Consider the following 125,469-nt stretch of genomic DNA (forward strand, 5'->3'; position numbering starts at 1 on the left):
CTGTTCAGCTTTTGATTAATGATGTAATCTGATTCTTTATTTGCAAGATTACAGGCCGATACAGTAAGGAGCGGTAGGAGGAGGTGAGTTAGTGCTGGGCGCACCGCGTTTGCCGCACGCACAGTCCGGATCACCTACCGCTCGATACTGTATTAAAATTGCATGCAAATATTAGCCGCGGTCCCAACGCGCATCCAACACGCATCCAACAGCATGTCCATGAAGCGCAATCCATTTTACTGTATAGGCTTATACAGTTGCCTATACAGTATCCTGGGTGCGCTGGTACCTGTCATTTCAAATGACATTTGAAATGACAGGTACCAGGAAGTGGATACAGGAGAAGGGCTGACTGACCCCTAACTGACCCCCTAACTCCCCCCAAACTTTCCGCCAGCCCCCACTCACCTGCCCTGGCCGCGTCCATCTCCTGCGCTGACAGCTCCGGAGCAGCCCCAGTCCTCTCTCCTCTCCTCCCGGGGGCAGCTGGCGGCGGCGAGAGCGGCTTCGGCAGCCCGGGGCAGATCGGGCGCTCCCCATGGGTCCCTATTCTCTAAAAGGTAATGCGTGCACGCCGAGACCGGACGTCCAGCCGGGCGCTCAGGTCACGGCATGCGACTCCGAGGTCACGGCGTGCACGCATTACCTTTTAGAGAATAGGGAGCCATGGGGAGCGCCCGATCCGCCCCAGATGCCAAAGCCGCTCTCGCTGCCGCCGGCTGCCCCCGGGAGGAGGGGAGAGAGGACTGGGGCTGCTCCGGAGCTGTCAGCGCGGGAGATGGACGGCCAGGGCAGTGACGGGGGCTGGCGGAAAGTTTGGGGGGAGTTAGGGGGGGAGTCAGGGGGTGGCTGGGGCTCAGGGGGAGGATGGCCTGGCCTGTTGAGAGGAAGGAGTCCTGGAGGGGGAGGAGTTAGGGGGTCAGTCAGCCCCTGGGGCTGCTCAGGAGCTGTCAGTGCGGGAGATCGGCATCCATGGACGTAGCCAGGGCAGGTGAGCGGGGGCTGGCGGAAAGTTTGCTTGGTCTTGTCTCGGGGAGTTAGGGGAGGCAGTGAAGCGGGGCTGGCTGGGGCTGCTCCGTGGCCCATGAAATTTCATCTCGGCTTGCCTGACACTCCACACTAATGCAGCGGTAGGGGTAGGCGGTAAATTAGCAGGTTAAACGCGCGGCAAAACTGCAGGTTTAAAAAGCGATAATCGGGCCGCGCGTTACTGTATGGGAGGGAATAGCTAATCCAATCGTTTACATCTCATATACATGCCGTGGGCGGAAAGGGTTACCCGTTGATTTAAAGAGGCGGTAAGGATGGGTTAAAGGGGATAGTGAATCGCGGTTTGGACTAACACGGCCAAATTGTGTAGAAAGCAGGTTAGAAGCAGGGTAACTGCGGCTGCATTTTACTGTATTGGCCTGATAGTGAGGGAGGTTAGTAAGTTATTTTCACAGAGGTTAGTAAACTGCATTGTTTTCTGATTTATGTTTATGCTATGCGCAAGAGATTTTTATGTACTGCACAATCATACAGATTTTGCTGGTTAGCAGTGAGTATTGTATTCTGATTTTATCTTTGTTTTTATGAAACACTGCTATTTATGCATTGAGTTGTATAGGTTTTAGTCTGGCTGCCTATTTGTTGGTGATGTTTTATTTGTTTTTATTATTGTTTTCACTGTAATCTGATGTTTTTGAAATATTGTACTTCATTGTAATGTGACCTGAGCCTGTGATTGATGGGAGAGAAATAAAAACAAATAAATAAATAAATGACTAGTTATGTATGTAAATTCAATAGTTTTATGGCATTGAACAAACCTTCAAGTTATTTGTGAGTTAAATTACTGGCACTATATCAAAGATCTTTATTTATGTATTTGTTTGGCGGCACTGTTCAACTGCTTCCTGATGATTATGCCAAGAAAAGTTATATGTGGTTAAAAAGTTATATTCTAACCAGTCAGATTCAGAGCTCATGACAACTTACTATCGGCACAGTGCTGCTATAATAATCCTATAGTATATATATATATTTTTTTTTTTAATTCAGTTTATTCTTTTGAAAATTCAGTGACTTCTACCTTATTGTACTCATAACAATATGCCTGAAGTTCAACTAGAGTGTAATTTTATGGCATATTATTGAGATCATCGTAATTGGCATTAGTATGGAGCCCATTGTTTTGAATGTATTATCCTGACTTACTTTGTTGTAACTGCTGAATAAATTATGATTTTTGCTATGAAAAATTCTAACATGTATCTTGACTGCACACAAAAACATACATGATACTAATCCTCAAGTACGTTGTAGAGGCCTTCCCTCATTCATATAAATAAGTTCCATGCATCTCACAACAAAAAGTATCTGTCGCAATCAAAGTAGGCAACAGGTGATCTAGCCCATCAACTACAGCATATATTTTTAGAGTTACTCCATCCCATAGACTGGGATGGCTGTAAACCAGCCTCAATTGACACCAGAGCAAAGGCATCAAACCCAAAACGAGTGCCCTATAGAAAACCTCAGAACACCTTAATAGACCAGTCCCAGCATTCTGGGCCTGGTTCACCTTAACACAAGGCAATCTATGTGCAGGATGTCTCCTCTGAGCAGGAATAAAACATAGGCTCAGAGGAGAGCAAGAGAGGCCCTGGGGAGAAGGAGAAGGCATTGGCAACTCTTTATAACATTATCGACATATTGAAGTTGTTTTGTTGAGGTACTGCAAGGTAAGCAGTCTTGATTTATGTTTGATGTGTGAAGAATAAAGCTGTACAAGAGAAAACTGTATTCTATCTATCCTCAGCCAACCATATACCTCTCCTGCTCTGTGACAGTGTGCTTGGTAAGTGTGACATCATGCCAACCACCGTTTGGTAAAAGGGCAGTATTGACATAGGACCCTATGGCTTACACTTTCTTTGAGCTAAATCTAAATTAATAAATTAATAAATCATGTTTTAAAATATTATATTCTGGAAAGCAGTATGAGTATTTTTATATAGTAACTTTTATGGAAACTGCTCCAAACCAATTAAGGGGGAAATCTTTTATCAGCCAACATAGGTTTTGAGAAACGTATCTGCAGATTTGATACCAGTTTTCAAAAGGAAAGTACCACATACTTTCCCTTTGGAAATGATCCCACTAATAGTACCAGCACACATTTTCACCTGCTAATATATGCGCATAGAAGGTTTGTCTGGGTAGCTTTTCAGTTACCTGAACAAAAACCTGTAATTGAACACTCCGGCTAAATTTTATCCAGGTAAAAAGAACTTATCCAGGTAAAAAGAACTTTTTACCTGGATGTTATAACCCCCTTGTTCCTTGTGAACCGATATGATATGAGTTGTATCATGAATGTCAGTATAGAAAAGAGTTAAATAAATAAATAAATAAAATAAATTAGTTTAAAACAAAATGAACGAATAAAATGTGTTTCATTCGTGGGGGCCTCCAATTCATTTCAGTACCCTCCAAATGAAAAGAATTAGAAATTCATCGCATTTTGAAGTTTTCTTTTAAACAAATGCACATCCCTAATATTTACACCTGGAAAAGAGTGTAACCTCTCTTCCTAACATATTTTTCCATTATTAGACAGCTCTATTAAATATCTGTGCTACCCTATGTTAAGCCCAGCTAGGTACAAAGCTAATGATACAACAATATCGGGGAATAACTAGTATACAATGAAATATGAAAAATAACTAGCTATGTGTTTGCTGCAGAGAATCAACTTAAATCTCCAGTGTTTTTCTATTTTAAAACCATGGAACTTTATTTCTCTCAATGTAACTCAACTATTTTTACTTTAGAGAAAAGACCTCAGTATTGGCAAAAGATCCGAAAATTCAGAAACTACTTTAAAGCCAATTGTTTCAGTCACCGGTCTTATATTCTCTTATTTTTATTTTAATAAAATTATTTTAAAAAAACTATTTCTTGTTTGTTTTTGTAATGTGTTCTTGTAACGGTGTCACTATGATTTGATGTTAACCTATTATTTGATGAATTACTGTTGACAATATTTATCTTAATTGGAAGAATTATACTCCTTATAATTCAATTATTATTTGCTACTTTATCCACAGCCACAATTTGAATGCCTGTGTTTTTACTTTATATGGTCCTTGTGGAGTTGTCATATTTCTCCGAAAATCATAGCTGTCTTGTTATGTCTCCAACTTTGATAATAATGTCTTTTTCTTTTTTAACATTGACGCTTATCTTCAGCTGTTGTAGTCTTTATGTTTTATTCATTATTATTCAGCTGTGTTTAAATGCTGGGACATTGATTTATATATTCTTATTCATCATTGGCTCATGAACAAATGACACCTTTCAACATTTTTCTCAGCAACAAGAATTAAAATTCTTTCTTAATAGCCCTTCTTGCAAATTTCTTTTTTTTTCTTTCAAACCTGCAACAAATGACAATATGTCATTTTGTAAAGCGCATATTTGTCCTTCTGATGTCCAATACTTAACAATCCCGACAATTTTTTAATTTTATAGCGGACCACTTATCTGGCGCTTGCAATGTAGAACTCTTGTTTTGCCACGTTGCCGTGCCTCGAACTCAAAAGGTCTGTTTGACTGCCGCCAACATGACCGATGTTTCGCTATGAAAATGTTGCTTCAGGGCGGACTCTGAAATTTAAAACATAAGTCAATGTAATTAATTACTGACAACAGCTTCAGTCGGGGTTTTTGTCTGGAATACTCACAATGTTAAAAGGTTCCTCCTTCTTTAGATGTCGGGCTCAAACTAAAACTATGTTTAACATGGCCGTGCTTATTTTAAACCGCTGATTGGCTTGAAAATGCACCAATCATAACATTTGAATTCAATATGTGCTGATGTTACATTTAAAGGTCTACGCACCTTCTTCTTCCCCCAACATCATGTTGGATTCCACCAGGACCGGTACATCCGCTGATAGATACATTCCATAAATTGGTATTACGAGATGTCCAGTTGCTGGAGCAAGAAAATAAAAAAATTCTGTAGCAATTTAAATAAACAAGCACGTTCAACTTTATACTCCATGGCAAAAAATCAAGATTATGTCATTAAACAGGCAGACAAAGGGGGTTCCATTGTCTTTCTGAACAGGGAGGATTACATCAAAGAAATAACAAGACAAATAAATGATGACAACACATATTTTAAATTGACTGCTAATCCAACAGTGCAATTACAAAAGCAGATTAAAAAGTTGATAGATCAAGGCAAAGATATGGGTTTTTTAACCCTTAAAGAATATAATTTTCTGAATGTAAAACATCCCAGAACTCCTACAATTTATGTCTTCCAAAAGTTCACAAGACATTGGTTAACCCACCTGGAAGGCCAATAATTTCATCAAATTAATCTCTACTGGAGCCTCCAAGTTTACGGATTGTTTTTTGAGAGAATTTGTTGCTTTGAGTTCTTCATACATAAGAGATACATCTCATTTTTTAAGTTTAATGGAGAATTTAACCATGAGTAAAGAAGATAAATGGTTTGTCACGTTAGACATCAAATCATTATACACTTCAATCCCTCAGGATTAGGCGTTAAAAGTAGTAGAGATATATATCAATAAACGAAATAGACCCCATCGTGTGCCCAGTGAATTCATTTTACAATTGACTTCCATTGCATTGAAAAAGAATTTCTTCATGTTTCAAGGAAGATATTATCAACAAATATCGGGAACAGCGATGGGAGCCACAATGGCTCCCACTAGCAAACCTGTTTATGACAGAATTTGAGAATGAGTGGATTTACAATTCCCCTTTGTCTCAAAAATTGTTTTTTACAAACGTTATATTGATGGCATCTTCATTTTGTGGAGTGGAACGCGACAAGAGTTAAGTTCCTTTGAAATTTGGATCAATACATGCGATGAGAAGATCAGTTTGTAATGCATTGCAATTTCTTCGAAATTCCATTTTTGGATGTATTGTTGAAGAAAACAGCAGATGGAGAAATAGTCACCAGTGTATATAAAAAAAACCCAACTGATCATAAACATGTTGCACTTTGACAGTGCACATCCCATGCCATTAAAAAACAGTCTTCCCTTTTTCAAATTTCTGAGATATAAATGTAATTGTTCAAATATACAGACATATAGACAACAATCGGATCATCTAATTACAGACCTTAAGAAAAGAGGTTATCCTAATAATTATTAAAACTGGATTCAAGAGAGCGTATATTACGATAGAGAAGCCCTTTAGGTTCAACAACAGAAGTCTCAAGATTCAGGACTTGTGTCACTCAATATCACCCTCATCACGCAGGATTGTTCAAGTGATGCAATCATTGGTATCTCATCAAGATGATACCTGGGATGGAAGACATGGACTTTATGGTAGCTTATTCAAGAACTCGGAACTTGAAAGAAATTTTGAGTCCATCCACATTGAAAGAGAAACCAAGTCCCATGCAAACTCTCGATGGGAGGACTCCATATGGCCACTATAAATGTGGCCACTGTAAGATTTGTGATCAGACTTTGGAACTCAAGGAGTATATTTGTACTCAAACACAATATAGATATAAATTACACAATTTTACTACATGTCAAACTGATTTTGTAGTTTACATTATAAGTTGTCCATGTAATAAAATGTATGTAGGGCAAACAAAAAGATCTTTTAAATTGAGAATAGGAGAGCACAAGAGCTGTTTAAAGAACAAGAAGATAGCTGCTCCTATTATTATTATTGTATCCAGGAAAATCACAGTATTAAGGATTTAAGGTGGTTTGTATTAGATCACATCAAGCAAGATCAAAGAGGAGGTAATCGGGAAAGATGTCTGTACAGGAGAGAACAAGAATGGATTTTCAAATTACAGTCGGAAGAACCGAATGGTCTTAATTCAAAAAGAATGGAACAGCTTAATGAATTAAAAATAGGAAAATACAAGACATCGAACATTAATTTGATATTATTGTGAAAAAATTTTGATAAGACACAGTTTGGTATAGTTCCAGAAATTGGAGGAAATAGCAAAAAGAGAATACACTGGATCTATTGAAAAACTTTTATCACAGATAACATCGCTAAGATACAATTAAAATGGTAATTCGTCATGCTCTATTAAAATCAAGTATTAATGTTGAAAGAACATGCACGGTGGTGCATTATTAAAGATCTTTAAATCAGACGTCATCACACTGAACGTGATGTTGGGGAAGTAGAAGGTGCGTAGACCTTTAAATGTGACATCAGCATGTATTCAATTGAAATGTTATGATTGGTGCATTTTCAAGCCAATCAGCGGATTAAAATAAGCGCGGCCATGTTAAACATAGTTTTAGTTTAAGCCTGACATCTAAAGAAGGAGGAACCTTTTAATATTGTGAGTATTCCGGACAAAATCCCCAATTGAAGCTGTTGTCAGTAAGTAATTACATTGACTTATGTTTTAAATTTCAGAGTCCGCCCTGAAGCAGCGTTTTCATAGTGAAACGTCAGCCAAGTTGGCAGCGGTCAAACAGACCTTTCAAGTTAGAGGCACGGCAGCGCGGCAAAACAAGAGTTCTACATTGCAAGTGCCAGATAAGTGCTCCGCTATAAAATTTAAAAATTGTCGGGATTGTTAAGGAGTATTGGACATCAGAAGCAAAATATGCACTTTACAAAATGACATAATTGTCATTTGTTGGAGGTTTGAAAGAAAAAAAAGAAATTTGCAAGAAGGGCTATTAAGAAAGAATTTTAATTCTTGTTGCTGAGAAAAGTGTTGAACGGTGTCATTTGGTTCATGAGCCAGTGATGAATAAGAGTATATAAATCATAATGTCCCAGCATTTAAAACACAGCTGAATAATAATGAATAAAACATAAAGACTACAACAGCTGAAGATAAGCGTTAATGTTAAAAAAGAAAAAGACATTATTATCAAAGTTGGAGACATAACGAGACAGCCATAATTTTTGGAGAAATATGACAACGCCACAAGGACCATATAAAGTAAAAACATTGGCATTCATGTTGTGACTGTGGATAAAGTAGCAAATAATAATTGAGTTATAAGGAGTGTAATTCTTCCAATTAAGATAAATATTGTCAACAGTAATTCATCAAATAATAGGTTAACATCAAATCATAGTGACACCGTTACAAGAACACATTACAAAAAACAAACAAGAAATAGTTTTTTAAAATAATTTTATTAAAATAAAAATAAGAGAATATAAGACCGGTGACTGAAACAATTGGCTTTAAAGTAGTTTCTGAATTTTCGGATCTCTTGCCAATACTGAGGTCTTTTCTCTAAAATAAAAATAGTTGAGTTACATTGAGAGAAATAAAGTTCCATGATTTTAAGTTAGAGATAATACTGGAGATTTAAGTTGATTCTCAGCAGCAAACACATAACAAAGCTAATGATATCCAGAGTATGTGCATACTCAGAGCATTATGTAAGTGAGCATGGCCTTTTGAACATTTGCCCTCTAGTATCATCATAGGGGCCAGTTAGCAGTGGAGAAAATGCCCTCCTGAAGCAGCCCCCACCTCACTCTAGCAGACTCCCCTCTGGGACAGTCCCCACCCCAATGTTCCCCCCTCCCAATCCAACCAGGACCACCAAGGGCAGGAAGAGGAGAGCAGCCTACATGCATTGCTGGTCAACTTAAAAAAATGTATTATTGCCCTCCAGAGTTGCAGTTACGATGAAGGTTGTTATCTATCAAGTTAGAGGTAAATTATATAACTTTCAGAAAGAAAGTGAAAGGATGGTTATTCCGCAGGATGGATGGTTAATGTTATTAACAATAGAGTGTGGTTATATGGTTCTTCATTCTGTTTTGAGCTCTAGGAGTATGGTCACACAGATTTATGATGTTTTGATTAATTAGTTGTTTTATTATTTTTATTCTGTAATGTATTTTAACTTGTTGATATTTGTTTATTGTTGTACACTGTTCTGATCAGTCTGCTACTGGGTGATTGGTATATACTGTAAATTGTGGAAATAAATACATTTTAAGCTCTTAAAAAGATTGTAAAATTTAACTACAGCCACCTCAGGTTTTATCAATAGCACAGTAATAACTCATTTGTTCATTTCGATGCTATATTAATATTTTGAAAATGCAGTAAAAACCTCTGACTGGGTCTCATGTAGGGCCTTAGTAAACATAATTATTTTTACTATGCACATTAAACACATTTGCCGGATGTGCTAAATATAGCACTCGTTAAGCACAGGCCCAGAAATAACTAGAGCTGTTTGAGTGACTGGCATTTATAACTGTTATAAAAAATGTGAACTGTTCACATTTTTTATTCACCTCTAATACCTGTAACAAGTTACTTTAAAAAATAACATTTACAACACCATCTTCACAATGGAAAGATTCCTTCCAGACATCCCTGATTATTGCTAATACATTTTAGGAATATGCATACAAAACTGTGTTGTTTCATTTTATTTTTCATTTCTTTCTTTTGTTTTATTAACCTCACTAATGTTCTACCATTTTCTTATCAAGGTGTTCTCACCTGTTTATTAAAATTGTTTAATAAAGGACTCCCAGAAGCCCCCTGCCATATGCCACCATTGAACCTTTGTAATAATACAAAAATAGAGAGTCAATAACCTTTCCATCAACTATGATGTATCAAACTAAACTGTAAAAAGAATGACAATGGCACATCCATAGATAAATTGTATTCGTACTGTCAAGAAGCAAATTATGAAAGGTGCATAATCATAACATGCCATGAAAAATCATACCTATAAAGGGAGCTCTGACTGACATGCCGCGAATGCGCAGTAGACAGCGGCTCTGACCGACGTGTCTCACATGCATGGGAGAGAGAGCACGCCGGTCAGAGCTCAAAGATGTATATGGCCCTGGTGGGACAGGAAAACCTTGCCCGTTTTAACAGGCACAACAGCTTGTCTCCTATATGACAGTCTTCACCCATTTATATTAGAATCCAGTGCCTATGGGTGTATTTTTTTTGGTACTGAAACTTTTAATATAATGAGAGAGACATTGTATGGTGAATTTAGCAGATTTTTTCAATAGTGGAATTATTTCCAAAACAACAATTATAAATTGGGCGCTGGCTCTAATATAATTTCATATTGGGTGTATAACTAGACACAATATTTGAGTGAACCCTCAGTCATGTATAGAATTAACAAAGGTAGATAAAGTTATTTTAGGAGCGTTTTTCATGACACATCATGATTTCAACTTTGATAATCTCTGTTGGCAATATGAATGTAGTTTTTGTATGAACATGTCGTGTTTACATTTAAAAAAAAAGTTTAATTTGAAAAATTGTGGTTGATGGAAAGTTTATTGACTAACTTTGGGAACAATGCATTTTTGATTATTACCCTGTATTTTGAGAGTGCTTCCGTTTTTGTATACGTCTGCCTTGTTCCTTTTAACTGTTTAACCTTTTCTTTCTGGAAGTCTATGACCTCATTATAATGCGGGTGTATTTGAAAACTCACTATACAGTAAATATAGAAGATGAATAATTGATGAAACTCATGTTCTGAAGAGGCATTCATTGTCACACTATACAGGGTTTCTGTATCCTGAGGGCTTCATTATGTTTTTTTGTCATTTGGGCTAGAGTAGTAAGACAATTATGGAAAAGTATGTTAAGAATATACTTTCATCCATGCACATAAACTGCAGCATTCACATAAAATCAAGGGAGCAGTCTGATGAATAAGATAAATTAGTTTGTCTAAATTCTGACAAGCATTCATATTCACATCAGAGCAAATGTGAAAAGCTATTTATGTGTTTTTCCATTTGAGCTTTATTCTCTGATGTGAAAGGCCATGTGAATAAGGCCATTTGGAGGAGGGGAGATAGTTGCTGCACAACCAGGGTTCTTTCCTTAATTTCTAATTAATATTTGTCTTCTTATTACCAGGCATCCTCCTTAAAGGCTATGAAGCGTACAACGTTGGGGTCGCCACAGCAAAGGTATTTTCTGGTCCCCCAAGTGAGCAGTTTGGATATACAATACAGCAGTTTGTAAATCAAAATGGGAAATGGTAAGAACCATGAGTTAAAAAAATTAGTCTAATAAAAGGTATAGCGAAAACAAATACGGCTTACAGTTACCCTCTTGCTGTTTAGGGCTCTGTGCAGGCTATCCCAGTGTACTTCATTTCCATCTGCTTGCCACTATAAATCCTCTGTTTTTATATAAAACATCCACCTATGGGAGGGGCCGCATAAACAACACCACCTCTCAGCTGTGTGGATATGTGTAGCACGCTCACACAATTAAAGGTTCTCCCAGGGGTGGGGAGGAGAGGCTAGAGCAGAAATTAAAAGCAACATAAAATACACACAGGATTACTATTGCATGCAATATAAGCAAAATCAGTGCATGCACATTTACATAATGCATTGCGAGCCTGATTTTAAAAAGCATTTACAAACTTAAAATTGGGTTTTATACATGTAAATGCACTTTACCCATGTAAATGAGCTTTTGAAAATTGCAACAATATATGCCATTTAAATGTCCGTAGGATATTCACATGGATCATTAGCCTTGAATGTATGGAACTTTCAGAATATAAAGTGGAATAAATAAATAAATAAATAAATATAAGTGCACTTTACACAGGTAAATGGCTTTTTTAAATTGCACCAATAGTATATTATATTTACATATGTAACTCCTTTTAAAATTACCTCCTTGGATTCTTATAGGCTTTAGGAAACAGAAGTACATGGCATTATAGTAAAAGATGGATTTATTAGCATTGAAAATTAAGAAAATTTGCATTTTGTAAATTATAACAGAAAAACCCTAACACTATTGTTATGCAGGTGGACCCTTGGACTAAGGGGGAGTTGACGCTACCTGTGGGGAGGAGCCCCACAGATCTCCACCGTCAGTAGGCGAGGCTGATGGAGAGCAGACCCCACAGGAGCTTCACCCCTACCAGCCCACATTCCCCTTAGGTTGAACCCTCAGGTACCGTGGCCAGCTGGACTTATCTGGGGTCTCTGCAGCGAAGGAAGTCTCGGAAGAGAGATGAAGGCTTAGAATAGGACAGGCAGGAAAGCACAAGGTCATGGTCCAGGCAATGGTCGTGACAGGTGACGTATCTCATAGTCAGGTTCCAAGCAAGGGTCATGGCCGGCGACATATCTCGTGGTCATGTGCAGTCCAAGTCAAAGTCAGAATCAGTTTGAGCAAAGGGCAGGAACTCAGGAACTCAGAGGCAATACACATTGCAGGAGCGAGGAGACCTATTGCCAAGGAGTCCGCTGGAATCAGGGTCCCGACTTTAACTTAAGTAATCTCTGAGCAATGATGTCAGAGAGAAGAGTCATGGGTATTTTCCTGTCACAGGCCCTTTAAATCCAGAAGAGAGGTGCACACGCGCGCCTAAGAGAAAGCTTGGGTGCAGGAGAGTCAGCGGCATCCCAGCCACGAGGCAGCATGGCAGCAGCAGTGGCTCACAGCCGCAAAGGAGGGAACCGGGATGAGGAGCTGGCAATGCCGGGCCGCAGAGATGGCAAGAACAGCTGGCACTTCAGGGCTGTGGAGAAAGGTGGCGGTGGCTCCCTGCTGTTACCAGAAGGACCAGGGTGAGTGGGGCCAACTGCGGGTTCCTGCGGTCGGCGAACGTAACTGTACCCCCTCCTCTAGGCTCCCTTCCTTATGGTTTTGGCTTCCTGAGAGGCTTGATCAGATTCTTATCCAGAATGTTGGAGGCAGGTTCCCAGGGGTTTTCTTCTGGGCCGTACCCCTCCCAGGAGAAGAGATATTCCCATCTCCGACCCCGTCTCCTCACATCCAAGATTTCACGCACTTGATATGTGTTGTCACTTTCAGAGGCTATTTCTTGTGGCTCTCTAGTTTTTCAAGAAGGCCAGGATAAGACCAAAGGCTTCAACAAAAAAACGTGGAAGGAGTTATGTATCCTAAGTGAAGTGGGTAACCGGAGTTGATACATCACAGGGCCCAGCTGACGGATACCAAAAATGGACCAATGTATCGGGAACAAGCTGCATCGATGGGACTCTTTACCGGATGTGGCGAGTACTGAGCTACACCTTTTCTCCTTATTTAAACTGGGGTGCAGGACTCCGATGGAGTTCAGCAAATTTTTTCACTTTAATCCTGCTTTTTGCAGCATCAGTTGCGTATGAGTCCATAATTTCTTTAGTTCATCCGCAGTCATCTGAGCTGCCAGGGAAGGAACCTTTAATGGAAGCAGCAGAGGAGGAAGAGGCTGCTTGCCATAGACTATCTGAAATGGAGAAGCATCTGTGGCAATACAGGGATGAGAATTACGTGAGACCTCTGCCCAGGAGAGTAGATTAGCCCAGTCATCCTGACGAGTGTTGACATAAGATTGGAGGAAATGTTTCAAGGTGTGGTTGGTCCTTTCTGCCCGTCTATTCATTTGCAGATGGTAGGTGGCCGTGAAATCTAGAATGATATTGAATTTTTTGCAGAGAGCCTTCCAATACCTTGCTGTAAATTGAGTGCCACGATAGGAGATAATGTGCTTGGGAAGCCCATAGAGACAAAACACATGCTGGATGAAGAGCTGTGCTAATTGTGGAGAGGAGTAGAGTGATGAAATGTGACATCTTTGAGAAATGGTCAACTACCACCCACATCTGTGTTGCCATTTGACAGCGGGAGATCCACAATGAAATTGGTAAAGATGTGAGTCGAAGGTTCCTTGGAGGCTGGCAATGGCTATAACAGCCACCAAGGTCATCCCACTAAAGGTTTCTGCTTCAACAGATGGGACACAAATCCACATAAGCCCGGACATCCTTCTGCAATAGAATTGCTGGAGCAAAGCAAGGGTCCAGGCTCATCCAGCACCCTTGCTTTGCTCCCCCAGGACTTTGTTACGGAGTTTTCATGGAACAACCATCTTCCCTGGAGAAACATTTTTGGTGGCTGCGAGGAGAATCCGTGCAGGATCAATGACGTGTCAGAGGTTCAACAGCATCCTCAGTTGCAAAGGAGAGGGAAAGAGCCTGCTTGGATGTTTTTTGCTGCAGGCCTTATCTAAGTTTGAAATCAAAGCTGTGGAAAAAAAGAGCCCAACCAGCCTGTTGCTGTTACTGAGATGACACCAGAACCAGAATATCATTTTTGTAGGGTGAGTTGTATGGGGAATGTCATAATTCTGCTTTACATCCATTATTGTGGGTCAGGGGGGTTCCCGTGGATGCAAACTGTACTTTTACATCTAGCCCCGTGACGATCATGGGTCAGTGTGTCACGCATGTGAGAACCATCTGTCAGGTGTGTCCCGACAGAAAAAAGGTTGAGAACCACTGCTCTAAAGTATAGATATTTAAGTCCTTCATACTCACCTCATATGGCTTTTGATTCATCCCATATGAGATGAGACTGAAGGACCTAAATATGTAGAGGAGAAACAGGGGGATATGATATAGACATTTAAATACCTGAAATCTATTAATGGTACAGCAAGGATATGCAAGTTAAAGCAGCTGAGCCTTATCAGCAGCTCAGCAGGAATGGGTTAAGAAGTACAGTTCACTCCTTTTGCTTTATTTTGAATATTTTTTCCTATGTCGGGGCACCGTAGTTATCATCACATTACAGCATTATTCATATTCCCTTTCACTGAACATCATTCTTTTAATAAATGGTTTTGATAGAAAAATTATGCACTGAAAAAAATCTCCATGCTTGTCTTGACTTATACCATAATAAAATAAGATACAGTTTAATGCAATGACATACAGAAAAATGTACGTAGCCATAATATACAAATAGGATGCATTGTTCTATAAATATAGAACACTATGACCCTGATTTACTAAAACTTTCCCCATTCAGAAGCCAATATTTTAAAAAACCATTAATGGATAACTTATCCAGCTTAAGTCAGTCAGTTAAATTAACCTGGATATTCACTGGGTTAAATGTCCCACTGAATATTCCCAAATAAAGTTATCTGGCTTCCTTTAGCCAATAACTTTAAACCTAACCAGCTATCTTTTGAATATTGCCAGTTAGATTTTAAGTTATCTGACATTAACTGACTATATTCAAATGAAAATAGCCTGAAGTGCTGAGCTGAGTGAAAAAAAGACTCAAGCAGCCCCAGCAGCTCAATCATCTATCTCCACCTATGTGTAGTAAATTTTGGGGCTGCCAGATCAATCCTCCCGTCCTTCACAAGGCCCCCAAACATAATAAAAGTTGTTTTTTCTTTTTAAAAACCGCAGTACCCTCTTCTGCTTCCCTGCCAGTTCAGCAATAGCAACTTATCTCTTGACCAGCAACTCTTCTCCTTCCCTCTCCCTTCCCTGGGGTCCCTACTCTAACTCTCCACTCCGCCCAGCACCCTTGAAAACCTTCACCTCATCCCAGATAGGACATTCCTATCCTGATCCCCGATACTTATGGCGTTGCTTACCTGCTGTGTAAATTCAGGCAGCAACGCTACAAGCTTATGCTTCCAGCTGCCTTGAAGCAATGCTAAAAACATCTAGAATTGCGGTAGGAGGGTATTGTGATACCAGGCAAGCTGAGGGTTTTAGGGTCCTGGTTGGGGTGAGAGGATGCCGGGGAAGATGCCAGGGGAGGGAGGGAAGGGAGAAGAAGGAGCTTGGCAGAGGCAAGCTCCTTCTGAATGGGGGGGGGGGGGGGGGGGTGGATGGAGGGAAATGCAGCAATCTTAAAACTTTTATGATGTTTGGGGGGACCTTGAGGAAGAGGGAAGATTGGGCTGACTGCCCATATATTTATTACTCTTGGGTGGGGTGAGTGATTGGGCTACTAGGCCCGCTTGTGCACTTAATTGGCAATATTATTTTATATATAGCCAGGTAAAGTTATTCAGCTACCTGTAGATGAAAAACTTTAATGCTATTCTCAGTCACATTTTGAGTTAACTGAAGAATTTATTTGGATAACTCCAAATATGAGTGTTACCTGGCTAACCCCTAGAATCATCAAAAAGGGGTGTGTTTATGGAAATTTTTGAATTTCCACACCATGTGGTAACTTACTGCTTTGCATGGTGTGGTAAACTTAACATGCCCTGTGATAATTGTTAAATGTTGAGAGAGAGAGAGAGAGACTATCTATAAGACCCTCATAATAGTGAAGTATTTATTAGGGAAGTGCATCAGGTGCCCGATCGTTTGCGCTTTCAGGTTCGTGTGGCCACGGGAAAATCTTGTTTTCCTGTGGATCGCCATTTCTTTTTTTATTAAAAAATCATTTTTCGACTTAGTGCGCACTAACCGGAGTTAGCTTGATGGGCTCTATAATAGGGCACCAACAAGCTAGGTTGAGATAACATAGTACAAAATTTCATCTTTGTGAGACTTTCCTCACTCCAAATGACTTCAAATCTTCACCAAGGTGTACTGTGCTGTTCTACATCTAACTCTACATGCAAAACTGGCCCCTAAAACCTAAACCACTGTTGTGCTCCGCGGTCGTGGGACACCACGACCGCGCTGCCCTGCCTCCTCCACGGCAGCGGTCTGCCGCGACAACCTCGGGGAGCCCCGGACCCAGGGCCCGGCGCGGCCCCCCAGCCTGACCGTGGGGCAGAGGGCCGTCCCTGCTCTGCTCCTGCGCCGTCCTAGCAGCCCTTCCTCTGCGGAGGGAATCAAAGATGGCCGCCGCCATCCTTAGGCGCGAGGCCGCGCCCCTTCTTTAGAATTAAAGGGACATGATCCCTTTAATTCACCACAGCTGTTCCTTAGGAGCCTGAGCAGAGGAAGTATTTAAGGAGACTTCCTCTGCTCATTCCCTGAGTTGGCAACGTCCCATCGCTGTCTAGTCTGCTTGCCTTGGCGAGTTCCTTGTACTTGGATGCTGGTTCCTGTCTTCGTCTTGGTGTTCCTGGTTCCTGACTTCGGATTGGCTTACGGTGATTCTCTGGTTCCCGACTTCGGATTGGCTGACGGTGATTCTCTGGTTCCTGACCTTGGCTTGGCAAGCGGTGATTCTCTAGCACTCGACTTTGGACTGGTGAGCGTTGACCCCCTGGTACTTGACCTAGGACTTCTCCAAGACTCTGTCTCCAAGGGCCCACCTAAGTCCCAGCAGCCCGGGTCCCTACGGGCTCCTCCTGGGGGGACCGCGGACTTCCAGGGCGAAGCTCCAGTTGGCCTTTGCACCATTACCTGACCTCCCGAGGTCCACCTAAGTCCCAGCGGTCGGGTCCCTACGGGCTCCTCCCGGGAGGACCGCAGACCACCAGTGGTGAAGACACAGTGCCTCGTCTCGACTCTTCATTGCCCCCGGATTCCCCTCAGTCTCCAGTGCCAAGGGTCAACTGGTCCTGCCTCCTGTTCTGCCTCGCCCCCCGACGAGAGAGCCTACGGACCCTCTGAAAGGCATTCTATCCTCTCGTCGGCCAAGGGTCCACAAGCCTGAGCATAACAACCACCACCAACACCTCACCTACTAAATAAAATAACACAGGTGACTTTGAAGTTTGTTAGCCACCTTATTTTATCTACACCTCTCCTAAAATCGATAATCTACTGCAGGTGCATCGAGACACTAACACAGGTCCCAATGCTCCCATGCTAGATTTAAAGGGCCCAACTGTTAAAAAAAAAAAGTGCCCAGGGTCAAACATAATCCCCCTCTTCACCCTGGGGTTACCAATCGAGGCAGCCCCGACAACAAAAGTGTAAAAATAGCTACCCATGTTTGTGCAATGACAGCCCTCACAAACCTAGTCAACATCCATTAAATATAGGGTATCCCCCCATTCAATAAAAAAAATTCCAGGCAGGTCGCCCCCTTCCCTCTAACCCCCAAATAAAAAAAAAACATCTTTGGGGTATAGTGGTCTACCCTCTTCCTCGACCCCCCAAGTCTACAAAAGAATTGTTGGGATATAGAAGAGCCCCCCAGCCCCTCCCATCCCCCCAACCCACTTTTGCACTCCATTTCCTCAAATCTCTAAAATGCTGCAATCGGAAGGGCCCGGGGTGCCCCCTAGCCCTGGGCCTGGTTGGTGCCATTTTGGAGAATGGTGCTGACCTGACCTTGCCCCCAGTCACAAAAAAGTCTGAACTTAGCTTGCGTCTAAAAAAATAAAAAGTAAGAAACCTTCCTAAAACACGCATGCAATTTTATTTTTTATTTTAAGAGGAGAGAAAGATTTTTTTCTGGGTGGGGTAGAGTAGGGCAGGGGACATTTTTATTTAGAAGTTGATGCAGCCTGGGGCTACTGAAAGCATTCTTTCTATAGTAAATATTTATTGTTAGAAAGTTAGCACGTAGATCCAGCCAGTAGCAAAAATGAATTATTGCACTTAGAGGTAGATTTTAAAAGTGTTGCTCACTCACTCAAAAATGCCCACAAATGCATGTATGTGGGCTGTGCATGAGCCACAAGACTTTTAAGAAGCCTGGAAGAATGCGTGTATGTGCGTGCCTGTACGCACGTTCAGAATAAGGAGGTGGGAGAAGGGGCAGGGCATGGTGTTCTGGGGCTGGACCAAGATTGGAACATGTAACCGCAAATTTTGCAAAGGAGTTGATGATTTGTACAATACAGCTAGCAGAGACTGCAGTGTACAAATTAACTCTTCTTGTTAGACTTTTCATAGTTTATAAGGACAAAAATTCTTTAATGATGTCAATTTTACAATGAATACTTCTCTTAATGCGTCTGTTAACATCCAACCCAAACCCACCTCCTGAAAACCTACCCGGATTCAGTGCCCCTCTAGAATGGTACCTACCTTTAGAGAGAGAGAGTGTCAGAGTGACCCTATGCAGAGGTTCTCTCTCCTTCTCCTTCTCCCTCACCCCCACATAAAGATACCCATGTAAAGAGGCTGTCAGCATTTGAGCACCATGAGTGTTTTAAATGCTATGCCCGTATTTTATAAAATGAGGCGTATCTTTGTTTCAGTTTATGGACACACGCACTTTTCTTTTAAAATTTACCAGATAATGTTCAACCACACAATATATTCTGCCTTTCTTCAGAATTCTTCAAAGACCCAAGGGCAACACAAGATATGAATGTACTCTGTTGAAGTGGGGTGTAATAGCAGTAAAAGCACTTTGTTGGTTTTACTGCACCAAAAGTTTTTATTGATTCTGGTTTCGGCAAGTGCTTTCTACTGCATCTCTGTTAAGTGTTGTTTGGCTTTTAATAAATACACTTTGAAACAATTTAACTGAAACTTGTTACTTGTGGTTTGAAGAATAAAAGATGGTTTGCTGAAAAACACCTACCTTAGGCTTCTTTGCAATGGTAAATCCCACAATACACAAATGAGATGTTTCATTATAGTTTGGCCATATTATGCCTTCAAGATTTAGTACTTCATCTTCTATGAAACTCAGAACACTTGAGATTTATGCCTGGCAGAGTCAACAGTCTCTTCATCATCTGCATCAACTCACAATGGTGACATCACAGTAGTTATAAAGTGGCCAATTTTCACACACTGCAGGGAGCCCGCACACCCACAGGTACTTTGTGCCTGTGGCTCTGCAAGCAAATTTTCAAAGGGAAACTCTATGCAGACTTTGCAGGTACAAAGTAAGGGATTCTGGACAGTGTGCATACTTTTCCTCACACTGGGGTACCTATTTACCCTCAAAGAATACTTTTCAGAATTGCCCCTGAAATAATCTTTCGACGTCTCTTTCTGGATTTCTTGCAGCATATTTTACCTAATTCATATATCTAAGTGTAATGTACAATAAAGACACACAAGATAATCTTCATATTACAAAAGATGGGCTATAATCCAATTCACCTTTAAAATGTTACGATCCTGCTCGCGGACCCCATCCCGCGAGCAGGCCTCCACTACTCACCTCCAGCGCTGCCGCCCCGGACAGCCACTGTCTTTGCGGCCTAGTGCCGCCACCAAAACACCACTTCCTGTGGCCCTGAGCCACCGCCGATGTCGTCCCCGAGCAGCGGGGAGGCCGCCGTGCCGTCACCTCCTTGTGGCCTGGTGCCGCTGGGCCCTGCTCATTTTTTTGATGCGTGGAGCCACCACTGCTGGCCTGTTTTCCATCTATGCGGCAGGAAGCCGCCTCTGAATCCTTCTTCGTGGCCTAGTGCCGCTGCCGGGCCCTGCTTCCATCTTTGCGGCAGGGAGCCGCCACCGTCTCTCCATCTTCACGGCCTGGTGGCCGCCTTCAGGGATCCTCTTCATGGTCTGTGTCGCTCAGGAAGCCACCCCAGACTGCTGCTGTCTTTGCAGCCAAGTGCCACCGTCGGGGCCTGCTCCTCCATCTGTGCTGCAGGAACGCCGCTGTTCGTGGTCCAGCTCCTCCCTGGGCCATCCTCTAGGTGCCGGTGCACGCCTCTTCAATGTATTTAAAGGGCCAGCGGCGAGAAAAGCCTGCAGACCCACCAGAAACCAGCCTTCAGCTCATTTCCTGCTTCAGCCCTATAAAATGGCTTAGTTCCTGTTCCTCAGGGCCTTCGGATCAGACTTCATGGTTGTCCATGGTCTTCCTTGCCAGTCCAGGTCCTCCGTGGTCTTCACTTGTCTAGATGACTCCGTTCTGTGTTCCTGGTCTCCTCGTCCTGATGTTCCTGGTCTTGTCCTTCGTCAGAGCTCCTTTGTTGCCTATTCCATGTCCTGATGTTCCATGGTTCCGTTCCTGAGTCCAGATGTTCCAGATGTTCTGTGTTCCTGATATCTTAGTCCTGATGCCTTCGTCTTCGCCTCTGCAACCAGTTCTCAGTTTTCTGCGTCCACCTTTCCTGGCGTTCCACCACCGTGGTACAAGGCTGTCTTCTCATCTGCAGCGCAAGTCTTTGGAAGACCCTTGTTTTTAAAGTTCCGAGTTCCAAGTTCCGAATCTTGAATCCTGTCCCGGTCTTCAGAGTTCCTTGCCTGCTTCCATCCATGCCCATGACTGCCAGAACCTGCTCTGGTCCAGTATGGTCCGCAACAAGCCACAGGCTGCTGTGCAGGGTGCGCCCATGTCAGGCTTCTACTGAATCTTCGACGTTCCAGTCTCAAGTTCCACTACTTCGCCTGGAGTCTGCTTTGCGCTTAGCGTGGTCCGCGACCAGCCATGGGTGGCTGTGTAGGGCATGCTGCTATGCAGTTCTCACCCAGTACTTTTGCCTGAATCCTGAATTCTTGTCTGAGACCTTCTGAGTAACCTGAATCCTTGTCCGAGTCTTCTGAGTATCCAAGTCCTCATCTGAGTCCTTCCAAGTTCAAAGCCCTTGTCTGAGTTCTTCCAAGTTCCAAGTCTTTGTCTGAGTCCTTCCAAGTTCCAAGTCTTCGTCTTGTTCCTGCCCTCAGCCTCTGTCTGGCCTCACACAATCGTCATTCCCAAGCGGCGGGTCTGAAAGGGCTTTCAAGTGACCGGAGGTCTACTCCTGAGACCAGCATTGCATTGCTGGGTCTCCTTGGTGCATGTAGGTCCAGTGGAGGACTGATCCTGCTTGGTGCCTGTTCCGAGTTCCTTGCTTTAGTTCCAATCCTGCTTTGTTCCTGCTCCGCCCGTGCTTACATGCACTCACCTCCCACGGTGTGGCTTGGGGCCCCTCTCTGAGTCATGCCATGGTTCAGGGGCTCATGAGCTAGCGGCCTCGCCCGTGTCAGGATCTGTAGGTCGCGGTCGCATCATAAAACTTGTATTTAATACATATAAATCAAACTTGATTTCCTCTCATATAATGTTCAAAACCAGTTTGTCACTGCAGGGCAATTGATGCCATGAACAAAGCACACAAGGGTAACATTTTAAAGACTTAAAGGTGCATTTTCAAAATGTTACTTATGTAAAAATTAGCATATATGCACATAAATAACCTCTACTCTCATATTCCGTGTTTTATAACAGACCAAAATATGTGTGCATTTTCACTTTCACACATATATATATTTGGTTAACAAAGGGGTGGTCTCAGGGTATTCCTGGGTGAGGCAAGAGTTACACGCATAAGTTGCTCATTTAAAAGATACTTATTATACGAATATTTTCCAACTGATTCACGTATTTTTACACCTGCTAATTATCTGATGTAAGTGATATTAAATGGGTTTAAGCCTGGATTTTCAAAGCCTCACATAGAAACCAAGGTTTATGCATGTGGCTGGGCCTTGTGTGAGCTGCGCACATTTTAAAATGGGAGTTCAGGCTCAAGAACAGGAAAGTTTCAATTACCTGGAGAAGGACTAGGCAAGCTGGTGGACTATTTGGTTAAACTGGTAATTTCAATCACATGCCCATTTTTTAAAATATACTGTTTTACACATATAAAGCTCAACTTACACATGTAAGTCCTATTATATTTTCACATTTAACATATGTGTGTATATTTTTAAAATAGGTGCTTTGAAATACGTGATTTCAATGCTTTGCATGTATCACAAGTTAGCCTAGATATATATGTATGCTTTTGGGTAAAAATACACATATTTTATAATATCCACGTATGTGATATGCACATGTTATAAAATACTATGGGAAAAACTACCTGTGGTCACATACACGCATGTATGCTGCTACTCATAGTAGTTTGAAAGTTATCCTCCCTGGGTCCTATTAAGGATTTGCATTCTTTTAAAACAAATGTCATATCTAAAATGAATGGGTCCCATTTGTTTCATTTGTTTGGTCCCCATTCATTCCCATTAGCTCATTGCAGTATATTGGTTCATAGGAATGAATTGGACGGTAACAGGTACACTTTAACTGTATTTACAGTTAAAAAATGTTACTGTAACTATCAGCAAGTCAACCAGCCCATCCGTGACCTCATAGCATTGACATAAGCTTGTGGGCACTGGGTAGGACCACCAAAACAGCATATCGGAGCAAACCTTTTTTCTATTCCAGTCTATTGCTGCTCTGTGGATCTGATTACACTGATCCTGGAGTATGGGCATGTGGAAGAGTGCTGTACTAAACATTTCATCTGAGACTTTGTTCTAGAAGGAAACATTTTGAGCTCTGCCCTCACAGAGTGTTGCTTGTTTGTTCAAAACTAAAATTCACTTCACCTGTAAATAAAATGTATTTGGCAGCCTGCTCTATATAAAAATACTGCTGCACTGTGGTCTCACTAATGAGATAGTAAAGCATAAAGCAGCAGACTAGTGGTGCCAGTACAGGTTATTTTTTGTTCTCTCGATGTGCAGAGGCATTGCTGTGCCAGTCCTGTCCAGTGTGGCAAGCAACACTGTAGTGCTCACTGCAATACTGTAGCAAATATATCAGGCTGACTGCCAGTTTGGTTTGTGAAGTCTGTGACCACTGACAGAGCAGGCTCCACTGTGCACTAGTGCAGCGATTCTCAGCCGGTGTTTCACAACACACCAGTGTGTCGCCAAGCACAGGCAGCTGTATCGTGTGCTACCCACAGCTGGCGGGGCAAAGATCGGAGCACTGCTGCCACTGGAGACCAGGCCAGCAGGGGCTAAAGACTGGAGGGCTGGTTACTGCCAGAGACCTGGCCAGCAGGGGCCGAAGACTGGACTGTGCCGCCAATGGAGACCAGTCCAGTGGGGGACGAAGACCGGAGCACTGCCACCCTTGGTGAAAAGTCCAGCGGGGGACAACGATTGGAGCTGTTCAGCTGGTGGCCGGTGTGTGTGTGTGTGTGTATGGTATGTATTTGAAATGGGGAGGGTGCTTGAGTTTATGTGTGAAGTGTGTATGTGAGGGGGGAGATTGCTTGTGTGTGTGAGGGGGAGGATGCTTCTGTGTGTGTGTGTGTGTGTGTGTGTGTGTGTGTGTGTGTGTGAGTGAGGGGAAGGGTGCTTTTATGTGTGTGTGATGTGTATGTGAGGGAGGAGAGGGCTTCTGTGTGTGTGTGGTGTATGTGAGTTGGGAGGGTGCTTCAGTCTGTGAGTGAGAGAGAACATGTGTGTTTGAAAGCCTGTGTGTAAGTGAGGTGGAGAGAATGTGTGCACTTAACTGAATCCTGAAGTTGGTCCTCCAACTCTGCAGGGTTTCGGAGTGAGTTACACTCCTTCTTCAGGGAGCTTCAGGATAGCTGTAATTAATTGCTTCAGCTGGATGTAGCCCATACGGAGGTGGTCATTGAAACGCGCTAGGATCATCAATGCTTGATAGTTAATTCTTCATGCGATCTACGTTCTACAGTGGATACCTTTTGACGCGTCTTGAAGCAATTCATTACAGCTATCCTGAAGCTCCCTGAAGAAGGAGTGTAACTCACTCTGAAACCCTGCAGAGTTGGAGGACCAACTTCAGGATTCAGTTAAGTGCACAGTTAATGGTGATTGGTGCACTATCTCGTATTCACTATAGCAAAAAGCAATCTTGATGCCCACATGCAAGTGAGAGGTGTGGAATGACCGATGATTAATCTGGATTTAGTGCTTAAAGGCTTTATCACATTTGCCAATCGCACCACTATTACCAGGTCTCTATGTCATTATAGGCTTTATTCATATAGCCAGTGACAAGACACATATGATGGTCATCCACTATACCTACTCATTTTACTATATGAGTTATTAGAAGCAGAATGTGTTTATTTTTTGACTGTTTCAAAATTTCTGCTCCATACAGGGGTATTTCAATTCTTGCAGTTTCATTAAAAGCATCAAAGCATATTGGTTAAGGGTAGTAATCTCCATGCCTTCTGCTAAGACTAGCGACCGCCGCACCAGCAAGTTACCCCCCTGCATGCTTATCTCATTTCCGTCTTCTAGCCTATAGAGATCCATAGTGTTTATCCCATGCCCCTTTGACTGTTTTCTTATTCACCATCTCCTCCAGTAGGGCATTCCAGGCCTCCACCACCCTCTCCGTGAAAAATGATGATGCTCATGTGCATGAGCAATTCTAGCAGTTATTTGCAAAGACAGGGTCTTGTTGATTGGCAAGGCAATAGCAGGGCCTGTGATGAAAGCAGGAAATAGACTGACAAGGTTGACGCATCCATAATGGGTGTTCAAGGAACATACCTCGGACCGCCTCCTTCCTGGCACGCATCTGTTTAAGCCACACCCCTTCTTTGTGGTGCAGGTCTTAGGCCTTCTTCTTGAGGTCCTCATCTATACAGAGAAATAGGAATAAAATTTATGTATTTATTTATAACTTTTTTATACCGACGTTCCTGTATAAATACAAATCACACTGGTTTACATTGACACTGAAAAATCGCCCGAGGGGGCGTTACAAGGAACATGATAACTTGAGATACAAAGGAAATAGGCAAGGACCAGGTAGAATGCATAAATATACATAAAAACTACTCTTCACTTCTGATGTTAGTTCTATGTTTCTGGTTGTTTTACCTTCTCATTGCTAGGTTACAATTTTCCCCTAAAAGCACTTGACCCTATTTTCTTGCCAATATGCTGTCCCTTTTTTGCATCCATATATACTATTAGGCTCTTGCCCCTCCCTACCCCCACCCACCTACCCACCCTCCTATTTTCCTATTTCCCACTATGTACAGACTCTGTAGTTAAACTCAGCTTGTAGGCTCCGCCAGGCCTGCTGCATCTCCCTGTTATTCCTTCAGACTACCCATATAGGAAACAGGCGTGCTTCATTCTTCACCACCAGGGAAAGTAGCCCGACCTCATTCCTGGTGGTAAAATGTGGCTGATTTGCCAGGGGGGCCTTCTTGGAATAAGCCCACCTCAGAAAATCCGAAAGTGCGTGAATGCGTAAAAATCTACTTAGCATGATTTTTATTATTATAAGTGGACTATAAATATGTATGTATATATGTATATATATATATACGCGTCATAACTTATGCAGAAATGTTGGGAAGAGAAATACTTTAACCGATCCGTGCACATTATAAAATATTATCACTGATCTTTGTAGATCCATATAATTGCGTACATAGGGCTGCGCAGAGACCTTTGACAGTTATCCTTTTAGTGTGCAATCTAAACATTTAACACCTGCTCTGTTCAAGTGTTACATTTTAGGCTTTAGTACATGGAGGTCAGTTTTATGTGTATCCACCAAAGCAAAATTTGCATATGATGTTCCCTCATTTAAAGTTGGGTACATACTAATTTTGCTCTAATGTATTGGGGGACTGGTTTGGGTTTTCTTGTTGAACCATTAGTAACTTGCATGCTATTTTTGTGTGCATGCTAAATGGCATTGGTGATCATGCTAAGCTTTACAGCTATAGTCACCTTTTCCTTGGATGAAAATAGAGCTAATGCAGGTAATTTTCAAAGGTGTTACATGTGTGAATGTAAGCGTAATAATTTTCAAAAGCCACTTAACGTGCATAAGTCCTATGGACAATTCAATGGCATATATTGTAGCAATTTTGAAAAACCCAGTTATTGGGTAAAGTGCAGGTACACATGTAAAATGCAGTTTTACGCATGAAAAATGCTTGTGAAAATGAGGTCCAATGTGTGTAAGTCAGCCATTTGCTGGTAAACAGATTTTCATGCTTTCATAACACAGATAAACGTGATCGCATAGGAGGCATTCTGGGGAAGCAGGGGGAAGAGGAATGTGTGTTTTGAGGGTCAAATTACGCACAAAAGTTTCATATTCAATAGATGCATACATAAATGGCATGCAGCTAATTTACCTAGGTTTACACCCCATTTTGTACCACATAAATGTATGTTCATATTTAGCTGCATAGCAATCTAACTTTCAAATTCAATTTAGGCAGGCTCCTTGTGTTTGAAAATCAGATTGCACGTGGGCTTGAATGTGTGAGTGTAACTTGGCAGTGAAGCATTCTGTTGATAATTTATCCAGTAAAGTGCAAACCTGCTGGATCCCCACCATACTGCTCACTGTGAAAAGGAAACACATCTTTATATTTCTATGCATTTAAATGAACTAACACTACTTTCTTACTGGAATACTATTACCCGCCATGCTGCCGGATGACCTGCACCACCTTCCGCCACTCCAGGGACCTCTGGGGGGGCTCTCTTGTAGCGCCCGCATTTCCAGGAGGCCCGCTCATGCCCTGCTCCCACCACGCGGCTCCCCACTTTACGGCAGGGACGCCGTCCGACGCGCAATCTGCACCCGGCCCCCTAGGTGGGCGCGCGCCGCTTCCCCACATTTAAAGGGCCAGTGGCAGGAAATGCAGCGGCCCTAAATGAGGACATGGCAGCCAGGGGCCTATTTAATCCCGGCCCTGGCAAGCAGTAGATGCCTCAGCAACAGGTCTCGCTCTGCCTTAGAGCTGCTGGTTGCTTCGTCTGTTCCTGATCCTGCCTCGCCTGTTCCTGATCCTGCTTCGCCTGTTCCTGATCCTGCTTCATCTGTTCCTGGCCCTGGTCCATCTCCGGTCTCTGCTCCTCATCCCCTAGGTTGGTTCTTCTGGTTATTGACTTGGTTCGTCCCTGGATTCAGCTTTGTCTGCCACCTGCCCTGACCATCTGCTCACTCATCGACTCTTATTGCTAGCTGCCTGCCTCAACCTCTGGCCCATTTCTGGATTCTCCTGCCTGCTATCAGCCCCAACCTCTGGAACGCCTAACTTCGCCTCCACCTCCTGCCTTCAAGGATCATCTTCGTCTGAGAACCGCACCTAAGTCCTGCTGGCCCCAGCACCCAAGGGCTCAACCTGCGGGGAACGAGGGCTGGTATAGGTGAAGGTCCACAATCAATATAAATCGAGTCAAAGTAATCTTTCCTCTTCTAAATCTTTCTTTTAATGTAATATTAAGCTTGGTTATGTTTGTTCATAGTTCTTGTGTTTATCTACCCCGTATAGTCTGGCACACTGACTTTGATCTGTCCCACCTACAATCTGTGACGTTTATTGTTTGTTTTACACATTTTCCTAGACACTGTATAACTCAGCTTCCTTAAATGTAAAGTGTAAATGACTAGTGAATGTGTCATTAGCGTTCTGCTTTACTATGCAAAAATATGTTGCAATAAGTTTAGAAGAAAACAAGATTAGTTTAAATGAATCAGAATAGGCTGTCTGAAAAATATGTGTGGATCTTCATTAGTATCAGCTTTCATCCTGTTTGCAAATCTATAGCAAACTTCATACCAAAGCAATGGGGCAGAAAGGAAAGATAGAAAATACCCTATTAGATCTATAGCTCTCTGAAATTTTAATTGTGTCCATATCTTGAATGGTACCTCCTCAGCAAATGGCAATGTCTTTATTCCATAGACCTTTATGTCTAGGCTTTTGCCTTTGATCCATCACCCACTCCTTCCAGTGTGAATACTGAAGAAAAGTATTTGTTTTAAGATATTTATATGAGACAGTATTGCCGATAACTCATTTAGAGACTGAAACTTATTTTTTATGGCGTTTAAAAAAAGATTTTAAAATGCATTTTGGATAAAAGAATTTGCTAAAAAATATCCAAATTTAACTGCAAGAAAATAGGTGGTTGGTTGGTAGTTAATGATTAAATATAAGAGCTACAGTAAACCTGGATGGTACCGGTTTTGGCTATCTATGAAACCCCTGCTTTCCATCTTTAAACATTTTTCTCATTCAGTTATATTAATATATTTATAACAACAAAAATAATTTCATTGTAAGCAAAAAGGAGTACAGTGGTGTTTTTGCTAACACTGATATTCAGCATTTGTTATGCTCGTCGCCCGCTGCAGCCCCGCGGTGCAGCCCTCTCATCTCTCTACACAAGTTTCAGGCTCCAGCTCCTCTTTGCTGGTGGCAGTGGGCCGCCAGTCCCGACCTCGGACTTCCGCCAGCACCTCTGGCCCTGCTCCGCTTCCCGGGACCTCCAGCCAGGATGCCTCCATCTGTCGGGCCTCTCCGCAGGGTTCGCAAAGAGACGCCACCAGTGGCACCGCACCCCTCCCTAGACGTATGTGCGCACACCAGTGAAACGTTTAAAAGGCCCATGGCGGGAACCTGGATGCTGATGTAAGTTCCCTCAGCGTTTAAATGCTCAGGCTTCACACTGAAGCGTTGCCTTTGCAACAGTCTCCTTGGTCTCCTGTTCCAGGTTTCCTCATACTTGTTGCTTCTCTGTGAACCTTGCTTCGAGTTCCTGTTTCTCCAAGTTCCTGGTTCCTGTTCCGTTTGTGTCTCGTCTATGTGCTGATTGACTTCCTGGTTCTGACCATCACTATGCCTCACCTTGCCTGCCTTCTCCAAGCCTGACCACTGCTATGCCTGACCTGCCTGCCTTCTCCAAGTCTGATCACTGCTATGCCTGACCTCTGCCTGCCTTCTCCATGCCTTGACAATTGCTACGTCTGACCACGCCTTCCTTCTCCGTGCCTTCACCATTGCTACATCTGACTATGCCTGCCTTCTCAGTGCCTTGATCATAGCTACGTCTGACCATGCCTGCCTTCTCCGTGCCTTGACCATTGCTACATCTGACCACGCCTGCCTTCTACGTGCCTTGATCATTGCTATGTCTGACCACGCCTGCCTTCTTTGTGCCTTGACCATTGCTACGAACGACTTTACCTCGGACTTTCTTGAATCCAGAGTTCCACATTGCTTGCTACACCTTCCAAGTGCCGCCAGCTTCCATTCAAGCTTGACAGTGACGCCTCTGTTCCTATCCTCTGGACGTGGACTATTAAGGCTTCGGCTTCCCTTTGCTCAGGCACCTTCAGTTCCTTCTTGTTCCTTGGTGCTTGAGTTCCTGTTCCATATCTCGTCCAGGATAGGACCATGCCATCTGCTGGCTGCTGTGTCTGGGCTGAACCATCTACTACCTGTACTTAACCTTGAGGCCCGCCTAAGTCCTGCCGGCCCTAGCACCCAAAGGCTCAACCCGAGGGGAATCTGGGCTGGTATAGGTGAAGCTCCAGTGGCCTTCAGCTTCAGCCCACTCTGCCTGCTGACAGTGGGGACCCGTAGGCCCTTGCCTACGGTTTGTGTCAACCCCATCTCAGCCCAAGGATCCACCTCCTACGCAACAGCATTATCTGGATAAATCTGGTGATGCCAGAAGGAAGTCCTAAAGTTATCTGGATAGCTTGAACTTTATCCGACTATAGCAGATTGCACAACTGACTAGGGATGTGACTCAGTACCAGACTCATTTCTGGTATCGAGTTCGGGTAAAAACCGCGGGAAATCTTTGTTCTTGTGATTCTTACCCATTTTAATCGGCTGTGTCGTGCCGAAAGAAAAACAACACCCCAACCCTTTAAATTTAATTCTTTCGCATCCCCCACCCTCCCAAACCCCCTCCCCCCCAAAATTTTTTAAGTACCTGGTGGTTCAGCGGGGGTTCCGGGAGCGATCTCCCACTCTTGGGCCGTCGGCGGCCACTAATCAAAATGGCGCCAATGGCCCTTTGCCCTTAGCATGTGACAGGGTATCCGTTCCATTGGCCGGCCCCTGTCACATGGTAGGAGCAATGGATGGCGCGAGAGCGGGAGATCGCTCCTGGGACCCCCGCTGGACTAGCAGGTACTTAAAAAAAAATTTTTTTGGGGGGATGCAAAAGAATTAAATGTAAAGGGTCGGGGTGGGTTTGGGGTTTATTTTTAAGTGCCCTTTAAAAGCCTGGCATGTGCATTAATTAGGGGATGCACGGATATGTCAGGCTGGCATGCCTGGAGCAGATTTTAAAAGCTGCCTGTATATGCATATATCTCCCACTGCCTGCGCAAACATTTTTTCCAAAAAAGGAGCAGGGCGTGGTCTGGGTGGAGCATGGGTGTTCCTGGATTTTACCTTGAAATTAGCGCGTAAATACTTAAGGGCACTGGCACATGCTGTGGTCCCCTGCTGCATAACGTTACTTCTGCTACGGATGGTGTGTACTGTGAAAGTAATAAAACAAAAAAAACTAAACTGATGAGCAGGGGTTGTAATGGGGGGGGGAAAGGGCTATTAAACCACAGGGATTTGGAAGTCCTAACCCTAACCCTTAACTGGGTGAACTTGGAAAATAGGCAAAGACGGAACGCTTGTCTTGTAAAATTCCCCTACTTGCGCAGTAGAAACAGGATTTGCATGCACAAGCGCACACCCACGTAAAATTGAGCGCGCGGTCAGGCTATTTTATAATTTGCACGCATATACGCGCGTATCTTATAAAATAGCTGTGACCCTGGGCGCAAGCCAGCAAACTCATGCACACGTTCAACTACGGGCCACTTTGAAAGTTACCGTCAAAGTGATTAAAGTTATCCAGATAACTTTAACTGGATAACTTCCCGACTTGTGGGCCCTCTGAATATGGATCTCAGTTGACAAGGTAGATTGGCTGAAGGGAACATCATGTTTATACTGCAGATTCATGGGGATCTGAGCTTTGTTTTCTAATATGTGTCCTACAGTTCAGGACTTTAAGCTGGAGTGGAAGTAGAGATAGCCACTTTTTCTGGGAGCACAATTTTTCATTTTACATTAAATTGTAAATGTGTACAATAAAAATGTACCATTGATTAGATTAAAGTCGTCTTAAAAGTTTTATATGCACCTAAAAAATTATATTTATGTTTTTAACTGTTCACAGAAGATGTCAGCTTGTACTTAAGTTATAATGGCATATAAAAGTTCCAATACTCCAAAAAGTACTTGATGCTCTTCCAATGCAGTTGTTAACAGCACTCACAAATGAATGCCAGGGAACCTGACATTGATGTTTTGCCATAGCTATCTGCCTCAAGGGTTATCATGGTGTTTTGGCAAAAGCAAGTCAAACATCTCCACAGAGATTAACAGAGCTAAGATGGAATTATGCACATACATGTAACATACTATCATAGCAATTTTCAAAAACCCATTTACCTGTGTTAAGTGCACTTAACACGGCTAAAACCTATGGACAATTAAATGGCATACATTGTAACAATTTTCAAAAGCCACTTAAAGTGGGTAAAGTGCAATTGCACACGTAAAACCCAGTTTTAAGTGTGTACATGCTTTTGAAAATCAGGCCTTATATGATACCGTACTTTCATCGAACTAAATTTTTTTTACCTACACCTTTAGTTTTTTGATTTGTGTATACTTTTATGTGTTAATAAAATGTATACAAAAGCCACTATTTGGGTTAATCATCCCAGCAGTTAGCAAGAACTGATTGTGAAATACTTATATGGCTGTATTATTGTGCAATTGCTTTAGTTCTGTTTACACACTGTCTGATTTAATCAGTGAGTAATATAAATATCTACCTTGGAAAACATAACCCCCTCATTATGTGGTAGCATAAAAAAACACAACCCCTGGATCAGGAGATGACTCGAGCAAAGTCCATACCCAGATGCGCTCCTCTGCAGAAAATGTGGGTGGCTTTATCAAGAAGGGAATTTCCAAGAAATGCATAGAACGTATATGTCCAATTATAATAGCAATTTGTCATTCTTCAAAACAAGGACTAAAAGATTGCAAAATAGGAAATTCATAAAAACTATATTTACACTGGGTTCAAGTTTCAAAAAAGACCGGGGTCCCTAACTTAGGCCTGATCCATCATGGTCTTTTCTCATAGACACAGAATGGGAGAAAAGCCAAAGAGGTGAATTTTAAGACCTGGGCACATTTGCCACCTCGCACACATAAACACGGCAATTTTTGTAACATATGTGTGTATGCGTGCACCTGTTATAAAATTGGCTATATGGAGATACACGTGCACATGACTTTATATTGACACTCACATGTGTGCACAAATGTCGCCTTGATCGCATAAGTGGGGGGATTTTAGTAAATTACCTGTTTCCCCAGTTCATTCCCAATTTACCCCAGTAAAGGAGAGTACTTCCTAAACCCCCTAGCTAACTTGCCTCCTTTTTACCCTATTAGCCCTGACCCTTACAACCCTGCTGAGTAGCCTAGTTTTTATTATTTTATTACTTGCACGCTGTCCATAGCAGAAGTAAAGTTATGCAGTAGGGGACTCCCAGCACATGCTTGTGCATGTAAATATTTACACGCAGACTTCATGTTACAGACTTGGCCTATCCACGACTCACCCATGCCCATTCTAGACCCTGCCCCCTTTTTTTAACTTTATGATTTGTATGCGTACCAGGAGATACATGTGTAGTCGTGTGGTTTTTAAAATCCAAGCAGCGCATGCCGGGCCGAATCACACACGTCTCCCGATTTTGACGCGCGTAAAGGCTTTAAATATTAACCAGTTACTGAATCAGGCCCTTAGCCGCTCAGATTTTGACAGGCTGTTAAGCAAAGTTTCAGAGCAACCAAGCCTCTTTGGTTTTCAGCTGAAAATCAGTTTAAATTGAGCTGACTAGATTTAGGCTGTTCAAACTGAATGCCTAATAGGCATGTGCAGTCATTTTCATTTGTTTCGATAGTTTATGCACTGGAATGTTTTACTTGCACAACATTTAATTTCGGGAGGGTAATTTTTCAAACAGTCCACATAGGCTACATTCTGCTGCTACTTTTTACCCACAGACTTTAGACAGAATTTTCAAAGCAGATTTATATGCATAAATCCTCTTTCAAAATTTGTGGGAGTGCATAGATCCCAACATGACATAAAGACACAAAGATACATCTGCAGCTATAACTTTGTATATGTGGATGTACATACATATTTTTGAAAATTGAAAGTATGCATACAAGTCCTGATCCTGCCTCGGTTCTGCTGTGCCCCAGAATGCCTATTTAGTATGTGCATTAAAGTTCATGTATGCACTTTATAGTACATGTGAAATCATATGCCACAAATACTTTTATGCACATACCCAGTAGGACTATTTTCAAAGCACCACTTACGTGCATTAAACTGGATTTTAAAATTAACCCCATGTGCATAAGTATAACCTATGGGGTAGATTTTCAAACCGCGCGATTTGGCGTACTTTTGCTGGCGCATCAGGCGCCAGCAAAAGTACGCGGGATTTTAGTAGATACACGCGTAGCCGCTAAAATCCTGGATCGGCGCGCGCAAGGCTATCGATTCCGTATAGCCGGCGCGCGCCGAGCCGCGCAGCCTACCCCCGTTCCCTCCAAGGCCGCTCTGAAATCGGAGCGGCCTCGGAGGGAACTTTCTTTTGCCCTCCCCTCACCTTCCCCTCCCTTCCCCTACCTAACCCACCCGCCCGGCCCTGTCTAAACCCCCCCCTTACCTTTGTCGGGGGATTTACGCCTCCCGGAGGGAGACGTAAATCCCCGCGTGCCAGCGGTCCGCTTGTGCGCCGGGACGCAATCTGGGGGCGGGTACGGAGGGCGTGGCCACGCCCCCGGACCGCCCCGGGCCGTAACCACGCCCCCGGGCCCGCCCCCAAAAACGCTGCCGACACGCCCCCAAAGCGCCGCGCCGACCGGGCCCGCCCCCGACACGCCCCCCTCAGAAAACCCCTGGACTTACGCGAGTCCCGGGGCTCTGCGCGCCGGTAGGCCTATGTAAAATAGGCGCACCGGCGCGCAGGGCCCTGCTCGCCTAAATCCGCCCGGATTTAGGCGGATTTAGGTGAGCAGGGCTCTTAAAATCCGCCCCTATGGAATGAATTTTCAAAGAAGCTAGGCATGTAAAAGTAGCATATATCATAGCAATTTTTAAAAGGCCATTTGTGCACATAAAATCCATGGAAATTCGGTCCTATGGAATGAAATTTCAAAGGTGTTATGTGCATAAAAGTAGCAGTTTTCAAAATCCCATTTATGTGCATAAAACCTAGATTTACATGTGTATATCTTTTTGAAAATTACCTCCCTAGCACATAAAATTCAATTTTATGCACACAACATAACATTTTGGTAGTCGCTGTTTATGTGCAGGCACTACTGAAACAAATGAAATGAACTGAAAAAACTCCAAAATGAAACAAAAAAAAAGATGAAATAAAAAAATGAACCAAGCTTAAACATTTTTTGAGTGCACATCTCTAGTGCCTAATCTCTTAAAATATAGAGCTAGCTTGCTAAATTTTCTCCCTCAAAGAAACACCACCACTTGCCCACCCCTTCCCCCACAAATTTAGAATAATTCTTAACACTGAGCCAGTAGAAGTTTAGGCTGTGTTACTGCCGGCTCTCATTGGGATATTTAGGGGAGATGGGTTTCATGTGTGGGGCAGGGAATACTGGGGGGGGGGGGGGAAGTATCCTATCTCTTGTTTTTTTAACATCAGGTAGAAGGGGGACTCTTGTTTACTTTTACAATGGGAAGAAGGAGTAAAATTGATCAATGGCCCCAGGAATAGTGGCTAGCTTTATATCATCTATCCCTGTGCCTATATTTTGCAAGCTAGGGCCTAGATTTATCAAAATGCACTAAATATCGCATGTGATAGAAAAAGGGGTGTGTTTTATGGTAATAGGCAGTTTATGCTAATATCTATGTGAAGTGCTAAGTTACTGCAAATTGCGATAACTTTTTTGCACTTTGAGATAAGTGCCAGAATTGTGGTATTTCCTACATACAGGTAGAAATTCCATCAAGCTAGGTTGAGAGAACATTGCACAAATCTCATCTTTGAGTGAGTTTCCTCACTCCGAAGGTCATCAAATCTTCACAAGAGAGCACTGTTTTGTTCGTACATCTCACTTTGAATATCAAAGTGGCCACTAACCCCTACACTAATACCTAAATCTCACCTCGAGTTACTAGGTGGGCCTCCCACACAGATATAAATACCTATCTAGTGGGAGGGCATTACAGCTAGTCTCTCTCTCTCTCTCTCTCTCTCTCTCTCTCTCTCTCTAAAGTGCCTATTAATTTTGAATATTTATCTCATTATGTTTAATAGCCTACCACTCCCTCATACTTCCACCATGCTTGCTCATTAATAAGATCACCTTGCTTCCAGATACTAAGAATGCCAATAGAAGGATGTCCAATCATTTTTTCTTTGGTTTTGATATCTGTTGTATGAAAAATAACTTCTTTATAACATTCTTAAAGGAAATATCACCATTTGTATGCAATATATATTTTAGGAGGTAACCAGACAGATTCCCAAAAGGTGTAAATGACAAAGTAAAACAAACATTCTCAATTCCATTTCACAAAATCAATATTTATAGCTGCTCATAGCAGCATCCAAATGGCACTATGAGCTATAAAATGCAATGACTAAATCAATAAAGCCGACAGAGATGTTTTCAACAAATTTCTCCAAAACTCTTCTCACTCCTGAAACCCCAGACAGGTTTGGGAACCACTGCCCTAAATCCTTTCCCCCAAGGTTTGCAGTTCCCCTCGGGGAAGATTTAAGACCATTACTTAAAATCTCTAAAATTTGGGTTTGGGTGATGACAGCAATCTGGTTCCAGTTTTAATTCCTACAATTCAATATTCCCATTAATGCAGTGACTGAGTTGAATCCAATTATAATAGTTTTTATTTTCCATACTGTATTTCTCTCAAAATGCACATTTCTATTTCTAATTTCTGATTATTATTCTGTATTTATGGAGGATCTCTCCATGATGTGTATGTATGTGCAGATGCGTTATTATGCTAAATATAGTTCTTCTGTAGGGATCTTTAGAAGTCCAAATTGTTCTGTTTTGCCAATAGGAGGTGTATCGGTGTAATATTTGCAGCACTTCCTTTTCATGGGTAGGATTGTTCCTGATTAAGTCTGGCAGTTAGTGTATGGCAGATTTGCTACATTGGTTGTGAGTGCGTTTTTGGTAGGATTTTGTATTATTGCACAATGTGCCTTGCAGTGGAAGGAGTTTCTGGTTTTTTGTTACTGAAGTGACACCAGAATGTGAATAGTCATTGAAAATAGGACTGTATTTCTTTTCCATTTGTAGTGGTGGCATCAGTAGGTGGAGTGGGAGAAATTGGTTTGTGTTCAGTACCCCAATCACTTTAAAAAGTTGGTTTCTATGCTTGATAAAATGGTGCCTATAATGGTCTAGTATATTATTTATGTAATCATAGGAGCCAACTTTTGAAAATGATTGAGGAGGGGGGCTGAACTCAATACAAATTACAGAGCCCCCAGAAAAAAAGAATAAACAGAACACAGTGGATTGTGATTGTGACTGACCAGCCTGCATTTAAATGTCCAGAGAAGAACAGGTAATATGGACATAGGGAAGACTCATGAGGCCAAAACAAAAGCCAGGGAAGACTTATAGTCTCTCCAGTTATTTTTTTCCCCAACCCCAACTCACCTCCATCCTTGTGCTTTATTCCCCCCCCCAGCCCATCCAAATGGCACTATGAGCTATAAAATGCAATGACTAAATCAATAAAGCCGACAGAGATGTTTTCAACAAAATTCCCCTGCCCTCATCTGTAGGGATGTGAATCGTGTCCTCGATCGTCTTAACGATCGATTTCGGCTGGGAGGGGGAGGGAATCGTATTGTTGCCGTTTGGGGGGTAAAATATCGTGAAAAATCGTTAAAAATCGTTAAAAATCGAAAAATCGAAAAACCGGCACATTAAAACCCCCTAAAACCCACCCCCGACCCTTTAAATTAAATCCCCCACCCAAATAACTTAAATAACCTGCGGGTCCAGCGGCGGTCCGGAACGGCAGCGGTCCGGAACGGGCTCCTGCTCCTGAATCTTGTCGTCTTCAGCCGGCGCCATTTTCCAAAATGGCGCCGAAAAATGGCGGCGGCCATAGACGAAAAAGATTGGACGGCAGGAGGTCCTTCCGGACCCCCGCTGGACTTTTGGCAAGTCTCGTGGGGGTCAGGAGGCCCCCCACAAGCTGGCCAAAAGTTCCTGGAGGTCCAGCGGGGGTCAGGGAGCGATTTCCCGCCGCGAATCGTTTTCGTACGGAAAATGGCGCCGGCAGGAGATCGACTGCAGGAGGTCGTTCAGCGAGGCGCCGGAACCCTCGCTGCCGTCCAATCTTTTTCGTCTATGGCCGCCGCCATTTTTCGGCGCCATTTTGGAAAATGGCGCCGGCTGAAGACGACAAGATTCAGGAGCAGGAGCCCGTTCCGGACCGCTGCCGTTCCGGACCGCCGCTGGACCCGCAGGTTATTTAAGTTATTGGGTGGGGGATTTAATTTAAAGGGTCGGGGGTGGGTTTTAGGGGGTTTTAGTGTGCCGGCTCACGTTTCTAACGATTTATAACGATAAATCGTTAGAATCTGTATTGTATTGTGTTCCATAACGGTTTAAGACGATATTAAAATTATCGGACGATAATTTTAATCGTCCTAAAACGATTCACATCCCTACTCATCTGTCTCCACCAGTCAACCCTCGTTTCCTCTCATTTTCCTAATCTCCTCTCCCCCGCTTTTCTTCCTCCCTTCCTTACTCTCTTTATACTCTTAATACTCCCACCACTGCATGGGTCTACTTCTCCACTCCCTATATCCCCTTAGCTTGCATTTGCTCCCCATTTCCCACTGACCCGCCCTTCTGTGTTCCCCTCCCAGTTCCTCCTCTCATCCCTCCACACCTCAGCAGGTTCCTACTCACCTCTCCCTAGTCCTCTGCAGGCTTGGTTCACCCATCCCGACACTGATTCCTACCTCTCATAAGCATGTTAGACTTCCCTTCATTGGCAGGCTCAGTTCACTTCTCAATTTGTGATTCCTCCCCCTCCACAGGCTTGGATCACTTCCCTGCTCTGCACTTCTAAGGCCAGGTACTTCTTTTTTCTGCAATTGAGCCTGCCCATCCCTTGCAGCACTTCTCCCGGCACTCACAGACAGGGGCGGAATGCAAGAAAATATCAGCCCGGGGAATCTGTCTGACTCCCTTGTGCGCTTTCCCTGCAGAATGTGTTTCAACAGTTCCCAAAAGCACGCGCCAAACTGACCCTTCAGAGGTACATCATGTGACCTGGAGCCTGGCAGAATCGAGCCAAAAAATCTGCAACATAAATTTCACATTTTTCCTAAATAACTAAGTAGTAGAACACACCCTAGACCAGGGGTGAGCAACAGAGCTGTGGGCCCTCTTCCATCCATGCAATCGGTTGCCATCTGCCCCCAAGTCTGGTTATATCTCTCATAATTATATCTTGCATTCCTGATCTGGTATTAAAGTCTCTTGTCAACCAATCAGCTCTTGAATCAGTTGCCAAGTATTGTGACAACCACAGTGCCAGCCAGTGCCTCTCCAACTCACACTCTTTCAGACACCTACTTTGAGTGTCTCTCTCTGACTCGAAGACACCCACACACACACTCTCACTCTCAGTGTATAGGTATGTCTTAGAGAAAGAGTGTGTGTGTATAGGTGTCTTTCTGTGTTAAGGAGAAAGACACCAACATGCACACACACACTCTCTCCCTGACACACAAATTCTGTCATGCTGCTGCTCATATGCTCACACATTATCTAAAAAGATTTTGCTTGCTGACAGCCCTACCGACGGCGTGAGTGTAGTAGATGGCTCCCAGACCCCTGCTCAGGCCGTCGGCTGCCAGTATTCAAAATGGCACCGATAGCCTTTGCCCTTACTATGTGACTCGGGCCGTCGGCTGCCAGTATTCAAAATGGCGCCGATAACCTTTGCCCTTTTGAATACCGGCAGCCGATGGTGCGAGTGCAGTAGATGCCTCTACTACTTAGCTGGGGCCTGTAGCAGCCCTCTCCCTTTCTCATTCCCACCTCCACCCTTCTTGGCACCCCCACTCCAGGAGATCCACTGTTTCCACAGCTAGTTAACCCTTTCAGAAGGAAAGACCAGCCTATTTTTCCTAAAACTTTCTGCCAAGTAAACTTAAAATTTCATGCCTCATTCGAAAAGGGGAACCAAGATGGCCGCCGCATCGTGAGCACAAGAATCTTTCTCCTCCGTTTCTCCTCGCAATTTTCCCTAAAACTTTCTGCCAAGTAAACTTAAAATTTCATGCCTCATTTGAAAAGAAAGGCAAGGATTCGAGAGATCCTTACCTCTACTCCTGAAACTGCAATGCGGCAAACTTGTTTAGAGGAAGCTTTTTGTGCGGCACAACAAACACCGGTGAGCTTGGCTGCTGGCGTCTTAGACGGAAAGCGGCCGTCGGACGCCCTAGCCGAAGAAATATCCTTAAGCCCCGGAGCCCCAGCAGTGCCCTCTTTGTCATACAGACCCCAGTCTCCTGGGGGGACGGAACAGCAGACAGCTCCATCGCGTACCTCCGAGGTTGCTCAGAGAGGACATTAGGAATTTTCATTGTCCTCGGTGAGCCAGGAAGAACAAGGCTCCAGAGACAACATGGAGGATTCGCGGCAGGAGAGTCCAGACAAGAGGGCCCCCATGGCGATAAGAGGTGAGGAGACCAGGATTCATGTGGAGTTGAGCACAGATCTGGTAATGCCGGAAAAAATAACTCTCACTGAAATTTGGAAAGTGCTTTCAAAAATGAATACTGCTATGAACGAACTGACTAAAGCTGTTAATAACAATATGAATAAAACTCAAAATCTGGAAATAAGAGTACAGGCAGTTGAGAAAACTTTAAAAAATGCAGAAACAGAGATAAAGGAGATAAAAGAGGTTCAAACTAACTTTATTAAGTCTGAAAATATGCTGAATAATAGGATGGACTTCTTAGAAAATGAAGTAAGGAAAAATAACTTAAGATTTCTTTTTTTTCCTAAAACAAAATGGGCAAATGCGAAAGATCTTCTTAAAAGTTACTTTATAAATATACTGGGATTGTCTGAGAATGCTATTCCAGAATTTTCAAAAATCTATTATCTTCCTGGGAAAGAAGATATAAAGCAGCAAGAAGACCGGGATAACACTGTATACGATAACCTTACAGATTTTCTGGAGAAATCCTATAAGGCCAAAATTGAAGTGAGAGCAACTTTGTTTGTGACTTTTCTTCTCCTTTCTGATAAAGAAAATATATTGAGACTATCCTTTAGAAAACATCAATCTTCCTTTTATGGGTCTCAAGTGAGAGTGTTCCCCGACATTACAAAAAGAACACAGGAAAAAAGGAAGTTATTTCTACAGATGAAAGATGAAGTCCTCTCTCGAGGAGCTAAATATTTCCTGCGATTTCCCTCTAGATGTCTTTTGGTTCACCAAAATGATAGATATATTTTTTCGGACCCTCAACAGCTATGTCTATACCTGGACTCACATTCTTAATGTCTCCATGTGGATCTAGGGCATAGAAGGAAAGTAAATGTTGTGCTAGATAAAACTGCCATTTCCTTAATTCTTTCTTATGAACCGCTTTATATGGTTCCCCATTTGTTCTTATAAAAAAATAAATGTTTATTTCTTAATATGTAGAATTGGAAGGAATATCACTCCTGTAATATTTGATTTAAACTTAAATTCAGTTCTTTGTATTGTTAAGATAGGAGAAGTATATACCTCCTGTACCAATATTATTTTTCTGTTTTTCTTTTAAAGTTGTTGTCATTATATGATAATGGAAATTTAAATAAAAATAAAATTAAAAAAAAAAAAAAGAAGGAAAGACCAGCCTACAGAAGCCTCCCCAACACTGCTCAGGTACTTTCTCTTGGCTCACCCCTTCCCTTTTTGTGACTGGAGCTTGCTGCCACTTCTCCGTGCCCCTGCCACCATTTCAGCACATTACCATTGAATGAGTGCTACAGAATCTTCTGCTTTTATGGTTCCCTGGGCTCTGCATTGCCTACCTACTCCAGGGGAAGGGTGGGAAGACAAAACAAATATCTGTTCCTCCAAGACTTAAAAAGAAAAGTGAAGCCCAGGCTGAGAACCACAGGACCCAGAGCATGAACAGCTCCAGAATCCTGCTTTCCCACGTGGATCCAGTGTAGCCAGGGATGGTGCAAGGGTATTAGGCGTCATAGGTAAATCTTACAGCCTTGTATCCCCAGCCCCTCCCTTCCCACACACAATTAAAAATTATGTGTTTATAACTGTTTTTACATTAAAAAGGACATTCAAAATACAGTCTTATGAGATAAAAGTATCACTTACAGCATGTACATTATATTTACATGTACTGCTGTGGTGCCAACCAGAAAACCCTGCAAAATAAAAAATAAAGAGACTCTTGGATCCAATATTCCAAAAAGCCTATTGTAACATGGGTGTAGGCTTGGATAACCTGAATTATAATTAAAATATAGTAAAACTTCAATACTAAAAACAGCAATAACAGCCAGCATTCAAACAGTGACAACCCTACCTGTGAGAAGACAATGCTACAAATATTATATCAGGGTCTAAAACACCAATTTGGAAACCAGAACAAGCTAAGGCCTAGATTTATCAAAATGCAGTAAATATCACATGCAATAAGAAAAGGGGCATGTTTTATGGTAATAGCCTATTTATTGCAAAGTGCACTATCTTTGCACAGGTAATTCCACTTTTGTACTAAGTACCCCAATTGTTGCAATGAGAGACAGAGAGTGAGAGAAAGAGAGAGACTAGGTAATGGTATAAGGCCCTTATAGTAGTTAGGTTTTTATACCTCTATATGAGGCCCACCTAGTAACTCAAGGAGAGTTACTAGGTGGGCCTCATATAGAGTTAAGTAGTAGTGTAGGGGTTAGGGGCCCCTTTGACATTCAGAGTGAGACGTACAAACAGAACAGTACACTCTTGTGAAGATTTTATTACCTTCCGAGTGAGGAAACACACAAAGATGAGATTTGTACAATGTTATCTCACCCTATCTTGATGGACTCTCTACCTGGGAAACATCAAACTAGGTTGAGGGATTATAATAGGGAAATGTTTTATTTAATTTTGTGAATAAGGAGAATGATATTCACGTCCATTCCCCCTCAATTCAAATCTTGACTGCAGCCCCTCTCAATACTGGAGCTACCAATTTTTAAAAGTTTTTGATCCTATGATATTGCATTCCACCACAACCTCTTCCCCCCTTCCTTCTGTCCAATAAAATACCTTATTTACCCTAGTGACTGCAAGGCTGGAAGAAAAGGGCAAATTCCACTGCCCCCCTCCCATTACCCCCACCACCACCCTTGACACTGCCTAGTTAGCACAGAAATCTTCACGAAACATTGAATAAACAATTTTCTAACCTTTGTATCTGTGATTTAAATCTATCCACTGTCTCTATTTGCTCATGGTTTTCTTTTAGTTTCCCCTCTTCCTCTTCATTCCTTTTTCTCTTCAAGTTTATGTTCTGGCATGCCTTTCATTTCTTTATTTTTTATTTTTCCTCTATGTGTATATCTTTATATCCACTAGCTGTCTCTCCACAGCTCTTTTTCTTCTCTCACTTTCTTCAAGTCTCACCCAGCCTGCCATTTCCATTCCTCTCCTCACTCCTTCATGCCTCTTTCCTCCACCCTCTCCTCAAAACCCTTCTCTTGGTTTACTTCCCCTATCAGTTCCCCCTCCTTTCTGTCCATACAGACCCTTTCCCAGTCCTCTTCAACTATCTCTTCCTCTTAAGTTCCTTTCGCCTAACCATTCACCTCAGCTTCTCTTCTTATCACAGCCCATGTCCTTTCTCTAGCTCGTATCCCATTTTTCTTTCTCTCAACTGCTCATTTCCCTTCTTACAGCCCATGCCCCTCTCTATACTATTCTCCCAGCCCATGTCTACTTCTCTTCCACAGCATTTCTCCCAGTCCCTCTTCCTCTTACCATTCCTCACTAATTCCTCTTCCAGCCAGAATGCCTTCTTTCAGTTCCTCTCCCAGATCACAGCAGTGTTCTTTCTCCCAGCCTGTATCTCTTTTTACAATGTCTTCCCATTTCCCGGCCTACATTATCTCTCCTCCTCGCTCCATCTACCAGCAGTTCTCTCAGCCCTTCTCTCATTCTCCTAATAGCTCCTCTGTTCATCTTTCCCTTTCCTAGTCCCTCTATCAACAGCTCACCCCATCATCCCTGCACCTGAGGAAGCCTGTCTGTCCTACACCCTTGCTGCTGACGGGTCCCCCTGCAGTCCATTGGTTTGACATTCCACAACCAGACAATAAGCTACAGGGGGAAGCAGGAGCAGTAGCAGGGAGACAGAAGCACTTCCTTACTGCCTTCCCCTGCAACCCTGCAGCATGGAGCTCTCGACCTACAGAAGTGCAAAAGACAATATTGGTTATGCTCAGGCACCCAAAGCATGCACAGAGCTGGGACCTATATATATAATATATGTCTTAAAAGGACATGTTTTACAGGCAAGACTAGAAACAACACATTTTCCAGTGTCAAATGTTTTTAGCCTAGATAATAAATGTGAACATATTTTATTGGTTTTCTAAAAGTTGGTTTCAATGTATCCCAAAAAGCCATGATCAAAACCATATAACTAATTTGCATATTGAGATAACATGCAGGTTTATGGAGTATGTACAGCCTTGTTTTGCAGTATAGAATTGGTTGACGGGACATAAAAAGAGCGATTGGTGTAAAGTTCTGTCTTGCTTTTATTGTATGATTGTTGTTTTATAGGCATCCTCGCCCTATACTTACGGTAATAACCCTGCAATTTTGCATTATAGAGCTCGGCCTCCCTTGGCATTCAGTTAGTAGAAGCACTGGGCTAAATCTCTAGCTTTCTTTCTTTTTTTTCACAATAGCTGTAGCACCTATACAAAACAAAATATGAACAACTTCTAAATCATAGAAATTGCAATGTAGAATATCTTTTTAGTTATATCATATAGTTGTAAATGATTTCTTGAAGATGAACATGATCTAAGAGTTAGTGATAATGTCTACAGTGCAGCTGTTACATGATGTAGCACATTGAATAGAGTGGAAAAGGTTCAGTCTGGGACAATTACTACCTGGTCCTTGTGAGACTGACATTCAGCTGACTGTGTCCAGATAAAGTTACCTGGACAACTTTGGCTAATTTTATCTGAATATCCAGTCTACAATTATCTGGACAAACTTTAGGCCTGCTATTTACCTAGCTAGAATAATCAGGGTTGCCTGTACAAAGTAAAACCATGCCCCTGAGAACATCTGCAGTGTCACCTCTTTTTATCCTGGACAAAATGTAGGTGGTGAGGGGGAGGATTTAAAATATCAGGGTTGATGGCCCTCGAGGACCAAAACTGCTCACCCCTACTCTAGGGCAGAAATAGCTCAACAGTATGACAACTGGGAGTCTAATTTTCAAATCTATCCACGGTACAGCATTTACACATATAAGGGGATGCACAGAGATTAATACTAGCATTTTATAAACTGCACGTTTATCTCTTATTTCTTTTCAGAAAGTATGCACATATATTTCAGTATGCACAAATTATTTAAATTAATTAAAATGCATACATTTTCTACCCATTTTATAAATATACTTGGGAATATTTTAGGCACGTAAAAAAATAACATGTATGTGTAATAAACCCAATATATATAGAGAGACAGATATTTTATTAAGTATACGTGTATGCCATTTTGAAAATACTTGCATGTGTACTTGAAATCACCAATTTGCTGATACCTGCACCAGTTCACCCAGTCCTTCTCTAGCACTTCACACTGAACCCTCACCAGTTCACCCAAATCTCTCACCCAAAAGGTGCAGACAACAGACAAGTCAGATTTCCCTTGTGTGAGTGAATTAGAAGATATAAAAGTGTAAAATTAAGTTTGGCAATGTATATGCATATATCTCTTACAAAATAGCAACTACCAAATGGGCTTCTGAACCCCACTCCTTTTTTTCTGCAGTAAAACGTATGCACGAAATAGAAAATATGGGCCAGATCTTAAAAGATAAGCGTGGGCGTACATTTGTTCACGCAACCCAGCGCGAACAAATCTACGCCCGATTTTATAACATGCGCACGCTGCCATGCACATACTATAAAATCCAGGCTCGGCGCGCGCAAGGGGGTGCACACATGTGCACCTTGCGTGCGCCAAGCCCGAGGGGAGCCCTGATGGCTTTCCCCGTTCCCTCCAAGGCCGCTCCGAAAAAATAGCACTTTTTTTCTGGCCTCCCCCCCCCAACCTTCCCCTCCCTTCACCTATATAACGCACCCTATCCCTAACTAAATCCCCCCCCCCCCACCTTTGCTCCAAAAGTTACGCCTGCCCAAGGCAGGCGTAACTTGCGTGCGCCGGCCAGCTGCCGGCGCACTGTGCCAGAGCACTCGACCCCGCACCCGGACCGCCACCACGCCCTGGGCATGCCCCCGGACCACCCCCAGACCACCGCCATGCCTCCGGACCACCCATTTTGGAAATCCCCAGGAGATACGCGTGTCCCGGGCTTGCGTGAGCCGCCGAGCCTTTGCAAGATAGGCTCGGTGCTCGCAGGGGCAGCTTGGGGCAGCTTTTCGGGGGTTACGCGTGTACATTTCGCACGTAACCCTTTGAAAATCTTCCCCTATGTGAATACTGTCAACATTTATAAAATAGCATATCCACAAGTACATGCTAATTACATGTATACTGTATGTACTCTTTTTACAGATAAACCCCCTTTGAAAATGTACTCCTCTGTGACCATCCTTTTAGTCCTCCATCTTGTAGAGTTTCAACCAATTGTCTGCTTCATTCATTCTGTTTTCTGGGCTCTTCTTGAAATGTATTTCATACGCACTTCTAACACCCACTTGACTTGCCATTGCTTCCCATCCTCACCACCTCTCCTTTCTTTACACTTATTCCAAAGATATCTGCTAAGCAGCTTAAATAGCTGCTCTGCAGCCATGTAATTAACAATAATCAACAGGCACAGCTGGTGTTCACTTGCAAAAGATAGTCTGACAAGGGGTTTAGGATATTTCAGCTCAGTCTCATGTTTATTTATTTGTTTTTATATTCTGGCTTTTGATACTTGAAAGCAGATTACATGTGGATCGGGAAATATACAGTTCCATTTTGCAGGCTTATTTATTTATTGTAATTTATTAATTGCTTTACAGATAAAAATGATCACCCAAAGAGATATACAGAACTAACATAAAATTACATTGATTACATATTAAAATCATAACATAAAACCTAAAAATACCAAGACTTACAAACATATAAAGCAGTATTTCAATACCAACTCGTCCCCCATCACTTTATCCTGGTGAGTCAACTCTATCAGACCAAGTAATGTTATAAAACCATTAGTAGACATAAACCAGGATTTTAGTTTCTTCTGAAATCTTAATAAATTGTCCTCATCTCTCACATCTAGTGGTAGCCCATTCCATAAATTTGGAATAGCATTAGAAAATGATATAACACCCAAGCAAGAATGTTTAAATTTATTCACTGAAGGGAGTTGCAAATATCGTCTTCCAGTAGAGTGTAAGTTTCTATTAGATACATGCCATTTGTAGTACCCTTTAAAGAATAAGAGCCTAAGCCATTTAAGATTTTAAATGCCAACACCATATTTTTGAACCTGCATCTGTTCTCAATAGGTAACCAATGCAAATCCAATAACAATGGTTTATCCGAAGCTCTCTGAGATTTTCCCATAAAACTTTGAGCAGCAGTGTTTTCAATAATTTGTAATTTACGAATCATTTTACCCTATAATCCCAAAAATAGTGCATTGCAATAATCCAATTGTGAAAGAACCAAGGCAAAAGCCACCACCCTAAGAGCTGTGTGCTCTAAATATGGTCTCAGTTGCCTTATTAATTTCAACCTGGGATAAGAATTACCTGTGAGATGTGTTTTTCCAAATAAAATTCTGAGTCCAGAATCAGCCCCAAAGATTTTACCTGATCATTTGGCATTAACTATGATCTATTCAAACAAAGAGTCGTTAGAATATCCCCAAATCCAATTTTCAACAACTTGGTCTTTTCAGAATTAAGAACCAACTTGTTTTCAACAAACCATTGAGAAATGGTTTGTAAACAAGAATTCAATCTACTTACTAAAATACTAATAGAAATATGGTTAAACAAACATCTTAAATATTTAATAAAAAAATAAAAACCAGTTTTATATTATAAATGCATAATATGAAATTATGATTGTACATCATGGAGACAATTTTCAGTTTACTTTAGTGCAAAGCCCACAAGCAGTTTTTACCTAAGCATTTTGCACCAAATTTCAAAGGAAAGTATGTGCAAAGTTTTCATTTGCAAATTGTCAAGGGTTGAAAATACCAGCAGACTTTGTACCTATTTGTATTGAGGTTATAAATTCCATGGAGTTGCTTCTTCAGAGGCACCACTTCAAAATGCATTTAAGTACAGGCGTCAGTTCAAGGAGTTGCTAATTCAACTGCCACCTACAATGATCTGTGTTTGCACCAACCCTTTTCAACCTGTACATTGATGACCTGCTTGTATTCATTCACACAAGTAAATTCATGCAGATGTCATCTGCTGTGCCTTGCAGTGTCAAGGTTTTTGTCAAACCCTGAACATGGTTGGAGCCATCCTAGCTCATGTTTGACTCAGAATGCACTTGACACCAAGGGGCTGGTGTTCTAAACTGTGGCAATTGTGGAAGATTGCTATGGGCCATTAATGTGCTTAGTAAATTCACCAATATCACACTAAGTTGACTAAGCTACAGTGCATAACTTGTCAAACACTGCCCTCTTTGGAGGAGTAGTAAGCCTGACTTGTAGTGATAGAAGATCGAGAAGAATTAGTAGAAAGCAGAGAAGAAGGACAAGGTGTAGGAGAGGTTGAGGGAGATATAAATGAGAAGAAGACATGGACTATAGAGAACAGCAGAGAGGAAAGAGGTTAGAGACAATTTTAAACAGAGATAGGCAACTTTGGTAGCTGAGTGTCACAAACTGGTCTGTTGTTATCCTATTTACAATGAGTATGCACAAGGTACATTTGCATGTACTACCTTCAACTGCATGCAAATAAATCATATGAATATTCATTGTGAATATCCCCAAAACAGGCCTCTTTATTGAATTTGAGGAACAGAGTTGCCTGTCCTTGGTTTTAAAGGTGGAGGTTCCTTCTTCATTCAGAACTGTTTGATGTGAAAGTGTCATTACTGGCAATGAGCAGAGTAGAGGTACCACTACCCAAAGCCAGGATCAGTAACCTTGCTTTTCAGTATAGAGGACAATGACCCTCCTCTTTACCTGGCCCTGGAGCACTACTTTCCACTCCTAGAAGACTCTAGTAAGAAGTCTATGCTGGCAAAATACAAGCTGTGGAAGGAGATAGCCATGGCTGGCAACCAATGCAAGAGAAGGTACAGGAACTGCAAAAGACTACTTTACCAGAGAAGCCTTCAAATATGGGCTCCAATTACCAAGAGTGGATCATGGAGGAAAAGCTGATGACTGTTCAGGGATAGGAAACAGGAGGTGCACAGTTTGAAAACCTGACTTTGTACTGCCTGCATGGCCTCCAGAGCTGGGGTGCTTGCTGTGGCCACCCCTTCTGTGTCTCTTTCAGATCCAGCGTTTCCCCTCTCTCGATCTCTCTTTCTTATGTGTCTAACAATCTTTTTCTTCTCTCTCATTCTTTATCTTTTCTCCTATTTTTTACTCATGTTTTTATTTGACCTTCCTTTTACAATCTCTCCCTCCTTATTTTCCTCTTTTTCCTTTTCTCCTTCATCTTTCAATTTTCAGTTGCACAGTTGACAATTACTAGGCAGACTGCATTTAGCTGTTTTGCCTATTACCTTAGGAATGAGCTCCCTTTGGACTTACATGAGGAAACAAATTATCTGAAATTTTGGATGGGAATGAAAACATGGTTGTATGCCCTTGCTTTGGATAAAACCGTTGGCAATTTTTAGGGTATGTGAGGCTATGGGAACATTTTACAGATAAATTGGGTTTCAGATGGGGTAAAGAATTGGGAGGCCCATATTCAAAAGCCAATTAGATAGATAACAAAAGTTATTTGTCTAAATGGTAAATTTTGCATTTTCAGATGGATAAGTAGTTATCCAACTATAATTCATCCGGATAAGAAAGGGGCATTTGGGGAATGTGTTGAATTATTCAGCTAACTTAGCAAAATATCAGTATATAAGAACATGCCATGCTGGGTCAGACAAAGGTCCATCAAGCTCTGTATCCTGTTTTCAACAGTGGCCAATCTAGGTCACAAGTACCTAGCAAGATCCCAAAGCTTAGATAGATCCCATGCTGCTTATCCCAGGGATAAGCAGTGGAATTCTGAAACTCAACCTAAAAAGTGGTTTATGGACTTTTCCTCCAGGAACTTGTCCAAATCTCTTTTAAACACAGCTACACTAACATATTTCACCACATCCTCTGGCAATGAATTCCAGAGATTAATTATGCATTGAGTAAAAAAATATTTTCTCTTATTACTTTTAAACGTACAACTTAGTAACTTTATTGCATGTCCTCTAGTCTTTGTACTTTTTGAAAAAGTAAACAACTGATTTGTTTACTTCTTCCACTCCATCATATCTCCTCTCAGCTGTCTCTTCTCCAAGCAGAAGAGTCCTAACCTTTTTAACCTTTCCTCATAGGGGAATCATTCCATCCCCTTTATCATTTTGGTCGCTGCCGGCTAGCACAGGACCGCCCCCCGTTTCGGCCCCCTGCCACTCATTACCTAAAGTATCGCAGGCCTGCGATACTTTAGAAAATGAGGCCCTATATCTTTTTATAGATGTGGTGACCAGAATTGGACATAATACTCAAGATGAGGTTGCACCATGGAGCAACACAGAGGCATTATGATATTCTCTGTTTTATTCTCCATTCCTTTCCTAATAATTCCTAGAATTCTATTTGCTTTCTTGGCTGCTGCTGCACATTGAGTAGAAGATTTCAATGTATTTTGAATGATGACAGCTAGATCCTTTTCCTGACTGGTGACTCCTCATGAGAACCATGCATTGTGTAGTTATAAATTGGATTACTCTTACCTAAGTGCATCACTTTGTACTTGTCCACATTAAATTTAATTTGCCATTTCCATGCTCAGCCTCTCAGTTTTGCAAGGTCCTCTTGCAATTTCTCAAAATCCTCTTGTGATTTACAACTTTGAATAATTTTGTGTCATCGGCAAATTTGTTTACCTCATTCATTGTTCCCATTTCCACATTGTTTATAAATATGTTAAAAAGCAGTGGTCCCAGAACAGATCCCTGGGGCACTTTACTATTCTCCTTTCTCCATTGGGAAAATTGACAATTTAGCCCTATCCTCTGTTTTCTATCTTTTAACCAGTTCCCTATCCACAAAAGGATACTGCCCCCTATCCTATGACTTTTTAATTTCCTAAGAAGTCTCTCATGAAGGCTTTGTCAAAAGCTTTCTGGAAAACCAGATTCCAGTGTTATTACCTAATTAATGCTAGAAGTGCCAAGAATGATCCCAGTGATCCCATCATGGAAAATGATGCCCCAAATAGGTATCAGTTGAGAGGGCTTCTGGGACGGTGTCTGCCTGGGAGACACTGTTTGTGAGGGAAGAAGGGGCAATTTATTGAATTTGTAGTGAGAAAGGAGGAGGGTAGGTCCAGCAGTGATCTTATTTTTCCAGGTAAAAAGCATTTTTTGAGATGGGGGAGAGGGGTCTGGTCCAGTGGGTGCTTGCAATTTGTAGTGGGGGGAAGGCTTTGGACTGGAAGACGCACATTATTTTATTTTTTATTTATAACATGTACTACTTTCCTGGATGTCTCTGAATATATCCTGGTAAGTAGCTAGTTATTCAGCCACACAAGGCCAGATAATTTTAGGCCTAACAAGCCATATTGAAACAATAATCAATTAGGGTTAAAATTATCCAGCTATATGTAGTCGGATAATTTTAAAATGTATATTCAGCAAGATATTAATCCTGCTGAATATAAGGGACAAGTTATCTGCTAACTTTAGTCGGATAACTTGTCCACTACCCAGCCTATTAATTATGGACCTTGAGTGGTATATGGGTTATTACTCTGTTTATTTGAATCATTCTTTCTTTTTATATTTTTATGGATGTTTTTATTGTTAAACACTCTTATAGTTTTGCTTATGGTATGGTATATACATTTTTAAATTTATAAATAAATAAATAGATTGCAGTGGGCAATCTTTTAGATAGGGGAGGCAGTTTTAGAAAAGTTCTTTAAAAAAATGTTATGATATGTTTCAGTTATTCAATTTGCAATGCATTGCTGTTTTTCTTGCGCTCGGGGGTGGACCCTTGTCCTGGAGCAGTGGAGAACGGCTCCCTGGTAGGGACCAGGAGGCACCTGCCCCCAGGGGGCAGAGCACTGGAGGAGAAGAGGTTAGGATGAGCTTCACCACTGGAAGCCCGCGGTCCCCCCAGGTGGAGCCTGTAGGGACCCAGGCTGCTTGGACTTAGGTGGATCTCGCAGGGTCTCCTGGAGAGATGATAGACAGGCGTGCCCACAGACAGGAGAGGAGCGCGATCGGGTTTGAGACTGGAGGTCAGATGGAGCAAGGAGGACCAGAACAGCGTAGGCGATGACAAGGCAAGGAAAAGAAGCAGTGGAGATGTGGTCAATCAGGCAGAGGTCAGAATCACAGGGTCAGTCTGAGGAGTGGTCAACAATGCAGGGGTCAGGTTCCGGAGGTCAGACGAGGTCACATGCAAGCCGAGATCAGAAGACAGGCAAGCTGAGGCCAGAAGGCAGGTGGCTGGCAGGAGGGTCAAGGAGCAAGCCGAGGTCAGTACCAGTGAGACAGTCCGGAGGTACTACTTGGGGAGATGACAGACGAACACAGGAACAAGAGGACACTGGAACGGCAGGATGCAGGAACAAGGCTGGAACAGAAGGATCCTGGAACGAGACTGGAACAAGGCTCAGAACGCAGTGACAATCTAGCACAATACTAACCCGATTGCCAAGGCAAGGAAGTGCAGGCAGGGACTTCCTTATAACAGACTCTCAATCAGGGCACGCTGCAGAGCTAAGACCCGCCCTTGGCCCTACAAGAGGCTGGGTGGTCCATGCGCGCGTAGGGGTGTGGCCAACGCCATGGAAGGCGCCAAACTCCGACATGAAACCTGGTGCGCAGTGGAAAGCCCAGCGATCGCTGCCGCGTGATGCAGAGGCCTGGAAGAGCTTGCAGCTGCTGCTGCTAGGGCGGCCGACCCAGGGCCTGCCGTGGAACCAGAGAGGTGAGCAGGCCCGTGTGTGGGCTGGACGCGGACGGGGTGCGCAACAGTTTTCATTGCTATCCTCTCTAAGGCTATGAGAAGATCAGGAATCAAAAGCAAATAAGTACATAATATATCTTTCTTTCCTTCTCTTTCTCTGTCTCCTTCCTCCCTTTGCCTCTGCTGCTGCAGTCAAAGCACAAACAGAAGTAGTCTTAACCTGAACTTATTTATGAGGGATCAATTTAAAGTTACTCTCCAGTGGTAAGAGTTTTTCTGACTTAAAAATCTGTGAAAAATATTCCACCTCTTACCACAAGTTAGTATATAGGGGTGAGAATAGAATCAGTTAATGATCCTTCATTAATATGCCCATTTCTATATTTGAATACATGAATGCAGTAAACTTACCACAACAAGTTAGCCATGGTACAACCATACTAGTGACATAGGGAAGTATTTATAACATGCATTAAGAACTGACCAACTAGTACATCAGCCTCCAAATGTGATAAAGATAGTGCTCAATATGTTTTATCATTTCTATGCCAAAGCTTCTAAGTAACTGAACATCTTCAATGGGAAATATTAGAAAAAATAATCTTCACCTTGGCATAATTAGGACACTGACTTACTAATGTCACCTCACTGATTAAATTTCAAAGCTGAAAAAGCATAGAACAAACTTCCAGGAAAGCTAGTCGTATCAATAAAGGGAGCTCACATGCATTTTGCAGTTATCTTCTCTCACTTTGTTGCTTGGGGGTACAGTACTGACTGGTTTGACTCATGCTAGATATCTCAACACACTACTCCACAGTGGATGTCTACTGCTATGATTTTCAGTGTATGGCAAAAAAAAGAAAAAAAAAAAAGATAGTTTTGGTAACAAAAAAAAAAGATAAATGTCAGAATCTAGCATGCAACCGGCATGGATGAAAGGACAGAAATTCTGAGTAAAGAGAATTAAAAGTGATTAAGAAAGCTTGAGGAGTGGTCAAACGTTTGGCAGCTGGAGATCAATGCCAAGAAGTGCAGAACCATGCATCTGGAGTGCAGAAATTCAAAGGAGCTCTATGTGATAAGGAGGCAAGAAACTGATGTGCACGAGCAAACAGGGAAAGAGATCTCAGGGTGATAGTGTCTGATGGATCTGAAAGCAGCAAAGCAATGTGACAAGGTACTGGCTAACGGGCCGATACAGTAAGGAGCGGTAGGAAGAGCTGCGTTAGTGCCGGGCGCACCCGGGTTTGCCGCACGCACATTCCTGCTCACCTACCGCTCGATACTGTATTTAAATAGCTTGCAAATGCAAGCCGCGTCCAAGAAGCGTCTGTGACGCGTTAGGCCCGCGCAACCCATTTTACTGTCTAGGCGCTTAATACAGCACCTATACAGTATCCTGGGTGCGCTGGTACCTGTCATTTCAAATGTCATTTCACATTTGAAATGACAGGCACCAGGAAATGGATCCCAATTTTAACCCATGAAAACTTACTTTTTGTTGCTTTCAGCCCCTTCCCTTCTCTGCCGTCCTCCGGAGGGGGCAGCCGGCAGCGAAAGCAGCTTGCAGCGGTCCCCCCCGCGCAGGTCCCGGTTCTCCTGGCTCAGCCCTCATCTGAAGATTGTGAAGTCAGTTAAGAGCCCACTGTTCTGTGCCCTCTCCAGTCACGGCGCGAGCGGAGCGAAGTGAAGCGTACGTTCATTGGCTTGAGCGCCCGTCAATTTGGGCGCTCCAGCCAATGAAAGCACATGGACGGGCGGGTGTGACGTCACGGCGTGCGTCACGCACGCCCGTCCATGTGCTTTCATTGGCTGGAGCGCCCAAACTGAGTTTCAAAGCAATACAAAAAAATTTGTATTGCTTTCATCTGAGTTTATCTGTTTGTAAGCCTTTGTCTTCCCTCTCTCCCCCTGGGAGTTTGCTTGGGAGGGTTCTACCCCCATATTTCCACTGAGAAGACCCAGCAGAAAGAAAAGCAGTATTTTTCTTCTCTTAATCTGCACTTTTGGGTAACATCTGACAGTGACGCACTCATTACCAGCTGAAACCTCATTAATTACTATTTCCACCTCAGCCACCTAAGCAGGAGAGTCATCACCCCCAAAGTGTCCTGTTGATGAAATACAGAGCATTGTTGAGGCCTCACCTGGAGTACTATATTCAGCTCTGGAGATCATATCTCAAAAGGGATAAAGAGAGGATTGAAGCGGTCCACAAAAATGCAACTAAATTGGTGTGAGGTCTGCACTGGAAGAAATAAGATAAGACTAAAGTATCTAAATGTGTATAGCCCGGAGGAGAGAAGGGAGAGGGGAGATATGATACAGACTTTTAAATATCAGAAAGGTATTGATGATGCACAAGAATCACATCAAGGTGTAGAACTACTACAGGTGATAACATGAAGCTGCAAAGAGGAAGACTCAAGAACAATATCAAGGAATAGTCTTCATGGAAAAGGTAGTGGATGCATGGAATGCCCTCCTGGAAGAGATGGTGAAGACAAGAACAGTAATGGAATTCAAAAGAGTGTAGGATGAACATAGAGGACCCTTAGTAGCTAAATGATGGAAATGAAGATAAGGGATAACCTGCACAGAGCGGCAGTTAGTTACTACCTACAAAAAAAAACTTGCTGGGCAAATTGAATAGATCACTTTAGTCTTTTCCTGCCTTCATTTACTAAGTTATTATTTGATTCTGTCATTTTGAAACTGCTTACTGTACTGCACGCCCTTATCCATAACCCAAGATGCAAACTGGTAGAATAAAGGAAATCAAGGATGTCACAACTCCAAATTGTTTTTATATAACTCTAAATTATGGGCTTGAGACAACTTGCTAGCAATCAGGGGACCACTGTGTATATACAAAACAATATTTACAATGCTGTTGGGATGATCAAAATTATTTCTGTTTTTGCAGACTGCATAACCACTATTTTGAAACAAGTTAATGAAAACATACATATTCATGTGATCCATAGTTAGAATTCATTGTATGACAGAGAAGAAAAGTTACATGTTTTATATTTGTTAGAAAATAGTTTGTGATTTTTTTTTTTTGAGAACTGACAGTATTACAGTTGCTAGTTCTCTATTAATCATTAAGACAAGTTGAATTAGAACTAATAACACCGTGTGTTGCATGGCTTATTTTCTTCCTAATTTAAATTACAAAGTGTTTTTTAAACCAATGTTTATATGAAAGTTTACTATGTGTGGCTTCCAGGTCCACGGAAGTCAAAGGGATTTTCTGTGGGCACATATTGGAAATCAAATTCAAACATATGATATTATGACAGCATGTGATAGCTTTTAGCTATATATTATTTATTTATTTATTTATTTAGCATTTGTTTATATACCGAGGTATAGCAGACATTGCCTTCACTCCGGTTTACATTATAACAAACCAGTTACATTTAAATCCATAACAGTAAAAAATAGAATCAGAACAATAACTTAGTAATGGACAATAAATACATTAAATATTAGAAATATGATTGTATAAAAAATCTTGCAGGGGGACGGTTGATACCGTAACAAAATTATTATTATTAACTAAATATATTAGGTCATTAGTTGAATGTGATTGCATACAAATACAGCATATGATGCATATCTTGTCTTACTAAAACAATCAAGACACTTTATGATATAGAAGAGAAATGATTTTGGCATAAATAGATGCAATAGGTATAAAATCATTAAGAAGGCAAATTGGCTGTCTATAAACTGGCCATTCTGTATGCAAGTAAACGTATGTGTAGGGTTTAACAACATGCAAATTTACCCATGAAAAAAGTAGGCAGGCTCAGAGGCAGAGTTAGGTCTGGCAGACAATAATACATAAAGTTTTACATTTTGAAAACTACACACATTGTCAGGCCACAAAAAATGTACACTGGAGGACCTTATACTGGGATCTGCTTGAACAGAAGCTCTGCCCTTGAGGATCAGGATAGGTCCTCAGAGTTGCGACCGTCGGTCTTCAATGGCTTCACCCTGCCTACCTCTCACTTCTTGTGGCTCCTCCCGCTCAACTCAGACTACTAGCTGCCGCGGCGTCTGTTTGCTGTCCTCTCCGGCATCCCCGGACCGGCTTTGGTGCTGCCTCCCGCCATGCTCCTCCAAGGTACCGTAGGGTGCACGCGCGCACACTGCCCTCATCTTTATTTCCACGTTGGCGCGATCCTCAGAGGCGTCCCCCTGATATGACGTCATGCTGCCCAGATATTTACGCCTACAGTATTTGCTAGCGCATCGTGTTAGCAACGATATCTCTACGGATGGGAATTGCTCTTCGCACCGAAGCTGCTCTGCTACTCCAGCGCTATCTGGAACTCTTACACCCTTTGGGGTTTGCTAACGGGGTACCCGCTCCTCGGGGGACTCTTCTGCTTCTTTCAGATGCTATCAGGAAACCTCGCTCCTTGAGGGCCCATGTTCCCTGAGTCGCTGCCTGCATCTTCAAACCCTTCTACTTGGAAGACTTCACTAACAGTTTCCATCTGTGATTACAACTACCATCTATTCCACAGTACTGTTTCACTGGAACCAGGTCATGGGATAGGTGGCGATGTCCTTTCGTGGATTGCAAACTGGCTAAAAGACAGGAAACAGAGATTAGGATTAAATGGACAATTTTTTCAGTGGAAGGGAGTGGGCAGTGGAGTGCCTCAGGAGTGTATTGGGACCTTACTTTTCAATATGTTTATAAATGATCTGGAAAGAAATATGCAGATGATACAAAATTGTTCAGATTAGTTAAATCACAAGCAGATTGTGATAAATTGCAGGAAGACCTTGTGAGACTGGAAAATTGGGCATCAAAATGGCAGATGAAATTTAATGTGGATAAGTGCAAGGTGATGCATATAGGGAAAAATAATCCATGCTATAGTTACACAATGTTAGGTTCCATATTAAGTGCTACAACCCAAGAAAGAGATCTAGGCATCATAGTGGATAATACATTGAAATCGTTGGTTCAGTGTGCTGCGGCAGTCAAAAAAGCAAACATATCCGAGCATGGGTGGACAGGCTGAAGACTCGGCTCCCTGACTTCTGCCAAACCCGATCGCACCAGAAGAGACCTAGCAACGCAATGTTGGTCTCTGGGGTAGCCCTCTGGCTACTCGATATCCCTTTCGGACCCACCACCTGGGAACGGCAGGTGCAACAGGATGAATTGAGATTGAGGACAGGTGATGAATCTGGAACAAGGACGAGACATAGGCACTTGGAGACTTGGATGAGATGAGGCACTTGGAGATTTAGGCAGGCACTGCCCCTCAGGGCACCCTACACAGCCCCCCATGGACTGATCGTGGATCACCCTGTCCCACTGCATGCCCTACACAACCTGAAGCTCTGTGTGAAAGAGGAATCCGGGCAGGTCTTGCAGAAAGATCCATACAGAAATAGGCTCCAATGACCGGGAACAGGACAGCAGATCAGTTATGGATTTACTCAATGGAAGGTCATCTGGAGGCGGAATCCGGCGGGTAGGACTAGGCTGGAAACCCTGAGCCAGGAACTAGAGGATCAGGGACCACTGGACACAGGGATTGAAGTACTGGAACATCTGAAGGCAGGAACATCCAAAGAAAGGAACCAGAGAAGACTGGGACATCTGGAGACAGGAACATCTGGAGACAGGAACATGAAGGCACGAGATAGACAAGGACACATGTTTCCGACGAGAGACCAGGAACAACAGACGAAGACAAGGGAGCTCCCACAAATAACAGTGTACCTTGAAGGAGAGACAATGGACTTCAAAAGCCTCCTGGAAAGATGAGAAGAAACGAGGAATCCCGGAACAGACAGGCTCCTTACGAAGGCAACGAGGGACTGGTGAGGAACCCTTTTATAAGGCTGAAGATAGACGCTGGGATGACATCAACAAGCAGAGCTCTTCCCGCCGCGGGCCCTTTAAAGACAGTGAAGAGACATGGCCGCACACCTAGGGAAAAGCTGGAATCAGGAGGCAGCAGCAGCAGCGTCCCTGTCACGAGGAACGGCGGATGGTGGCGGCACTCCTGCCGTGAGACAGGGCAGCATGACAGTGGCTCCATGCCGCAAAGAAGGACAGCAGTGTCAGCGGCTTCTGGGCCACAAAGGCACCCCTGCCACTGGGCCTGGGCTTCTGGGCCTTTGTGGCCTTTGCTGGGCCTTTGTGGCCTTTGCTGCCTTTCATCTCGGCAGGGAATGGCGGCAGCTCACACACCGCAAGGCAAGGCTGAAGGCGGCACTCCCACGACAAAGGAAGGCAGGGACGTAAGCAGATCCTGCCGCAGGGAAGAGACATGTCGGCAGCCTCTGAGCCATGAAGAGAGAACAGCAGGCTGCAAGAGACAGTGATGTCCGGGCTGCAGGTGAGAGGCTGCTCGCGGCTGAGGCCACTGTTGGAAACAGGATGCTGGGCTTGATGGACCCTTGGTCTGACCCAGTATGACAATTTCTTATGTTCTTATGTTCTTAGTAACATACAGGCCAATACAGTAAAGTGCGGCCACGGTTACCCTGCTTCTAACCTGCTTTCTACTCACAATTTGGCCGCGTTAGTCCAACCTGCGATTCACTATCCCTTTTAACCCATCCCTACCGCCTCTTTAAATCAACGGGTAACCCTTTCCGCCCGCGGCATGTATATGAGATGTAAACGATCGGATTAGCTATTCCCTCCCATACAGTAACGCGCGCCCTGATTATCACTTTTTAAACCTGCAGTTTTGCCGCATGTTTAACCTGCTAATTTACTGCCTACCCCTACCCCTGCGTTAGTGTGGAGCATCAGGCAAGCCGAGATGAAATTTCACGGGCCACGGAGCAGTCCCAGCCAGCCCCGCTTCACTGCCTGACCCTCTCACTCCCCGGGACAAGACCAAAGTGAATCAGGCAAACTTTCCGCCAGCCCCCGCTCACCTGCCCTGGCCGTGTCCATCTCCCGTGCTGACAGCTCTGGAGCAGCCCCAGCCAGCCCCGCTTCACTGCCTGAACCCCTCACTCCCCGGGACAAGACCAAAGTGAATCGGGCAAACTTTCCGCCAGCCCCCGCTCACCTGCCCTGGCCGCGTCCATCTCCTGCGCTGACAGCTCCGGAGCAGCCCCAGCCAGCCCCGCTTCACTGCCTGACCCCCTAACTCCCCGGGACAAGACCGAAGTGAATCTCGCAAACTTTCCGCCAGCCCCCACTCACCTGCCCTGGCCACGTCCATCTCCCACGCTGACAGCTTCGGAGCAGCCCCAGTCCTCTCTCCCCTCCTCCCGGGGACAGCCGGCGGCGACAGCAGGCGCTCCTAGGGATGTGCAGAGCAAAATTTTATGTTCATATTTTTTATGTCCGAAAGGGGGTCCCACTTGCGGCCAATATGGACATAAAAAAAATCCAATGAGTTGGGTATATGTACATATGTGCAAAAAAAAAATTTAAACCCCCTCACCCTCCTTAATCCCCCCCCCCAGACTTACCACAACTCCCTGGTGATCGAGCGAGGAGTGAGGACGCCATTTCTGCAATCCTTGGCGAGAAGCATGTGACGTCGGCGGCATGTCGAGTGACGCCGGCGTCACGTGATTCCCGGCTCGTTCGCGCCGGACGGCTCGTTCGGCCCAAAAAGAACTTTTGGCCAGCTTGGGGGGGCCTCCTGACCCCCCCAAGCTGGCCAAAAGTTCTTTTTGGGCCGAACGAGCCGTCCGGCGCGAACTTGCCGGGAATCACGTGGCGCCGCGTCACTCAGACGCGGCGTCACGTGATTCCCGGCAAGTTCGCGCCGGACGGCTCGTTCGGCCCAAAAAGAACTTTTGGCCAGCTTGGGGGGGTCAGGAGGCCCCCCCAAGCTGGCCAAAAGTTCTTTTTGGGCCGAACGAGCCGTCCGGCGCGAACGAGCCGGGAATCACGTGACGCCGGCGTCACTCGACATGCCGCCGACGTCACATGCTTCTCGCCAAGGATTGCAGAAATGGCGTCCTCACTCCTCGCTCCATCACCAGGGAGTTGTGGTAAGTCGGGGGGGGGGGATTAAGGAGGGTGAGGGGGTTTATATTTTTATTTTGGCTCAACAATCGCGATTTCCCACATATCGAACATATCTATGTTCGATATGTGGGAAATCCGATCGTTTATGTCGAATCAATTTTTTAAGTAAAAAAAAAATATGAGTTGCGTTTTACTAATGCGGTCAATCCGAATGCACACCCCTAGGCGCTCCCCATGGCTCCCTATTCTCTAAAAGGTAATGTGCACGCCGTGACCTCGGACGTCACACGCCGTGACCTCGGACGTCCAGCCGGGTGCTCAGGTCACGGTGTGTGATGTCTGAGGTCACGGCGTGCACTCATTACCTTTTAGAGAATAGGGAGCCATGGGGAGCGCCCGCTCTCGCCGCCGGCTGTCCCCGGGAGGAGGGGAGAGAGGACTGGGGCTGCTCCAGAGCTGTCAGTGCGGGAGATGGACACGGCCAGGACAGGTGAGTGGGGGCTGGCGGAAAGTTTGCCCAATTCACTTCGGACTTGTCCCGGGGAGTTAGGGGGTCAGGCAGTGAAGCGGGGCTGGCTGGGGCAGCTCCGGAGCTGTCAGCGCAAGAGATGGACGCGGCCAGGGCAGGTGAGCGGGTGCTGGCGGAAAGTTTGGGGGGAGTTATTTATTTATTTCGAGTTAGGTGGTCAGTTAGGGGGTCAGTCAGCCCTTCTTCTGTATCCACTTCCTGGTACCTGTCATTTCAACTGTCATTTGACATGACAGGAACTAGCACACCCGGGATACAGTATAGGCGCTGTATAGCGCCTATACAGTAAAATGGATTGCGCTTCATGGATGCGCGTTGGACGCGGCTTGCATTTGCATGTCATTTAAATACAGTGTCGAGCAGTATGTGATCCAGAGTGTGCGTGCGGCAAACGCAGGTATGCCCGGCACTAACACACCTCTTTCTACCGCACCTTACTGTATCGGCCCGATAAATTATGCAAAGATCAAAATGGTCTATTGAGTCTGCGCACCAAGTGTTTAGGGTTGTAACTGCCACTCCATGAAGGTTACCCCCTCACCTTCTCTTTAAAGTAGGGTCTGCTGTTCTGTGCAGGTTATCCCCAAACAGAGGTGGTGTGGCGCTTTATGTCCGGGATGGCATAGAGTCCAACAGGATAAACATCCTGCATGAAACTAAATGCACAATTGAATCTTTATGGGTAGAAATCCCTTGTGTGTTGGGGAAGACTATAGTAATAGGAGTATACTACAGTCCACCTGGTCAAGATGATGAGACGGACAGTGAAATGCTAAGAGAAATTAGGGAAGATAACCAAATTGGTAGTGCGGTAAAAATGGGAGATTTCAGTTATCCCAATATTGACTGGGTAAATATATCATTGGGACATGCTAGAGAGATAAAGTTCCTGGATGGAATAAATGACAGCTTTATGGAGCAATTGATTCAGGAACTGACAAGAGAGGGAACAATTTTAGATCTAATTCTCAGTGGAGCACAGGATTTGGTGAGAGAGGTAACAGTGGTGGGGCCGCTTGGCAACAGTGATCATAATATGATCAAATTTGAATTAATGACTGGAAGGGGGACAGAAAGTAAATCCATGGCTCTCATGCTAAACTTTCAAAAGGAAAACTTTGATAAAATGAGAAAAATAGTTAGAAAAAAACTGAAAGGAGCAGCTACAAAAGTAAAAAGTGTGCAAGAGGCGTAGTCATTGTTAAAAAATACCATTCTAGAAGCACAATCCAGATGTATTCCACACATTAAGAAAGGTGGAAAGAAGGCAAAACGATCACCGGCATGGTTAAAAGGGGAGGTGAAAGAAGCTATTTTAGCCAAAAGATCTTCATTCAAAAATTGGAAGAAGGATCCAACAGAAGAAAATAGGATAATGCATAAACATTGGCAAGTTAAATGTAAGACATTGATAAGTCAGGCTAAGAGAAAATTTGAAAAGAAGTTGGCCGTAGAGGCAAAAACTCACAGTAAAACCTTTTAAAATATATCCGAAGGAGAAAGTCTGTGAGGGAGTCAATTGGACTGTTAGATGATCGAGGGGTTAAAGGAGCAATTAGAGAAGATAAGGCCATCACAGAAAGATTTAATTATTTTTTTGCTTCAGTGTTTACTGAAGAGGATGTTGGGGAGATACCCGTATCAGAGAAGGTTTTCATGGATAATGATTCAGATGGCCTGAACCAAATCACGGTGAACCTAGAAGATGTGGTAGGCCAGATTGACAAACTGAAGAGTAGCAAATCACCTGGACCGGATGGTATACACCCCAGGGTTTTGAAGGAACTAAAAAATGAAATTTCAGACCTATTAGTAAAAATTTGTAACCTATCATTAAAATCATCCATTGTAGCTGAAGACTGGAGGATGGCTAATGTAACCGCAATATTTAAAAAGGGCTCCAGGGGCGATTTGGGAAATTACAGACCAGTTAGCCTGACTTCAGTGCCAGGAAAAATAGTGGAAAGTGTTCTAAAAATCAAAATCACAGAACATATAGAAAGACATGGTTTAATGGAACTAAGTCAGCATGGCTTTACCCAAGGCAAGTCTTGCCTCACAAATCTGCTTCACTTTTTTTGAAAGAGTTAATAAAAATGTGGATAAAGGTGAACCAGTAGATGTAGTATATTTGGATTTTCAGAAGACGTTGACAAAGTATCTCATGAGAGGCTTCTAGGAAAAGTAAAAAGTCATGGGATAGGTGGCGATGTCCTTGAATACAATTCTGGTTGCCGCATCTCAAAAAAGATATAGTTGTGATGGAGAAGGTACAGAGAAGGGTGACCAAAATGAAAAAGGGAATGGAACAGCTCCCCTATGAGGAAAGACTAAAAAGGTTAGGACATTTCAGCTTGGAGAAGAGACGGCTGAGGTGGGATATGATAGAGATGTTTAAAATCATGAGAGGTCTAGAATGGATTAATGTGAATTAGTTATTTATTCTTTCAGATAATAGAAAGACTAGGGGGCACTCCATGAAGTTAGCATGTGACACATTTAAAACTAATCGGAGAATGTTCTTTTTCACTCAACGCACAATTAAACTCTGGAATTTGTTGCCAGAGGATGTGGTTAGTGCAGTTAGTATAGCTGAGTTTAAAAAAGGATTGGATAAGTTCTTGGAGGAGAAGTCCATTACCTGCTATTAATTAAGTTCACTTAGAGAATAGCCACTGCCATTAGCAATGGTAACATGGAATAGACTTAGTTTTTGGGTAATTGCCAGGTTCTTATGGCTTGGATTGGCCACTGTTGGAAACAGGATGCTGGGCTTGATGGACCCTTGGTCTGACCCAGTATGACATGTTCTTATGTTCTTAAGCAACAGGTTACCTCAGTGCGTCACTTCCATCTTCTTGCCACTAGGGATTCTTTATGTTTATCTCATGCCATTTAGAATTCTGTCACCATTTTTGTCTTCAACATCTCCTCTGGAAGAGCATTCCATGCATCCACCACCTTTTCCATGAAACAATATTTTCTGATGTTGGTCTTGAGTCTACCCCTCTGGACAGTTCTACAGCTTCCTTTCTATTGGAAAACATTTGTTTCTTGTGCATTTTTAATCCCTTTCAGATCTCTCCTCTCCTCTAGGGAATACATATTTAGGTTTTCAAGTCTCATCTCATATGGCTTTTGGTGTGGCCCATGCTCCATTTCGGTTATCTTTCTCTGACTGCTTCTATCCTATCTTTATCTTTTTGGATGAGACCTCCCCATGACCTGTAGAAGGGGAAAAGTACCTACAGAAAAGGCAGGTGCAAATCTCTATGGGTTCTTTTTTCCTAGACAACTTTCAAAAGCCAATTATGCTAGTCATTTCCCTTTGAGAACTGGTGCAAGAATTGGTAAAAATACCCATGAATTTTGCAACTATGTTTGTACTTTTGAAAATTGCCCACCCCCATAGGGTTACATTGATTTTTTTTCCTTTGCTGTTCACATTGCATTTGATTTAGTATTCTAAAAATACAATTTCACAGTGGTTTATCAGGAAAATTATCAAACATACTGTTGTGATTCTGCCTATTATGCAGCCTTCTAACTACCAGAGGTTCCCAAGGAGCTGCTCCTACTTTCTCGCCAGTCATAGCCTCCATGATCCCATGACTCAGCAGGGATCTGCCTATTTAACCCTGCCTCTGGCTTTTCTCACTGCCTTGTCATTGAGTCTTGCTAGCTCTCTGCTTGGCCCTATCCTGCATTGAATTGTACTTTGGCCTTAGACTTTTGCCTTGTTTTGTGGCCTTCTCAGGCCTTCTGCCTTGTCCTGTGGTCTTCTTCTAAGGCCTTCTGCCCTTGCATAATTCTGTGGCCTTTCAGGCCTTCTGCTATAGTCCTGTTAGTATCTTTCTCAAGCCTGCTATCTAGTCTGATGCCTTTGGGCTTTTGTGTTCTTTGTTCTGTTTTGCCCTGTTCTTGTCTTGTTCTGGTCTGTCCCAGCCTTACTCGCACTCAGGTCCAGTGTTCCCATCTGCTCCAGAGTTCCATGCTTACTTGCACCTGATTCCAGACTCCAGTTCCATGCTTGCCTGATTTCAGTTTTGCCTTCTTTGTCTCAAGTCTCTAGCCCTGCACCACCTGCACCTCTACATTAGTCACAGTCTAAATCCTGCCAGCCATCACAACCCAAGGAATCAACCTGTGGGGAAGGTGGCTGGTATAGGCTGAAGATCCTTAGTCCTCTCTGCATCTGTCCTGAAGTCCTGGCCTGCCAATGTGTGTGTGTGTGGGGGGGGGGGGGGGGATCATCAGCCCTAGCCGGGCCCATAGCCATAACACATATATAACTCCTCTCTTGGTTTAAGAATCTCCAATACAGGGGTTACAGCAAGTCTCAGGACCAATTTCACCATCCTGGACCTCACAAATATCAGAGTTCTGACTCTAGGTGCCAGGGTTCTGCTAGCAGGAAGGAGGACCAAGGTTCCAGAGCGCCAGATGGTTTGAGTGGTCTGTTCCACACAGTCTCTTAAATTCCCCACTCCTCAATTTCACAGACTCAATAGGGATTCACTTAAAGCTGAATTTTCAAAAGTTGTGCACATAAAAATCAGCATATACATGTGTAAATTGCATAGACTCATGCATATGTAACCAAGACCACTTTTTGAGTTACTATTAGGTCCTCAGCAGCCTAGTGCAGTTAGGGAATAATTAGGGGAGTATCCATTCATAGACAGCCCTCCCGCTGGCGGAGCTGAAATGGATACCCTTGGTCCTGAGGTTTCAAAGCAGAGCTCTGCAATAGGCTCTGGGGGCAGTATTATTTGGAAGCCATAGAGAGAGGTTTTATTTTCTTAAGTTGTATTTTGGGCCTATATGGAGCTCAGAAACCTTCAGAGACCCCTCCAAGATAAGCCAAAGGGGTTCAACTTCTGTACTCTCCCCATGAGGTGCAGAGTGGCTGCTCTGGGACTAATTTTTGGGATTTTGAACCTTTATTTAGAGGAGCCCTGCTGAAGGGCTGGGCCTTTCCACATCCCAGGGAATGGAGAACCCTGGGCTGAAGATGTCCAATGTTTAGGGAAAATCTGCCCAACAAAGGTGGTGACCAATTGCAGCAGATTCCTGCAGTTATTTAAGCTGGGGAAGAAGATTTGTTTTCCAACATCTCAGAGGAAGTGTTTATTCTGCCCCTCTTCCTGCCCATCAAGGGGACTGGCAAGAACTGCAGTCCACAAGGATTCCTACCACCAAGGATCCTGCCAAAAGATGAATCTACTAACTGTGAGTAAAAAGGTCTACATTTAAGGGAGAATACCCATTTGGTGTCCTCAAAGAGCCCTGAGGGACAGAGACATTAGCTCTGTGCCAAGACAGATTTTTGTGTCATTGGGAGAGATTTCCTGAACATCCAAGGGGGCCTGGCCCAGAGGGACCACTGCACAATCTAATCCAGAAGTGTGGATGGATTCCTGGCTTAATAAAGACTAATCTAAATGAAAGCCCCCACAACACTGTCCTCAAATAGAATATACCAACAGAAAAGAAACAGTGAAATCAAAATTAGTGTTGGAGAAACATGTACGCAATTGTTTATATGAAGGGTATCAGCAAGCCGGGCAAGCGTGTAAGAACACCTAAGACAGGTGGTAGCCCGGACCTCTCTATTATTCACCCAAATGGTATAAAAAAAGTATAGTCATATACTTTCTTTTTTAAGCCCTTTTTTTTTAACTACACATAAATATGCCTATAGGCAAAAGCTTTAGAGAAATCAACGTGATGAAAGAAAAAACAAAATCCCTACGACAGCTGGCATTTTGAATCTCCTGCATCAGGGGGACTTATCTTAAGCAAAGAATCCACAGTCAATCGCTCAATCTGGATCTGTCGATCTCTTTGTGATTCATTGGAGATCTGTCGATCTGTCCATGGGTGTTCCTGGGCGGGGCCACAATTTATGCATGTGCTATTTTATATGAGGCTTAAGCATGTAGATTTCACAGCTTACTCACATTTATTTAGACTGCTCTTTTTCTGGAGTAGGTGATCATAAATATCTTAAAAGTGAAATACTAGGTGGGAAGTTTGGATGAAATGGGGGAAGTTGAGGCTGAAGAGCCAGGAGGATCTTGATGACCTGCAGATGGATTGGGTGAACTGGTAGACTAATTGGTAACACTGATAATTTCATTGCTACCTGCATGTTAGACAATCTAATTTACATGCACAAAATCCAATTTACAGGGGGTTACTGCATGTAAATTACATGGGTAAAATACTTGGGTATAGTAGTTGCATGCCCCATCCAGATAAGTTCCGGCTAAAACAATTCCTTCTCTCAAAAATAGGAAAAAACACAATCAATAAGAACATTCAAAGTCATCTTATTGTGTCAGATCAAGGGTCCATCAAATGTAGCTTAATTGTGCATTGAGTGAAAAATAATTTTTTCCGATTTGTTTTAAATGTGCTACTTGCTAACTTCATGGAGTGCCCACTAGTCCTTCTATTATCTGAAAGCGTAAACAACTGATTCATATTTACCTGTTCTAGTACTCTCATGATTTTGTAGATCTCCATCATATCCCCCTTCAGTTATCTCTTCTCCAAGTTAAACAGCCCTAACCTCTTTAGCCTTTCCTCATATGAGAGTTGTTCCATCCCCTTTATCATTTTGGTTGCCTTCTCTGTACCTTCTCCAGGTCATCAATTCTCTTCAGCCTAATGAATCTGTTTCTGAGCATTGCAATCCCACTTGATTGGTAGACAGACATACAGTCTCTATCCTGCTCCTTCCAGAAAAGGGGAGGGCTTCCCTTCAAGGCTGACCACGTCACAAAGACATTATGCCAAATTCCCTGTAAGACAAAGCACTCTCCTTTTGGCTTCTGTCCAAACAGGAAAACCCCTTCTGGTCTCCCCATTGGCTTGTCTCCAAATAGGAAAACCCTTTCTGGGCACAAAAATAGGATTTCTCCCTGTTATCCCAAACGTATAGGTTGTGGATCCCACTGGGATCACTAGCAAATAGCTTCAGTCCTCTCAAAATTAAAACTACAGCCAAACATGCCTTGAGCGTGCTCAACCCAGTTTAAAAAGGGGAGTATAGCCAATTAGTCACAAAGGCAGGGAAAATTCTTAGAGAAGGTCTACAAAGGAGCAGACCCTCTCCTACAATGGACACCTGTTAGTAAGGGAACGTAGTGCTCCTTACACATATTTTTATATTACTTAGCAATATACCTGATGAGGAACAGCTGCATCTTTTCCAAATAATAATATGCCAAGACAGGTTAAGAAATATCAATATACTATGTTAAAGTTTAGGAATGTTTTCCAACATTTTTTGCAGGATAAATGTATTTCATTACTGTAGGGAGAGATATGGTTTGTAGGAAGGGTGGTAGAAAAGAGTGTGACAGAGCAGGGGCAGAAGCAGGTTTAAGAAAAATCAGATGGGCTCAGTCAGGCGTATGAGGCGATGGCTGTAAGTCTCTTAAGTTCTCAGAGCTTACTGTCTTCATCTTTTTATAATGGATGTCATGGTCAGAACAACTTTGCTTGGAATCCTCATGCAGTCATTTGCTAACAGCCACTATGAACTTGTTTATTCACATTGCTGTAGGTTTTAAAAGGTGAGCACGCGCGTCCATGTGCGTGCGCTTCCCGGTGCGCACACAGGGAAGGGCCAATTTTATAACATGAGTGTGCATGTTATAAAATCCATGGGCCGCGTGCACATGCACGTCAGATTTTATAATCCGCGCATGCATGTGCGGGCGGCACAAGCGGCACACTTTAGAAAAGTATGCACGGCGACAAGATCGGTGCTCTCTCAGTCCACGCCAATTAAGGAGCGGACTGGGAGGGAACTTCCCTACCCCCCCTACCCATACTCCCCTCCCTCTTCCCCTCTCCTCTCCTCTCCTCCCCACCCCCTAAACCCTTTTGCCTACCTTTTCTTTTTTCTCTTTTTTTGCTTACTGCTCCTTTGGAGCAGAAGCGCAAGCTGGCCGACTGCCGGCGCGCGCTTCCCAGGCACAGCGGCAAATGTCCGCTGTACCGCCCGCCTCCAGCCCTGCCCTTCCCCGCCCCCCGGACCACCCCTTTCCTTGGGCCCGGTTCTTCTGTGCATAATGGGAGTTAAGCGTGTGGCCGGGCCCCATTGAAAATGCGCGCGGCGCGAACAAGGCCCGTCCACGCATGTATCCCCTGTTTTTTATGCGCGTGGCCATTTAAAAATTTGGCAGATTACTTATAAGATTAAGTAAATATACCGTACCCCACCCAGAGCTGTGGTCTGTGATTCCTCCTCGGTGAATAGACTTCGGGAGCAGCTGTCCCTGAAATGAGTATTCTTGAAGCTCACCCATGTGAGGTAAAACTGTGCAGGCTTTTATTATTTCAAGAACTAGAGCTGCAGTAAGTGAAATGCACAAGGGTGAACCATAAGTACATTTGAATATAGATACACAGTCAAACCAGTTTCCAGTGATACTCTGCCTAACAGCAATAAGCTATAACTTTAAATCTACTGGTACCAAGGTCCTGTATGCCTTTATATTAGTGAACTGACTGTAACCTTTGAGGGTATATATTTACAGTAATAACTGGGCCCTGTAATATATATATGCATAAACATATACAATTTCCCCTTGGCCCTCATAGCTTAATTTCTGTACTACATATACACATACTTGGGAACTTTTGATTTCCTGTCACCTTGAGGTTGTTGCGTGGGGGGGGGGATGGGAGTGTAAAAGCATATGGCACAAACTCTCTCTCACACTAGCACACGCACATGTTCACTCACATACATACATGCTCATTCTCACACACCCATTCACTTCTCTCTCCTATCCACACACACACACACACAAACACACACACACAAACACGCTTCTTTCCTCTATCATATACATACATGCACTCTCACACACACATACTCTCACTTGTCTCTCTTTTTTCACACTCATGCACACTCATTCCTTTTCCTTTTTTACACATACTTCTCTCTATCTTCCACACACATACTTGCATTCACTCCTCTCCCTTTTCCACATGCACACACACACACATGCACACTTATTCACCTCTCGCCCTCTTCCACGCACACACACACATGCACTCTCAATCTCTCTTCTCAGTTCGAACATCATTTCCCCAGGCCCGCGCTCCAAGCACTCCACTTTCTCCTCCTTCTGCAGCTTCAGGCCCGCTCTGCCCTTCTTTCAATTTCCCTGCACAGCCCAACGCTGCTGCTTGCTTCTCTTCCAGCATCTACAATTTCTTGTTCCCTGTGGGGAAGGGGCTACATCTTGCTCGTTTGCTCCCATTGCACAGTCCCTTCGTCCTCCTGCAGCATGACTGCTGACGCTCCTCCTTCTTCAGACCCGCACTGCTTCAGCCATTTTTTCTTCTGACCTTCTGCAGCAGGGCACCTGGAGTTATTGGATGTTGGCCCGGAGATCTGGCAATTCATTTCGAATTCCGGAGTCTCTGGGCCAAATCCGGAGAGTTCCCAGGTATGCATATACAGTACATAGTCCCTTAACCGCTGGGGTTTGGCAGTAACATAAGATGCCTCCAGTCCCTCTGAGAGCATCAGGCAATAATGAAGATGCAAAAAGCTCAAGTGGGATGTGCAGGGGTGAGACTGGGGATTCATGGGTTAAATTTAGAAACTATAAAGAATTTCGGTTTAACTGTAATCCACAGGCTTTTCATGCTTTTCATGTGGTGATAGATGTCACTGGAATATAGCGTGAGGGTTCACTGGTTTATGCAAGAGCCAAGCTATACCCAGCTAGAGAATGAGAATGTTTAGTCACACTCTCCAAATGACTTCACCAAGTGATGGTCTTCCCTCCGGCCTTCGGAACCTTTATCCTCTACGGCTACGCTGCAGCAAACAGCGTCCCTGTCATGGATCATTCGGATTGGAAGCAGTTCTCATCTGCAACAGCAACAATCGGGTTCCTCCGAGAATTAGCACTGTAACTCCTAGTGAGTTAAAGCTAATCTCTGCCCAAGCCATCCACTAAACCAGGGAACAGCAGACATAAAAGGCAGAGTCACAAGTAGCATTTCTGCTGTCCTATTCTCTCTCTCTCCAACTCCACTCCCAAAAACTGGGGCAGATTTTAAATTTTTGTCCTCTCAGCTTTCTCATTGGTCAGACTCTCCTCTGTATCCCTTTGGCTCTTACAGTCATGTGTTCAGAGTCATAGCGCAGTTCCGTGAGGAAATGGGACAGCCAAGGCCAGCAGAGATTTCAGAAGCAGCAAATCAACAGTATCCCAACTGCATTTTTGTGACAGGCATGAAGGTATAGTGTGACAGCACAAAGAACAGATAAGAGGGCACTACAGTACTATGTAACAAATAATCACTTTTCTGTTCATTTAGGTTATTGGTTGGCTCACCATGGAGTGGATATCCAAATAATAAAATGGGAGATATCTATAAATGTCCTGTTAACTCACACCAAAGCACCTGTGAAAAACTGAACTTACAAGGTAAATTCTGATATGAACATTTTTTGCTTTAATGCTACTGTTTAATCTACAACACATTATGAGAATGGTCAGGAATGAGAAGACTGAATGATTTGGGAGATTGGCATAGGGTAACAGAGCCTTGCTCTAAGTCATTGGTTCAGATCCAGTTTAGGAAGAGGTGATTAAAAGTTATTTCCATCTGAAAGCTGTAAGGTGACCCAGATGAGTTAGCAGTTTCAGCAGTGCTCAGGTATTTACCTCACCATCAGAATTTGGCACCAACTGTCAATGTTGTCGGCAGGCTTAGCATGAAGAATACTGGGGCCAACAACAGTGAACATTATCAGGGAAATGAGCCAGCACTTTGTTAAAGGTTTTCCCACAGTGCCAGCTCATTATATTAATATGCAAATTACTTCACAGCATGAATTTTTGCAAAAATATTTACATGAAACCGCAGACTTTTTCCCCCAAAAAATTAACTACACCTATCTGTGGTGTAGTTAAGTTTCACATAAAATTCTACTTTTGTGAAATTTTGTGTGTGAAATTTTGCACCTGCAAAATTGTTAATGAGCTCATTTACCTGATTTATGAGCTCATTAGATGACTCTGTATACTTTTTGTGAATGGCAAAACTTTAAGCATTAAACCAGCAAATAGTGCAAGCAAAATTTTGCTAACATAATTATGAGTGCTATTTGATGTTTTAACATGGATAACTGCATTTCTGAGCCATTCACTGCTCCATGCATTGGCCCCAATGACTGCACAAACATGGAGACTCAATTATACTCTCATCCTTCGAGGTGGTTCCTCTAAAACCAGGATGGAGAAGCCTGAATTGTTCTGTAGATATATGGAAGACTTCAATTTCCAGCATTATTAATCGGATTGCTTATCACAAGCACCAAATTCACTAGAAAACTTTTAACTTAAGGAAAAGAACTAACCACAAAATGTTGCATTAGAATTAGTTGATCAAATGTGGTCACATTCAAATTTTCAGGAGTGTTGCATGTCTACTACAGAGAGATTTACACACAGGGGCAGGTTGGCCTATCGGGGCTTCGATCATGCCCCAGTGGGCCAGTCCACCCAATCACGTGGTTGTGTTGGTCGCAGCAGCTTCATGACTGCGGAGCCGCTGCAACCAACTCTAGGCTCCCAGTGCTTCTCGCATAATAGGAGCCTTCTGCTATTTATATTTATATTTGGCCCGTTCCGTTGCATTCCCGGTGGGCACTGTAGCCTCCCGTAGCCAGCAAGAAACCTGACGGCCGAAAACGTGATTATAGCAGCACTTAGTCCCCTTCTGCTGTCTGTGCATTTTTCACGAGTTCCCTATCCTCTCACAGCTCTCCTAGATCCTCTCCCTCACCTTCAGTCACTCCACGGCTCTACCTCTCGGCGGGAGGCAGTCAAGAGGCAGAGGCAGGGAGGAGAGGCAGCTGAAAGTGGGGGAGAGGATCCAAGAGAGCCACGAACGGATAGGGAACTGCTCCTTGTGTCCTCTGCCGATTCAACCTCTGCTGCGGGCCCTGGCAAAACAAAATAAATAAATAAATAAAATAAACAGTGTACTGAGGTTTGCAGCCTGTGATTCCCATAGTAGGAGGCACAATTTCTATAGCAACATGCACCCACAGAGACACCATTATCCCAGGCCTTTGCCTGGACCCCCTAACCATCAATAAGTGAGTATAAAGTTTTTTTTATTATTCTCAACAGTTGCTGCAGCTTTTAAACCATGGAAGAGGGAGAAGAGAGAGTGCGTGAATGACAGGGCATTTGTGTCAGCAGTCAGTGTCTGTGTAAGTATGTATGTGTGACTGATCATTTGTGTGTGTGTCAGTGTATGTGTGACTGATTGTGTATGTCAGCATGTAGGTGTGATAGTGTGTGTATCAGCATATGATAGAGTATGTGTGACTGCTCATGTGTGTCAGCATCTCTATCTGAGAGTATATGTGTGATCATGTGCGTGTGTGACTGATCGTGTGTCAGTGAGCATGTAAGAATGTATGTGTGACTGATTATATGTCTGTCAGCATCTGAGAGTATATGTGTGATCATGTGTGTGTGTCAGCATGTGAAAGTATGTGTGATTAATTGTGTGTCAGCGAGTATGTGTGAAAGTGCGTGTGTGATCCTATGTGTGTCAGCATGTGCTGACACACATAGGATCACATAGGATGAGTGAGTGTATGTGTGACTGTGTGTGTCAGGGATCATGTGAGTATGGGTTAGACAGTGCATGTATATGAAACCCTCAACAATCTCAAGGTGTTTGGAATCAAACGTTCCTAGGGGAAAGCAGGGGATTCTTTTTCCTTATTGCTTTTAATTATTGGGTGTTTGATGTGCCTGTTGTTTTGAAATATTTTATTCTGGTTTGGGACATTTTTTTTTTAAGTGTTTTTAATTATTGGATATTTTATGTAGTTGTATTGAAATATGTATTCTTTTTATTAATATGATTTTACAATTATGATTGATTTATATTTCTTGATTTTATTGTTTGTTGTATGCGGAATGGTGGCTATTCTGCTTTTCCATTGTTGTACTGTATACCTAGTATGACGTGTTATGATTTCCAGTTCAGTTTAGGTCTGTACATTTCTATTTTATACTTTAAGGTCTCTTTATTCTATGTTTGGTGAGGGTCTTTCTGTGTTCTGCACAGGTGACCGATATGAGGTATTCTGTTAGCATGTAGTTTCTGTGTAGATTGCTCTAGATCCCTATCTTCTGTTTTCCTAATAGGAGGTGTATTGGTGTTTTAGGGCCTGATGTAATATTTGCATAGTTGCCTTTTCTTAGGTAGGGTTGTTACTGTTTTGAGTGCTGGCAGTTAATGTTATTTTGGTTTGGAAAGTTTGCTATATTGTAATTCAGTTTACTCAAGGGTTTCTGAGGGCCAAGCCCACACCCAACATGTGTAACATATGGGCTCCAAGAGTCTTTTTTTTTTTTGCAGGGTTCTCTGGTTGGCCTTACTGCAGTGCATGTAAATATAAAATGCATGTTGCTGTATATAATATTTTTCCTCAGAAAACTCTACTTTGAATATATTTTTCATGTAGAATCTGCTAAACATAATCTATAATTATGTGTGGGCAGGGTGCAAGGCTATAAAGTTCACCTAGGGTACCTTACACTCATGCACCAGCCCTGGTGGCTGTACTGGCTTCATATGGGAAAGCAGGATTCCATCTCAAATTGTGCTGCTTTGGTTCTGTGGATGTCCCCAGTCTTAGCTGCAGCAATAATGTGAGCAGTCTCAGCCATAGCCAAATTTTCTTTTTTTAACCCCAGAAGAAGCCAGCAGAATGGATTACTTCTAGTCCTCCCTCCCCTAAAGTAGGTAGGCAGAGCGCAGAGCCTGGAGAGCCATAACTGTAAAAGCAGCAGACTCCATAGTACATGGTCAATGGGAATGCACTAGGGGACCAGAGAAGTGGAGACAAGCTACAGTCACAGAAAGGGAAGGGGTGAGCCAGGAGGAAATGCCTTGCATTCAGGCCGATACAGTAAGGAGCGGTAGGAAGAGCTGCGTTAGTGCCGGGCGCACCCGCGGTTGCCGCACGCACAGTCCGGCTCACCTACCGCTCGATACTGTATTTAAATAGCTTGCAAATGCAAGCTGTGTCCAAGAAGCGCCGTGAAGCGTTAGGCCCGTGCAACCCATTTTACTGTATAGAGCGCTATACAGTATCCTGGGTGCGCTGGACTAACGCTTCACGGACACGCTGGTATCTGTCATTTCAAATGTCATTTCAAATGACATTTGAAATGACAGGTACCAGGAAGTGGACGGTTCTCCTACGCTCAGGATTGCCAGTCCTCTCTCCCCTCCTCCCCAAGCAAGGCGCGTAAGCAGCCCTGCTTGGGGAGGAGGGGCGAGAGGAGGGGAGAGAGGACTGGCAGTGTAAAGCAACGAAGGGACTTACTTTTCTTGCAGCCCCCCTCCGGAGACGGACATCGGCGGAGACAGACCGCGGCTCCCCTGCCTCCCGGGGGGCAGCCGGGGGTGAAGATGGATGCCTGCACGGGCGAAAGCGGCCCCTGTGCGTGCAATTGGGCCGCTCAAGGCATGACGCGCCTTGCTTCGGGAGGAGGGGGAGAGAGGACTGGCAATCCCGAGCGTAGGAGAACCGTCCACTTCATTGCTACTTTTCGCTTTTTCGATTTTTTCCGCTTTCATTGCTTCGGGAGGATGGGCTGCCCCGGAGACCAGCACCGGAGGCAGCACCGGGGGCAGCCACCGGGGCAGCCGGGCAGCCCCGGAGACCAGCACCCATGGATGCGGCCAGGGCAGGTGAGCGGGGGCTGGGGGAAAGTTTGCCGCCTACCCTTGCCCCTGCCTCTAACGCAGGGGTAACAGTAGGCGGTAAGTTAGCAGGTTAAACCCGCGGCAAAACTGCAGGTTAAAAAAGTGATAGTCGGGGCGCGCGTTACTGTATGGGAGGGAATAGCTAATTCGATCGTTTACATCTAATATACATGCCGCGGGCGGAAGGGGTTACCCGGTGATTTAAAGAGGCGGTAAGAATGGGTTAAAGGGGATAGTGTATCGTGGGTTGGACTAACGCGGCCGAAAAGTGAGTAGAAAGCGGGATAGGAGCAGGGTAATCGCGGCCGCACTTTACTGTATTGACCTGATTGTTAGTAAGAATTCTGTTTCATGTGGCTGGGCTGAGCTCTGAGCTGGCTGTGGAACCAGTGAGTCTCCTGGAGAGACAGGGTAAAGAAAAGGGGGGGAGGGGGGTAAAGGGAAAAGGATGGGGTGCTGCAGGCTGGGGAAAGGCTGGCAGTAAGCAAAATTAATGTCTCCCTCACAATATACTAAGGGATAGATTTTATAAAGTTGCGCGAGGGCGTCCATGTGCACGTGCTCCTCGGTATGCGCACATGGACATTACAGAAATCTCATCTTTGGGTGAGTTTCCTCACTCCGAAGGTCATCAAATTCTCAGATAATTTTCAACATAGACTCAACAGCCTGATCTAGCCAACTTGACTCTTAATGATGTAATTTTATATTTTATATTTTTTTCTTTGGCCATTAAATTTTATCAAACTGAGTATCTGAATGGCCTCTAACCAGCCTGTGAATACTGATGAACTAAGCAGAGAAAAACTGCTGTTTGTTGTGATAGCACAAACTATTCTCCCATTTAGCATATGATACAGACTTTGCAAAGATTCTCATCATTGCAAATAGGAACATTTTGCACATGTTAATTTATTTAAAATTCTTTTCTATACTGTACTCTCCTGTGATTACAGCAGTTCACAATCAAAGAAAATATATAAAAATAACATCATAACAGAAGCAATACAATAAACGAAGTAGAGTAAAATACAAAAATTTAAGCCTTTTTTGCTGCGTACTGCTTAAATGCCAAGATCTTAAAATGTAAAGATGCTAAATATAATTTTCTTTCCTGTATGCCAGTTTAGACACATTACTGATTGGTTGCAAAACTGTATTTTAATTAGAGTTGCTGCAGCACAAAATTATGCAAAGCAGCTCATTAACTATTAGCACACAAAATTGTAAAATAGTAAAACTGCACGCAAAATAGACTTTGGAAAGCCCATTTTGCAAAAACTTTAACTATACCTCAGGGACATGTATTTATACTTTTTACAAAATTTGTGGTAGAAAAACTAAGCATGCTGTTTTTGTACCAGGCTTATTTGCATACAAGGGATGGTAACTTTTAAACAGGCACATGTGCATTGGCCCACACCCAGGGACACGGCCATTTTATAACAGGCACACATTTATAAAACAGCCTGACCATGTGCACGTGTGCACAATTTTAAGTGGATGCACACAAATAACACTTCAACTGCGTAAGTGGGGGGATTTTAAAAGACATACACGCTGACACCGAGACTATCCATAAGGCTTGCACACTAGATAGGTATTTATATCTCTATGGGAGGCCCACCTAGTACTCGAGGTGAGGTTTAGGTATTAGTGTAGGGGTTAGGGGCCACTTTGACATTCAAAGTGAGATGTACGAAAGAACAGTGCTCTCTTGTGAAGATTTGATGACCTTCGGAGTGAGGATACTCACCCAAAGTTGAGATTCGTGCAATGTTCTCTCAACCTAGCTTGATAGACTCTTTCTTTCTCTCTCTCAGGCACTCATGAAAAAGTTATTGCACTTCACATAGGTATTATTGCAATAAACTACCAATTACCATAAAACACACCCCTTTTCCTATCGCATGTGATATTCAGTGCATTTTGATAAATCCAGGCCTGAGCTTCTAATGAAATAAGGCTTGCACAGGCCACTGTTATTGGAGTCTTGGGCTATTCCACATCAAAAATCACAGTTACATGAATGTTTTTTTTTTTTCTGAAAGGTTGTTTATTATTGTGCAATAGAATTATATGTCTTTGGATTTATATTTCAACAGAGCTGAATCTTTTGGTTGGTTTTAATAAAATGCTCCTTTAAAACAGTGGATTCATTTTATTCTAATTCTATCTTTGTTTCTTTTGTTCACATTTATTTTTAATTAGATGTAACAAGCATTCAAAATGTTACGGAGATAAAAGGAAATATGAACCTTGGTTTGACTTTGATAAGAAATGCAAAAACAGGAGGGTTTTTGGTAAGCATTCATGCTATTCTTGCACAGAAAGAAAAAAGTGAGTTAGTTACCATGCATGCTTCTCCCAGGTCCTTCTACTAATTAACTTATGCACTGTTCAACCTTATGAAATTTAAGTCCAAAAGAATAATTTCTCCCTCTTTTTCTGCACTTCTAAGCTATACCTATGTATTATGCAATTCCCAGCTTTCAATCCAAAACCTGGTGTTTTTGTTTTATAGGCTAATGTTGCAACAGGCTGAGATTTCCATACCATCTTTCACTTATAAAAAAATTAAATCATATCACACGTAGTGCATTAAACTCATTGTTTGTTGTTCTCCCTTGCCTGTGCATTTTCACCAATAAAATAGGACAAATCACTAAATGCTTAATAAAAGGAGAATAACAGATGACCAGAGCAATGTAGCAGACAGCTCTGAGTAGCAGGAAGCAGATATAATGCGGTTTGTAATTTCATGGCAGTGGGGACACATTGACAACTGTCATGCAAAGAATGTCCTACATGTAAACAGTCTGATTTTCCTTACTGTTTCCTATATATGTGAAATCTGCAGTCTTAGCCATCCTCTGTCCATGGGTGTAGCGTCCATACTGTCCCGGCCGGCCCCCACCCAGACCTCGCCCCCTGCCCACCCCTTTCACTGACCCCGGCTCTTCCGCACGTACCAGGAGATACACGCATGACCAGGCTGTTTCGAAAATGCGCTCGGCATGCACATGGCCCAGCCACGCATGTATCTCCCGCTATTTGCACCTGCCGACTTTAAAAATGTAGCCGATAATGTTTGGCAATCGAAGGAGTCTTTTTGCTGAGGTGACACCAGAATTTGAATACATTTTTTTTCATGTTGTATTATAATGTGCTAAATAGCAAGTGTAATTGTGTGTGCATAGTTTTTTATTTAGACACATGGAAACAGCAAATTTTCTGGTGCACTACTAATTTCAGCAGTTACCCTACGTCCCTGCCTCTGCCATTCTATGCAGTCAACCAGTGGATAACACTGGAACTCTTGAACCTTTGTCCAGTACATTCCAAGATTTTGTCTCTTTCCTAATGCCAGTGTTCATGACCCTCACTGCCCCCAGAAAAGGCACCACACACCTTTCCTGGACCACAGTAGGGTGTATCACAATATGAGGGAAATTTTGTAACATTATGCATAAATTAGCTGGCAAATATGTGCAAAAGTTACACCAGTTTTCAAAGAACATAAGACTTTCCAGACTGGGTCAGATCAAAAGTCCATCAAGCCCAGTATCCCGTTTCCAACAGTGGCCAATCCAGGTCACAAGTACCTGGCAGGATCCCAAGGGATAGATAGATTCCAAGCTTCTTATCTCAAGAATAAGTAGTGGATTTCTACAACTCTACCTTAATAATGGTCATTCGACAGCACTGAATGAACCTCTTTCTCTAAGGGGGTCATTTTGTAAGCGTATCGCACGCAAAAAGGGACTTTTCGCGTGCGATAGCTAAATAGGGGCGGAGTCGGGGCGGTGTCGGCACCGGAAGAGGAGGAGTCGGGGCGGCGAGGGGGTGGACGCTGTGGAAACTTCGCTGGCAGCGATAACATAAGCCGTCAGTAGCGCGCCCAATAGCACCACCTTTGACGGTAGTGCTATTGGATGTGAAAGCCGTCAGCGATAACACCGCGCAGGGTGCGATTGCTGCTGGCTTTCTCAGGCCCGCCCCCCGCTTCGCCCCCCAGCCCCCCGTTACCGCGAAATTCAGAGAGTTCTGCATCGTTGGGAAAATCCAGTCCTTAGCTAGTAGTGCTTTTGCTCTAATAAGCATATTAGATGTTGCCTCGGGCATCTTCTGAATCTTTTTTTGTCCAAGCACCAGCACAGATATGAACCTACCTCTCTGTTTTTTTCTGTGAATATCTTAAAAACTTTTTTCTTTAAAGTTGCCTTGCTGCCTTAGCAACCTCCAAACAACACTTTTCAGTGCAAAAAACACAAGAGAAGTAAAATTAAGAAAAATTTTACTTCACCATTGTCCGTTAAGAAGAAACCTACAGTGACTGGGTTCAAGGACTGTATTTATAGAAAGAGAATGTATGTTACTGATGGACATAACTTACATGCAGAAGTCCATTTTGAGAATTATCCTAGCAAAACTACATGCAGACAATTACACCTATTTTTTTGTGTTAATAGTTTGGCTGAAGTCCTAATCCTGTCCAGACTCCAGCCCCTGGAATCTCTCTCTTTCCCTTGTGCTTGTAAAATTATGTACATACAAATGTGAATTTTAAGAGATGTGTAGGCAAGTAGTGCATATTCACGCTACTGCAATTTTACAAACCTCGCACATACATACATAAATACCGGTGCATGAATATCTTTGCTCGTGGAAAATAGGGGTGGGGTTGGGATAGGACAGGGACATTCCGGTGTGGGGCCAACATTTACGCTCATAAATTCTGATATTATAACCTGTGAACGCAGCACATTTACCTGCCTATATGTACTTCTGTTAATTATCAGGCATGTCAGAATAAAACTCTTTACCGCCAAATACTGACTGGGCGAGGGTTTTGGATAAACTGGTGTGAGTGCAGGCTGAAGAGCCTGAGGGGTTTCGATGATCTAGAGATAGACTGGGAAAACTGGTGGACTAATTGGTAAAACTGGGAAATTCCTTCATGTCCGCATAAAGGTGAATTTTAAAAGACCGACGTGCATCAAAACCAAGAGAAACAAGAATATGTTGGGCCAGCGCGTGCCAAGTGGATTTTCAAAACCACCCCAGTACCCGTATATCACTTGCTGCACGCACAAAAGAAAAGTTCCCAAAAAAGGGCAGGGCATAGGTGTGGTCTGGGCATGGCATGGGCATTCCTAGATTTCAATTTCAATTTAGTTCGTAAGTACTTACTTGCCCAGGCATGCGTCGGGGTCCCCTGCGTGTACCTTTGCTTCTGCTATGGAGGATGAATAAGAAATAAAATTAAGATCGGTGGGCTTTTAAAGGTCGGCGCTAGCAGGGGAGAAGGGAGGCTTTTAAACTAAGGGGGTTTGAAAGTCCTATTCCTTACCTGGGCAAATTGGGAATAAACTGGGAAAACTGGTAATGGCGTCAGCGTGCATATCTATTAAAATACCCCCATGTGTGCATAGGCGCACGTCCACTTTAAATTGCCCGCACATACGTGCGTGTTCAGGATTATTTATAACATTCATACATATACGTGCGTATGTTATAAAATGATCGCATCCATGGGCATAGGCCGACAAATGGGTGCACATGTGCACCCATGCGCCCATTTGAAAGATACTGTTATAAAATGTGCTGACTTGTGAGAATAAAAGCTGACAGGTCCTAAGGAAATACACAAATAACGTTTCCTTATATAACTGCTTCAAATTAGAAGAACACATATGCACATTAGACATATTTTATATAATACGTGCACACTTGCGTGGACAATATACAATTCTAGCGCATGTGTGCTCGAACCCACATAACCATGAATATGGGCACAAGCATTCGATTTAAACTTACTATCCCTGTGTATATGCTCACAATATTCTATGGGGTAGATTTTAAGAGGTACGCCCAATTTTATAACATGCACGCACAAAGGGGTGCACAATTGTGCACCTTGCACACACCGAGCTGCGCTGCCTTCTCCCGATCCCTACCCCTCACCCCACCTTCCCTTCCCCTTCCTCCCCCGCCCTTTTCCCCCTAGTTTTTTCTTATTTTAACTTTTGTTGTAAAACTTACTTCAGCCCTGGGGCTGAAGTTGCGCGCGCAGGCCAACTGCCGGCGCATGATTCCTGGCACACCAGCAAATGACCGCTTTTCCGGGAGCCTCTGACCCCGCCCCCAGACCACCCCACCCCCTCCCCACCACCTTTTGCAAACCCCGGGACTTACATGCGTCCCAGGGCTTTATGCACGTCACCGGGCCTTTTGAAAATAGGCCCGGCGCGCGTAACCTTTTGAAAATCAATCTGGCCCTATGTGTATCAGTTGCAGGCCTACATTTGTCAATAGGCACAACAGGGACTAGGGGGCACTCCATGAAATCAGCAAGTAGGCCGTTTAAAACAAATGGGAGAAAATTCTTTTTCACTCAACGCACAATTAAGCTCTGGAATTCGTTGCCAGAGTATGTGGTTAAAGCATCTGTTACGCCCTTCGGTCACAGATGGCTATGACCACTAATGCTTACCGCTTTTGCTGCTACATTATCATCCTTTGGACGAATGGCAGCCTCCGCCAACCAGCCTGGCGTTCCTGGGATGGTGTGGGCGCTGCCGACCACCATCTTGGTCCAAGAATCACTTAGGCATGCATGGGCCACTCTTGTACACGTCAGGGTGGGAACCTCAGGGGACGCCTGGATGATGTCACCCACCTCCGGTACTTAAGCTAGTTGGCCCTTCACTTCTACGAGTTAGCAAGGAGATCATTCTTGCTGAATTCCGCTCCTTGGACTTCCGGTTCCAGTTCCTACGTTGGCGTGAGACACTCTGGGTACCCACTCCTCGGGGGCCCTATCTCTTCTCTGGTCATCCGCTCCTCGGAGGATCCTCTGCCTTGAACTGCTATCGGTTCCGGAACCTCTCCTGGAGTACCTAATTCTATGGACTTCTATTGTCTAAACCTCATTCTGGGATTCACTGCGGTGTACCCCATGCTTCCGGCCACTACCACTTCTTCCCTGAAGGAACCACTCCGGTATACCCTGCCTACAGGTTATTGCTGCACTTCGGATAGCTTCTCATTTCCATCTCTGAGACTCATCCCCAGTGTACCCCACTCCACGGGCCACTACCGGATAGTCACATCTGAGACACCATCATTGGGTATACCCCCTGCTCTGAACTTTACTTTCTGCTCCCTGCTCCACGGGTTGTGTCTCTCTCTACTATCAATAAGACTCTATTCCACAGCTGTGTCTGACGTTGCTGAGACCATGCCTACCGGCGGTGAGACTCACAGAGCTCCTCCTTGTGGGCAGAGACACCTCTCACCTCGGCCCAGGGTTTCACACTAGTACCAAACATAACAGCATCTAGTGTAGCTGGGTTTAAAGAAGGTTTGGATAGGTTCCTGGAAATTAAGACTATAAACTGCTATTGATCAATAGGAAATTGCCACTGCTTGTTGCCAGCATTAGTAGCATGGTATCTATTTAATGTTTGGATACTTGCCAGATACTTGTGACTTGGATTGGATTGGAGACAGGATACTGGGCTTGATGGACCCTTGGTCTGTCCCAGTCTGGCATATCTTATGTTATGTTCTTATGTAGGTTTCAAAAATCAGTGAAGGGGAGGGGGGAAAGAACAGGCTAGCTGAAAAATTGCTGCCTTTCAGCTGTGCCAATCTCACTCAGCAGAAAACAGCCCTCTGTTTCCTGGGTCATCCTCTCCCCTCCAAGATAGCATGCAAAAACATAGGAGGGAAGTGGATAAGCCTGGAGCAGACATAGCAGAGCAAAATAAGAGCTACACTGCTCTCTAATCCAGGCCTTCCCATTCTGTCAGAGTAGACAAAGCAAAAAGTGATCATTTTAGGGATATTAGAAGAGGATGAATAGAGGATCACTGGGGGTTGAGGAAAGGATATAGATATAGATGTATGATTGTGTGTGTGTGTGTGTGTGTGTGGGTATGAGAGTGTGTGTTTGTGTGTTTGTATCAGGGTTTCCCAACCCTCTCCTGGAGGCACACCTAACCAGTTGAGTATTCAGGATATCCATAATGAATACACATGGAGATCTATTTGCATACATGGGAGACCCAGGGTATGTAAATGTATCTCATACATATTCTTTATCATTTTCCTGGAATTTTATATTTTTGGGTGCTGAAATGAAAAAGACTTGGAAGATACATGATAGAAGAGAGAGACAGAGAGAAAAGGAAAGAAAAGGGAAAAAAGAATTAAAGTCAGGAAAGAGCTGGAAAAAATGAATGAAATAAGTAAAGATATAGTTAGAGAATAAAAAGCAAAAGAAATTAGTAAGATGAACTTAACAAAATTCAAAAAACCTTTTTATTAATCAAAGGAAAATAATCAGCAGCTGAAGATGTTAATGCATCTAACAACAAAGCTAAGTAGTGATACTGAATCAGTTTTTAAATTCAATTTTGAAATTTAGAATTTTTATTTCAAGACATGCTTGGGAGCACACATGAGATGGTATACTAGCACAAACACATACACACACATTCATTATTACATATGTTGCTAAAAAAAACTGGAGGCGCACTACCCAGGGGTATTGCTCTAGTGCCTGTGTATTGTCTTAGCAATAGGATACTAATTAGAAAAAAATTACAATAACAAAATGGCCAAAGTGTTAAAAAATAAAATATGAAATGCTAAACATAATGTGAAGCGATGTTTTGCTATGTATTTGTTTCTTTCTTTCTTTATTTTTTTAGACTTGCGGTCCTTTGTGGGCTCAGCAATGTGGAAACCAATATTATACAACAGGAGTCTGCTCAGATGTCAGTGCTTCTTTCCAAGTCCTGAGAAGCTTTTCCCCTGCTCTCCAAAGTAAGGAACCTTGTGTAAAATTTAAGGGACAAAAAGATATCATAGAAAATAGCTGCTTTGAAATGCAATACAAGGAAATTAAATATTTTACATTTTATTTTTTAGCTTTAATTTTATTATTCTACAAATTTACAATAACTTTTCTAGAATTCCTTGAATTAAGAAAAAGAAGTGCACACAGAAGAAATCTAAATTCATATCCACAAACAAGAAGAAAAGAGAGAAATATTCACATTCATTGCTTCCTGTCTAGTCCTTAAATAAAAGGAAGATGCAATAAAGAAAATGGAAATAGATAAAACAATACATATTATATTAAAAAAGATATAAAGAAATCATGTAAATGCAGTAGTGCAGGGATGGCCAACTCTGGTCCTCAAGAGTCGCAAATGGGCCTGGTTTTCAGGATATGCACAATAAATATGCATGAGACAGATTTGCATGCACTGCCTCTGTTATATGCAGATAAATCTCATGCATATTCATTGGGGGTATCCTGAAAACCAGGCCCGTTTGCAACTCTTGAGGACCAGAGTTGGCCACCCTTGCAAAACTGTATCAAAAGTATTTCAAAATTGACATTTAAGGTTTTGTCTTTGAAGTAGTTTGAGAAACTACTAATGCTAAATGTCATTTTTATTCCAGTGTGGTCACTGATATTGGTTTAAATATATTAATGCTGCCATCTTAAAGTGCCTCTATATGGACGTAATCTATTAAGACTAATTATACACAAGACTCCTTGGTGTTCTGCAGCAGCTCAGATACGGATTCTGTGGCAATTCTGCACCATATGTATTTTTTATTTATTTTCTCTTTACTTAAAATTTCTTATTAACTGCTTTCTTGACTCGAAAAAGGCATCCAAAACAGTTTACAACAATATATATTCATAGTTATCACATAACAAAAGACAAAAAGATATACACAAAACATTGTTTAGACAATTAACATAACCATTTGCAGATGACTATTAGTTTGAGGGTAATTTTGTAACAACCCGCATGAATTAGATGGCAAATCTGTGCATAAATTATGCCAGTTTTCAAGGCAAACATACACTAATACATTCACTTTGAAAATTATCCCACCAAATCTACCCACAAACAGCTGCTAATTTGTTCACAGATTGTTACCAGGAAAATGTACCCACCTACTTTTGAAAATGCAAAAGTATGAACATAAATGTACAGCCCTCCTTACTCCATGCCCAGGATGCCTCCACTCAATTCAGATAAACTCCCAGATATACATGTCATATGTGCATAAATTTACTCATGTAATCCTAAAAGAATTTTAAGACCTGCACCAGGAGCACATGTACGCGTGTTTTCCAGCTCACACACATGGATGCAGAAATTTTATAACATAAGCACGTATATGCGCGCATGATATAAAATCGTCTATGCGCGCATACATGTGCACTCAATTTTACATTGACATGCTCATCTGCGTGCAAATGCCACCTTGCTCGCTTAAGTGGGGGGCTTTTAGTAGATATGTGCATCAATGCAATTACCTGTTTCCCCAGTTTGTTCCCACTTCTCCCCAGTAAAGGAGAGAACTTCTTAAGCCCTCTAGCTATCTTGCCTCCCTTTTATCCTATTAGCTCCAACCCTTAATACCCCAATGACTAGCCTATTTTATTTATTTATTTATTTAATATCTTTTATATACCGACGAACGTTGGGAACATCTCATCGGTTTACAGAGAACAGAACTTAGCAACAGGCTTTACATTTGTCACATGATTATAATAGGAATAGTAGAAATAACAATAATAACAAAAAAAAAAAAAAATAACATACGAGTAATATGGAAGTTATACAAGTAATAATTAACTAAGTGGGGTACATGATAGTGGTTAGTCAGAAGAGGGGCAGGGAGATTCTGCTAGGTATGATTGATATCAACATTTGTAGGAGGTATAAATTTGTATATACAATGTTGTCGAGGAATATATACACGTTTGTGAGTAGAAATGTTCTTATTTACAGTAAGCTGTCTTGATAAATTTGCTTTCCGGGAAGCATAGTAGAAAGCTAATTGTTAGGCAAGGTGGAAAGGGGTGGTTAGGGGGTGGGAAGGAAAACAGCCTAGTTTTTTTTATTTCATGACTTACACGCCATCCATAGCAGAAGTAAAGTTACACGGATAGGGACCCCGGCACGCGTTGGTGTGTGTAAATACTTACACACTGGTTTCATTCATATTTTCTAGAATACCCATGCCCATCTATGCTCTGCCCAGACCATGCCCATGACCCACCCATTTTCTGAAAACATTTTCTGAAAACATTTTTACTCGCATACCAAGAGATGCGCATGAACCCAGATGCCTCTTAAAATCCATGTGGCGTGTGCTGAGCTGATATACTTGCGTATCTCCAGGCTTTGGCGCACATAGGGCTTTTAAAATTCACCCGTTAGTGGGGTGTCTTGTCTCAGGGGCACATAAACTTATTTATTACTTTGGGGCTTCTCCACCTAGCGCTCCTCCCATGTCTTGTACTCTCTATTTCAGAGGTGGATTCTTTTTATGGGGGTTAGCTCTCGCTTATGACTCAGGCAATGGATCATTATTCCCTGTGGGGTAGATTTTAAAATGTGCACGCGGGCGTACATGTGCGCGCACTACCCGGCGCACGCACATGTATGCCCGATTTTATAACTTGCGCATGCAGGTGCGTACAATTTATAAAATCAGAAGTCAGCGTGCACAAGGGGGTGCACAATTGTGCACCTTGCATGCGCTGAGCCGCACTGCCTTCCCGCGTTCCCTCCCAGGCCGCTCCGAAGTCGGAGCGGCCTGGGAGGGATCTTCCCTTCTCCCTAACCTGACCTTCCCACCCCTTCCCTTAACCTTTCCTCCCCCTAGCCTTACTCTAACCCCCTCCCAAATTTTTATTTTACCTTTTGCGCCTGCCTCCACGCGATCCTCCGACACAGAGGCAATGGCCGCTCTGTCGGAGGCCTCTGGCCCCACCCCCAGACCGCCCCTTTTGTAAAGCCCCAGGACTTACACGCGTCCCAGGGCTTTACGCGCGTCGCCGGGCCTTTTTAAAATAGGCCCAGCGCGCGTAACCTTTTTAAAATCCGGCCTTATGTGTGTTGATCACTACAGCATCCCAAGAGGAGAGATGCTGGGAGAAACCAGGCAGGACAAGGCACTGGGTGTTAAATTATAAGTTTACTGATTTTTTAAAAGTCAAATTAAAGTCCATTTTATCCATAAGTATGAAGTTACAACTGAACTGGATACAGATATGTGTTTCTGCACTGGCTAGGTCCTTCACTTCAGGTATCTGGGCAGAGCTTCCCAGTTTGACATTTAAGTGCACAAAATCTCTCCCAGCAACCTAATGGGAATCCTATTGGAGAGGTCCCCTCAAACCCAGAAAAAACAGTCCTACCTGAGTCTTCAGCTCATTCCTGAACACCCAGCCCTGTGACCTGGTCCCATATATAGGTGGAGATCAGGATGGAAATCTCCAGGTCTTACTTCATCTCTTTAGTTGTTTTAAATGGTGGCTCCTCATGTAGAAAGGTCTTAAGGTTTGAGAACCAGATATACAAGCTTGGGCTCCCAGTGAGAACGGGTGACTGACAAACTTCTTCACAACAAAAGATAAAATACTTCCAAAATCTTTCTTGACTAGTGTTTTACTGTCATAGGTGCTTGCCACATTCAAGGGGTGAATGGGCTCACTGATCTTCAGCTCCTGACTTTTTTTGTCTGGCCAGCGAGGATGATCCTCCCCAAAAGAGCCAAGTTTAAATCCAGTCCCTTCTCAAAAGTAGAAATCTTCTGGCCATCAAACATCTCGTGCTGCCAAGCCTGTCACAGGTGCTTGCCACATTCAGGGAATGAATAGGCTCACGGGTCGTCAGTCCTGGAACGGGAATCCCAAAGGGGTTCCGGCAAAAATCTTTTGTACTACATCTAAAAACAGAAGGACCCTCTGGCAAGGAGAGCACAGTGGAGGTTCTCTTCAAAAAGCAAAAGCCTGATGAGGCAGGGAGGCCTCACCAGGGAGGAGAAACCAGACAGTCATACTTCTTGCTCTGTGTCTGACCAAAAACTAATTACACACTGAATAACAAAATGGCTGTGTTATAAAGGCAAAGGCAATCAATCCCAGCTCTCCAAGTTGGGAGGAGGCCGAGGGGAATGGAAGGCTCAAAGAGTTGAAATATCTAACCAGCACCTTGGGACATCTAGTGGCAGACTGGAGGGTTCGGCCACAGCCATATATTAGGTGAGCAATTATATATAACAGGCTGTTTCCATGGGTAAAGTACTGTTTAATCTGTGGAACTAGTTTTAAAAATGGTCCTCCCCATGTGCAGAAAAAGTTGACATTTATTTTTTTGAAAATATCTTGTTTAAATAAACAAGGACTTTCATTAAATAAAGTTATATTGTTTTCTAAATTTTGTTTTATGAGTCAGATTAGCAGTGATGAGTAGCGGAGATGAGGGGAAGGCGGCTGGGAGAGGTAAAATGGCAGCTTCGAAAACAGATTAGGATAGAAGGAAGTGGCAGCTGAGGAGGAGACAAGTAAACCACTGGCTGGCAATCCCTAGGCGTAAGGAGGAAGGAAAGAGGCAGCCAGCAATGCAGAAGTGGCAAGGGAATTGAAGGAGTGAACAATAACTGAGAGAGGGGAGGGGAGAAAGCAAGTAATCTGTATCCCAAAGTTCCATAGCGCGTGGAAAGTTCTGTGCCAATTGCCATGGAAATCACATGAAATTAGGGGCCTTGATTATACTTTACTGTCCCTTTACACACCATAGTGTTTGTTGTATATTGGTTATGACACTCAAATGTCAGTTCTTTACAGAAGGGCAGGACAACCATAAAAAAAATGGAGGCACATGTTTTTTTAACTTAGGAACTCATATTTTTCCAATAAAAGAAGATAAAATAGGATTAATTTGATGTCCCAGTGGCAATGCTATGAGCTACTATTTGGCTACACCTGGCTCCTGCATTTCTGAGTGGCAGCCCCAAGAACTTATTTCTGGAAAGAGCCATAGTCCATACCTCTCAACCTGAGGAATGTTGCCATAGTGACAGGGCTAGATGGTAAGACAGAGAGGGAATTTAAGTGGTGAAAAACTCTATAACATTGCAAATGAAGACACATGGCACTGTAGTCCCAACTGTGGAAGGTTCTGCTTAGGAATGTGCACAAAAAATATTTTGGTTCTGTTCATTCATTCATTTCAGTATTTTTATTTGTGTGTGTGTGTTTCAGTTTTTCATTCATTTCAGTAGTTTATGCACATACATAAAGATTTATGCACATAGAGCTGTTGCCCTCCGCAGTCAGCTTCACTCACCAGATGGCATGCTGCCGGGGCCGAGCCAGTCCAGGGCTTCCTTGTAGTAGCTGGGAGCCACCACTGACACTGCCCCTTATCTTCATGGCCCTGAATGCCGCTGCCACCGCCAAGCCACTGCTGCTCCCTTGCGGCTCTGAGGCTTTCAACACCTCCAGCTCTTCATGGCTCTGGTGCCGACGACACCGCCACTGTCTTTCTTCGCAGCTGGGGAACACCGCCAACATCCTGCTCCTACACCTGAAGTCCTAGGTGCACACGTGCCTCACTTCAGAATTTAAAAGGCCCGCAGCGGGAAAAGCCCCACGGTACTTGCTGATGATATCATCGCCCTGGAACTATTTAAGGCTGGTCCTTGCCTTCAGCCCTTGCCTTGGCAATAGGTCAACTCTCCAGAGTAGTGGATTGCCAGTTCCTGAGTTCTTTGTCCTCTCCTTCCTTCCTTCCCTTTGGACTAATCTTGGCTTGACCCCAGACTGGACTTCAACCCTACGCTTCAACCCTGCCTCGACCTTTGCCTGGACTGGACCTCGAGCTTCACTGCCTGCCCTTGTCATCGGCCTGTATCACCACTTCACTCTCTTTTCCAAACTCCTGGCTGTTCCTCATCCATCCCTTCGGCATTCTGCCCGCAACGTTCCAACATCCTGGACTTCCACATCCACAGAGGCCCTAACTAAGACCAGCCGGCCCCGGCATCCAAAGGCTGAACCTAAGGAGAACATGGGCTGGTATTGGTGAAGCTCCAGCAGGGCCTCTGCTTCCACCAGCCTAGCCTACCAATGGTGGGGACCTGTGGGGCTCCTCCCTACAAGTAGCATCAACTCCCCCTCGGTCCAAGGGTCCACCAGCACAACAAGAACCCAATTTTATAATAGCCCGTGTATAAGTCCGCTTTGAAACATAGCGGGACCTTAGTGCAACATAGGCATATACATTTACGCATAGGTACTTACACACTAGGGATGTGAATCGTTTTTTGATGATTTAAAATATCGTCCGATATATTTTAAATCGTCAAAAATCGTTAGGGCCACGATACAATACCAATTCCCCCGATTTATCGTCAAAAAATCGTAAATCGGGGGAAGGGGGAGGGCAGGAAAACCGGCACACTAAAACCCACCCCGACCCTTTAAATTAAATCCCCCACCCTCCCGAACCCCCCCCAAATGCCTTAAATTACCTGGGGGTCCAGCGGCACACTAAAACACGGCACACTAAAACCCCCTAAAACCCCCCCCGACCCTTTAAATTAAATCCCCCACCCTCCCGAACCCCCCCCCCCAAAAATGCCTTAAATTACCTGGGGGTCCGTAGCGGCGGTCCGTAGCTTAAATTACCTCCGTAGCCTTAAATTACCTCCGTAGCGGCGGTCCGTAGCTAAATCGGGGGAAGGGGGAGAGCAGGAAAACCGGCACACTAAATCGTGTAGTCTTCAGCCGGCGCCATTTTGCAAAATGGCCGCCGCAAAATGGCGGCGGCCATAGACCAAAATGATTCGACGCAGGAGGTCGTTCCGGACCCCCGCTGGACTTTTGGCAAGTCTTGTGGGGGTCAGGAGGCCCCCCCAAGCTTGCCAAAAGTTCCTGGGGGTCCAGCGGGGGTCCGGGAGCGATCTCCTGCCGCGAATCGTTTTCCGTACGGAAAATGGCGCCGGCAGGAGATCGACTGCAGGAGGTCGTTCAGCGAGGGTTCCGGACCCCCGCTGAATGACCTCCTGCAGTCGATCTCCTGCCGGCGCCATTTTCCGTACGGAAAACGATTCGCGGTAGGAGATCGCTCCCGGACCCCCGCTGGACCCCCAGGAACTTTTGGCCAGCTTGGGGGGGCCTCCTGACCCCCAGAAGACTTGCCAAAAGTCCAGCGGGGGTCAGGAACGACCTCCTGCGTCGAATCGTTTTGGTCTATGGCCGCCGCCATTTTGCGGTGGCCATTTTGCAAAATGGCGCCGGCTGAAGACTACACGATTTAGTGTGCCGGTTTTCCTGCTCTCCCCCTTCCCCCGATTTAGCTACGGACCGCCGCTACGGAGGTAATTTAAGGCTATGGAGGTAATTTAAGCTACGGACCGCCGCTACGGACCCCCAGGTAATTTAAGGCATTCGGGGGGGCTTCGGGAGGGTGGGGGATTTAATTTAAAGGGTCGGGGTGGGTTTTTAGGGGGTTTTAGTGTGCCGTGTTTTAGTGTGCCGCTGGACCCCCAAGTAATTTAAGGCATTTGGGGGGGTTCGGGAGGGTGGGGGATTTAATTTAAAGGGTCGGGGGTGGGTTTTAGGGGGTTTTAGTGTGCCGGCTCACGATTTTAACGATTTTCACGATACTTTACACACCCAAACGGCAACAATACGATTCCCTCCCCCTCCCAGCCGAAATCGATCGTTAAGACGATCGAGGACACGATTCACATCTCTATTACACACACTTCTCTTGGCCCCATCCCGGAATGCCCATGCCCCGCCTACACCATGCTCCTTTTTTCTACAATGCGAGATGTATGCGCATTGGTATATGCACATACATCCCTCCACTTTACAAAATCAGGTGGACATGCACATCTCCCGATTTGGGTGTGCACCCAGGTTTTAAAATTCATCTTTATGTGTGCAAATGATTTCCCTGGCCTAACTCTACCCCTTTGCAGTACTCATAAAATTACTTCCACACCTACTATTAAGCATGCATCCTCTGATATAATAGTCAAAAAGCAATATTTTACATGTATAAATGCTTTTTAAATTGATCTCTGTAAATCCTGGCTTTAGGTACATAAAGGGTCTTTTAAAAATTACCCGGGGATTATGCATTTAAGAGTATATAAAAAAAGCGATTTTGCACATATGTTTATACACACTCCAAAGAGGTGTTCTGGGGATAGAGTTGTGTATGGGAAAAAATGTATCCTTATACTGTAAATTTTGGAAATTATGCGCGTAAATGTGACCACACAAAGCTGCACCTGCCCCCAAACAGGTGTATGTCGGCACTGGCTACACACACTCCCAGATTTTCAAACAGATCCATGTTCCTAAATCTGCTTTGATAATTCGGGCTAAAGTCTGCAGTAAAAAGTACCCTAAGCGGGCTGTTTGAAAATTGCACTGCCTGTGGATAAGTTGCACTCTCATACATAAAATCTAATTTTGCACACATAAAATTGTATATGCATAAACTAACAAAACAAATGCATATCCCTAGTTCTGATTCAACTAGAAGCTTAGAGCAGGAAGAAAGCAGCAGGGGAGACACAAAAACAATTCTAATATTACTACTTTAATGATGAAATGTTTTCTTAGATAATGCATGCATTTAACATTCTATTTTTGGTTCTTGTTTTAGCCTGCTCCTCGTTTATAGATATTGCTGTTGTGTGTGATGGGTCTAACAGTATTTATCCTTGGATTGAAGTGAAGAAATTTTTGGAAAAATTTGTACAAGGATTAGATATAGGCCCCACAAAAACACAGGTAAGCAGGGCATGGTGGTTATAACAGAATACTGTAAATTTTAAACCATCCAGCAAACGGTTCTGTAAAAATCTCTGCTTAAAATGTTTCATGAAGAAAAGGTGAACGGTGGCACTGGGGTCCCAGCGTTTGAACGAAGGATTTCAATTTCCCATTCCACACACTTCGAGGTCTCTATACATAGTGGCATTGGGAATGAGTTTCAAAGTTATACACATTATTGTTTTACATGTGTAGCCCCAGGCACGTAAACAGAAATCAGAGGGTCAGCAGAAGCAACACACAAGAGACCAGTAGACAGGGAGTTAAAATAATGATGTCACTCACTAATGGGTACTTATCGGTCATAGAAGATCCAGGGATTTTGGGTGGAAATATGCATTATTATCCCACAAATATTTTATAGCCACACATGCAAGCACCATGGTCACTTGTAAACCCAGCGTCACATATCTGTATACACTGAAATTAAATTTTTAAGGTGGGAATTCAAATGTAATCTTGTATTGTAGAGAACATACAGACATTTTCACTAATGATGGTTCACTTTACACAGTTGCTTCTTTGAGCTTTTAACATACTGTTTTTTTGTAAAGATGAGCTTAATTCAGTATGGAAATGACCCAAGAGTAGAATTCAAGATGAACACTTACCAAACAAAAGAAGATATGATCCGTGCAGTATCTAACACTCAACAAAAGGGTGGAGATCAGACTAACACTTTCAAGGCAATCGACTTTACAAGGTAAATATGCCACAAATGTGTTTCTGCTAAGGACTAAAAATGTGTTGTCAATTAGCCATCTGCCTCTGCCCCATCCCCTTGGGGGTAACTAAATTGTTAGCCAGGATAGACTGTGATTGAGCAATCTAATCGTGATATGTCCTCTGTGGGGAGCATGTTCCTGTGCAACAGTGTGAGATTCTTCCTAGGAAACGGGCAACAACAGATATTGGTCTATAATACAAAAGGAAGATTGTGGAAGAGACTGATTACCTGGAACAGGGGCTTTGAGGAGATCCAGCAAAACTTTCTGCATCATCAAGAACTATAGAAAGATCAAGAGATTGGAATGAAAGTATGAGAGCAAGGGATAGGATGAAAGAATGTTCCACTTCTGCAATGGATAGGATTGTTACATTGTCAGTTAAAACTGTATAAAACTCAGTTTGCAAGGGTAGTTCTAGCACATTTAGAGTATAAAGGCAGAATATAAATCAAATAAATAACTTTGAGGTCAATCTTCAAAAGGTGAACCGGTAGATGTAATATACTTGGATTTTCAGAAGGCGTTTGACAAAGTTCCTCATGAGAGGCTTCTAGGAAAAGTAAGTCATGGGATAGGTGGCGATGTCCTTTCGTGGATTGCAAACTGGCTAAAAGACAGGAAACAGAGAGTAGGATTAAATGGACAATTTTCTCAGTGGAAGGGAGTGGACAGTGGAGTGCCTCAGGGATCTGTATTGGGACCCTTACTTTTCAATATATTTATAAATGATCTGGAAAGAAATACAACGAGTGAGATAATCAAATTTGCAGATGACACAAAATTGTTCAGAGTAGTTAAATCACAAGCAGATTGTGATAAATTGCAGGAAGACCTTGTGAGACTGGAAAATTGGGCATCCAAATGGCAGATGAAATTTAATATGGATAAGTGCAAGATGATGCATTTAGGGAAAAATAACCCATGCTATAATTACACAATGTTAAGAACATAAGAACATAAGAAAATGCCATACTGGGTCAGACCAAGGGTCCATCAAGCCCAGCATCCTGTTTCCAACAGTGGCCAATCCAGGCCATAAGAACCTGGCAAGTACCCAAAAACTAAGTCTATTCCATGAAACCATTGCTAATGGCAGTGGCTATTCTCTAAGTGAACTTAATAGCAGGTAATGGACTTCTCCTCCAAGAACTTATCCAATCCTTTTTTAAACACAGCTATACTAACTGCACGAACCACATTCTCTGGCAACAAATTCCAGAGTTTAATTGTGCGTTGAGTAAAAAAGAACTTTCTCCGATTAGTTTTAAATGTGCCCCATGCTAACTTCATGGAGTGTCCCCTAGTCCTTCTACTATCCGAAAGAGTAAATAACCGATTCACATCTACCCATTCTAGACCTCTCATGATTTTAAACACCTCTATCATATCCCCCCTCAGTCATCTCTTCTCCAAGCTGAAAAGTCCTAACCTCTTTAGTCTTTCCTCATAGGGGAGTTGTTCCATTCCCCTTATCATTTTGGTAGCCCTTCTCTGTACCTTCTCCATCGCAATTATATCTTTTTTGAGATGCGGCGACCAGAATTGTACACAGTATTCAAGGTGCGGTCTCACCATGGAGCGATACAGAGGCATTATGACATTTTCCGTTTTATTCATCATTCCTTTTCTAATAATTCCCAACATTCTGTTTGCTTTTTTGACTGCCGCAGCACACTGACCCGACGATTTCAATGTGTTATCCACTATGACACCTAGATCTCTTTCTTGGGTTGTAGCACCTAATATGGAACCCAACATCGTGTAATTATAGCATGGGTTATTTTTCCCTATATGCATCACCTTGCATGGGTTCCATATTAGGTTCCATATTAGGTGCTACATATTAGGTTCCATATTAGGTGCTACAACCCAAGAAAGAGATCTAGGTGTCATAGTGGATAATAGGGATGTGAATCGGGCTTCGGACAATTGAAAATATCGGACGATATTTTCAAAATTGTCAGAAATCGGGGGCTCCCCCAAAACGATAGGAAAACCCCACGATATTGATCGTGGGGGCTCTCTTATCGTTTTGGGGGAGGGCGGGAAAAACGGCACACAAAAATAACCCCTAAACCCACCCCGACCCTTTAAAACTAATACCTTAGCTTCCCCCACCCTCCCGACCCCCCAAAAATCTTTTTACAGGTACCTGGTGGTCCAGTAGGGGTCCCTGGAGCGATCTCCCGCTCCCGGGCCTTTGGCTGCCACTAATCAAAATGGCACCGATGGCCCTTAGCCCTTTCCATGTGACAGGGTATCCGTGCGATTGGCCGGACCCTGTCACATGGTAGGAGCACTGGATGACCATCGCCATCTTGTGCTCCTACCATGTGACAGGGGCTGACCAATGGCACCGGTACCCTCTGTGACATAGTAAGGGCAAATGCTGTCGGTACCATTTTGAATACTGGCAGCCAACGGTCCGAGTGCAGGAGGTCGCTCTCGGACCCCCGCTGGACTTTTGGAAAGTCTTGTGGGGGTCAGGAGGGTCCCCCAAGACTTGCCAAAAGCCCCTGGTGGTCCAGCATGGGTCCGAGAGCAATCTCCTGTACTCGGGCCATCGGCTGCCAGTAATCAAAATGGCGCCGATAGCCTTTGCCCTTACTATGTCACAGGGGCTACTGGTGCCATTGGTCAGCCCCTGTCACATGGTAGGAGCACAAGATGGCGCAGGCCATCCAGTGCTCCTACCATGTGACAGGGTCCGGCCAATGGCACGGATACCCTGTCACATAGTAAGGGCAAAGGGCCATCGGCGCCATTTTGATTAGTGGCAGCCGACGGCCCGGGAGTGGGAGATCGCTCCAGGGACCCCCACTGGACCAACAGGTACCTGTAAAAAGTTTTTGGGGGGGTCGGGAAGGTGGGGGAAGCTAAAGTATTAGTTTTAAAGGTCGGGTGGGTTTTTTTGTTTATCGGCTCGGGCGCAGCCGATAAACAAAACCTCGATCGGACCTGATGAAAAAAAAAACACGTGAATCGGAACCGGAATCCGAACCGATTCCGGTTCCGATTCACATTTCTAGTGGATAACACATTGAAATCGTCGGTTCCGTGTGTTGCGGCAGTCAAAAAAGCAAACAGAATGTTGGGAATTATTAGAAAGGAAATGGTGAATAAAACGGAAAATGTCATAATGCCTCTGTATCGCTCCATGGTGAGAACACACCTTGAATACTGTGTACAATTCTGGTCACCGCATCTCAAAAAAGATATAATTGCGATGGAGAAGGTACAGAGAAGGGCTACCAAAATAATAAGGGGAATGGAACAGCTCCCCTATGAGGAAAGACTAAAGAGGTTAGGACTTTTCAGCTTGGAGAAGAGACTGCTGAGGGGGGATAGGATAGAGATGTTTAAAATTATGAGAGGTCTAGAATGGGTAGATGTAAATCGGTTATTTACTATTTCGGATAGTAGAAAGACTAGGGGGCACTCCTTGAAGTTAGCATGGGGCACATTTAAAACTAATCGGAGAAAGTTCTTTTTTACTCAACGCACAATTAAACTCTGGAATTTGTTGCCAGAGGATGTGGTTAGTGCAGTTAGTATAGCTGTGTTTAAAAAAGTATTGGATAAGTTATTGGAGGAGAAGTCCATTACCTGCTATTAATTAAGTTGACTTAGATAATAACCACCGCTATTACTAGCAACGGTAACATGGAATAGACTTAGTTTTTGGGTACTTGCCAGGTTCTTATGGCCTGGATTGGCCACTGTTGGAAACAGGATGCTGGGCTTGATGGACCCTTGGTCTGACCCAGTATGGCATTTTCTTATGTTCTTAACTCTGGGAGGGGGTTCAGAAGTACTCATGGTAGTTGCTATTTTATAAGATACACGCCTCTGTATTCCTGAACATGTTTGTATATTTTACATCTGCTAATTCAGTGTTTTCCAATCCTCTCCTGGAGGCACACCTATTCAGTCTGGTTTTCAGGGTATCGGTAATGAATATGAATGAGAAAGATTTGCATGCACTGGGTGTCCAGTATGTGTAAATTTATTTCATGCACATTCAGTACCAAATCCCTGAAAATTGGACTGGTTAGGTGTTCCTCCAGGAGAGGATGGGGAAACACTAAAGGGCCAATGCAATAAATGTGAGTAGAAAGCGGGCGCTGAACAGTCAGCGCCCGCTTTCTTATCACGTCATCCACCAGTTAGGAAAACCGACGCCGGGGGTTCAGGAAGATGGAGCTTATTTCTATTAGAATTCAAATTAAATTTAAAATGTATTTGCTAATCCACGGTACTGCAGCTATATAAAACCAATTATAATTTTCCTTGTGGTCAAACAGCGCCAGGAAAACTACCACCGTTAAGTGCCCCAATAGCGCCGTGTGTAATGGTGGCCCTGGGCTACCATTTTTTTTAAAGGGCCTGAACAGCCTGAAGAATTTCCTCCCTAGTATCACCAAACTCCCAGGAGGCTTGAGAGACCCCTGACCCACCCTCTCCCCTCCGCTGCCCCCTGAGATGGCCAAACTGAAAAAAAAAGTCTGGGAGCCCAGGCACAGGCCCCATCCTGTGCCTGGGCTCACCCAACCCCACGGTCCTTACTGTGCACGCCCTGGTGGTTGTTGGTCCAGTGGAGCCTGGAGTGCCCCCTAACTTTAGAAAAAAAGTCACTTGGTTATTTGGCCAGGCCTTCCCCTAAATTCCACTTAAAAATCTGTGACAAAACTGTGACAAAGCCAGTGTCAGAGGATATCTTCTATCACTTGACTACTGGAACTTGATCATGAAACTATCATCAACTACTGCCTGACTTCCTTACATAATGACTCTGCACTAGATGATTGTCTTATACCAATTCATCTTCACTATTGTACATTTCACTACACTGGCTCTCTAATCCATCTATTTGACCTATACGCTACCATATCTTCTGTTACTTCCTAGATGACTAATACAATCCTCTTTGTACCTCTAATCATACCTTTATATGTCACTGTTTCCCTATGTTGATTGTAAGCTGTGATGCAAATGTAATTGGAATTTAACTGTAAATTTGATTGTAATTCACCTTGAGACTAGCTTGGAAAAGGCTGAATATTGAATGTTTATAAATAATTGAAAAATGTCCTCATATTAATTAATATATTTATTTATGTAACTCTGTCTAGTCCATCATTCTCAATTAATAATGTACAAGATAAATGATATCATTATGTAAAGCATTATGCTTTCTTTAAAAATAAGTAGCAAAGCCATTTCACTGAGTACACTATTTTCATCATGAAACTGGAATCAAAGTAGTGGGAACAACCACAGTGTGCTTGTTGGCAGCTCTGTGGACTTTCAGACTCTAGAATGAGTTGTTTTTTCTATTAGCATTTTAAATCAAAGCCCTCTTTATTAGTGCTCTATTACTATAATTATTTTTCCTTTTTTTTCAGTTTCCATGACATTATGTTTGCATACAAAGCTCATATAGTGTTAACTATTATTTAAGTTGTCTTGCAGTATAATAGGTATCAACACTATAATGTAACAACTATACCATATATGCAAGAGAATGGACTTGCAAAACATAAAAACCTGACCAGCTTGGTAGCAGAATATATAAAATAATGGGTTATAATTGTAACGGCCCCTTGACCACTTACCCGGGATCGACGCAACGGGAGCCCCTCTAGGGCAAACTCTGTCGGTTCTCATGTTCTTGGCGCCTCCACTTGGGGAAGAAAGTGTTAATGGGTGGGATTTCCCTCCCTTCCCAGGAAAACAAATGGGAATGTGAACAAGGCTGGCAGTATGTACAAATATATACAGGTTTATTAGACTATACAAGCATATACATTTCTACATGACTATGTACATTGCTAAAAGGATGTCAAGCAGCACATTTATCTACTCATGGTTAATAGTCTCAGTCTGCACATCTATATATTTCTACAAGGTAACAAGACATTTAATATTTGGCAATTTGGGTTTGTTGTCCCTCACAATATACCACCAAATAGAATAGAAGGTACATCTTGCATTCCCGCTTACTCAAGCATTATTATTATCTTCCCCCCCTTATCCCAAGTCTCACCCATGTGAAAAGATACAACTGGATGGTGGGCAGTGTTGGCCTGGGGGGGGTCCTCTGTATCTAAACTGTCTCCTTCCACTCCGTTGAAAGGTCCATGACAAAGCTGGGGTCCATGCCCCCTGGAGGATCCGACTCTGCCTCCCGGTCTGTCGCTGGGATTCATGCCTTCCTGGGGGACCCGACTCTGCCTTCCAGTCTGCCATTGTGTCCCAGCCCTCCTGCAGGTCATGACGCTGCCTCCTGGACTGCTGCTGGGGTCCCGTTGCTCAAGCGGGACCATGCCGCCTCTGGACTTGCCGCTGGGGTCCACGCCTTCCTGGGGGACCTGGTTCCTCCTCCTGGATTGCCACTGGGGTCCCCTTGTTCAAAGGGGACTGCTTGATCTCCAGATCTGCCATTGGAGTCCCCTCACACAAAGGGTAGCCACTTTACCTCCCACCTGCTGCTGTCCTTCAATTCTTCTCCTTCAGTAGGAAGGTTTTCCCTGGCTTGGATTTAAAGCTCCACTAGGCTTATGGTGGTTTTAGTGTTCAGTGGTTCTAGCCCTTCAAAGTCTCAGCTTTCAGTGATTTTAGCTCCGCTAAGCTCATAACCAGTCATGTCCTGTTACCCAACCTGGATAAGTCACCTCTTCTCAGCCTGGCTTTTGCTTTATCTGTTATCTGACCCTTTATGGGTCACTTCCTCTCAGCCAAAAGGCCAAGACCCAGGCAGGACCACAGAGAGAGAAATTGTGCATGCTTCTCTATCCTGCTTGACCATCCACTGCTGTCTGGGAACTTCGAACCCACATGTCTGAATCCCCTTGTTAGTCAGGGTGAAAACCTATTTGCTTCCTAGGACTGTTTTCCAGTGCAATTCTCTCATAAATCCCTTCCCCAGTCATGGTTCTGTAATTTAGGAGGTTGACTCCTCTGAATTTTAGTGATATTCCATACAAAATTAACAGCAGAAGTCCGCTCAAGTTACATACCTGCATTGTTCTCTTTTTTTCTTTCTCTGCTGCAGTTCACTTAAATGGTAGCATGCTCAAACCTCTAACTCTTGTGAGGGGGAGTTTCATACTTTTTTCTGATTTGAGGTCTGGTCTCATAGAATAGAGGTAAATGATCTGAGCAGTGTTAACGCAATAGCAAATGTTAGAAATGTGTTTCATGTCACTGTGTTGAACTGTATTGAGTTAACTAGTACTGAGCTTTTTTTGAGCTACTGAGGCTACCCTACCACTGAATGTATATTTATTTGCATCCTGTTTCTGTGTGAGTGGAGTTGCAGGATGCTCACAGCTCCATTTAACTTGTTAATAAAAACAATATTGTCCTTGCAAAGAACAAATCTCTCTGTCATGTTTGCTTTCTCTTTAGAAGGCATCTCTTATCTAAACAAACTCTGTTGTGCCACATATCTCTAATAAATAATACATATTTGAAGAAGAATCCTGGGTCACCTCAAAAGGTCATGCACTACAATGAGAGCAGTATTTAAAGAAAGCTGAGAATCTGACCTTAGACACTTAAGACATAAGTTTAGACACTCAGCTCTAGTCAATTTTCAAAGGTGCAAATTTAGATACCTAATTCTCAGAATTAGATGTCAACCCCAATTTCTTTTGGTCCTTTTAAATGAATACACTGTTCTCTAGGACCAATATGGCTATTAGAACTGTAATTCAAATTTGTTATAATCTGATGATCCTCATAATACACTATTGCACATCTAAGTTTACCGTGGTATAGAATATATATGTATATAGAGAGAGAGAGAGAGAGAAAGAGAGAGAATGCATTTGTCTTTATTCAATAGAGTACTTTAATTATTACAGAGCAAATGCTTTTTCTACTGAATATGGTGGACGGCCAAGAGCTGCAAAAGTCATGGTGGTGGTGACAGATGGTGAATCACATGACAATTCATTATTGACGCGAGTGATTGCCAGTTGCAACACAGACAACATAACAAGATTTGGCATAGCTGTGAGTAATGGTTTGTTTATAGTTACTGCTATTAAGAGTAACTTAAGTGAAAAGATACTCTACATAACACTGCTTGTGCTGTTGCTTCAGTGAAACTAGGTTGATTCTTTTTCTGGGAAATGATTTTAACAGTCTGACCTTTTGAGTTTGTTTTGTAAAATAAAATTTCATCAAAGCTAAAGTATCATAATTTTTCTCTCAAGCACAGATTGTTTACTTGCTCCATCTATTTGGGAACCCTTATTTTCATACTCAGTATAATAAGCACCAGCAAACTAAAGACCCTAATAATAGAACATATTGCTACTAACTATGACAGCAAACTATATATATAATATTATATATCTCTCTCAGAGTCATTTTCAGAATTGAACTTCACTTCATTGGCTATTCAAACAACTTTAATTGAAACCAGGTTATGCTATGCTCATGACACATCCCACAAAGTGAAACTACATTTCAAGCCCAAAAAAATTATTAGTTTTTTTCATGTCATTCAGTCTTTTGTATTCTATTAAAGTCAATGGGGAAAACAATACATCCCAATTTGGCTCCAAAATTGGGATTTTCTCTTTGAGTTTAATGAAACTTGCAGGCAGGCATCAACAGCAACATCTAAGAGACCAAGAGTTGGGTAAAGTAATACCAAGAATGGCATGAATAACCCAAGGCAGTGTGCTAGGGCAAAGCAGTGGAAGAGTTTAGTGGTTAGAGCAACAGGCTTTGAACAGGGAGATCAGGGTTCAAATCTCACTGCCATTGTTTGTGACCTTGGGCAAGTCAATTTACTCTCCATTGTTTTGGATTCAAGCTAACAGGTAGATATTAAAAGCATTGCTTGTGTGAAAATGGCCCCACACATGTGTATGTGGGCTGTGCACAAGCAATGTGAATTTTGAGAAGCCAGGAAATACTAGGGGTGTGCATTCGTTTTGAACTTAAATGTAAAACGCAACTTTTTTTTTTTTTAACTTAAAAAAGTGATGAGGCGAAAATGATCGGATTTCCAACTTATTCAACATAGCTATGTTGAATAAGTTGGAAATTGCGATTGTTGATCCTAAATAAAAATTGAAACCCCTCACCCTCCTTAATCCCCCCACCCCCCAAGACTTACCAAAACTCCCTGGTGGTACAGCAGGGAGTCAAGACGCCATTTCTGAACTCCTTTGCGAGGAGCACGTGACGTCGGCATCACGCCGATGGAACTTTTGGCCAGCTTGGGGGGGCCTCCTGACCCCCCCCCAAGCTGGCCAAAAGTTCCTTTTGGGTGCAACGAGGGTCCCGGAGCGAACGCGCGGGGAATCACGTGACGCCGACGTCACGTGCTCCTCGCAAAGGAGTTCAGAAATGGCGTCCTGACTCCCTGCTGTACCACCAGGGAGTTTTGGTAAGTCTGGGGGGGGGGGGGATTAAGGAGGGTGAGGGGTTTAAATTTTTATTTGCACGTATGGACATAGACTCAACTTATGGAATTCTCCATATGTCCATATTGACCAAAATTGACCCCCCCTTTCGACTTATGGACTTATGAACATAAACTTTTGGTCTGCACATCTCTAGGAAATACGCGTACGTATACTTGTGCATGAGTCAATAATAAAGGGGTGGGGAGTGGGTATTCTGTGGTGGGTCCAAGACATACATGCGAAACCCCTGAAGTTTGCAAAGCTGACGATGGCAACAGGTGAGTAGGAATAGCCTAGTGGTTAGAGCAGTGGGCTAAGAACCAGAAGTCGAGGGTTTGAGTCCCACTATCGCTCCTTGTGACATTGGGCAAGTCAATTTACCCTCCTTTGCCTCAGGTACAAAAAACAAAACTTAGATTGTAAGCCCTTTGGGGGATAGGGAAATACCTACAGTACCTGAATGTAAACCAATGTGATATCTTAGATCAAATGTCTATAATATAAATAAAAAGGTGCCAAGTTATGCAGGTAACTTTATTACTGGTCCTGTTGAGGTGCAAGTCTAGAGATTTCAGACCACGGGGTGGGGGTGGGGGGGGGGGAGTTACAGAGAGCCTCTTTTAAAGGGACAATATATCTCCCATTGTAAGTGGGGCACTTTCAACTCAGGATGGGTTTTGTAGGGGGGGCCGGTATTACTTTGGTCTGCCTAGCATGCTGTTGCATTTCCAGACTGCGGGGGTCAGCAGCTGGTCCCCCTACCTTCCACGATGCTCTCTGGCGCTCCCCTTGCGTGTCCGGCCCGGTTGGGGCCTCGCGGCACTCCCTCCATGAGGGAGACGCCGCCAACTCCCAGCTCTTGAGCCCGCCTCTTAGGCACGCATGCGCATAGGGGCTGGCAATTTAAAGGGACCAGTGCGGGGAAGAGATACACCAAACAGAGGGAAGTGCAGGTAATTCAATAAGTCCCCTCATCTTCAGATTCTTTTCATCAAAGGTTTCTGTTTGGTGTTGAATATTTGAAGTGCAGGCTTCTACTCCTGCATTGTGTTGTGGATTACTCCGCCCTAGAGATGACATCAGACGCCTTCCTGTATTTAAGCCTGGCTGTCAGCTTCCTTCTTTGCCTAAAACAGGTTGTCTCGCTTGAGTAGCTAGTTGTTTGCTCGTGTTCCAGCTTGTTTCTGACTCCTGCTTCGTCCCAGCCTTGTTCCTTTTCCAGCTTGTTCCTGACTCCTGCTCTGTTCCAACCTGTTCCTGTTTCCAGCTCCGTCCTCCCCTCAGCTCGTCCTCCTAGCTCCTGACTGGTACGTCCTCCAGTTTCCTGCTTCGCTGCCCATCTTGATCTCTGGCTTGTCTCTGGTTTCTGCTGTCTGCCGCCTGCCCTGATCGCTAGTCCGTCTCCACATTTTGCTCCTTTGCTACCTGCCTTGTCTCGGACTTCTCTTTGGACTCTTCTCCAGGAGGCCTCACCTAAATCCAAGTGGCTCGGGTCCCCAAGGGCTCCTCCCAGGGGGATCTCGGGCTTCTAGCGGTAAAGTTCCTGTTGGTCTCCTGGCTCCGACTCACCTCCCGGCTCAGGACTTCTGGGACTCTCTTTGGACTCTCATCTCCAGGAGGCCTCACCTACGTCCAAGCGGCTCGTGTCACCAAGGGTTCCTCCCGGGGGGATCTCGGGCTTCCAGTGGTGAAGTTCCTGTTGGTCTCCTGGCTTCGATCCACCTCCCGACTACAACTTCCGCTGTGGGCCTCCCCTCAGCGCATTCTCATCATCTTCTATCCAGCTCAAGGGCCCACAATCATAACAGTTTGCAAGGCCATGGACCCGGCGGACCTTGCCGGCCTTCAGGCCATTTCTGGTATTGCCCAGCGGCTGCAGCAGCAACAACACTGCTTGGATGTCCTGGCAGCAACAGTAGAGAGACTGGCAAACCGGTTGGACTCCACTCCCCCAATAGCGCCTCCTGCTCCAGTCCCGGTTCCAAGTCCCGGACCAGCAGCTTCTACGCAGCTGCCAGCTCCGCCCCGGTACTCAGGTGAAGCTAAGCAATGCCGTGGTTTCCTTAACCAATGCTACATACGATTTACACTACTGCCTACACAGTTCCCATCGGATCTGGTGAAGACCAGCTATATTGTATCCTTGTTGGATGGGAGGGCTCTGGATTGGGCCTCTACATTATGGGAACACAACGATTGGTCTCCTGGCTCCAATCTGCATCCTGGCTACGACTTCCGCTGTGGGCCTCCCCTCAGCGCATTCTCATCTTCTAGCTGGCTCAAGGGTCCATGATCATAACAGGTGCAAAGGTCTATAGACCTTTGTAACAATGCCTCTCCCCATCCTGAGTTGAAAGTGTCACTCTTATAGTGGGAGATATATAGAGTGTCAGATTGGCCCTTTAAAAGAGTCTCTCTCTCTTTCTCTCTCTTGTAAAGGCTCCAACACATATGCATGGTATGGATATTTTAAATGGTATGCATGTACTTGCATGCACAATTGAGCATGTGTTTGCTCGCATGACCAATGTGTGCGTTTATGGGCACACCTTTTAAAATTTACTTGTTAGATTGTGAACTCTCTGGGGATAGAGAAATAACTACAGTACCTGAATATAATCCGCTTTGAAGTGCTGAAAAGTGGAATATAAAAGTCAGATAAATAAATATATTTTTTAAATAAATAAACAGAGGGATCAATATCCCTAGGTACTATGAGAGGAGCAAATCAGCACCAAAAATGGCAGGAACACCCCAAGGCACTGAGGGTCAAAACAGTGTAAACTGTGCCGTGAACATCCTAAGGCACCTTGGGAGGTACAAAGCTGTACCAACGGTGTCATGAAGATCCCAAAACACCAAAAGAGGAGCAAAGTGCACCAACAACAGTGGAATGAACAGCCTAAGGCATCAAAAGATCCACAAATCAGTCCCAATATTTATTTATGTATTTATTTTATTTAGTTATTTTATATACCATCGTTCCAAGTGAAGATCACAATGGTTTACAAAAGTAACATTCATCCTTTTGGTCATTACATATTATGATATAACATATACTTTTGTAAGATACAAAAGTATATGTAATACCAAAATGTAAGATACATATTTTGGTATTACATATACATTGGAAGAACTCAAGTGGGTCATATGAATCTAGGCTGAAGTTCTTAAACGTCTCAACTGAAGATGGGGACATTGAAGTAGCAGGATAGGGAATCTATTTAGTAATTTCCATGAATGTAGGGGAGTTGTCATGAGCTACTTTGTTAATCTCCCATTATAACTCTGCAGCTAAATCAAGCATTTTCTGCCCTCATAGGCAGGCCTGGATTAATGCATCAGCCTGTGCAGAGGCTGGCAAAATGTCCTGTTACCTGCCAAACTTCAATCCTGCCTCAGATCTCCCAAGGTGTCCCTCCCATTGCCACCACCATTGTATTTTTGACTGCAGCAACACAATCCTCACACTGCATTATTTGATTATGATTTTGTAGTATTCCTAGATGATTTTAAATGTGCCATTTTGTATGATGGGTTAATCTCTATTTTCAGGCCTATACAGAACGGTGCGCTCAGCTGAACGCACCGTTTAGCTCCCGTTTGACCGCATGTTTTAGACGCGCTATTATTACCCCTTATAATGTAAGGGGTAATAGCGTGTGGAAAATGTGTGGCCCCCCCCCCCCACCCGATACTAATAGTGTTTATCATATGCAAATGCATGTTGTTGAGCCTATTAGTTAGTCACCCAAAATACAGAAAGTAAAATGTTCGGCATTGGGTAAGTATACAGAAAAGCAGAAAAAAATGCTTTTCTGTACACTCTCTGACTTAATATCACAGCGATATTAAGTCAGAGGCCCCAAAAATTAAAAAAAACAAAACTTAAAAAAAAAAAAAATCTGACCGTCGGTCGGTAGGTTCGAAAATGGATGCTCAATTTTGCCACCGTCCATTTGCCGAACCCGTAGCTGTCAGCAGGTTTGAAAACCAACACCGGTAAAATTAAAGCATCAGTTGTCGGACCCACTGACAGCCGCCACTACCACTAATAAGGAGGAGGTAGAGTCACTAGCGCCCTATTACCCCTGAAGCCCTTAGTCTTCATGACAGGGGGCCACCGACGTCTTCCTCCTATTCTGCGGCTGGAAGGCCACCCTGGAGCTCCTCTTCGCAACCCGGAGACTGCCGCCAGTGCATCATGCGGCTGGAGCCATCCCCAGCCTTCTCCTGTAGCAGGAGCCACCTTGGGCCTGCTTCTTCTACACAGCATGGCTGCTGTCCCTGGTCCTGCCTCCTTAGGCACTGGGCCGCATCTCCTCTTCATATTTAAAGGGCCAGTCCTCTGGCTCCTCCTCATTATGTCATCCTGGGTGTTCCTCTTCAGCCCTACAAAAGGGCTCAGTCTTCAGTTCGTCTTCGCCTTCGCAAGGAGTCAGTCATGGAGTTGGACTGGTCCTGGATCCTCCATTCCAGCTCTTCGGTCCAGGAGTCTTCGACGATGTCCTCCTATGCATCTTCAAGACATTCTGTTCTTTGTGGGGAATTTCCTTGTCTTCTTCTGTGGTTCCTGATCCTTGTCTTCATCTTCGTTCTATGTCCTGGTATCTCATCGGATCCTGTGTCCTATCCACTGATGTCTCCGTTCGATGTCTTTGTCCACAGATGCTCCGTCTTCAGTTGACTTTGCTTCCAGATGTCCTGTCTTCCCTGATGTCCGTCTCAGATGCCCTATTCATAGAAGTCTTTCTCTGAAGTAGTCCTTGCCATAGACATCCAGTTGTCCTATCCATTGGGGCCCTCGTGATGCTCTTGGTTGAGTGTCCGGCAGGTCCGTAGACCGGAAGGCCTGGCGTTCGGATGTCCTATCTTCCTGTGCCTCCTCGTTGCTCTTGATTGAGTGTCTTTGGGGGTCCGAAGTCCTGATGTCCCTGCCTTGGATACCCCAGTTGAACCTGCTTTCAGATGTCTCGTCTTTGTTGTCCCCGAGGTCCTTGTCTCCATGTGTCTATGCCGTCTAATCTTCTGACGTTCTGCCTTTCATCGTCTGTCCATTCTTCAAGAGTCCTTGTCTTGCCTCAACCCTGCCTTAGCCTTGTCTTGACCTTGATGTAGTCCTGCATGAACCTTGACGTCTCCATGTCTGATCCTTGGTATAGCCGTGACTGGACCTTTGACGAAGCCATGTCTGAACTTTGGCATTGCCTTGTTTGAACTCTGACGTAACCATGTCTGAACCTTGACATACCCTTGCCTTGACCTTGATGTAACCTTGCCTAGTAACCTTGCCTTGAAACCATGCCTTAACCTTGATATAACTGTGCCTTGACCCTGATGTAACCATGACCCAGCCTTGCCTTCTTGCCTGATGTTTCGCCCAACCATGTCTCCAAGTACCTTAGTCCGACCATGTCTTCAAATATCATCTGATTGTGTCTTCAAGCATCCTCATCTGACCATGTCTTCAGTATCCTCGTCTGTCCATGTCTTGAGTCTTCGTCTTGTTCCAGTATCATCACCTGTCCTTGACCTCTCTCCATCGTAGCGCATTTTCTGTTCCCGTACGGCAGGTCCGAAAGGGCTATCGAGTGGCCGGAGGGCTACCCCAGAGACCAGCATTGCGTTATTGGGTCTCTACTGATGCATCAGGTTCGGCGGAGGAGTCCCTGGTCTTCTGCCTGTCAACCTATGCTGGGATACGTCTCACCTGCCTCGGTGCTTCTAAGGAGCTCCTCTCTGCAGTTGCGTCGTGGTCCAAGGGCACACCACTCTCCCCAGAAGCTGGATCGCTCCCTTGCGCTCCTGCAATAATAAGAGGTGCACAGCAGTAGGAGAACCAATATTAAACTCCAAGGTTTAGAGTAAGGGCTATGACAGCAAATTAATCATATTACAGTACACCAAATAGTGTGGACATACACATTTATTTAAAAATATTTGTTAATCACTTTATAGATTTCAATAAATCACCCAAAGTGATGTACAAAAGTAAAACATCAAGTTACAATACATAAAAACTAAAAAAAAACTAAAACATAATTGTACAACATAAAATATCAGCACAACTGGACTATTCAGCTATCAGTGGACAGTCACATTTGTTAGAAAAAAAAATCACCCAGTGGTATCAAATAGTGAGAGAGGGGTAATGGAAGAACAAAAGTGGCAGTGATGCCCCAAGACACAAAAAAGGGAAAAGTGGCACAACAGTGGCATAAACATCGCAGGGGCTATAAGAGGTGCAGCAAGTATGTAAAGAATCAGATTGGGATAGAAAGACCAATAGTAAATGCCCTAAGGGAATTTGAAAAGAACTCTGAAAACAGTATAAACAGAGGCCAAAACATCCAAAGCCACCGAGAGTGCATAGCAATAGGAGCACTGGAGATAAAACCCTAAACTATAGGTACAGAGCAATGAATCATCTCATAGCCTCCATCTTCCACTGCACATTTCAAGTTAGCACCACTGTCTGTTCCCGAAATGATGCAGCTTTTCGGGGGCGGGCCGCAGCATTTCGGGGGCAGGCCCGGGGGCATGGCGCCGGCCCGGGGTCGTGGTCGAGGCCTCTGGACCAGCCCCCGGGTTGGGTGACGGCGCACCAGCAGCCCGCTGGCGCGCGCAGATTTACATCTGCTTTTAGCAGGCGTAAATCTGCCAACAAGGTAAGGGGGGGGGGGTTTAGATAGGGCTGGGGGGGTGGGTTAGGTAGGGGAAGGGAGGGGAAGGTGGGGGAGGGCAAAGGAAAGTTCCCTTCGAGGCCGTTCCGAAATCAGAGCGGCCTCGGAGGGAACAGGCAGCGCGTGCTGGACTCGGCGCGCGCAAGTTGCACAAATGTGCACCCCCTTGCACGCACCGACCCCGGATTTTATAAGATACGCGTGGCTACGTGTGTATCTTATAAAATCCAGCGTACTTTTGTTTGCGCCTGGTGGGCGAATAAAAGTACGCGATCGCGCAATTTTTTAAAATCAACCCCTATGAGGATAACTTTCAAACTGCACATGGTGGCATATACACATGTATATCGGTCAGGGGGATGAAAGCTAGCATTTTATAACCCACACATATTATACAGTATATATATGGATTACAAAATACTCATAAATCTGCTCTGCAATATTTATGCATATAGATATAGATACACATGAATACATTAGGAGGTAGATATTTAAACTTATCCGGGTAAGTAACTTATCCAGATAACACAAAAAAATTATTATTTATCCACAAAAGTCTGAAGAATCGCCATTTATTTGCTTAAGTAACTTATCCGGATATGTTACTTAGGCCTAGATTCATCAAAATGCACTAAATATTGCATGCAATAGGAATGTGTTTTATGGTAATAGGCAGTTTATTGCAAAGTGTGCTATCTTACAGGCTGATACAGTAAAAACGCGGGAGAGCAGGCGCGCGCACAGGCCACTCTCCTGTGCGTGCGATTCTGTATTTAAATGAGGCCCAGCGGTATAAACAGGCAAAAGGAGGCGCTAGGGACACTAGCGCGTCCCTAGCGCCTCCTTTGGGACCGGAGCGGTGGCTGTTAGCGGGTTTGACAGCCGACATTCAATTTTGCCGGCGCCGGTTCTCGAGCCCGCTGACAGCCACGGGCTCAGAAACCAGACGCCGGCAAAATTGAGCATCCGGTTTTCGACCTGACAGCCGCTGGCTGACTTCAAATTTTATTTTTTTTTTACTTTTTTTACCCTTCGGGACCTCCGACTTAATATCGCCATGATATTAAGTCGGAGGGTGCACAGAAAAACAGTTTTTACTGCTTTTCTGAAAGCAATTTCTGAAAGCAAAATGTGCAGCTTGGCTGCACATTTTGTTTTCTGAATCATGCGGGAATACCTAATAGGGCCATCAAAATGCATTGGATGCGTGTTTTTGGCCCCTTACTGAATAAGGGGTAATGCTAGTGCATTGAAAACATGCATCCAATGAAGCTGAACAGTGAAAGAGTTTGGATTAAAGGGTTTTTTTGGACTTTGACTTGGCCAGTTTGAAGGGAAGAGCATTGGAGCATACTCCTGGTATCTCTAAGGGCTTGGGACAAAAGTGAGGACTTGAAGCAAGAGGCTGATTGCTGAGAGACCTGAAGAAGCAGGGGTAAGAAGCTCTGATACATTTTGATACAAGGACTCACAGGACCTAACCCATTGAGATAGGGATGCAGTTTTTTTTCCAGTTGAAGAAAAAATTTGGATCAATTGAATGTTTTTGTATGTGGGGTCAGTTGTCCCACAGTTTTTGTGCTTGCAGATTCTATTTGCTGAGTATGATGGAACCCCATTTCAGTTTTCCCACATTGTAAGAGGAGCAGTTTTTCTCCATGGATAATGGTGCAAGAGAAGTGAGAAGGGAGGAAACATCTAAGATGGGCAAATTAACAATCATCTTTATTGCTATTACATTTTTTATTCTGTTTTGTATTTTTGGCATTATGGCTTGGATTATTTTATTTAAGTTACAGTAAGGACTATTTTATTTGAACACCATTCATGGACTCCTGAGAGTGTTTTTCCTGATGTTCCTACCCTTGCTGTTGTTGCCTTCATTGCTCCTTCTCTGAACTGTTTGGCACCTGTTGGACGTTCCTCACCTTCAGTGTGAGCATTGAGAGTGAGAAGTGGATAGACACGCCAGAGGGCCCTGGAAGATTATTCTTCCTCCCTGTCTGGACTGAACTCGGACCCATACCACCCCAAAGTGAAAGATAGAGCACCAGACTTGAGGACCAGTTACACATTTAAATATTGACCTTGCTCTGGAATGTCTCTGGAACGTCCTTTTTTTACACGCGTTTATGTGAACGTAAACCCTTATGTGTATGCTTGATGTTTCTATAATAGTATGTACATAAGTACATGCTATTTATGTGTGTATACGCTAATTGTTTCACACACAACCTTTTGAAAATTCACCCATATCTCTCTCCAGAACCCTCTAACTCCTGTTGTTACTGTAACAGTCAGAGAGATCAGTATGTCTCCTATCATACACTGAGAAACAACAGCAACTTAAACTTATCTTCCTCTCTCCTATCTAAATGTTTTAGAAATATTTTCTTTCACTCTGCAAAACACAGTTACAGAAACTAGCACCTTTCTCACTCAACTTCATGAAGTAAATGATTCAAAATGGTGACTGTGTTCAAAGTTGCTTTTCCAGTTTAAAAAAAACAATGAGGGAGCCATTGCTAATCCATGCATCTTACAGATGGGACAGGCTGGTTGAAAAAATGCTTGACCTTGATTCATCGTCCTCCTTACTTCCCATCTTAGCTCTGTTTTGTCTGGCTTGCCATCAAAAACAAAAAAATCTGGTTTAGCTTGCCCCATAGACTTTAATGGATCTGAAAGCAAATGAAAATGAACATTTTCATTGTTTTAAGGGCCTCCCATCCATTCTTTTCATTTGGATCAAAATAAACCAGACAAGGTTTTTCTGTTCAATAATCCATTCATTCAAAATGAATGCAAAGCTCTACAAAGCTTTAGTTGGAACATAAAGCTACCTAGAGACTTCATTGCGATTCCTTTTTTCACTGCTTTCATTGTGACCTTAGTTCACTTTTGTGTGCCCAGCACTTAGACTGTAAGCATTTTTGTGTATACTAATCAAGTTCTACTAAAATTAAATATGTATTTTTCTATTTTAAGGTCCTGGGATACTACAACAGGGAAAGCATTGATACAAAAAATTTAATTAATGAAATAAAAGCAATCGCCAGTTTTCCTCCTGAAAAATATTTCTTCAATGTGTCTGATGAGGCTGCACTCTTAGAAAAAGCTGGAACTCTGGGGGAACGCATTTTCAGTATTGAAGGTAATGTACCCTTCTTCAAAGTGTTCTTGGAACATTACCTTTTTCACATTTAAAAAGTGTCCAATAAAGATTCAATTTTAGAACTACCTGTGGAGCTTACAGGCCCACAAATTAGTGGTACTCATGGCCCTGCAAGCTAATTTTGAAAGAGAAACTCCCACAGTTTCCCTATGAAAGTTTTTGCTGGTGGGTTAATGTGTTCTTTTATACCTACATACTTTGCATCTCCTTCAAAGCAGGTGCAAAGTATGTGTCTGAAAGAATGTACAGGGATTTCAAAATGAAATCTCCACGAATACTTTCCCTCCCCTGTCCTAACCCCACACTTTTTCCCCACAAGAATGATTTGATACTTCAATGATTGCATGAAGACAGAATTGATATAAAGTTGTTTTATTATATGTAATTGTATGTATGTATTTTATTTTATGTTTAAATGCACAGGTCGTCAACTCCGTTCTTTGAGAGTCACAAACTGGACAGGTTTTCAGGATATCCACAATGAATATGCATATTTGCATGCACTACCTCCATTATACACTAATTTATGTACATTCTGAGCTAGACAGATGACAAATTAGGGATGTGCAGCCCCATAATTTGCAGATTGGTATATTTTTTGGTTCTGGGGATTTTTTTCATTAAGATTTAGTTTGATTAATTATTTTTAGCTTAGTTCATTTGCCAAACTGAAAAAAAAAAAAGCAAAAATAAAGCTCCTCCACTGAGACAAGCTTTCGACATCAACGTGCCTGGTCCCAGTGCTAAGACCTGACCTCAGCACCAGGGTCAAGGCCTGGCTCGGTGTTTGACACAAGTTCTGGTCCCATCACCAGGACCCAGCCTGAGGCATGATACTGTTGCTGAGGCCTGGCCGGAGGCCTTGTATTGGTGATAAGACCTAAGCTCAATGGTAAGGCATGGCCCAAAGCATAGCCCCAGCGCCAAGGCCCAACTCAAGGCCTGGTTCTGTTCCTGAGGCCTAGAATTGGTCCCCATGGACTGGCCTTAGGCCTGATCCCATCACTGAAGACTGGGCTCAGTACAGAAGCCCATCTTGAGGCCTCTTATGAGCACTGAGGCCTAGACCTGGTGCCGGGGACTGGCCTGAGACCTGGTCCCATTGCTGAGACCTGCTCCTTATGCTGAAGCCTAATCCCAGCACTGGGGCCCAGTCTGGGGCCTGCTTCCATCACAGAGGCCTAGAACTGGATCTGGGGACTGACCTAAGGCCTAGTCCCATTGCCAAAGCCTAGGCCTAGGCACGGCACTGGGGCACAAGGCCATCCCGTTACTTAGGCCTCTGGACACTAAGAATTGCTTCCTAAGAAAATCTGAACTACAAAGCTAAGCATGGAATGGATTAGCCTGTTCAGTTGATCTGGTGTGAAGTGGCAAACATAAATTAGGCTTATGCATATTGGGGTTGATTTTCAAAGTACATTAGTACACAAAACCCTGTTTTATGAGCATGAATTGTGCTGTAAAATAAACCAGTAGAATTTGTGAGTAAAAGTATGCATGAAAACTGATTTTGCATATACTTTTGCCACAAATAGGAAGAGGCAATCTAGGGGGTGGAATTGCAGTGGGACAAGAATTTACATGCATGCTTTCAGTTTTTTAAAGTATGTTCATTAATCTACCTACATAAAGTTACATCTGCTTGGGAGGTGCAACTTTGTGCATGTATGTCTGTGTTCATACTGTGCATACCTGAACATTTTCAAAGCAGGCCTATGTGCATAGGTTTGTTTTGAATATTTGGGTTAAAGCCTGTGATAGGAAGTACTCATAGACTTTATTCATATGTGGGCTGTTTCAAAATCACCTTCTCTATAATGAGGACAATAATGGGTTCCTTGCTATGGTGCCTGGTCAATCTCAAATGTTTTATTGTGTACTCCTTAACAATCAATTTATCACTAATCAACCTCCCAAAGTCACCGTGTTCAAACTCTGAACCGCACTTTCATCATTTGAATAGCTATTTGCCGCAGGCCTCCTTTCCATCCTCTAAGTGACTGAATCAAGCACATAAAAAGTCTAGTTTCCATTATTACAGCACAATAAAAAGGTAGACTGTCAATCAAAACAGATGCTTTTTCCAAAATCCTTGTATGGTAAGCTTTGATAATGATATCCAAAGAGAGGAAACAATTCATTCTTTATCAACCATCTTTATAATTTTTCAACATAGAGAACGTCATTAGAACTTAGTGCAGCAATTTTTAATCCACCGTCTCTCGCCACACAATGGGCCACAAACAGCATCAGCCGTTTTTTTAGCACTTTAATGTAATCACTTGACGTTGTATCTCACTTTTTAACCACCCATTTATTTCTTTATTTAGCCAACCCAATTGCCTCATACCAAAAGGTTCTATGAATTTTATTAAACTAAATATTTTCAATAAAAGTACTTAGCTCCCACTGTAGTGTTCCAAACACTGCCCCAACTCGGACCATTTTTCGGCTGTCACCAGCCTTCTTCAGGGGACACCTCGTAACAGCAGATCATCAAGACGCCTCATTTATTCATGTTTTAATCTGTGACATCAACAGTTCTTTAGAAAAATTATTTATTTTTCTTTTTTCTTTTTTATCTTTTATCCGTCATTCCCTTCCACAGTACAAATGGCACCACGGCTTTGATAATGTTCATATATAATAAACATCTGCAGTAGTCTTTTTAACTCAGCTTCCAATTCTGAAAGGTAGGGTCCAATTGCATGCCTATAGAAAGGGCTGTTTTTTTTTTCTATTGTTTTTCTGTTTGTATGGGCCTGCCATTGGCAATGTATCAGTTTTCAGAAAATGGCACTATATCTATAACTTTCCAGCTATAAGGATATCTATGTAGGGGGACAAGTAGTGGAATGCAGTGAACTCTCCATAATTGGAATGGGTTAGAGCCAGGGGTGGGCAAGTCCGATCCTCGAGGGCTGCAAACCAGTCGGGTTTTCAGGATACCCCTAATGAATATGCATGAAATAGATTTGCATACAACTGAGGCAGTGTGTATGCAGGTCTATCTCATGCATATTCATTAAGGATATCCTGAAAACCCGACTGGTTTGCGGCCCTCAAGGACCGGACTTGCCCACCCCTTAGACAAACATTTATCTGGAATAGTATGCTAGGTACAAGAGGCAAGGCATTGTAGAGGAGTGGCTATAGTGATAGATTACCTGATATTAACAGTTAACCCTCAACCCAAGTTTGTTTGTTTGTTTCTTTTAGGGAGCAGACACTTAGCCTTTGTGAGGTAGTTTATAGCTTTATTATAGCAGCATAAGTATACAAGGGATTGTACAGTATATAGTTTTGTTTTTAAGTTTTAATTTTAGAAAGTGAAACCTCGTTTTTATAAAGATTAAGCAAATGTTCCTGCATTAACTCAGTCAACCTGTACTTCTCAATATGTAATGCCAACTAATTAACCCATCTAAAGATAATAAAGCCAGTTTATCTCACTTTTAGCCATAGGCGAGTTACAGTCATGAGATTTGGGACCTGTCTCATGGCACAGAGGAAATCCAGTAACACCTCCAGAGGCACATTTTTATTTAATATTTATTTACATAATTTTATATACTGCTGATAACCAAAAATCGTTCAATGTGGTTTACAACAATAAATTCATAAATCATATTAAAACCATAGTCAAAGTGCTGGATAATCAATATCGCATCATGAACACATTAAAATTAACTGAATACTTCAGCAAAATAAAAAGTCTTCAGTTTCTTTCTAAACAATTTAAAATCTCGTTCCAAGCATATCTCAGCTGGAAGTGCATTCTAGGGATGTGCATTCGGATTGACCGCATATGGAAAACGCAACTCAATTTTTTTTTTTTACTTAAAAAAAAGATGGGGCGTATACGAGCAGATTTCCGACATAAATGAACATAGATATGTCGGATACGGCGAATCGCCATGCGCGCGCTTTCTCGCCGCCATTACCTGCGACTCGAGCTCGGAGCCCCGGATTACCTGAAAATGGCGGCGCCCCTGCGGTAACCATGCCAACCTGTCTGACCCTGTCCTGTGAGTCTCAGTGACTCACAGGAAAGGGTGGGACAGGTCGGCATGGATACCGGAACGCAGCGAATCTGCGTTCACCTTTTCAGAGAAGCACTGAATGCAGTGAATCGCGCTGTCATTCCGTGCTTCTCTGAGGATTTCCTGACGAGCCAGCAGCACTATAAAAGCAGCAGCAGCACGAAGACTGACGGACATTGTCAGCGATTCAGTGGGGAGGTGGGATCGGGATCGTGCAGGGTGGGCTTAGGCAGGCTGAGGCAGAGAAGATAGCAGAACCCGATTTGATAGACAACACAGAACAGAACCAGATTTGATAGACAACACAGAACAGATTCTTTGTTAGGGAAAAAAAAAAAAGAACATTCTTATTGAGTGAGTCTGTACATTTTATCCTGGGCAGTGCCAGGCAGGGCTGGCAGTACTGTGCCTCATATTTGCTATTTTTAAACAGACTTAAAAGCATTCTCCTTGAGTGGTTCAGTGCTGGCTGGGCAGCAGTTCCAGGGCTGGGAGTACTCTGCCTCATATCTACTTTAGTTCTATGTGCACTGCAGTGCACACAGACAGACACATTCCGTGCATTGCCAGGCAGGCAGTGAGGCAGTGGGCATTGTAAACAGAGTGAACATTGTCCTTCAGCGAGTCTGTTACATTTGCTATTTTTAAACAGACTTAAAAGCATTCTCCTTGAGTGGTTCAGTGCTGGGTGGGCACTGGGCAGCAGTTCCAAGGCTGGGAATACCCTGCCTCATATATACTTTAGTTCTATGTGCACTGCAGTGCACACAGACAGACACATTCCGTGCATTGCCAGGCAGACAGTGAGGCAGTGGGCATTGTAAACAGAGTGAACATTGCCCTTCAGCGAGTCTGTTACATTTGCTATTTTTAAACAGACTTAAAAGCATTCTCCTTGAGTGGTTCAGTGCTGGGTGGGCAGCAGTTCCAGGGCTGGGAGTACCCTGCCTCATATCTACTGAAAAGGAAGCTTGTTCTCTGTGCACTCACTGCACACACACAGACAGTCACATTCCGTGCATTGCCAGGCAGGCAGTGGGCATAAACAGAGTGAAGATTGGCCTTAAGCGAGTCTGTTCAATTTGTTATTTTTAAACAGACTTAACCGCATTGTCCTTGAGTGGTTCAGTGCTGGGTGGGCAGCAGTTCCAGGGCTGGGAGTACCCTGCCTCATATCTACTGAAAAGGAAGCTTGTTCTCTGTGCACTCACTGCACACACACAGACAGACACATTCCGTGCATTGCCAGGCAGGCAGTGAGGCAGTGGGCATTGTAAACAGAGTGAACATTGCCCTTCAGCGAGTCTGTTACATTTGCTATTTTTAAACAGACTTAACCGCATTGTCCTTGAGTGGTTCAGTGCTGGGTGGGCAGCAGTTCCAGGGCTGGGAGTACCCTGCCTCATATCTACTGAAAAGGAAGCTTGTTCTCTGTGCACTCACTGCACACACACAGACAGACACATTCCGTGCATTGCCAGGCAGGCAGTGAGGCAGTGGGCATTGTAAACAGAGTGAACATTGCCCTTCAGCGAGTCTGTTACATTTGCTATTTTTAAACAGACTTAAAAGCATTCTCCTTGAGTGGTTCAGTGCTGGGTGGGCAGCAGTTCCAGGGCTGGGAGTACCCTGCCTCATATCTACTGAAAAGGAAGCTTGTTCTCTGTGCACTCACTGCACACACACAGACAGACACATTCCGTGCATTGCCAGGCAGGCAGTGGGCATAAACAGAGTGAAGATTGGCCTTAAGTGAGTCTGTTCAATTTGTTATTTTTAAATAGACTTAACCGCATTGTCCTTGAGTGGTTCAGTGCTGGGTGGGCAGCAGTTCCAGGGCTGGGAGTACCCTGCCTCATATCTACTGAAAAGGAAGCTTGTTCTCTGTGCACTCACTGCACACACACAGACAGACACATTCCGTGCATTGCCAGGCAGGCAGTGAGGCAGTGGGCATTGTAAACAGAGTGAACACATTCTCCTTCAGTGGTTCAGTGCTGGGTGGGCAGCAGTTCCAGTGCTGGGAGTACCCTGCCTCATATCTACTTTAGTTCTATGTGCACTGCAGTGCACACAGACAGACACATTCCGTGCATTGCCAGGCAGGCAGTGAGGCAGTGGGCATTGTAAACAGAGTGAACATTGCCCTTCAGCGAGTCTGTTACATTTGCTATTTTTAAACAGACTTAACCGCATTGTCCTTGAGTGGTTCAGTGCTGGGTGGGCAGCAGTTCCAGGGCTGGGAGTACCCTGCCTCATATCTACTGAAAAGGAAGCTTGTTCTCTGTGCACTCACTGCACACACACAGACAGACACATTCCGTGCATTGCCAGGCAGGCAGTGAGGCAGTGGGCATTGTAAACAGAGTGAACATTGCCCTTCAGCGAGTCTGTTACATTTGCTATTTTTAAACAGACTTAAAAGCATTCTCCTTGAGTGGTTCAGTGCTGGGTGGGCAGCAGTTCCAGGGCTGGGAGTACCCTGCCTCATATCTACTGAAAAGGAAGCTTGTTCTCTGTGCACTCACTGCACACACACAGACAGACACATTCCGTGCATTGCCAGGCAGGCAGTGGGCATAAACAGAGTGAAGATTGGCCTTAAGCGAGTCTGTTCAATTTGTTATATTTAAACAGACTTAACCGCATTGTCCTTGAGTGGTTCAGTGCTGGGTGGGCAGCAGTTCCAGGGCTGGGAGTACCCTGCCTCATATCTACTGAAAAGGAAGCTTGTTCTCTGTGCACTCACTGCACACACACAGACAGACACATTCCGTGCATTGCCAGGCAGGCAGTGAGGCAGTGGGCATTGTAAACAGAGTGAACATTGCCCTTCAGCGAGTCTGTTACATTTGCTATTTTTAAACAGACTTAACCGCATTGTCCTTGAGTGGTTCAGTGCTGGGTGGGCAGCAGTTCCAGGGCTGGGAGTACCCTGCCTCATATCTACTGAAAAGGAAGCTTGTTCTCTGTGCACTCACTGCACACACACAGACAGACACATTCCGTGCATTGCCAGGCAGGCAGTGGGCATAAACAGAGTGAAGATTGGCCTTAAGCGAGTCTGTTCAATTTGTTATTTTTAAACAGACTTAACCGCATTGTCCTTGAGTGGTTCAGTGCTGGGTGGGCAGCAGTTCCAGGGCTGGGAGTACCCTGCCTCATATCTACTGAAAAGGAAGCTTGTTCTCTGTGCACTCACTGCACACACACAGACAGACACATTCCGTGCATTGCCAGGCAGGCAGTGAGGCAGTGGGCATTGTAAACAGAGTGAACATTGCCCTTCAGCGAGTCTGTTACATTTGCTATTTTTAAACAGACTTAAAAGCATTCTCCTTGAGTGGTTCAGTGCTGGGTGGGCAGCAGTTCCAGGGCTGGGAGTACCCTGCCTCATATCTACTGAAAAGGAAGCTTGTTCTCTGTGCACTCACTGCACACACACAGACAGACACATTCCGTGCATTGCCAGGCAGGCAGTGGGCATAAACAGAGTGAAGATTGGCCTTAAGCGAGTCTGTTCAATTTGTTATTTTTAAACAGACTTAACCGCATTGTCCTTGAGTGGTTCAGTGCTGGGTGGGCAGCAGTTCCAGGGCTGGGAGTACCCTGCCTCATATCTACTGAAAAGGAAGCTTGTTCTCTGTGCACTCACTGCACACACACAGACAGACACATTCCGTGCATTGCCAGGCAGTCAGTGAGGCAGTGGGCATTGTAAACAGAGTGAACATTGCCCTTCAGCGAGTCTGTTACATTTGCTATTTTTAAACAGACTTAAAAGCATTCTCCTTGAGTGGTTCAGTGCTGGGTGGGCAGCAGTTCCAGGGCTGGGAGTACCCTGCCTCATATCTACTGAAAAGGAAGCTTGATCTCTGTGCACTCACTGCACACACACAGACAGACACATTCCGTGCATTGCCAGGCAGGCAGTGGGCATAAACAGAGTGAAGATTGGCCTTAAGCGAGTCTGTTCAATTTGTTATTTTTAAACAGACTTAACCGCCTTGTCCTTGAGTGGTTCAGTGCTGGGTGGGCAGCAGTTCCAGGGCTGGGAGTACCCTGCCTCATATCTACTGAAAAGGAAGCTTGTTCTCTGTGCACTCACTGCACACACACAGACAGACACATTCCGTGCATTGCCAGGCAGGCAGTGAGGCAGTGGGCATTGTAAACAGAGTGAACATTGCCCTTCAGCGAGTCTGTTACATTTGCTATTTTTAAACAGACTTAACCGCATTGTCCTTGAGTGGTTCAGTGCTGGGTGGGCAGCAGTTCCAGGGCTGGGAGTACCCTGCCTCATATCTACTGAAAAGGAAGCTTGTTCTCTGTGCACTCACTGCACACACACAGACAGACACATTCCGTGCATTGCCAGGCAGGCAGTGAGGCAGTGGGCATTGTAAACAGAGTGAACACATTCTCCTTCAGTGGTTCAGTGCTGGGTGGGCAGCAGTTCCAGTGCTGGGAGTACCCTGCCTCATATCTACTTTAGTTCTATGTGCACTGCAGTGCACACAGACAGACACATTCCGTGCATTGCCAGGCAGGCAGTGAGGCAGTGGGCATTGTAAACAGAGTGAACATTGCCCTTCAGCGAGTCTGTTCAATCTGCTATTTTTAAACAGACTTAACCGCATTGTCCTTGACTTGGTCCGTTCATTTTGTTATTTTAAACAGACTGAGCATTCTTCTTGAGTGGGTCTGTTAATTTAGTTATTTTAAACTGACCGAACATTATTATTGTGGGACAGTGGGCAGTGTTACCACTAGTACTCATTGACATTAATCCATAATGTCAGGGGAAAGGGAGATGCAAGCGACTTAGTGGGAATGGCAGCGGAGGCACCGCAAAAGACACCAGCGCAACACCACCAGTACAGGTAAAAAGGCAACTGTCGCAATCAAACGTCTTTGTAGGGGATGGCAGTTCCATGGCAAAAAAAAAGAAATCAGACCATGAAACTTTGCAATCGCCAGCACCTGTTTCTGGCACTGTAGTTTTGGAGGAGAGTGAAGAGGAGGCAGAGTCTAGCCAGACAAAAGTTACACACCCAAGAGCAGCCAGGGGACAGAAGTGTCCTGCAAAACTTCGCGGTGACAAGGTAGCGCTGGCACTGTTAGCTTCTGATTCAGAAGAAGAATCTTCTTGGATGGGATTCTCATCAGAAACGGAAGATGTAATACCTGAGCAATCTTCGGTAGAATTGTCAGTTAGTCCTGTTTTAGCCTCCACCTCCAGAAATCTGCGGCAGGGGAGACATTCCACTGATATCGAGGAGGAGGAAGAGCTGTCAGAAGGGAGACAGAGGGTGACTGTTGCCCCCGCTGGCATTGCTTCGCCGGGTGCAGTGGGTGCACCACCCACACCCAATAGTACCTCAACTCCAGTGCCACCATCCACCCCCAGGGCGGGAAAGAGAGGAGGATCACAAAAGAAATCTGCGATCTGGGCACATTTTAAAGTGACAGAAGACCCGCGTTATGCTCGGTGTAATTACTGTGCCAGGGATATTAGCAGAGGCAAGCAACTGGGACATCTGTCAAATTTTGGCATGGAGTATCATATTAAGAGGCAACACCCAACAAGATTAGTGCCATCTGGGGATGGTAGCATTTTCCGTCAGGGGACCCCTTCCCCTTCCAACCAGGGTGCAGTGGTAGGAAAGCAGCAGAGTCAGCCCACGCCCTCATACCCTTCTAGCAGTCAGGCGGCAGGCCAGAAACCCACTGACATGTGGCAGAAGCGACAATGCACCATGGAGGAAATGGGGTGGAGTGCGGTAACGCTATCCCGGGGTAGGAGGCAGGCAGCCGCAAAAGTAGTAACCAGGAGCATTGGGGAAATGATTGCCCTTGATGACCAGCCCCTGCAGTTAGTTGAGAATGTGGGTTTCAAACGTTTCTTGAAGGTCGTACTTCCAAATTACAAAGTCCCCTCCAGAACCACATTTAGTAGAAAGGTCATCCCCAGCCTGTACAAGCACTGTGTCAGTCGCGTGCAAGCACTGCTAGGTAAGGCAGACGGAAAAGTGCATTTCACCTGCGATATCTGGACCGCCATGAATGCTGCACACTCTTACCTCTCTCTGACAGCACACTGGTGGGACATGGCAGAGGCAGGGGCAGCCAGCAGCTCTATTACTGAACAAGCATCAGGGTGGAGGTGGGCTTTACTGAACACCCACCTGACGGACCATTCCCATACCGCTGCCAATATTCTAGCATGCATCAGAAAGATGCTGGCGAGCTGGAAAGTACACCAGCGAGACAGTAAAACGCGGGCAGGCTTTTTTGTCACAGACAACGGTGCAAACATGGTTAAGGCAATAAGCGATGGGCGGTTTAAGAACATCCGATGTTTTGCACACACTCTGCATCTGGTAGTGAAGTCAGGTTTGGGCTTGGAGTCCAAGGACAAGGAGACTGAATACCTGCGTAGGTTAATACAGAAGTGCAGGAACATAGCAGCACACTTCCACAGAAGTGTCAGGGCGGGGCAGGTTCTCCGAGAAAATCAGACTGCTTTGGATATGCCCGAGAAGCGTCTCATTCAAGACGTTCCCACCCGGTGGAATTCCACCTTTATGATGCTGGAGAGGTTATTGGAGCTGCAGACACCCCTTCATGAACTTTCTGGTACAATAGACATAGGTGTACAGAATCCCCTAGGGCATCACGATTGGTTAGTCATGAGTCAGCTGTTAAAAATCCTGCAGCCCTTCAAGGACGTCACGGAGGAGCTGAGTTCCAGAAGTTCCACCTTGGCTGACATCATCCCTATAGTGAAATTCCTGGATGACCATTTGGAAGGCATTAAACGGCAAGAGGGAATGACTGCTGAGGTGCTGCAGTGTGTGGACGTTTTGCAGCAGCAGGTGAAAGACAGATTAAGGCCTTTAACAGAGGACAGCACATACATGCTCGCCTCTGTCTGTGATCCCCGTGTGAAAGGTAAAATCGCCCTACAGACCAATTGTCTGTCATTTGTGAAGGAGCTGTTGTTAGCACAGGTCCGTGAACAGGAGCACCATAGGCGGAGACAGATTAGGCTTCAAGCACAGGTGGAAACAGCAGGCACGTCACAGAGTTGTGCTGCTGCTAGCCCTGGCAGGAGAAGGACTGTGTCAGTGACAGATACTATTACTAGTGCCTCCACCTCAACGTCAGAACGCCCAAGGCATGTTGGCCATAAAGATACATCAGTAGTGCAACAGGCGAGAGAGAAAGTAACTGGATTGAGTGACTCTCAGCCCTCCCAAGCACAGGAGGAGACAGCAGCAGAGCTGTCAGTGAAACGGTATCTCTCAGAGCCGATAGAGAACACGCAGACAGATCCGCTGGAATATTGGGCACACAAGTCCACTGTCTGGCCACACCTAGCCAAAGTGGCTGAAGGATATCTGTCATGTCCACCAACAAGTGTGCCCAGTGAACGTGTTTTTTCAATGACAGGGGATATCATGAGCCCTCACCGCTCAAGGCTTTCACCGGTCTTGATGGAAATGCTAGTGTTTTTGAAAGTAAACCTGCCATTGCTTGGCTTTCCCAATTTTCCTTGTGAATGGCAAGATGAATAAAAGCTATTGAAAGGAGCCTTGCAGCAGTTCCAATTGCCTCCTATGCTCAAGATAATGTAAGCAGTAAGCACTGCAGCACATGTTCTTGACATGAATCGCTGTGTCTGACCGGCATCTATT

General features: G+C 43.8%; 1 protein-coding gene across 1 annotated transcript; it reads left to right on the plus strand.

Annotated features, from left to right (window-relative positions):
• Window positions 1–8,682: 8,682 nt before the first annotated feature.
• Window positions 8,683–113,707, plus strand: LOC115082231 (integrin alpha-2-like; the record flags this gene model as incomplete). Its single annotated transcript, XM_029586487.1, has 9 exons — window positions 8,683–8,710; window positions 10,919–11,042; window positions 71,593–71,702; window positions 78,232–78,323; window positions 84,741–84,855; window positions 93,540–93,667; window positions 94,264–94,412; window positions 102,306–102,456; window positions 113,537–113,707. Coding segments are annotated over exons 1-9 (1,068 nt in total), but the record flags the coding sequence as incomplete, so codon positions are not given.
• Window positions 113,708–125,469: the final 11,762 nt, after the last annotated feature.

Source organism: Rhinatrema bivittatum, unplaced genomic scaffold (genome assembly GCF_901001135.1).
Source record: "Rhinatrema bivittatum unplaced genomic scaffold, aRhiBiv1.1, whole genome shotgun sequence".
Taxonomy (NCBI): Eukaryota; Metazoa; Chordata; class Amphibia; order Gymnophiona; family Rhinatrematidae; genus Rhinatrema; species Rhinatrema bivittatum.